Below are 144,179 nucleotides of genomic sequence, written 5' to 3'. Positions count from 1 at the left end.
GTGTTCTTGAGAGTACGCCACAGAAAGAAGTCTAGAGGAGTCAAATCTAGAGATCGAGCGGAATACTCCACACTCCCTCTTCGTCCTGTCCATCTGGCAGGAAATGTACGATTGAGAAATTCCCTAATATCCAGGTGAAAGTGAGGTGGCACCCCATCCTGTTGAAAGTAATAATCTTCATTTCCAAACAGAGCGCTAAGAACCAGGAGTTCCAACATTTTCCATTACGAGTCACCCCTGTGTTGTCAAAGTAGTAGAGCCCGATTAACCCTCTAGAAGACTGTCTTGACCACACCAGACTGTTACTCCTGGTTGATTAACATGCCTTTGATTGGTTACGTATGGATTCTTCCTGGCCCAGTGCACGTAATTATGGCGGTTAACAGTTCCATCAAGTTTAAACGTCGCTTCATCTGACCAAAGAATTCGATCTTGGAAACGTTGCTCTACTTCAAATCTTTAATGAACCACTCACAAAATTCGCTTCTCCTATCAGGATCATCCTCGTTAAGAGCATGGAGATGTCTTGGAATATAACGCCTAAAGTTCTGAGACTGCAGAATTCTATGAACATTGCTTCTGCAGATCCCAGTCTCACGAGAGCATTGCCTCACAGATTTCTTCGAGGATCGTATGTATGCCTGGATTACTGCATCAACATCTCATTGTCTGTTGAACTTCTCTTTCGTCCGCTATGGCCATTCCTCATATCGTGCACTGTTCCTTCGACTTCAAACTTATCTCTGATTCTTGTAATTGTTACTCTTGTCGCTGGTGGTGTTCCGAATTCAACTCTCCAACGTCGGCGTACTGCACTCACATTCTTTGTTTTCAAGTAACACTTTACACCAAATTCCGTTGTTCAAACGATAACGCGATAACGCCATGTTTGCAGACAATCCTGAAGCAAATGAAAGCATATTTATGTTTTTCACCACCTACTAAATTATCACCCATAAAAATTGTATTTCTGTCTCCTTTAATTAGAGAGATATTATGTTTCAAAGAGTGTATACGTTATTGTGGGACACCTTGTATATACAGAGTTAATATAACTTCAAAAGAGTACTTCAGAGAATAAAGCATGTTACATAAGTTTGTAGCAAATTAAACCAAGCAGTAGATTAATTTAGTGTTATCCAGTTCTGTCATATTTGTGACTGCCTTTTTTTCAGCAGCGCTCTTCGTAATTAGTCTGGCACACTTTCTCAAGTCATAAATGGCAGATTGCACTGTTCACAGTATTGTGCCGATCCTCTGTCAGATCACTGTAAGAGGCAACAATCATATTTGCGCTGGATAATGTAACGCTCCGTCATGATCACTTTTTATTTGTGTCGACCTTACAACTGTGCGCATTTCTGTGATAAGCTTCTGTTATAAGTTATAATCAGAATCTGTCATACAAAACGATGTAGCATAAAATGTAACGTACATATATATATATATTAGAAAAAACATGTTTTTGTTGTTGTTGTTGTTGTTGTTGTTGTGGTCTTCAGTCCAGAGACTGGTTTGATGCAGCTGTCCACGCTACTCTATCATGTGTAAGCTTCTTCATCTTTCAGTACCTACTGCTACTTACATCCTTCTCAATCTGCTTAGTGTATTCATCTCTTGGTCTCCCTCTACAATTTTTACCCTCCACGCTGCCCTCCAATACTAAATCGGTGATCCCTTGATGCCTCAGAATATGTCCTACCAACCGATCCCTTCTTCTAGTCAAGTTGTGCCACAAATTCCTCATCTCCCCAATACTGTTCAATACCGCCTCATTAGTTATGTGATCTGCCCATCTAACCTTCAGCATTCTTCTGTAACACCACATTTCGAAAGCTTCTATTCTCTTCTTGTCTAAACTGTTTACTGCCCATGTTTCACTTCCATACATGGCTACACTCCATACAAATAATTTCAGAAATGGCTTCCTGACACTTAAATCTATACTCGATGTTAACAAATTTCTCTTCTTCAGAAACGCTTTCCGTGCCATCGCCAGTCTACATTTTATATCCTCTCTACGTCGACCATCATCAGTTATTTTGAAGCCCAAATAGCAAAACTCCTTTACTACTTTAAGTGTCTCATTTCCTAATCTAATTCCCTAAGCATCACCCGACTTAATTCGACTACATTCCATTATTCTCGTTTTGCTTTTGTTGATGTTCATCTTATATCCTCCTTTCAAGACAGTATCCATTCTGTTCAACTGCTCTTCCAGGTCATTTTCTGTCTCTGACAGAATTACAATGTCATCGGCAAACCTCAAAGTTTTTATTTCTTCTCCATGGATTTTAATACCTATTCCGAATTTTTCTTTAGTTTCCTTCACTGCTTGCTCAATATACAGTTTGAATAACATCGCTGAGAGGCTACAACCCTGTCTCACTCCCTTCCCAACCACTGCTTCCCTTTCATGTCCCTCGACTCTTATAACTGCCATCTGGTTTCTGTACAAATTGTGAATAGCCTTTCACTCTCTGTATTTGACCCCTGCCACCTTCAGAATGTGTAAGAGGTTATTCCAGTCAACATTGTCAAAAGCAGCGAAACATACCATATTAAACACACAGCACTTTGTCAGAAATTCCGTGTACCTGTGTACCATGGAACGGTCACGTAGACTAGCAACTAATCGTCACAGCTCGTTTCAGTTTCTGCTACAGCAAGCAGCCTTTCATACTGTTCACTTTTATCAGTCGTAGCAGACAGCTTTTCTTTCAAATCTCGTGTCTGAGTCTCATATGAAGACGCAAACATTTTTTTAGAGCACTAATTTCTGTATGAAAAATTTTGTGGAACAGCTTTGATTCCATCAGGGACTGTTGCGACAGATACCGTAGACTATAAGGAAGGAGAGGCACACAGCAGTCGCTCGCAAGGAAGTTAGTTTTTATTATTCTCGCAAATCTACATTTCGGTTATAAACAGCCGACAGATATCCACTGCGACCAACATACCGTTTTCGATAGAATGCAACAGACTCGTGGCTCTTCATGCCACTTGGGGAGTTGTTTACAGCAAGTACAACAGCCTTAGTTTATGTCATGTAGCACAAGCCGAGGCCCAAGATAAAGGCGGTCGTGGCGAGTATGCCACAGCACGTGGTACTGCTGGTCTTACGAGTGCCAACAGCTTATCGCCGGACAGGCGAGTTTAATCGTCAAAATAACAATCCATGTAAAAGACTCTGCAAACACGGCCCGTTGTGGGGTTGTGAACCACTGAGGGCTACGGCGGGACGAAGCCTCTGCGTCGTTTCTGGGTCCCCGGTTTAACACATTACAATAATTTTGTATAAGATAGTTACTAGAAATTATTAATGATCGTATCAGCCCAAATCTACATTTGCAAGAATAATAAAAACTATTGGGATTGGTTCTGCTGTGTGCCCCTTCCAGTTTCAAGTATTTAGACTAAGGTTGCTGTCGTTAATTGCTACAATACACTCAATCGGATCGAGAGAATCTTTCACGTTATGTTGATCTTTTATTCCGAGAATAGGTTTCGGCTTTATTGTGAATCATTCCTGAGTGTGATGAGTGGTTCTGCTAACACAATAAAATGTATGAAAGTATACGACATGCGTCGTTGTCAGCTGAGGTCATAAGATAGTTTAACTAGAAAAAGAAAGAGTAAAATGCGCAAACTCTACATTGTTGACAAGATATACTGATTAACTCCAGAAAATCTAGCTCAGTAACCGGTATTGGTTCAAATGGCTCTGAGCACTATGGGACTTAAGTTCTAAGGTCATCAGTCGCCTAGAACTTAGAACTACTTAAACCTAACTAACCTAAGGATTCACACACATCCATGCACGAGGCAGGATTAGAACGTGCCACCATAGCGGTCACGCGGTTCCAGACTGTAGCGCCTAGAACCTCTCGGCCACCCCGGCCGGCAGTAACCGGTTTCCTGGAATGATTACAATAATATGATAATGAAAGGTTTTTCGGACTAATTTAATAATAATTTTTTTGATGTTGGCAGTGAAATGATATGATTTAAGTATCGTTTCTGAACGTGTCTTACCTGACATCTTCACGCAAAATGTAATAAAGCCTGTTAGCTCAACGTAATTGATGTTTAATTCGCTGGTGATTTTACCCGGAGTAGACGAATAGGAAAGTTGTCGGAATTGATGATTTAAGAATGGAATCTTGTAATATTTCTCAGCATACCAGACACTGTTCCACTGGACACCGCAAACGTAAGATTATAACAGCTCGTGTAGATGCGCATTAGATTTTATCCCTCCCATACTTCCTCCGTGAATGGAACGTGGAAGAACATTCGTGTATACTATGATATGAAACCGTCCGTGCTCTACAAGTTTCGGCGGTTTCCGGACTACAAGAGTGGGTGCGCATAATTGTCTAGGTGAATTGGTTTAGAGAGCGCAAAGGAGCTTCGGTGGGCAAGCCAACCTCCGAGATGACGTACTAAGCGTTATCTTGAGCTCAAGAAGAGACGAATGTGACAGCAATTCGGGCGAAAACAACGAAGTTTCGTTATTATTTACTGCTTTCGAGAGCCCCGCACAAGGCCACCGACCGCCTAGATGTCGCGCAATATTGCTGAGACTGGCCGAGGCGTGGTGGCTGGCGGCCTGTTGCACAACTCCTGTGGCGCGACTGTTGCGGCACAGGAGCTGTCCGAGCAGAATAAAACGTCGGCCTTATCTTCGCCAGATTCCGCACAGGGCGCGCGGGGTCGGCGCCGTCTGCCGTCCTTATCGCAGAAAAATTATTTTCCGTGTCACTGGTCGCCGATTCCACAGTAAGCGACAATGAAATATTGTCCCGGCAGAGCGAGCTCCCTGCATGCGGCTCCGTGGTCGGTGCCTGAGTGGGATTCGCTCAGGAACTGTGGACACACGACACTAAACACCTGGATATAACTACATCATTTTCTCGTGAAGCGGGGTTAAGGTGGCCTGTCAGATGTTTCGTGTCCTCGAGTGTCCTCTGTGGGAACCGTTTAACCGGAAACGATGATGTACTAACAAAGCAGACGCTTTGATGTTACACCTGCTTATATTGTGCAGAGTAATAGCTAAAAGGCAGAGCAAAAATGTCGCCCATACTAAGTTGAAATTTAATTTGATGCCTTCGCAACCTGTGTTTAGAATATAAAAAGTTACGCTGCATCTATATCTTTCCGGTTGATGTTTGTCTTGTCAAACTTACTTTGACTCCTACTACTTCTCTGCGAGCCAGGAAAGAGACGCGTACAGTGTGCTCCCGCAGCGATGTTCTCCTGCTCCAGTCTTTGGCGCACCCCTACGTATTCGGAGACCGCTATGTCGTGTTGATAAACTGTCGCCCACCACAGACCTACCTCTTACTCGTACATGGCGGTCAGAGCAGATGGCCTGCGCGGGGAACTCCTGTAACCCATTCCGTCTTGATCTCCTGTCGTAAGCTGTCTTGCAGTAGCTTACCCCAAAAACAACGTGCAAGAAAATAAATCGTAAAACCTAAAAATCTCAAAATAATGTAATCGATAATACTTCGATCTAACTTTCACAAACTAAAGATAAACACAGTTCTAGGAAATATTTTAAGCAATTGCTTCGAATACGTTTAACGTTGTTCTCTTCTTGAGAATTTTACCGTGGTTTTGCATTCAGTCACTCACCCGAAGGTCAATCAAACAACATCATTTCCATTTGCACTAATATCAGAGCTGTAGTGCTCTTAATTGATTGACCGATTCATGCGTTCAGTCACGCACGAGTTCCTCGAGCAGTCACGGCCTTCAAGGAAGTCGGGCGAGCGGAATGACCCGTCAGAGGGCAGGGGCGGCCGCTGCAGGCTGCTGCTCTTCCGCAGGGCTGTGTGGGGCTGTGGAGGTGGCGGGCGTGTGACGTCAAAGCCGCCACTACCACCACGACGCCCCGAGAACGGGCATCCACCAACGAGGAGCAGAAGCAAATCCGGCAGTGCTCCTCTTGCAGCCAGCTTCGTTTATCGATCTGGCAGAGTGTGCGGCGACGCTCCGGACCCGCGTCCAGAGCGGCAAGTCGGGCGTCGAACCCGCGACCCACCATCCTCGGCGTGACACGGCGTCCTTCTGCTGGGCCGCGCGGCAGCCACGCCCCCGCAGAATCACGCAAGCAGACAACTACACCACTGGCCATTAAAATTGCTACACCATGAAGACGACGTGCTACAGAAGCGAAATTTAACCGACAGGAAGAAGATGCTGTGATATGCAAATGATTAGCTCTTCAGAGCATTCACACAAGGTTGGTGCCGGTGGCGACACCTACAACGTGCTTACATGAGCAAAGTTTCCAACCGATTTCTCATACACAAACAGCAGTTGACCGCCGTTGCCTGGTGAAACGTTGTTGTGATGCCTCATGTAAGGAGGCGATATGCGTACCATCACGTTTCCGACTCTGATTAAGATCGGATTGTAGCCTATCGCGATTGCGGTTTATCGTATCGCTACATTGCTGCTCGTGTTGGTCGAGATCCAATGACTGTTTACAGAATATGGAATCGGTGTGTTCAGTAGGGTAATACGGAACGCCGTGCTGGATCCCAACGGCCTCGTATCACTAGTAGTCGAGATGAGAGGCATCTTATACGCATGGCTGTAATGGATCGTGCAGCTATGTCTCAATCCCTGAGTCAACAAATGGGGACGTTTGCAAGACAACAACCATCTGCACGAACAGTTCGACGACGTTTGCAGGAGCATGGACTATCAGCTCGGAGACCATGGCTGCGGTTACCCTGGACGCTGCATCACAGACGGGAGCGCCTGCGGTGGTGTACTCGACGACGAACCTGGATGCAGGAATGGCAAAACGTCATTTTCTCGGATGAATCCAGGTTCTGTTTACAGCATCATAATAGTGGAATCCGTGTTTGGCGACATAGCGGTGAACGCACATTGGAAGCGTGTATTCCTCATCGCCATACTGGCGTATCACCCGGAGTGATGGTATGGGGTGCGATTGGTTTCACGTCTCGGTCACCTCTTGTTCGCATTGACGGCACTTTATCAACAGTGGACGTTACATTTCAGATGTGTTACGACCCGTGGCTCTACCCTTCATTCGATCCCTGCGAAACCCTACATTTCAGCAGAATAATGCACGACCGCATGCTGCAGGTCCTGTACGGGCCTTCCTGGTGTAAGTACGCTGTTTAGGTTTTTATATTGCTAACGCCATGTAGCGCTCTATATGAAAATCACTGGCTGTGCTGTGTGCAGTCTGCGGCTGGGTGGCATTGTTGTAATATTCGCCATTGTAGTGTTGGGCTGTTGGCTGTTAACAGCGCATAGCGTTGCGCAGTTGGAGGTGAGCCGCCAGCAGTGGTGGATGTGGGGAGAGAGATGGCGGAGTTTTGAAATTTGTAAGATTGGTTGAAATGGCTGTGAGCACTATGGGACTTAACATCTATGGTCATCAGTCCCCTAGAACTTAGAACTACTTAAACCTAACTAACTTAAGGACAGCACACAACACCCAGTCATCACGAGGCAGAGAAAATCCCTGACCCCGCCGGGAATCGGACCCGGGAACCCGGGCGTGGGAAGCGAGAACGCTACCCCACGACCACGAGCTGCGGACAAATTTGTAAGACTGGATGTCATGAACTGCTATATATATTATGACTATTAAGGTAAATACATTGTTTGTTCTCTATTAAAATCTTTCATTTGCTAACTATGCCTATCAGTAGTTAGTGCCTTCCGTAGTTTGAATCTTTTATTTAGCTGGCAGTAGTGGCGGTCGCTGTATTGCAGTAGTTCGAGTAACGAAGATTTTTGTGAGGTAAGTGATTTGTGAAAAGTATAGGTTAATGTTAGTCAGGGCCATTCTTTTGTAGGGATTATTGAAAGTCAGACTGCGTTGCGTTAAAAAAATATTGTGTGTCAGTTTAAGCACAGTCATGTATAATTGTTCAAAGGGGACGTTTAATATGTCGACCCTTAGCCGAGGATACCTCACTGGAATCTTATGATTTTTTCTTGTAGTTTGTGTAGTTAGTGTAGATTTTGTTTATTGCTAGCGCGTGATTGTAGAGAGAATCTCCTTTGTAGTTGTAGTTTTTCATTCTTGTACAGTAAAACAGTTGTGGCATGCATGTAGATTTGCACCAAGTATTTCGCAGCTGCGCTTGCAATTAACGAGATATCATTTTCAATGCTATGTTAATGTGTTTTCTTATTTTTCTCTTATAATTGTGCTTTTCTGTGTTGTCGTGTGAATTATTGTGACAATAATGGTGTGTGAAAAACGTAATACTAGGCTCCCTAGTAAACTGAGAAATGACAGTGAAGACGAATGCAGTGTGTTAGCGCCACCATGTAATGAATTAACTAATGTTCAAAATAGTAATTTGGTAATTGTTCATAGGGAAATGGAGCGAGCTGCAAATAATGGTGTAGGCAGTGAATCAATTAGTGAACAGGGAAGCATTATCGATCGATCGGTCGGCAACAGCTCGCCTCAGGATTCCGAAATGACAGGACACAATCTTGCAAATACTGTAGATTCAGATTTTGCGTCCTCACCGTTTTCTCAAATAAATCAAGACACATTTCCTGCTTTTCAAAATTCGAATATTGCCGGTTCAAATGCACTGCCGAATAGCACTGAGGAGCATGTTTCAGACACCAGTGCATTGTTATTACAGTTAATGCAACAAATGGGACAAAGGCTACAAAAGTTAGACACAACGCTGGAACAAAATCAGAAACAAATGGGACAAAATCTTCAAAAGTTAGACACAATGGAACAACACCAGAGACAAACACAGCAACAGTTAGACACAATGGAACAAAATCTTCGGAAGTTAGACACCACACTTGAACAAACACGTGAAGATTTAACTACTGAGTTGCATAACATTGAATCTAAATGTCAAAAAGTCTGTAATGACGTAAAAACACAAATTTGTGAGCATTTCCAACCTATTTTTTCGCGTCATGAAAATGCATTACAGAATCACGAAGCAGCCATAAAAGAACTGCAAACTATTGTTCATGAAAATCACGACACCTTGCAGGCTAAAATTGACTCAGTTGCATCTACCTATTTGGTTAAGCAACTTGCAAAAACTCAGGAAAACTTAAAGATCACAGTAGATACGATTTCAACACAAATGGACACTCTGAAACTTGGTTCAGAAAAACACACAGAGGAAATAATTTCACTAACGGATAAAGTAGCCGAACTTTCAGATCAGTTCACTAACATATCCACAAAGGTAAATGATGATCTGAATGACACAAGACCTGTAGACTTCACGGACACTGAAGAGTATAAACAAATTAGAAAATTCAAACAAAATCAAAATCATATCAATACACAGTACAAAAGAGAAATCCGGGAAGTACAAGATCAGTTGGCACAAGTAATACAAGAATTACATATTTCAGAGGACACTCGCGCTCCAGTAAGGGAAGAGGGACATAGAAATGCGGAACAACCACAAAATAATAACACAGGGTATTTCAGAAATTATGAAAGAAATTGGCAAGGTGCACCGAATTTTGAGATGGAACCGCCGACACGACGTAACAATGACCGATGATTTTTGACTATAAGCTGTTCATTACTACACGTAAATTCAAAACATTTAAGAATTCTGGCAACGACATTCATCCACAAGCGTGGCTCCATCAATTCTCTCATTGTTTTCCTCCCAACTGGTCATTAGAGCACAGATTAGAATTTGTGTGGCTATTTAGAGAATGAACCAGCTGTAAGAATGCGATCGGTCATTCACGATTGCCACAGTGAAGGAGAATTTTATCATGCCTTCCTCTCAGCATATTGGTCTCAAGCTACACAAAACCGAGTAAAACATAGCATCATAATGATGAAACATTTCGAACAATCTGAATTTTCCAGTCTTGTGAAATATTTTGAAGACATGTTGTACAAGAATCAGTACCTGTCAAACCCGTACAGCCCCTCAGAACTCATCCGCATTTGCTTAATCAAATTACCTGAACATTTGCAACATATTATTTTGGCAGGACGTTGCAAAGACGACAGTGAAGCTTTTCAGGGACTCTGAGAAGAATTAGAAATTGACACTGACAATCGCGGAACGCGTAAACAGGAACACAACAATTACAGGTCACATCTGTCGCAATTCCGCAATGAAAGAAATAATAACTGGATACGACAAGGCTATTCTTACAACGCAAATCGTGACCAAAACAGACACCACCTGTATGACAACCGTTGGCAGAGTAGTAATAATTACAGAGAAAGATCGCATTTCTGTAGTAATGAATATGACATGGATAACCACAGAAACAGACAATATGGTAACCAAAGCAATCATTATCAAGGGAGACAGAATAACTTCAGACGCAACAGTTCAGAGAGCAGTTACGATTCAGGGGGACATTCTAGACCATGTGACCAACAAGAAAGAAATTACGGAATCTACCGTTATGACGACAGACGATATAATCGTAACAACAGACCAGAATTTAATCAGAACTGGCGGGTTTCAAACAGGGCAGGGCCCTCTTGACAAGGTGAATTTGTAGAAGTTAGACCTCCAAATCCCAGTAACGACGTGCGGCAACAAAGATACAGACAATGACTCACACCGCAGGCAGACACGTGCGCCGGGTGGCTCCGAGAAAAATAACATAGGCGCTAACCTTGAGAAAAATTTTAGCATTCCTTACCGACGTATACCACCCGATAATTGTGTTGAAGTTGAAACTCTGCGTACTAGGAAGAGTAAAGGTTTACACCACATTTCACATGTAAAACCGTTTATTGGGAGATAATCTGCTTTTTAACTTAGTCTTTGCTATAAAAATTTTTCACTTCGCATTACTAGTATGCTGTGTCAGACTTAGAATCTGTTAATATGCTACAATGTTTGATGTTAAATATCCAGTCAAGAACCAAGAGAACTTATTTAAACAGAAATTACGAATGCATTGTTATTGTGGACAGACGACACAGTGTTATTGTGTGTGTACATTCTTACTTGGTAGTTGCACGATTACGTAACGATTATAAGGCTCACATACTTAGAACATATACTGCTAATGAGATTTTAATGCAACATTTTGGTTTACTTGAAAAGACATTCTTTATTTGAAGTACTTTCTGTGAGATTGAAGATGACTTAGTATTTGGTTTCTTTGACAGCTACACGATTATATCACGATGCTACCAATGAGGAACACAATTTATATTATTGCTTTTGCAGTGTATCTGTTTTATATCTGCACAGTTTTTCTGAATTCTTCTGGAAAGTAAAACATGTTTTAGTAGTAACTTTTGCGGTATAGCTACAAGGAGACAGCCTTTTCCGTAGCACAACAATACGTTACAGCACAGTACTTTCTTCATCACGGCAATAAGCGTAATAACTAAGATATCTATACGCAAAGCATTTCACTTTTGTTTATCATGAGGTAAGTACATTGACTTCTGCAGAACTTAGCTTTCGGAGGACGATAACTACGACACTTCCACAGAGATTATCTTACAACAAGACGCACAGTTTAGCACTACAGTACACATATTTGAGTGACTAATTTTGTACTTAAAACATTTATTTTTAAAGATATTTGAAGTACAATGAAACAAAGTTTTTCCATGATACATTTCATGCCATTGCAATAATGTGTAACACCTAAAGGTATAATTACATTAATCCTCAGGGGGGTACACGCCTACTTTGTGTACCATGTGTGTGGCAAGCACAAGGAGCCCTAGCTAATATGGTATTTGCTTATACAACTTCACACATCGGTACCATATTTCTCTAACACAGAATTACACAGCTATCTGATCATTTAACTGAGAGAGACAAATATTTATTTTACTACATCAGTGGCAGATATTTACGTAATTACACAGTTGGATAACTTCACACTTACAAAATTGATTTTGTCTGTACTTTGTGAACTGTTCATATTTTTTCGGAACCACTGTGATACTATGAGAGCTTTGAATGATGTATTTGGTATGGGATCATGATTTTAAAGTACGTTTGAGGTAGATGACACAATTGAAATGAGCAGAGAATTATTTTTAGGTTTTTAAATTATTGCAGAAAGCTACGACGTTTTTGAGATTTGATTGAGGTGTTATGATGTTATTTTTACGACGACGATGTGTATTATGCTGCTGAGGTATGTTTATAATCAATAAGCTGATGCTATATGAGGAATTTGATTATGCTATGTGTTTGTTATGATGAAATATTGAAGAAGTGTCGACGAATATGTATATGTGTAATAAGGTAAGGAATAATGAGTAGTGGTTAGGGACTCTGGTTTGTGAAAAAGGTTGTTGGAAACCAAGAATCGTACTTTGAGAGTTATGAAATGAAATGTATGTAAATGCGTGAATGTATTACAATGCCGCCGAAAATTTTTTGGACACTGTTATATTTACAAGATTTTGTTTCTACAGATTTGTAACGCAAATATTTCGACCTGCGAAATTTTATTTGTATCCAATTCTCACTGTAGCGGAAACTGATGTCGTAAATATTTCGGTAGGTCACTGCAAGCACCCAGCTGCGTGACAGTCACCTGGAAAAAAGCCACTAGTGTGTGCCTTTCAGAGGCACAGCTGGAGAAAAAAAAGAGGGCCATTATCCTCGCTACTGACATTCCTTTGTAGAAAGCATCGCAAATACGACACGCTCAAACTTGAAAACATATGATAACACTGTGGAGCTCTTAATTTATGATATTTACTGAAATGCCTAATGAAATGACGAGAAATATTTTTATGTCTATACACCTTATTATGACTACTGTCTTTCTAGTTGAGAGATTTTTTTACTACCTTATGAAATGCCATATGGCTAATGAATGATGTTTCATGCCTTCCTTTGTACATATTTGCTCATTTTCTTTAATATCTAGTTTCTAGCTGCACTGCAGCATTGGTTATTATAAAATTTAATAGATATACTAATATCACTATTTTCTGTCTACAGACCCAGTAAAGAATACGTTTATGATATACTTTCTTAGAAAAGAGAGCACAGATAGACATTTCCCTTCACAGGAATTGCATAAATAATTTTTTTTAATGGCTTGGTAACTTTCTTGCAGAGTAAGTTTTTGTGATGCATCACTCTAGTGTTAAGATGTGACATCTTTCATTTGCTAACTATGCCTATCAGTAGTTAGTGCCTTCGGTAGTTTGAATCTTTTATTTAGCTGGCAGTACTGGCGCTCGCTGTATTGCAGTAGTTCGAGTAACGAAGATTTTTGTGAGGTAAGTGATTTGTGAAAGGTATAGGTTAATGTTAGTCAGGGCCATTCTTTTGTAGGGATTATTGAAAGTCAGATTGCGTTGCGCTAAAAAAATATTGTGTGTCAGTTTAAGCACATTCATGTATAATTGTTCAAAGGGGATGTTTCACTGGATACAGAAAATGTTCGACTGCTGCCCTGGCCAGCACATTCTCCAGATCTCTCAGCAATTGAAAACGCCTGATCAAAGGTGGCCGAGCAACTGGCTCGTCACAATACGCCAGTCTCTACCCTTGATGAACTGTGGTATCGTGTTGAAGCTGCATAGGCAGCTGTACCTGTAGACGCCATCCAAGCTCTGTTTGACTCAATGCCCAGATGTATCAAGGGCATTATTACGGCCAGAGGTGGTTGTTCTGGGTACTGATTTCTCAGGATCTATGCATCCAAATTGCGTGAAAATGTAATCACATGTCAGTTCTAGTATAATACACGTGTCCAATGAATACCTGTTTACCATCTGAATTTCTTCTTGGTGTAGCAAATTTAATGACCAGTAGTGTAGATGCAGAAATCCATCTGCTAAGCCCCTAAAAAAATTGTGTTATCTAAATGACGGAAATATGTATCTAGATCAGTTGATAGTTTCACAGTAAAACTTTCACATGAAGGACAAAAAAGTTAAAAGCATCTGTCTTTGGATGTCTGTGACTTCTCAGCTATGCAGTTTTTCTCATTAAATTTTAAGGAAAACTATTCGATAAGAATGATTATCTCGTCATATTATAGCCTCACTTCATAGCTTCATAATGAACAGGCTCTGATTTCTTTGTTGCTCATATTTATTATGTTATTTTGAAAGCAAAAAATCCACCACACTTACGTTAAAGAGTTTACAGTGAAAAACACAGTCGCTGTCAAGCTAACTTTTGGTGTATTTTGCATTGTTGTGCATGAAACTGTTTACAAAGCTATAAGGTGAGGCATACCTCTTTCCAGTCTCATACAAATATGTGTATGTGATGGCGGTTGGTTCCTACAGGCCATTACACATCACACGCAAGGCTAAAAACTTACGCTGACTTGCATCACTCTTTCGTACGTAGTTAACAAGTGTAATAGCGTAAGGTCGATTCTGATGCAATTTTGATATCAAATTGATATGTAAATTAATTAAATTGATCGATCAGTTACCCCGACCATGCCCACACCCACCCCCACCCCCACCCCCATCCCCATGTATTTTCCTCAGACTGCACGCGAGTACCCGCAAACTTCCCCATCTCCTCCCATCCCTCTCCCCATCCCCCACGTACATTACTGGCGGGAATTTCGAATTTCGGCGGCAATTTCAAATTTCCACTGTTCAATTCAATTGTCAATTCAGATGATGTAATAGTAACGAAAATTGTTGGTAGACATTGGTTATAAAACGGTAATAGACGATACGAATCGAAAAAATATCGGAGGACAGGAAATCGGTGAATTATGCTCTGAGAAAGACATAATTTCATTGTACAGGGATACTCTTGCTTATCTTCTGATCCCTTCATCGCTTTGTATGCTGCGATCGCAAAGTCATTACAACGCTGTGCAGTGCGCTGCCAAGCGCGAGTGCACTAGCGGTGCACCAGGCCTCAGCCCTCGCAGCCTCTTGCACCACGCTGCCTCGCGTGACCTTGAGGGGCTCGGTGCATCCTCCACTGGACCGCATTTGTGACGGCCACTGCAGCTGCCTCACCTCGCAGGACACTGCTCGTCCTGCCCATCGTTGCCTGCACTGCTCAGGGAGCTTGAGGTGAAATGGCGCTGAACAACACACACTTACAACTCTCAGGCGACCTTATGCGACACAGCCCGCGCCACGTGCTCCACTTGCCTCGTGGTCCCCTCGGCTAGTGGTCCCACCATATGGCGGGTGGCAACCAGCAGTTCGAAAGCGGCAGATGATGTACAGTGTTGTTCCCAAGGAACGCTTTGTTGAGCATCTACCACAAACAATAGATTTGTTTTCGAAGGTTAGCATCTTCTTCCCAGAGCTGTGTTCTAACAAAAACGACAACATATATTTCGAGGACTGGAGCTGGAACTCGGCATGCCAGACTGCCTGTCTCACAGTGAACACAGGCTGTTTCTCTAAAGATATCACACGCTTCCTACTTTCCATCCACTTGACGGCAAACAAACGATGTTTTCTGAAGGGGCTTCTAACTGTTTCACAGAATTTTTTCGTCCCCCACAGCAGCCACCTGCACCAAGCTTTCTTGAAGAATAAAAAAAAAAAGGCGAGGTTAGCGTCGTTCTCCCACAGCTGTACTCTGACTAACAGCAACATGTATTTTGTGGGATGCAGCTGACATCAGAAGTATCAAGATATCTATTTGCGTCAGAATGGTCAAAGAGTGTTTTTCTAAAGATAACAGCTGTGTCCTATATTCCAGCCACTTGCCAGCAAACAGTGAATATTTGTCTCAGAATTATTTTTCTCCCCAAAGTTGCGATCTGTTCCTCAAATACCTCCACCAAGCCTGCCTGAAGAAAAAAGAAGGTACGTTATAACTTCCTCGTATGGCGTTCTGATTTCCTATCGGTACTCTGCAAAATAGAGGGCCCAAACCCCACCGCAATCATCATTTGTCTTTGTCAGTGCCTGGTTGTATCCATGTTATTCCTACAACATGAAACGGTCAACTAGCAGTGGTGCCAGCGGTAGCTGTGGTGGGAAACAGCAAAACTCGGATCAGTTGCGATGTAAGTGTTTATAAAAAAAAATTATGAGTTCAAACTGCCTTAGTTATAAAATTTCATGGTAGAAGCATTCAAATTTTGCGAGATTGTGATACATTTTCGTAACAAGTGGTTATAAAAGTTCTTTTCTTCTTGCCATTGCAGGATTCATTCCTGAAATGTTAGCAGAACTAGAGCATCAGCTACAAACTGAAAGCGGCCAGCAGGCTTAAGAAGTTGTGCTACCATCATGTAAGTACATCTCAAAATTCCTCGTGTGATAGTTTACATGTTCAGAAAACATCTCATAAAGTACTGAAATTGTAACAAGTGCTCATAACATAATTACTATTGTCCTAGCGTTAGAGCAGCAGCAGGCAGAAACTGAAAGTCGCCGGCAAGCTCAAGAGCTTTTGCTACGTCATTTCAGTACATCTCCAAATTCTGTGTGAGAGTTTACATGTTCAGAAAACAGCTCTTGCTGTATTCAGATCGTAACAAGTGTTTATAAAATTTTTGATCTCGCTGTAGGAGCATTAGAGTGGCAGCTGATGGACATACTGTGGCTGCTGGAGGCCGAAATGCAGCAAGAACATAACTAAATTTGTAATATATTGCCATTACACTGCTTTGTTCATCGTTTACGTTTTTGTGAAGCATATATCATTTATTGTTGTAGATGTTGCTACAGAACAAGAGGAGGATGAGATTCGAGTAGGGATATGCGTCGAGAATGATGACCAGGAGTGATGGCTTCCGCCTGGTATGAACCTTTGCTTTTATTTTTTCGTAGATATGCATAATAAATGTAACGCTGCGGGTAAATCGAGTACAGATTTGTTGTTGTTGCTGTTTCTTATAATCAATATCTTATTGCAGATTAGTTCCATGAGATGGGTTGCTGGCTCCATAACAACAACAGTGCCAGCGAGGATGAAATATCGGAGTGGGATCATGAGATGGTGGCTGCTGAAAGGCCGTGTGATCTCCATTCTGAAGAGGAGGTGGAGATATTTACTGGGTTTGAGAACTACTAGAGGTATCGACTGAGCTGCTCAAACCTGAGACCCAGAGAGTAAAAGGTGATTATAGTGTGACAGCATATAGCTATTAACCTGGGATGCTGATGCACTTAATTGTTGTAATTTGCTCATCTTGCTCCTTCCACTCACGATGTCGTACCTACTTCTGCTTCAGATCATAATGAACAAAAAGTCAGATCTGTTATTCGGGTGTGAACGAATTTCCGCCTTTACCTCTGCGGCAAGTTCAGCACCCTTTTGTCCCCAGGATAGAACCTGTAACTGTAATAAACAAGCGACGTGGGACTCAAGATGGTGATGGTGGGATTTGGCTGTGCCTTCTTCCCCAACCTTCTCCTCATCGATTATGTCCCCTGCTTCTCTCGATGCCACCGTGGTACGGTGAATGGCGAAGAGGTTATCTCCAGCACTCCTGCTACTTGCGAAGTGGCTCCTTCTAAGTTCCCTGCGTGTGGACAGGGAGCGGAGTCCTTCCCCTTCTTCTTCGTCTCCTCCGTTACGGTCTGAGACGATGCAACGCCCTGCTGCTCCTTCGTCTTCAGCCGCTGGCGGTTTCCCGAGTTTGACTCTTACGGCAATTCCCCAGGAGAATAAAATTATCGACCAAGCATCACCCGTTGCATTGGTACTTCCACAGAATGCTTCCGCCTTACTGACGGGACCTACCTTTGTTCTGAGGGGCTAGAAGCTGTGCCTATAACACCTCCCACACCTCCGTATGCAGAGGCCACCATGCAACGTTGCCGACAGAAACAGCGTATACAGACTTACTATGCGGTGGCACGTAAGAAATCTAAGAAAAAAGTTTATGATGATACAGGAGTCGATTTCGAAGAGTTATTGGATCCAGTATTAGAATTAGAATTTAAAAGAGCTTTGGATTACTTAAGATCAAATAAGACAGAAGGGATAGAGAACATTCAATCAGAATTTCTAAAATCACTGGGGTAAGCGGAAACAAATGGCTTCTCACGTAGGTCTGTGGAAAGTATGAGTCTGACGACATACCATCTGACTTTCGGAAAAATGTCATCCAAGCAATTCCGAGGACTACAAGAGCTGACAAGTGCGAAAATTATCGCACATTCTGCTTAACAGCTCATGCATTCAAGTTGCTGACAATAATAATATATAAAAGCATATAAAAGAAAATTGAGGATGTGTTAGACGATGATCAGTTTGGCCTTAGGAAAGGCGAAGGAACCAGAGAGGCAATTCCTATCTTGCGTCTGATGATGGAAGCAAGACTAAAGAAAAATCAAGACACGGTCATAGGATTCTGAGAATAATAGAGGTGATGTACAAGAGCCAAGAGGGAATAATAATAGTGGTCGGTCCAGAGCAAAGTGCTCGGATTGCAAAGGGAGTAAGACAGGGATATAGTCTTTCGCATCTACTGTTCAATCTGTACATCGAAGAAGCAATGATGGAAATAGAAGAAAGATTCAGGAATGGTATTAAAATTCAAAGTGAAAAGATATCAATGATATGATTCGCTGATGACATTGCTATCCTGAATGAAACTAAAGAAGAATTACATGATCTGCTGAATCGAATCAACAATATGATTACATAATATGGATTGAGAGTAAATCGAAGAAAGACGAAAGTAATGAGAAGTAGCAGAACGGAGAACAGCGAGAAACTTAACATCAGGATTTATAGTCACGAAGTAGATGAAGTTCAGGAGTTCAGCTACCTAGGCAGCAAATTAACCAATGACGGACGGAGCAAGGAGTACAACAGAAAGCAGACTAGCAATGTCAAAAAGGACATTCCTGGCCAAAGGAAGTCTAATAGTATCAAACATGGGCCTTAATTTCAGGTAGACATTTCTGAGAACGTCCATCTGGAGTACAGCATTGTATGATAGTGAAACATGGACTGTGGGAAAACCGGAACAGAAGAGTATCGAAGCATTTGAGATGTGGTGGCACAGATGAATGTTGAAAATTAGGTGGACTGATACGTTAAGGAATGAGATGGTTCTGCGCAGAATAGGAGAGGAAAGGAATATGTGGAAAACACTGATAAGGAGAAGGCACAGGATGACAGGACATCTGTTAATGCATGGGGGAATGACTTCTATGGTACTAGAGGGAGCTGTAGAGCGCACAGACGTTGGAATACATCCAACAATTAATTCAAGACGTAGGTTGCAAGTGCTACTCTGAGATGCAGTGGTTGGCACAGGGTAGAAATTTATGGCCAACCGCACCAAACTAGACAGAAGACTGATCACCCAAAAAAAAAATTGCATTTATCATTCGTAAACGTCAGGAGGAACATGTTGCATATATGATCACACAAGTATCTATTGAAGTCTTGGCAGCGTCGAAAATTGTAGAACACATGTCGTCTGCCTGTGAAGTATAGTTGTAATTCTTTTTGATGGTTGCAGGTTACCGAATGGGTCGAAATAGTAGACATTATTTGTATCTTTTGTAAGACATGTTCCAGGTCCTCCTGCCACATCCAGATTAACAATTCCACATTCTCCTGATTTCCACAAAGTATTCGGCAATGTATCCCGCATAAACAAACCTCGCGCTCTCGGAATGGTGAATTTCTTCTTAACAAACTTGAGCACATCTGTATTTGTAAGCGCCCTGCCTGCTGGGACTCCTAGGTGGGACTGCTAGAGGCTTCTTCTTTTTTGTTCATGGTGAGACCTAGTCCTTTCCTGTATGGTTTCAAGTAGAGCCCTTTTCTGATGACTGCTGCCTCCATCATGTGGCTATATCTACGTGCCGCCTGCAGCTGCTCCTGGGAGTTTTGGGCATTCTAGAGTGTCCCGGCAATAGCTGCACCACCGCCAGCCAGTGAAACCGCCGCTGAGTGGCTAAGAGCGATTGCACGGCTCCCTCACTTCTGATTTGGTGTTATGCCACTTCTTGGTCTTACGGAATATGATCTTTACTGCGATTTGACTTCATACATTATTATGAAATGGTGGGCAGTAGTTAATGGTCTTGTTTGCAAACACAAGGGAAAGAGGCTTCGAAGCTGAATCTTTTTTCCTTTTTCTCACAGTTAACTTTAAAGTCTCTGATTGGTCAAATAGGTGTTTGCAGAGCAAAGGCCGCTCTCCCAGCTAAGAATGCAAGGCTCCAACTCGTGATTGGCTTGTGTGAAAGTGGGGGGAGTCTAAACCGTAAATGTGCTTTCGGCACCGAGCTGAGGAAGACACTCCTGTAATGGTGCTACGCTAGTAAAGAACTGCAGGTCTCTACCTAAACAGTGAGACTTGTGTCCTTTGCTAGTGTGCCACTTAGAGCCTGTGCCAGTCACCTTCTGAACCGTCAGAGGTACTGCTTATATCATATATACACGCTCACAACGAGTGAAGTGTGGGTGTACTGATTAGTCTTGAGTTGGCCATCTAAACATTTGACATATTCTGTCATGTACAGTCGTGCTACGGAGTCAAATTTGTTTGGCAGACCAGGAGACGGGTCCACCTGCTCACTGGAATCTACTGGGGTTTCAGAGGCTCATGGGAAAGTACCTACGTTCCGCATTAACCGAATGCGAGACTGCGTACTTACATTTTTCGGGAACGCGCAATTAATATCAGATTGCTGCCGTCCACGACTTAAGTCGCCGAACGCATCGTGGTGTGCCACCTTGACTAACAGCAGGGTAAAGTATTCGCTGCTGCGGCGTACGGCTCTAACCTATGTTTCTCAGCACCCTGTACTTTCGAACCATATTTTTCTTTTTTGAATAGTATACATGCTTGGTGGCGGCGTAGTTTTGTGCCACAACCTGGATTCACGTGTATGAAGTCAGATAAAGTGATTAGTGTTCTGGTTAGTGTCGTGTGTCGATCCCCAGCTGATCACTTCGTACACCATAGACCCCATGTTAATGAAAGGGTTTGTTAAATAAAAAATGTTTGTGTAATGTTTCTTTCGTCGTTTTTTTTGTCTTGCAATGTTAATAATGAATCATTTAGATCATAACTTCTCCCTGAGTTCCTTCCTGTTTTGTTATTACAGTCTGGATTAGAAACATAAGTAGAAGCTTTTCATTTGGCGTCCCCTGACAGGATCTCTTACTTTTTAACGATAGTCTTCCAACCGTCTAGGGCAGGAATGAGGAAGGGAACAACTCCACCTGGCGTGTTGGGTATTGGTGGAACCCTGGCTAGTTTAATCGATCTTTCTTTTCTTGCTCCTTTCTGCTTCAGGGCGCCTTTAGCTGCATACAACGATGACAGGATACAGTTTTTCATGCATCATTTGACTGTCATCTTTTTACTTAAGCGCCCTACGTGCAGCGCTCGTAACTTGGCTCAACTTCTTCACAACCACTCCCAGCTTAAATTTACCACGCATAGTGTTTTCAGTTGCAAACGTTCCAATGAATTGGCCTATATGAGTACCCCTCTCGCACATGTTGGCTTTGCTTTATCAGCTAAAATTCGAGCTGCGGTGTGACGATCTTTATTTGCTGCTTATGCAATGCCATGTTCCATACACTCTTCGTCGAGCAGATTTATCCCCTTATAACTGCATGCCCATTGAATTTGATGATTTGTTCCAGGTACACAGTAGTTATGTCCAAGAATGTCTAACTCCACCGGTAGTTTGTCGAGAACATCGCCTCCTAGTCTAAAGCGTCTCTTATCACGCATGTTATGCTACTGAGGTGGTTGCGTTCAGCGCACCCTGTTTATAGCAAATCGTCAGCGTCGATCCAGCTTTTTTGTGATGACGGAAAACCAAGCCAATTAGCTAACGCTCTATTCCTTCGATGCCGTATGGCCCTTTCTATGAGATGCACATCTGGTTCCGAGCCCTTCTGTAACTTTTCTGTGTAAAATCATCCTGCAATTTCAATACCACTGCTGTCGTTTGAGAGGTAGGTTCTCTGCACTTTGGACACTGCGAATATCTCGGCTGATCAGCTTGGCATGTATGACATCTCAAACGCTGTCTTCCGTTTTGAAATGCGTATTAAATCACCTACATTAAATTTCTGTTTGCGCGGTTCTAACATTATAATACGACTGTATACTGTTTCTGGAAGTCTGTCATCACGAACGTCGATTGGTCTCATTTTTATTGTGCGATTACACTGTGCAATTATTTGCGGGAGGATATCGGTCTACTTGTGTGAGCCACGAAGAGTGAATCGCATCCACATTCGGATTTTCACTGTTCTGTTCAGACCTTCCATGACACCAGCCTTCCGGTGAGTCAACGTTTAGTAGTAATGTATTCCATACTGCTCCACCACACTCTTGAAATATCTATTGTAAAACTTGCCACCGTGAACTGGTTGAAGGTTGTCTGGGCTCTGATTCGTCTCTGTCTACAGCAATCCCTCAAACACATGCGCGAGATATTTCCCTATTTTCGCTTTCACGGGTAATGCCCAAGCACGTTTAGAATAAGTATCAAGATCATTAAAATGTAGTTGAATCCGTTATTCACGCGTGCCACAGGTGGTCGAAACCTTTAATCATAACATGTCTGCGAGCAAATGTTTTGGGTGCTGGTTTGCGCAGTTCACGAACTACAGTCTCCATAATTATTCAATGATACCTAACCTCTCTAAGCTCAAAAACTATTGAAACAATTTCATTCGAATGAGCTGTATTACCACCGGCAGCTGACGCCATGAGCAGCTGTAGCCGGTGTATTAGATCATTGGGGTCGTCGTAATATATACACTGCGGAAGTCAATTGCTCACTCTTTTATGCTGAGTGTCAACACCATCGCCCATGTTATTTTTTTCACCATCCAGAATAGATTTTATAATGGATTTGTATTTCACATTGCTTCGATTATTTGCACTTTGTTGCAGGTCAGTCATACATTTGCAGATCTTTAGGCGAAAAATTATAGTTTTCGTAATTTTTATCTGTTTTCCGCCTTTTCCTTAGTTACTCTAAGTTCGTGGAGATATGTACCGTCTATGCAATAAAATGAAGGCAGTTTGTTTATTTCCCTTCAGTTAAATCGTTTACTTTCTACTCGATTGCATTAACCGAATCATTCAGTGTATTGTCCAGTCTCATAATGGTATGACAATGTGTCTCTAGTTGTTTCAGTATGCCTCCAACTTTATGTTCGAGAGTTTCAATTTTCGGTCCATGTACAAGCATGTACACCATTGAATGACATGTCAATTCCTGCATGAACCTGGTAAATGTATTTTAAATTCAGATTGTCCTTTCTGAATTCTATAAATAGGTTTGCATTATCCCTCACCAGCTATTTTGGGATTCTGCAATATGTCTGACTCAGATAAAATACATAAGTCATATGGCGGCCAAAACAGAAATATCGAAGAATTTGATCTTGGTTTTCCACAGCAGCAACGTCAAATATGATCACCATGCTCAGCTTTACTTTTTCCGATGGAGGGATATCACTGCTCTCACTGAGCGTATATGATACCGTATACATCCTGCAGTATCTCCTAAAATATTTGGTATTTGGGCAGAAAGAGTGCTTTTGAAAATATATGTACATACTCAAAGCAAATTCCATCCAGATGTGTTAGCAGCATTTGTCTTGCTGCGGTTGGATGCTGTGGGAAAGGAATACACCATTCTTCTTCCGGTCTCCTTGCACACTGTCAGTGCTCCAATCGTTTAAACAAAGTCTTGATGCTTTACCCACCTGCCAAGATACCTTCTGTTTCAGGTACTGGAGTGCAATGGATTTATATAGAAAATAATGAATGCTATGCCCTGCAAGGATACAAGCTGCATCGGGTACTGGCATGCGATGAGCTTTTACAGAGAATTTAGTTGTTGTTGTTGTTGTTGTTGTTGTGGTCTTCAGTCCTGAGACTGGTTTGATGCAGCTCTCCATGCTACTCTATCCTGTGCAAGCTTCTTCATCTCCCAGTACCTACTGCAGCCTACATCCTTCTGAATCTGCTTAGTGTATTCATCTCTCGGTCTCCCTCTACGATTTTTACCCTCCACGCTGCCCTCCAGTACTAAATTGGTGATCCCTCGATGTCTCAGAACATGTCCTACCAACCGATCCCTTCTTCTAGTCAAGTTGTGCCACAAGCTCCTCTTCTCCCCAATTCTATTCAATACCTCCTCATTAGTTATGTGAGCTACCCATCTAATCTTCAGCATTCTTCTGTAACACCACATTTCGAAAGCTTCTATTCTCTTCTTGTCTAAACTATTTATCGTCCACGTTACACTTCCATACATGGCTACACTCGACACAAATACTTTCAGAAACGACTTCCTGACATTTAAATCTATACTCGATGTTAACAAATTTTTCTTCTTCAGAAACGCTTTCCTTGCCATTGCCAGTCTACATTTTATGTCCTCTCTACTTCGACCATCGTCAGTTATTTTGCTCCCCAAATAGCAAAACTCCTTTACTACTTTAAGTGTCTCATTTCCTAATCTAATTCCCTCAGCATCACCCGACTTAATTCGACTACATTCCATTATCCTCGTTTTGCTTTTGTTGATGTTCATCATATACCCTCCTTTCAAGACACTGTCCATTCCGTTCAACTGCTCTTCCAAGTCCTTTGCTGTCTCTGACAGAATTACAATGTCATCGGCGAACCTCAAAGTTTTTATTTCTTCTCCATGGATTTTAATACCTACTCCGAATTTTTCTTTTGTTTCCTTTACTGCTTCCTCAATATACAGATTGAATAACATCGGGGAGAGGCTACAACCCTGTCTCACTCCCTTCCCAACCACTGCTTCCCTTTCATGCCCCTCAACTCTTATAACTGCCATCTGGTTTCTGTACAAATTGTAAATAGCCTTTCGCTCCCTGTATTTTACCCCTGCCACCATCAGAATTTGAAAGAGAGTATTCCAATCAACATTGTCAAAAGCTTTCTCTAAGTCTACAAACGCTAGAAACGTAGGTTTGCCTTTCCTTAATCTCTCTTGTAAGATAAGTCGTAGGGTCAGAATTGCCTCACGTGTTCCAACATTTCTACGGAATCCAAACTGATCTTCCCCGAGGTCGGCTTCTACCAGTTTTTCCATTCGTCTGTAAAGAATTCGCGTTAGTATTTTACAGCTGTGACTTATTAAACTGATAGTTCGGTAATTTTCACATCTGTCAACACATGCTTTCTTTGGGATTGGAATTATTATATTCTTCTTGAAGTCTGAGGGTATTTCGCCTGTCTCGTACATCTTGCTCACCAGATGGTAGACTGGCTCTCCCAAGGCTGTCAGTAGTTCTAATGGAATGTTGTCTACTCCCGGGGCCTTGTTTCGACTCAGGTCTTTCAGTGCTCTGTCAAACTCTTCACGCAGTATCGTATCTCCCATTTCATCTTCATCTACATCCTCTTCTATTTCCATAATATTGTCCTCAAGTACATCGCCCTTGTATAAACCCTCTATATACTCCTTCCACCTTTCTGCCTTCCCTTCTTTGGTTAGAACTGGGTTTCCATCTGAGCTCTTGATATTCATACAAGTGGCTCTCTTTTCTCCAAAGGTCTCTTTAATTTTCCTGTAAGCAGTATCTATTTTACCCCTAGTGAGATAAGCCTCTACATCCTTATATTTGTCCTCTAGCCATCCCTGCTTAGCCATTTTGCACTTCCTGTCGATCGCATTTTTGAGACGTTTGTATTCCATTTTGCCTGCTTTATTTACTTCATTTTTATATTTTCTCCTTTCATCAGTTAAGTTCAATATTTCTTCTGTTACCCAAGGGTTTCTACTAGCCCTGGTCTTCTTACGTATTTGATCCTCTGCTGCCTTCACTATTTCATCCCTCAAAGCTACCCATCCTTCTTCTACTGTATTTCTTTCCCCCATTCCTGTCAATTGTTCCCTTATGCTCTCCGTGAAACTCTGTACAACCTCTGGTTCTTTCAGTTTATCCAGGTCCCATCTCCTTAAATTCCTACCTTTTAGTTAAATTACGTAATTTTCTACTGTTGCATGTTTGCGGTGAAAATGCTTCTGGCATAACTTTATACTTGCAATACAGGGTGTTACAAAAAGGTACAGCTAAACTTTCAGGAAACATTCCTCACACGCAAATAAAGAAAAGATGTTAGTGTCTGGAAACGGTTACTTTCCATGTTAGAGCTCATTTTATTACTTATCTTCAAATCACATTAATCATGGATTGGAATCCCTGATGCGCTGATGCAGCCGAAGTGAACAGTAGTGGTGCACAGGCCTTAAGTGGTGTCTTCTATTCCACTACATCCTCTCTTTGTCCATGCAGTATCACTGGAATATTCTGTGATGACACGTACGGTGGAGGCCAGTAACAACCTGCATCATGCTGGTTAGGTCCCCTGGTGCACTTATGTGAGCCAGGGGCTGGCTGGGTGTCTTCAGCCGACAATAACAGCTGACTGTCCTGCTCCATCAGGCGCACCACAATATCCCAGGATGCTGCCGCTGCTGTGGGTCCCGACGTGCTGGCACATGTCGCTGTTGAGGACCTCGACGAACTGAAGGACATTCCCTCCACTGACTGCAGCTGAGGCTGCAGAGCTACTGAGCTGCCTAATATCCCTGCTCTGATCGGATGCTGCATTTCTATTGGCTACTGTCAGTTACAAGCGCCTCTGTTGGTATAATTGTGTTCGAGGTTGTACTTGATGTTTCCTTCCAGAAGGACTGGAGTTCGAGTCCCGTAAATGGCACCGCCATTTTGAATTCCCCGCCAATTTCTGTGGAACGTCACCACAGCCTATGACAACGAAATTCCCACTAAAATTCGAAATTCCCATCAAAATTCGAAATTCCCGCCATAACTCGAAATTCCAGCCAAATGAGTAGGTGGACGAGGGGAAAGGGTGGGGTGGGGGGAGTGTCAGGGACTGTTGTGTACATAGTTCCGCGTAGTCAGTGCGTACACAACTTTCCCACTAGAACGCGCCCCGCTAAGCACAACAGCGCAGGTGCAGCGCTCGTCCGTCTCCGCACTACGAGATGGCGCTTCCTTAGATACGGACCAAATTCTGCTTCCGCCGATCCGCATATTAATATGTAACGCAGCCAATGAGATTGCTGCTAACGTAGAACCTTTTCTCCTCACGGATCACACTCGCGCAGTGATACATGAACCCGTGAGGTAGTATAACGAGTGTACAGACCTCCAATTAGTCAGTCTGCATTAGTCTGCATTTGTCTGCATTAGTCTGTACCAGTCTGTATTAGTCTGTACCAGTCTGCATTAGTCTGTACCAGCCTATAGTCAAGTTTCAGTCTGCGCCTAATAAGATTACCATATTCCTGTACATAGCCACGAAGATAAGCGAATAGACACTTTGTCAAGTATCAGAGATATGTGAGAATAGGATTAACGTACCAAGACCAAAGGAACTTCAGATTGTCAGTTGTTAACAGCATCCAGAATCAAGTTACGTAATGTCTATGCTTTTTATTATTTTAACAAATGTGTGTGAAAATTAATCAAGTTCTGTTTAAAGTTGGTCACTGTCAATCTGCTACTCTAAGTGTGCAAGTGGCATTTCTATCGTCTGACCTAACAGCAGAAGATAAACACGCCACGATAAGACCACGAGATATATTGCTGACACTCGCCTACTTCGTTAAAGCGACAAGTCAAATAATCTGATGGTGTGTGTACCGAAGGTCTTACAGTACGCACACCACAGGGACCCACTTGCAGGCTGACAAAAACATATGACGTCATCTGGGGTGGGGGTGTGTGTGTTCAATGAGTAATTAATTCTTCAATTTAATTAATTTGCATATCTATTTTATGTCAATTTGATATCGTCATGGCACCACACCACCCTCACCCTACTACCTACGATGTCAGTCAGAGTCACACCCTAAGTCAACATCATGTAAACAGTTATTTTCATTTTAAACGTAGAGATAGACATTTGCAGATCCTGTGAGCGAATTATCTGTATGAAACAATAGGCCACAAACCAATACAAAACTCAGAACTACCGGACCCCGGCTTATAAAAGTAGAAAAATTAGATGAGGACAAATTTGAGGGAGGCACATATGACATTTGCAATGATGTCAACGTGCGTATAGAAACAACCACCACTCGAAACATCAGCAAAGACAACATAACACCTATGTCTGCAGAGCCGCTGCTCGACCTTATGCTCCAGGTCTGCCTGCGCAGGTCAGAATCATTCGATTTGGACAAAATATATATAGATCATGTAAGACCACATGGACGAACATATTTCGATTACTTACAGACAGGCGGTAAATGTTCTGTGCACGTAAAACACCCAGAAAACATAGCCGAGAAATGAATAACTTGCAACATAACAGCAAAACAGTACGACAGTAAGCGCGGAAATCCCTAAAATAGCACAAGACTTGCAGACAGACATCAAGTGCTTACAAGAACCTTATAATAGAAATGGGGAACCAATACGTCTACCAAAACATGCTACCACAATAACAGGCAGCAATGACTGTAAGGCTGCAAAAGAAATTCTAAACAGAACTTATAACGTAATTAGGGTAACACAGTTATGCAAACAGCACTTAGTTACCATATAGATAATTAATGGGAACGCTACATGGGTGATTGCATCCACGTACGCCCAATATGGCCATCAAATACAGCAGTACACAGATTGCATCAGATACCTAATAATGTATGCCAGAGGCAAAAAATTGGTGATAACTACTGACTTTAAGTCCAGATGGACCCCCTGGAACTCAGACAGAACAGATGAGAGGACGTATAATCACCGACCTAATACAAGAAACACAGTTACATGTAATGAACACGGAAGGATCTATACTAAAATATGCAGGGTTCTATGGTACGAGCAGTAATATCGACTTTACGGAAGCAAATATGCAGCAATGGCATATGTAACAAAATGGACTGTACACGACAACAAAGGGAGTAGTGATCACAATGTCTTAACATACACACTAATGCACACTCAGAACACAACGACCAAATCACACACCAGACACATATTGTTGCACAAAGCAGACTGGAACAAATTAACGGAAATTATCCACCAATACTATCTAGAAAACATCAATGGAGGTATCGACTATAGAGCACACAAGGTAACACAGTTAGTACATCATGCACAAATCACATCAATACCGACAGAAAAAACACAGAATTCTCACCATTACCATGGACCAACGAACACAGGAGACTCAAGCAAGTTGCCGAACGCAAACGAAAATTATATGAAAGGGCGATAGCAGATAGGGACAGACGAATAAGACTTGAAGCATATAGGCATGCACAAGACTTATACAGACAGACCCTATACATCATGCGTAGGCAACAACGGGAGCTATTTATAACAACACAAACAGAGCAAAATATGTGGGGGGTACCATACAAAATACTGACAGAGGAGGTAAAGGACCCACTAAATCTGGGAACGCTAAGGCAGGATGACGGCGCGATAACGAGGGGATGGAGGAATACAGCGGAGTTCCGGCTGTATAAACTGCTCCCTGACGACGTTATCGATACAGACACACAATATCATGCAACACTAAGAGAAAACCTACACATACCTAAAACACTGCAACTGTCACCTGTCCTTTTGCGCAAGAAGAGGTTGTGCTAGCAATCTCAGAGCTCAAAAACAAGAAAGCGGCTGGACCAGATGTTTTCCACTCAGAAACACTGAAAAAACTAGCACCGCGGATCACCCCGTTCCTAACAACGTTACTGAACGATGCCTGACGGCTGGGCAGGGTATTTACAGTATGCAAAACCTCCAAAACAAGTCATTATTAAGAAATGGGCGGACAGTTATCTGTCAGATCCAAACAGCTTCCTAGACTACTGTAAAGACCCAGTTCTCAAACGGCAGATGGACAGCCGGAAAGTAATAAAAGAATTACCAAAGGCTGTCCTCAAGGGTCGATCTCGGCCTCATCTTCTGGAACGTAACAAACGAACCCCTTCCACAACTTCTGGATGGGGATGACAGGTCAGACGGAATTGTCGCCTACGCAGATGACCTATTAGTTGTAGTCATTTCAAACAACAGAGCCCACTTAGAAGACAAAGCCAGTGGAATACTACAAACAATTACACATTGCTGTCACAACAGTAAGGATAGCTAAAAAAAAAACATACACATTACCGAAAGGATCACTCCAAAGGCATCCTTCGGTTAAGCCGGCCGATGTGGCCGAGCGGTTCTAGGCGCTTCAGTCCTGAACCGCGCTGCTGCTACGGTCGCAGCTTCGAACCCTGCCTCGAGCGTGGATGTGTGTGCTGACCTTAGGTTAGTTAGGTTTAAGTAGTTAAGTCTAGGGGACTGATGACCTCAGATGTTAAGTCCCATAGTGCTCAGAGCCATTTGAACCTTCGGTTAAAATTGGGGACACAAACATCAAACGAGCACACGTTACTCGCTATCTTTTTGTACACATAGACGAAAAATTGAATTTCCACCAACACACAGAGCTAACAACAGACAAAGCAGAAAATATACTACACAAATTGGTGAGGCTAAACTCAAAACAGTACAGATTACCTCTACCAGTCATACGTACATACCACTGTGCGCTCTTCGAATCAGTACTCAGCTTCGCAGCTAGCACGTGGGCACATAGAGTGAGCCTAGTCACTAACAAGGCATCGGTCAGACGAAGGCAGAGAAGTGCCCTAGTTATTCTATATGGAGCCTTCGGCACCACCTCAGCGGATGCACTGTGTGTGGTTCTCGGAATATGCCTCATAGATATCACGATCAAATACAGAGCTGCAAGGTACAGGTGAAAAGTGGGGAGACTATATAAGGTACACACAATAACTGGTGCGCCGATAGAGACCATACGTCACCTTAAAAGTTGGCGTTTGGACACATGGCAAGGTGAGTGGGATGTAAGTGATAAGGGACTTAGACTGCACGACTTCCTCCCTGACATAAGGGAGTGGTTGAGAATGAAACATATAGTTCACAGCCGCGGTATGGTACATTTCTTAACCGGACACGGGCCTTATCCCATGCACTTACACCGCGTGAGTCTGAGGCAGACACCTATGAGCACATGCGGGGAAGAAGGTTCTCCAGGACACACCGTCTTTTTCTGCGGGCAATATGCGAACAATAGACATACACTACATTTAGACTATATAGAAACAGACATAGATATATACACAGCAATAAGAGACGAAGGACAATGGGCACAATTAAACGTATTGACAAACAGTATTTCAGAGACGACACATGAAGAGTGCATGCGGACACAAAATAAGAGAGTGGGCAGCAACAGCCACAATGACAGCGAAAACGGTAACAATGGGGAGGAACAGGAGGAGGTAGCCGAGATGTGACACTAAATAAGCATAACGTGATGGCGACCTAGCTCAGAAACTACCAAATTCTGTACACGGATGGGCACGTAAAGTTAATACACAAGATTAGTAATAAATAGCATAAGCAATACTATTTCTCTACTAATAACCATTTGTGTGTGTGTGTGTGTGTGTGTGTGTGTGTGTGTGTGTTTGTTTCTGTGTGTGTGACTGGAGGTCAACGGCTCGAAGAAACTATTCACCGTCAGTTACATTCGGTGATGGTGCTAACAAAACTCTCCTCTGTCCTATCATCTCTTTATATTCTTGTTAAAAAACAGCAAAATTTTATTTATAATTGGCCCTTACGTTATTGTTATTCTGAAAAATATTATTCTTTGTAAGTGTTGTAGATAAAACAAGAGAAAAGAAAACTGCAAAAAGATGAAAAACGAAAATTGTAAGACGTACGACCTGTTTTAAAACATCAGGTAACAGGTCTATAATTTGGCAATAAATAAATAAATAATACTGTCTGCTTGGCTCAGCAAAAGAGCAGGTCACCAGTTTGAATTTATATTTAGTGTGAAAGAATCTGAGTACGCCACACACTAGAATGAAAGTAAAAGAAATGTGTCAACAATAAGAAAAAGAGATGCAGTTGGTAACTATTACCTAATTATCTAATTGAAGCTGAAAAGTGTCTGTAAAGAACAGTAAAATCAGAAGTGTTACATTACTTCTGTATCTGCATCTATAATCCTCAAGCCACAGTATGGCACGCGGTGGAGGGTACCTTGTGCCACTGCTAGTTATGCCCTTCGCCATTTCACTCGGAAACAGAGCGAGGCGAAAGCGACTGTGTGTATTCCCCCCGTACGAACCATGATTTCTGTTACCCTACCTTCGCGGTCTTTACGCGAAGTGTGCATTGGAGGCAGTAGAATCGTATTGCACTCAGCTTAAAATCAGTGTTCTCTAAATTTTGTCAATAGTGTTTCATGAAAAGAATATCGTCTTCACTCCAGGGATCTTCACTTGAGTTGACGAAGCCTCTCCGTAATTCTTGCGTGCTGATTGAACCTTCTGGTTACAGATCTATCAGAACGCCTGTGAACTGCTTCGACGTCTTCCTTTAATCCGAAATGGTGGGGATCCTAAGCATTCTAGGACTTGTCAAGAGTAGTCGCACTATGCTCTGTATACGTCCTTCTTTGTGCATCAGCTACACTTTCCTACAATTCCCCAGTAAACTGAAGCCGACCGACCGACCATTCTCCTTCGCCACTGCCGTCGCCGTCGCCACGTGCTCGCTTTGCAGCGTCACGCTTACGTATTTAATCGACATGACTGTATCAAGCAGCACACTGCTAATACTGAGTTAGAGCAATGTCGGTTTGGTTTTCCCACTTATTCCCGTTTAGCTGTATTTTTCTATATTTAGAGCAATCTGCCATTCATTATTTACTTGGCCTGTCTTACTTCCTTTGCCCCATATGGGTGCATAGGGACTCCACGAGAACTCGTCGTCCATCTCTATTTTGGGTCACTTCCCAAAGTTCTGCAGAGGTCCTGATCTCTCTCCTTGCTTCTCCTTCCACTGTCCTGTTCGATGTACCTCTCGTTCGAGCTCTTTTACTTGTTCCTTGGGTCTTCCATTCCGATGCCTTCTTCTCGAATGCTCCGTCTGGCTTTCTCAATGCGTACCCCATCCATCTCCAGTTTCTCTCACGTATCTGGTGTTCTACAGGTATCTGCTTCGTTTCCCCCCAGAGATCCTCATAAAATATTTTTTATGATCACCAGATATTCGTTATGTGCCGGAGACATCTATTTAAGAAGCTCTGTAACTGTGGTGTTATCTTGTCTACTTTCCAACTTTCATTGGTGTCCAGAAGTACAGCCTTCATACTTGTTTCAAAAATACGAATTTTAGTTTTGGATGTGGTGTTTCTGTTTCTTCATATTTGGTACTGCTGTAAGGAGGCAGCATTTGGCTTCTTCGAAATCCGAGTCCTTGGGACGTTCATAGATCCCTCACTGGATTCCTCGTCTCCTGCCTGCTGTGACTCTTCTCGTAACTGAGTTGAGGACAAGAAAGAAGAGAGTTCGTGTTAAAATACAACGCTGCTGGACTACAGCTGTTACCTCAGTTAGCTGACATTTCCCTTGTAGATCACGCAACACTTGTAGCCGTCATACAGATCTTCGATGATGTTTAGAATCTTCTGTGATAAACCAAACTTCTGCAGCATCTGCCACAGCACTTGATGTTTCACAGAATCGAAGGCCGTTTCAAAGTCAACATGGCTGACTGGAATTCTTTATTACTTATCAATATGTCTGCGAAAACCGGCCTATTCTTTGTGCAGTCGATTTTCAAGTGAACCTTAAATTCCGTTTAAAATAAATCTGGTGAGGACGTTCCTGGGCACAGGCAGCAGTGTACATAGCTTGAGCACCAACCCATTTTCCCACTCCTTTCGCGATTTCTCTTCGAGCCAAATTTCCTCCAGCGACGGATGGAGCATTACAGTAGTCCTTTCGATATCGGCTTTTAAGTGCTCCGATGCATTTATCACACCAACTGGAAATTCTGTCTAAGTCATGCTGTATCATCGTACAGTCACTCACCGACGACACCTTTCCCCTTTCTCTGCACCACAGCATCATCATCACCGTGTCCGTCACATCATTTATGTATATAGAGAACAAAAACGGCTCTGTCACACTTCCCTGGGGTACCCCTGGTGAAATTCTGATTGAACGCTCGGCGTCGAACACGACATACTGGGTTCTATTGCCTAATAATCCTTCGAGCCACTCATATGCCTGGGAACGTAATCGGTGTGCTCACACCTTCATTAAGAGTGTGCAGTGGGGCACCGTCATACACGATTCTCAGAAATCCAGGAATTTGGGATCTGCCTGTTGCTCTCCGTCCATGGCACAGTGGACATCGCGCTGAGAGGAGCTGACTGAATCTGGCACGAGCGATACTTTCCAGATTCGTTCTGTGGGACAGAAGCTTCTGTGTCTGAATGAAATTTACTGTATTCGAACTCAGAATATGTTCAGGAATTCTCCAGTATACCGATGTTGGTATGTAATTTTGCGGTTCCGTGCTTTCACTCCCTATCCTATGTATAGGAGTCATCTGTGGCTTACCAATTCGCATGGGACTCTACGCTGGTCGGGAGATTCGCGACAAATGAAAACTAAAGGGCAAATGCCCTAGAATACTTTTTGTAAAACGGAGTTCCTATTGCTCTTCTATGCCAAGAACGACTGTTTCTATGCCCTCCATACATGTGACACTCAGATGGTCAAACGACCCGACAGGTATGTTTGTACGGTCCTCTTGTGTCAAAGATTCCTTAAATGCTAAATTTTAAACTTCAGGTTTCACTTTGCTGTCTTTTATTTCGATACCAGACCGGTTGACGAGTGATAGGATAGAAGCCTTCGAAATGCTTAGTGATTTTATATTGGACCAGAATTTTCTCGTTTCGTCGGCAAGATCTTTTGCTTACGTATGACGGTGGCAGTTGCATGTTTCGCCAGTCGATCTTTTTCAGATGCACGAATACCTACTGACTTGTCATCTCCTTAGCTAAATCACAGTCCTATCAATAATATTGAGAATTAGTTTCAGTAAACACGGAACTCTGAGTGTGGCAGAAGAAGCGACTAGGGAGGCCTAAGGAAATTGGAGATAGCGTGACAGAATTATTGAGGTAAGGTTCTTAGGCAATGATTGCGAAACAGAACAATGCTGTGAGAGAAAAGGAAAGGGGAGCTCGTTGTGGGGGCTATAATACGTCATGAGAAGCCAGTGCTTAGTGAGAAGCTTATGAGCTGTTCGGTGGCTGTGTAGAGAAAAACGTTTTAACCTCTTTTAAAAGTAATTGAAGAATAACAGACCAATATAGCACATACGCGATCTGAAGCCTTAGACCTTACGTCATGTCAAGAGCTGGCAGCGACTCACAGAACGGCGAACAAGATACTAGGACCGGAGGTCCGGCAAGCAAACAGAAGCAGAAATATTCAGAAACGAGCCACAAACACATGATAGAAGAATTGGTACAGCACTTCTGGGACAATAACGTACCTGTTACCGTGTGGCGTGGCCTGCGCGAGACATGCGGTTTGGAAGACTTGACCCACCTGGTCTGTGTGGTCGGACAACTCCTCGACTGCTTAGGATCCCCAACATTCCGGATTAAAGAAAGACGTCGAAGCAGTTCACAGGCGTCGTGATAGATCTGTTACCGGTAGGTTCAACCAGCACGCAAGTATTACGAGATACTTCGTCAACTCAAGTGAAGATCCCTGAAGACGATATTCTTTTCACGAAACACTATTGACAAAATTTAGAGAACACTGATTTTAAGCTGAGTGCAATACGATTCTACTGCCACCAATGTACACTTCGCGTAACGACCGCGAAGGTAAGGTAAGAGAAATCAGGACGCGTTCCATCTGATTTAAAATATTAAAAACGGGTGGAGTCACAAGCAACCTGTAACATAATATAAGGAGAAAACGTAAAACTTAGCATTTCATTTACAGTTTAGAATAAAAACAGAACGTTTCTTTTCCTTCATCCTTCGCCACTTTCACTACAAACTCACTCCAATCACTCAAATCTTCTTCCCAAATAAATCACTTGTCACAGGACATTGCGACCACATTGTTGCTGTGTATCTCTAACGAAAACACTGAGGAAGTAAAGCAAATGGCTTCAAATGGTTCTGAGCACTCTGGGACTTAATTTCTGAGGTCATCAGTCTCCTGGAACTTAGGACTACTTAAACCTAACTAACCTAAGGACATCAAACACATCCATGCCCGAGCCAGGATTCGAACCTGCGTCCGTAGCGGTTGCGCGGTTCCAGACTGTAGCACCTAGAACCGCTCGGCCACCCCGGCCGGCGAACGAAAGTAACATCACGTCTTTGCACAGAGAGAAAAACGGCAGTGAACGTAGAGGAACGAGGGAACCGAGGACCGTTAGGCGCGAAGACCGCCCCCTGTGATTTAATAAAGGAGGAATTCGAGGTCACGAAGGACGTGAAGATGGGTTCTTCTGTGGTTTGCCGGGTAAACGTTTTGCAAGGTAAGGAAAAGCAGGTGAAATAATTTATTTGAAGAGAAAAGGGCAATTTATTTATTTATGTATTTTGCCACTTTCCAAAAATGATTTCCCCAATATTTAAACAGTCTTTTGTGTGGAAACCAGACGACGTCCAAAAAATGTTGCCGACATGAATGGTGGGTAATATTCTCCTCTTTATTGTACAATTTTATTGGATAATAGTTTGTTTTTAGTAGTTTTTTGACGATTTATCATATTTGCGGGAAACATTTTGTAGGACAACTTCAGATTCGTGTTCAGCACCCTAGCAAACATTGAATGAACCACTGGAAACACTCACAGCAGAACTTTGCACTCGGAGCCCTTTTTGTGCACCGTTTGACTGGACCAGTGCTGCCACGCGGCTGGTATCACGCTATGGGCGCAGCTGCCGGCAGCAGCGGAATTCCGAAGGCGCTCCGAACCCTGTGGACTTCTGCACCTGCCCCGTGCCGCACAGCACCGCGTCCAGCCGCCGTCGCCCTGCCGCAGTGCTGAAGTAATGCCTAATGCCACGTGGGGGGGGGGGGGGGGTCTTACCGACACAGTGGGACCGTAAGGCGTCTAACAGCTCCTTGCTGAATTCTGCTCACCAGGTTTTGACTTGCGGCAGCTGCGTAGGGCTCGCTTCACATCTGTAAACTACCTACTATTGCCAGTCTAGCCAAACTCATCACTGTAAGAGCCAATTCAAAATTACTTTACATGTATTTATTTTCAAAAAGTGGCGTGCATCTCATATTTTACTACTTAGCTGCTGTTTATGTCATGAAGAAAGAAACCCTATATAATCAACAATTAATACATTTCATTGCAGATGCCGCATCCATTCCTAATGAATGACTCATTGACGAACTAATTTTTTACTAATTTTATTTCTTGTGTCCCAAGACATTAAATGGAGTTTTACTCCTATGTAAAAGTCCAGAGGTAGAAGAGACTGTAACGTATTCCTGACTTACTGGTGGACAGTATTTCTGAATTCAGTTTCGAGTACCTTGAGAGGATTTAGGATATGCTCAATATGGCGGCGACACTCACATTGAGACAAATTTTTAAATGGCTGATTTTCTTCCTCGAGGAAGTGCAGTTGTAAGATGGCAAGAACTATGCCCCTTACATGAAGTCATTAAAGATCACCTAACTCACGTTTGCGAACAGTAGGTCTGAACAAAAATGAGTGACAAGGCACAGTGCATCTTGTAGAGGGTATAGTATGTATGGACGTATTGGAATAATTAATGTCGGGTGATGGTTTTAAAGTAATTCACACGACATGAAAAACTTTGTGGAAACACGTCGATTTACTGGAGGCTAGTTTATCCCAGGGAAGTATACAGAGTGACCGTGGCCGGCCGGGGGGGGGGGGGGGGGGGAGAGCGGTGAAGGGAAGCGACAATAGGCAGCTTAGGGCGGCTCAAGCTCTCAGAAAGCGACAATGGGGCGCGGCCTCCAGCTGCCTTAAGATGAGTGACAGTGAGTCGCTGCTTGACCCCATGCTGGTGTACCGGGAAGCAGATGGAGAACTTGTTCACCTGTTGATAAATGGCCGTCATCCCATTTTCAGCGAAACATGCGAGAAAGCCGCACAAAGCTACGGTGGATCGGTCAACAGAGGTCAAAATATGCGTGTTCGTGACTATAGCAACTTCACACTGAATTCACGGTCCGCAGAGTGTGAAGTAAATCAGGTGAAGAGCTACTAAAAGAAATACGCCGGCCTCTGATGGGAACGTAGGACCAAGGAATTTGAAGTACTCTCCTGTGAGTCAGAATTCCGGAAAAATTGGTGTTTGTGCAGACGCTAACCTTGATGGGTGGCCTGGGAGGAGCTAAATAGCAGAAGTTGAGAGGAAGGGAAATTTTGTGGGAATTTGTTCACTTCCCAGAGCAGGCATTGGTCGGCGCTGGGAAGCGACGCGTAATTAATGCGACTTGCGCTGCAATTGGCGTAAGTGATTTTGCTGGAGGGGAAACCGAGGCGAAGAGCGGACTGTGAGAAGTCTCCGTAGTGGTCTTCCGTTCCCAGCTGGCCTAGAGTGCGGACGTGGCGTTCTTTATTTAGCTTGCCTGAGAAAGAGTGAGCATCTCTGCAGTTTAGGACTTAGCAAATGGAACGATTGAGCTTGGAGATAGAAAGTTTTGGTTCAGCTATGTACTGAGCAAGATAGCTAGGAGTGAATAGACGAGCACAGCCTTGCAGCACCACGAGGTCGGCCGACGTCCACACAACGACGCCGCTCCGCCACGCTGTATTCGGTGACATTGCACCTGCTCCGGCCACTGATTAATTTTTTGGATCACGTCTTTAAAGTTTCCACGAGGGTTTCATGGACCGTGTATTGTAGAATTCTTCTCGCACTTCGAATTACGCCTGGATCAGTCGATAGGAATTACTTTTGAGTTATCGCGCTTTACTTCACACAAACGCAATTTATTACCACTGCCTGATAGGAGAGTCTTGTAATGTGATGATTGAAGGTCGGGAGTTAAAATAAATCTGTGCTAATCGACAGCATCTGTTTTTAATCAAGTACTTGAAATCCCAAGTCACTTTCTTAATTAATTTTATGTTCGACATTTGCATCTGGTGTTCAATAGCTGAATATAACATCATTGTGCACCCCTTTTAATTAAAAGTGATCAATTATGAATAAATTAATGTCAACACTGCCACCGCAGTTCAGTCACAGGGCCATATTACTTTTTTGCGTTATCCGATATTGCGGCAGTTATGCACTCTCTGTTGATCTGTTAGTCAATTAGTTGGGGTGAACACACGCCAAAACCAGCTACGTGACAGGTGGGGTGTTACACAGTAGTACAAAAACGACTGTCTTTCGACGGTTGAAGCCAAGGCAGGATGTGAAACGTCTGTAGACATAACAAATCGTCAGTTCTCCAAGTCGCAGCAGGCAATCCTTGGCAGCTTCCTCTCCCAACAGTTGCTACTAGACATAATTTTTTATGTCGGGAGCACACCGGTGTGCAGATGTTCATAAGCCGTGAAACTTGAGACGGCCAGAGCCCCTCCCTGGTTCGGTAACGTCTGCAGCAAGACGGTTCTGACTCTCCGCACTTGCTGCGTAGAGTGAGAGGGAAGTTTGCCTCTCGTTACTTCGAGCAGAAGAGAGTAATGCCGGTCGCATGTGGGCTCCATCGTTTCCATTGGACGAACGTTGCAGTGAGACTACACTCTCCACACAGCGTGCTTAACAACCATCCCTGTAGACTGTTGGGTCTCTCACACGAATTCAACTCTCACCAGCAGTTTAGTATCTGGGCCAATTCATTCATTTGACGGTTCAGTGCAGCGTGTTGACCCCTGCCTACGACTAGGAACGATGTGACTCCTTTCTCCAGTCGAGTCTGAGGTACAGCTCAACAGATGGCTAGGCAGCTCGCAAATTTCTGTAGAGCCACTGCTACGGTCTGAAAACTGTATGATGAACAGTTTATGACCGGCTCGGCTGCCTGGAGTTTAAGGACTCTGCATCGGCGGGTGGTGTTACAAGCCTAGCCCGGAATCATTTTTCCCACGCACGATTAGTGAAAAAATTATAACATGCTAGTACTAGAATTACCCTCGGCTACACACCTTAAGATGGCTTGTCTAAAACATATGCTGATGTAGATACAGATTTAGCATTTTATTCCTGTAATTACGCTGCAGTTTATGTAACAACACTAGTTTATGTACAACTGTATTCCAGAATTACATTGTACTTTTTCCTTTGTATTAGCACGATTCGGCATAAACCCTAGACGGCAAATGTATAGCAGCTGAGTACCCAATCTTCTGTTAGTCCATCTCCTCCTTCGCCCTCTCTCCGTCGATCTCCACCGCCCCACCTCTCTGTCCACCTCCACAGTCCGTCCGGAATGGCCGTGTGGTTTGAGGCGCCATGCCACGGATTGCGCGGGCCCTCCCTCCGTAGCTTCGAGTCCTCCCTCGGGCATGTGTTGTTCTTAGCATAAGTTAGTTTAAGTACTGTGAAAGTCTAGGGACCGATGACGTCAGCAGTTTGGTCCCTTACGAATTCACACACATTTGAACACACACACCTCACACTCTGTCCATCTCTTCCTCCCCCCTCTCCCTGTCAATCTGCTCCTCCCCACTCTGTCCTCCCCCTAATTCCACTTCCGCCTCCCCCTTTCTCTGTCCATTTCCTCCTACCTCTCTTTCTGTTCGTTTCCTGCTCCATCATCTCTCTGCTTATCTCTTCCTCCCCCTGGCTCTGTGCACCTCGTCCTCTTTCCTGCTCCTCTCCCTTCTCTCTTCCCCCACCCCTACACCTGTCGTTCTACTCCTCCTCCTCCACATATCTGAGCCTACCTCCTACTTCCCATTGCTGCCGTCCATCTCCTCGTCCTCCCTTCTCTCTCCACGTTATCACCCTCACTCCAGTAGTAGGCTAGTGGTTCTTACACCTACAGTATTTCTTTACAGATTGTAACTAATATGTGTTCCAAATTTGAAATCGTTCAGGGGTCTAGGATGATATTTTTCCCATGACTTCATCCACGTGTGCACATGCCGAATATATTTCACACATATTTAATAAATTTCACGCGTTTTTGTAACGTATTTCACCTGTATGTCTAGCAAATTTTGCCCAACAGTTTCATTTTCCCCCATCTCAATGTTTATGACGCTGTATCTGCTGAACTATCTGCTGCACAATGATACAATTTTGCAAGGAAATTCAGTCGTACATGTCCCTATTCCCTGCAAATTGCGTTGTGAATAGAGTTACTGGTAAAGAAGTAATAATTAGAACGTGATGCGACAGTTTATGACGTCTTATCTGCTGAAATGTGTCTCGGACAAGGATATATCTTTGTAGGTACATTCAGTGCCATTTGTGGATACCACCAGCAAAATGTGTTCCTAATATAATTCGTAGCAAAAGAGTAATAAATTAAAAAGTCGTGGATAATGGGACAATTTTTCACTCATCTTAATATTTGAAGTCATAGCTCCTGAACTGTAAGCCCTACAATCATATGTTTATGTATGTACATTCAGCGGCAGATGTGGATATTGGAAAGTGTCGCTGATGGAATTAACAGCAACGAAGTTATGATTGTAAACGTTTTGGATGACTGAGTAGTTTCTCGTGTATCTTAGCGTTTGTAACGACATACCTTCCGACCTAAGTGTTGTACAATGATGGAAGTTTCTTGATACATTCAGTGATACATGCGTATACTGACTGTAAAATTAGTAGTGGAGGAGTAGTAAATTTAAACCGCGTGCTTCATGTGGCAGTTTTACAGCACGAACAGCAAAAATGGAGAATGCCATGACCTTTCTTCCTTTCGTCATTTTGTGAGCATCCTCAGCGAGAAGTTTCGTAACAGTTCGAAATCACGTGTAAAGTTTGTTGCAAGTCCTCATTCTCAAATATGGACGCCTAAAATGCGGGTATTCTCGCGTCGTGGGCTGCACTGCTACTTCGCACCCTCCTTAAGCCCTCTGATGGTTGGGTGGTTCTTACCCTCACAGCGGTTCTTTCTACAGAGTAAATGATTCGTGCGCTACGCTTGGTTGAAATTGGCCGAGTGGTTTAGGAGAAGAGGTGGAAGATAGGTACGTATATACATATGTGTATCCATTTTTATAATTCATATGGATAATGTAATTTTTTTTGGTAAAGTTGTCAAAAATAGCTGCTCCGTGTCCATCTGTCGCTGCTCTGTGAGGAAAGCTATGATGCTTTCGATCCGCTGATAACAAGTGTGTGCTCAACAAAGAACACAGTCAGACTGCACTATTTTCACAGAAAGTTCCCATTAATAAGATGGATTACTTTCTCCACTCTTGATATACTGCCCATGAAAAACCCTGCCCGAAACATCCCATCCTACATCTATACAACGCAGTGTTATTCCTTACTCTACGCTAAGAGCTCACAGTTAGATTCTTGCATCTCTTGTAGAATGCTTCAGTGCTTACAACGGGTTATGCAGCAGCAATTATTATTTCTCAGTGAATTTTTTGCGAATAAAATCATATAAAACCTATATTTTGACAGTTTTATTTTGAAAAAATGTAAACTTAGTACACATTAAAGCTTGCAGAGACACCAGTAAAATTTAAATTCATGTAGAAAATCATTGTTATATATGTTTGCCAAACAGTTTGGTATTAATATTTTTGTAATTGTCTTATCTCTCTACACACCTGCGGAAGGTAGCTGCCGGAGAAGTAGCTCCAGATGTCTTAAGTACGTCTGTGAATCCGTGCAGGAAAACAAGTCTGACGACTTTCAAAATAATACGACTCCAAACAGGCTTAGACACACTTGAAGACATCAGAGCAAGATTGCTGGGATCGTGAACCTGCTGGTACCTACACCAACATCGTTCTGTGAGAACCAGCACTCACGTCCGGTGTAAGGAGAAAGCCAATGTCTCTTCGTGATCTTAAGAACATACGGCGGCGTTAGTGTGTTTGTGTAATAATAATCAGTAATGTGAGAAATTCTTAGAACAACGGATAGCGATAGCATTAAGGAGATTTAATTAAATTTTTCAGGTGGAGATACTACTTGCTGTGATGGTAGTAAATAGCTCGATGGCAGCAAATAGCTTGATATAGTTAAAGGCCGGTGGGGAAACGCTGAGCACACTTTTGTAACTGACGCCGGCCACATCTCGGCTGCAAGGAGTGTAACGTCTCCCTGAGCGATGCGGTGGTCCGCAGTGGGAGAGTGTGGCCTGGGAGTCCATTGTTCAGCGGTGTGAGGAAGGCAGAAACCTCGCTTATCTGCGCGCGCTCGGTCGATTGCTGTGCCATTGGGAACTCTGGCGTCACTAAAGTTAACTGACGAGTAAAGTTGAGTGTGAAAGCTTTAAGGGCTCTGGTAAAATAGGGTATATTTTAAACACATCTGGAGATCATCGGTATGGGATGAAACCAATAGTACGACGAGAATTTTTGTGATCGTAGAAACAAATTGTGTATTGGGAATAGCTATGACACCACAGTGGCCCTGGGGTTATCGGGGGTGTTGGTGTGCACCAAAAGCCTCTGGGTCGTGAGCTGCAGAACGCTGCTGTTTCTTTGTAAGCAGTCTCTGTGGCTTCTGGACTACGACGAAAGCGAGAAACTAATCTTACTCGACAGCGAAGTAGGACGGGAGTATGTGGGCATAAGACCTCTTTGTCGTTGTTGTTTAGGAGGCCGAGAAATTGGAAAGTGTACCAAGCGATGGCACAGTGGGTGTTGAGCTACTGAGTGCGGTGGGTGGGGTGGAGTACTGAGTACGATAAGTGAGTGGTGGCGGGTGGGGGGGACTAAGCTCTCACTGTGGCTGTGGACGCCTCAGAGGAGCAGTTCTCACAGCGGAAGTTGAAGGGGGTTTGCAGTAGGTTTTCTAGAGAGAAAGAGAAATTCTGTCGCTGGAAAGGAGGGAACTAACTGCAAGAAGAGGCTCTGAGATTCAAAGAATGTTAATAAGAGAAACATAAGCTTTATTCGCAGTGTAATAATATGAAGTTGGTAACTGAATATTTCGGCAGGTCTCATTTTAGACAAGAGAACTGTAGTAGTAAATTGTTCAACAGCAAACCCATTTGGATGACATCTTTGTGATCCTTACGTGAGATAAAACAAAACGTATTTCCCGGATAATTCCTGTTCGCGTTTCCTTTCAAGTAACATTTTCCTTTGTATTGTATTGTCAGCATATTATGTGTTGCCGCTGTATTTTGGTGAGAGGACAACTCTTTGTTGAGGTTAAGAAGCCCAACTTAAATTCAGTGTTGCCTATAAATTTTGTTTTGCTTCTGTTGATTTTCTAGCGTCGATGTCACTATGAAATGACAGTGTGTGTTTTAGATACGAACAGTTGGAGGTGCCTGACGCTGTGTTCTTATAATACGACTTTCGTCCTACAGGTTTAGCATTTTACATTCGACTACTGACCCAGTCGTTTGCAGCTAGCTGTGTCGGTGGGTGGTGCTGAAGGCTTTCGAACGTGTGTGTGTGTGTGGGGGGGGGGGGGGGGGGGGTAGCTAGAGGAGTGGTACGTCAGAATGTGGACACTGCGTGCAGTTAAAAATTCGCGAGACTAGGGCGACAGCGGCCGTCAGTGGTGGCTCCAGTCCTCGGCCACCATGTGGGCGCACTTCTCGCCGATCATGACGGACGGCACGTTGGTGTTGCCCCTGACGACGAGCGGCATGACGGAGGCGTCGGCGACGCGCAGGCCTCGCACGCCGTGCACGCGCAGCCGCGGGTCCACGACGGCGTCGGGGTCGGCGGCGGGCCCCATCTTGGCGGTGCCGGCCGGGTGGTACAGCGTGGTGGTGAGGTGGGGGATGGCGCAGCGCCAGTACTGGTCGGTGAGCGGCGGCAGCCCGGCGCACGCCGCCACCGGCACGTCCCTGACGAGCACGCCGGCGCGGCGCATCGCCTCCGTGGTGCCGAGGCGGTGCGCCAGCCGGATGCCGGCCAGCATGTTGTCCAAGTCCCTGGGGTCGCTGTAGTAGCCCGCCTCGATGACGACCGGGTCGGCGGGGTCGCGGCTGCGCAGCGAGACGCGGCCGCGGCTGGTGGGCCCCAGCAGCGTGGGCAGCACCAGCACCACGTCGTGTTTCTCGGCCAGCAGCCGCAGCGCCGTGCGGTACTCGTCGGCGTAGCTGCCCGCCTCCAGGAACGCCTCCATCCACTCCTTGAAGGTCGGCTCGAACCTCGCATAGTGGTACTGGATGTCCGAGTAGGTTTCGTCGTCGTCCGGGGCACTGTCCGTCCTCACGAAACCCTGGTAGCTGGTCAGGGCGGTGTTGGACAGGATACCCGTCCTGTTCGTCAAGTACTCGAAAGCGCCCTGCAGCACTTGATTCTTCTTACGCTCCAAATCTCGCTCAGAATTCTCCGTGAGGTACGCGAGTCCGGTGTAAATGGTGTGATCTTGAAGGTTGTATCCGACTCTGAGGTCCTTCACCACCGGTATTCCCAGTTCCTCCAAGTGTGCCTTCGGCCCGATACCGGACAGCATGAGAACTTGTGGGGTGTTGACGGCTCCCGCAGACACTACCACTTCCTTCGCGACCTTCACCTCGCGCACGTTCCCGTCTTTGAGGTACTGGACTCCGTACGCCTTCTTCGTCGCGGGATCGACGAGGACTTTGGTGACGTGTGCGTGCTTCACGACGTGGAGATTCTCTCGGCTCTTCGCCGGTACGAGGAACGCCTTAGCCACGTTCCACCTGGTCCCGTTCCTCACCGTACCGAAGTTGTTGGTGAAGCCGAGGTAGCCGTCCGAGTTGAAGTCGTCGACGACTTTCTGGCCTGCCTCCCTGGCGGCGTCGCTGAGCGTCCGCATGAACGGGTCGTCGGGGCCGAACTTGCTGACGCGCAGACCGCCGCCCGTGCCGTGGACGGCGGCCGCGTGCGGGCGGCGCCTCAGCTCGTCCGCCTCCAAGTCCTGCGACTTCATGAAGAAGGGCAGCACGTCGCGGTAGGACCAGCCGTCGTTGCCGAGCGCCGCCCACACGTCGTAGTCCTGGACGGGCCCGCGCACGTGGATCATCCAGTTGAGCACGCTGGAGCCGCCCAGCGCCTTGCCGCGCGGCCACGCGCACCGGCCGCCGCGGTAGGCGCGGCACGCGCGGGGGTCCGGCTCCGTTTCGAACTGCCAGTCCGCCTGCGACAGAACACACTCCACCTCACGAGTGCCATCAAACTCCTAAAGAAAGGTTCACGTAAGAGCGAAAGAACGAACTAAAAAGTCATCTCTAAAATTCTAGCGAGAAGTGTCAAATAAATGAGGCCCGTACACAAAGCAGCTTCCGTATTGTCAAAGTGTGACAATTAAATTACTTATGCTGTGGAAATGGAAATGTCGTGTGGCTAGGGCCTCCTGTCGGGTAGACCGTTCGCCTGGTGCAGGTCTTTCGATTTGACGCCACTTCGACGACCTGCGCGTCGATGGAGATGAAATGATGATGATTAGGACAACACAACACCCAGTCCCTGAGCGGAGAAAACTTCCGACCCAGCCGGGAATCGAACCCGGGCCCTTAGGATTGACAGTCTGTCACGCTGACCACTCAGCTACCAGGGCGGACTACTTATGCTGTAACGATACGGAGCACCACTAACACTACAAACAGTACTGTGTCCAGACTAAACGCCTCCAACTCTCGCTTCCCGCGAAGCAGACCGGTACAACGGGCCCCGATCCGAGTAGGGGTCAGCCTGGCCAGTCGTACCGGAAACACAGACGCTTCCCAGAGCCCACCACGAGGCGTTCACGGCGCCGCAAGAGGTCGCTACAGCCGCGGACCTCTTTCCTTCCGCTCGACGCGTGACTGCAAATAGAGCCAGCCATATCCATGCGCCGAGCAGTATTTAGGCTTGCCCAGGAGCCTGAAGAGGGCTTTCGACCTTCCTTGTCTGCTGATGACCAACTCCTCCGCCTGACTCATCTCCTCTCCCTCCAGCTTAACTCCCATCGCTCCGCCATTTTTGTCTCCCTTGACCTCGAAAAGGCCTACGACCATGTCTGGCATCCCGGTCTCCTGTTTAAACTCCAAACCTACGCCCTTCCTATCAACTACATCCGTCTGATGGCCTCCTTCCTCTCCTACCGCCCCTCCTATGTTACCATCCATAATGCCAATTCCCACACCTTCTACCCCTCTGCAGGTGTGCCCCAGGGCTCTGTCCTCTCCCCTCTCCTCTGCCTCCTGTACACGGCAGATATGCCCCAACCCCCACCCCCTCCAGTACACCTATTGCAATATGCTGATGACACCGCATTCCTCGCCCTCGCACCTACCCTCCACCGGTCCCAACGCCTTCTCCAGAATCACCTTGACCTTTTTGCTGCATGGTGTAACCAATGGCTCCTGAAACTCAATCCTTCCAAGGCCCAGGCCGTCATCGTAGGTCGTACCACTCGCTCCATCCGGCTCCTGGATTTCTCCCTTACTGTCTGCGCCCGTCCTGTCCGCCTTACCCCCACCCTCACCTACCTTGGCCTCACCATTGACCGTCACCTCACCTGGATCCCTCATCTCCGCTCCATCCAATCCAAAGCCCACAACCACCTCCGACTCCTCAAACTCCTCTCTGGCCGGACATGGGGGTTGCACCCCTCTACCATCCTCCACACCTACAGATCCTTAATCCGTCCCATCCTATGTTATGCCAGTCCTGCCTGGATATCTGCCCCCCCCCCCAAATTCTATAAGTCCCTCCAGATCCTTGAGCGTCATGCACTCCGCCTCGCCTTCCGTATTCGCCTCCCGTTCCCCACGCAGATCCTCTATGATCTCATTCCTTTCCCCCATCTGCTCCCATTCCTCGAACATATCCGCATCCTCTACACCTCTCGCCGTCTTGAACCCCCTCACCCCCTGGTTGCTCCTCTCCTCTCTGATCCCCGCCCCCTGCCACGTCTTCACCGTTGTGTCCCCCCTACCCTCCATCTCTATACCCTACATCTCCTTTCCCAAGGTGGCTTCCATCAACTCCCCCTCCCGGATGATGCCCTCTCTCCCTCCATTTATCCCTCATATCTACTCTGATCCTCACTCCCCCTCTTTTCCTCTGTCCTTTTCCCGGGCTCCCTCTCCCCCCCTTCCATCTTCTTTCTTCCACACCTCCCCTCTCTTTGCCCCCTTCTCTCCCCTGAGTCCTTTTACATTTCCCTCCTCTGCCTCCTCTCATTCCGTCTCGCGTCTGCCCTTCTCCCCCTTTATTAGTCCTCTCCCTCCTTGGTTCCCCCCCCTTTTCGTTTTTTCCTCTCCTCCCTCCATGTTTTTCCCCCTACTCCAGGTCCCCCCCTCCCCCATCTGCCTTGGATCGGGAGTGCCATCTTTGTGCCGCCTTTTTCGTGCAGTGTTTTACAGTGTGTTTTTCCAGTGCGTGCTCCGTGTTGTGTCTTTTGGGAACTGTAGCGAACAGCCATCATACTGTCGCTGGGTGTGCTTTTTATCACTTGCGAACAGAAACCAGACTGTCGCCATGTTTTTTAATTGTGTGTCTACTATGTTACTTGTATGATTCCTGTGTATTTTATCAACATTGCCGTCCCCTTTTGCTTTCTGTTTTAACTTTCCGCATTTTTACGCTATTTTCCACTTTAAATCACCATTTTATCGCCTGTTTTTTCTTGTTTCTTTCTTCTTCCTTTTTTTAAAAAAAAGTCTGTAGGCTGTAGAGCAGCGTAGTAAGCTGCTGCCAGCCCGCCCCCTTCGGGGGGAATTGAATTGAAAATCAATAAAGAAAAAAAAAACCTGAAGAGGCGGTTCACGCCGAGCGACCCCACTGGTGTCATCGTAGGCGCCGCGTCATCGTCCACCGCCGCCAGCGCACCGGAGCCATCCTCGCAGGCCCTCTACTCGTCCTCGGACTCAGGTGACGCCAACGTGGACTCCGCGCCGCTCTTCACGAGACACCCGGGGCTTGGTTTGGTGAAGTTGTGTGGTTACTACAGGCAGTTTATGTTTGGAAGAATCTCTGATTTAGTTATTGGTAGGCTTGGAGGATCAGTGCTACCTCACCAATATTGTTTTGTAAATTTTGAAGAAAGACTTTAGTTTACATAAAAACGCTATAACTCACACTGAGATTTTCCTATCCGCGGACAGCGGATATATTAAACAGTGTGTCCACGTGTTAGAGTGGGTAGACTTGTGCCATTTCGTAGTGTCCAATCCGTAGATATGTAGACACCTATCCACGACACTCGAACGAGATTGGGCCCTAGCATGTCGTATAAGATGTAAAAACTACTGTTCAGTACCTCCAGAGACCCATTTCGCGTTTGAATACGCAGGGGATGGGCAAAAATATGTAGATGCTCGCCAAACATGCGCTATTGTATCTGAGTACCAGTGGCAACTGTGCAGCGTCCTCCATAAGCTGCAGGTGCTAGTTGTGGCCAGAAGGGCGTTTCGTGCAGCTCGAGTGCATTATGTCGGAACTAAGTGAATACTACATCTACATCTACATTTATACTCCGCAAGCCACCCAACGGTGTGTGGCGGAAGGCACTTTACATGTCACTGTCATTACCTCCCTTTCCTGTTCCAGTCGCGTGTGGTTCGCGGGAAGAACGACTGTCTGAAAGCCTCCGTGCGCGCTCTAATCTCTCTAATTTTACATTCGTGATCTCCTCTGGAGGTATAAGTAGGGGGAAGAAATATATTCGATACCTCATCCAGAAACGCACCCTCTCGAAACCTGGCGAGCAAGCTACACCGCGATGCAGAACGCCTCTCTTCCAGAGTCTGCCACTTGAGTTTGCTAAACATCTCCGTAATGCTATCGCGGTTACCAAATAACCCTGTGACGAAACGCGCCGCTCTTCTTTGGATCTTCTCTATCTCCTCCGTCAACCCGATCTGGTACGGATCCCACACTGATGAGCAATACTCAAGTATAGGTCGAACGAGTGTTGGACTACATTTTCTAAGGACTCTCCCAATGAATCTCAACCTGGTACCCGCCTTACCAACAATTAATTTTATATGATCATTCCACTTCAAATCGTTCCGCACGCATACTCCCAGATATTTTACAGAAGTAACTGCTACCAGTGTTTGTTCCGCTATCATATAATCATACAATAAAGGATCCTTTTTTTATATGTATTCGCAATACATTACATTTGTCTATGTTAAGGGTCAGTTGCCACTCCCTGCACCAAGTGCCTATCCGCTGCAGATCTTCCTGCATTTCGCTAAAATTTTCTAATGCTGCAACTTCTCTGTATACTACAGCATCATCCGCGAAAAGCCGCATGGAACTTCTGACACTATCTACTAAGTCATTTATATATATTGTGAAAAGCAATGGTCCCATAACACTCCCCTGTGGCACGCCAGAGGTTACTTTAACGTCTGTAGACGTCTCTCCATTGATAACAACATGCTGTGTTCTGTTTGCTAAAAACTCTTCAGTCCAGCCACACAGCTGGTCTGATATTCCGTAGGCTCTTACTTTGTTTATCAGGCGACAGTGCGGAACTGTATCGAACGCCTTCCGGAAGTCAAGAAAAATAGCATCTACCTGGGAGCCTGTATTTAATATTTTCTGGGTCTCATGAACAAATAAAGCGAGTTGGGTCTTACACGATCGCTGTTTCCGGAATCCATGTTGATTCCTACATAGTAGATTCTGGGTTTCCAAAAACGACATGATACTCGAGCAAAAAACATGTTCTAAAATTCTACAACAGATCGACGTCAGAGATCTAGGTCTATAGTTTTTCACATCTGCTCGACGACCCTTCTTGAAGACTGGGACTACCTGTGCTCTTTTCCAATCATTTGGAACCTTCCGTTCCTCTAGAGACTTGCGGTACACGGCTGTTAGAAGGGGGCCAAGTTCCTTCGCGTACTCTGTGTAGAATCGAATTGGTATTCCGTCAGGTCCAGTGGACTTTCCTCTGTTGAGTGATTCCAGTTGCTTTTCTATTCCTTGGACACTTATTTCGATGTCAGCCATTTTTTCGTTTGTGCGAGGATTTAGAGAAGGAACTGCAGTGCGGTCTTCCTTTGTGAAACAGCTTTGGAAAAAGGTGTTTAGTATTTCAGCTTTACGCGTGTCATCCTCTGTTTCAATGCCATCATCATCCAGGAGTGTCTGGATATGCTGTTTCGAGCCACTTACTGATTTAACGTAAGACCAGAACTTCCTAGGATTTTCTGTCAAGACGGTACATAGAATTTTACTTTCGAATTCACTGAACGCTTCACGCATAGCCCTCCTTACGCTAACTTTGACATCGTTTAGCTTCTGTTTGTCTGAGAGCTTTTGGCTGCGTTTAAACTTAGAGTGAAGCTCTCTTTGCTTTCGCAGTAGTTTCCTAACTTTGTTGTTGTACCACGGTGGGTTTTTCCCGACCCTCACAGTTTTACTCGGCACGTACCTGTCTAAAACGCATTTTACGATTGCCTTGAACTTTTTCCACGAACACTCAACATTGTCAGTGTCGGAACAGAAATTTTCGTTTTGATCTGTTAGGTAGTCTGAAATCTGCCTTCTATTACTCTTGCTAAACAGATAAACCTTCCTCCCTTTTTTATATTCCTATTAACTTCGATATTCAGGGATGCTGCAACGGCCTTATGATCACTGATTCCCTGTTCTGCACATACAGAGTCGAAAAGTTCGGGTCTGTTTGTTATCAGTAGGTCCAAGATGTTATCTCCACGAGTCGTTTCTCTGTTTAATTGCTCGAGGTAATTTTCGGATAGTGCACTCAGTATAATGTCACTCGATGCTCTGTCCCTACCACCCGTCCTAAACATCTGAGTGTCCCAGTCTATATCTGGTAAATTGAAATCTCCACCTAAGACTATAACATGCTGAGAAAATTTATGTGAAATGTATTCCAAATTTTCTCTCAGTTGTTCTGCCACTAATGCTGCTGAGTCGGGAGGTCGGTAAAAGGAGCCAATTATTAACCTAGCTCGGTTGTTGAGTGTAACCTCCACCCATAATAATTCACAGGAACTATCCACTTCTACTTCACTATAGGATAAACTACTACTAACAGCGACGAACACTCGACCACCGGTTGCATGCAATCTATCCTTTCTAAAAACCGTCTGTACCTTTATAAAAATTTCGGTAGAATTTATCTCTGGCTTCAGCCAGCTTTCTGTACCTATAACGATTTCAGCTTCGGTGCTTTCTATCAGCGCTTGAAGTTCCGGTACTTTACCAACGCAGCTTCGACAGTTTACAATTACAATACCAATTACTTGCTTGAAACCAGGAAATTTGTTGGTCCTCTTATGTTGCGTGCTTTCGCAACCGAGATAGACAAACTGTTTGGTGTCTCAAGAAGCATCGTATCGAACCGCATATAAGGAAAGCGAGAAAACATAAGCCACTAAGTCGCAACGCAGGCGAAATTGTGTGTCGAGTGATCGCGAGAGACGGTCATTGAGGAGTACTGTGTCGAAATATAGGAGGACGAGAGTTGCGACCGTCATTGCGGAACTGAGAGCAGTTCTGGTGAACGCTGTCAGCAGCGAAACAACACGGAAGGAGTTCCATAAGCAGGGAATTGCACGTGCAGCTGGAATTCCAAAACCACTCATCAGTGACGCAAATGCTCGCCACACGAAAACGTGATGCCGAAGCGATAAAAAGGGGGCTATGGAGCAATGGAAGAAACTTATTTCGTGGAATCGTTCTTGTTTCATTCTGTTTCCAACTTCTTGGTTAGTTAACGTCCCAAGAGTGAAACATGGCGGAGTTTCGATGATGATATGGGCACTCATATGGTGGTGTTCCATAGGCCCCACGGTTACTTCGCAAGGTCTCATTATTGCCAAGGAACATTTGACTATTTTGACTGATTATGTCCGTGCCGTGGGGCAATGTTTGCTCCCCAACAGTGATGCCGTGTTCCGGGACAACAGATCCCTGTTTACACACCACGCATCGTGCAGGGCTTCTTTTCGAGCACAGGATCGAATTGTTGCACCTGCCTTGCCCACCTGCGTCGCAACATCGCATAACATCCAGCCTCTGTGGTCTTCTTTGGAGATGAGGACGCGTGATCGCTGACCAGCCTCCATCATCGCTATCTGAGCTTGCCACTATTTCCTTTGAAAACAATGCAGAAGCTATATTTATCCATTGTGAGCGAACCGTCCGGTTTGCTTTTGTCAAATTCTTTAGTGCTGGTTTTACTGTGCTTTCTAACTTCTGGGATACTTGGATTGTTCTGTCGAAATTCTCCCGTGCCAGGGTTCCTTGTGCGGCGAGCGCGAGGCTGTACGAGCTGGTGTGCGTTGCCGTGGGCGGCGGTGGGCCAGTCTCAGGTGTCGAGTGTCGCCTGTGTAGCGGCCCGGCCCGGCCCCGCCTGCTGTCGCCGGAAGTACCTGTGTGTCTGGGTGGGCTCTGTTAGTGTCGTGAAGAGCACGTAAGGACACTGTCTGCTATTTTGTAACTCTGCAGTGCACTCTTCTAGACCTGACAATGAACTGGTGACAATGTGACAGACTATTGTGGGAGTCTTGTCAGATATTATTACTCCGGTATCCTGTCACCACTGTTTTAATTCTAGCTGGTCTAGAGAGCTAAGCTATTTGGAGGTCGTTTTCTCATACCACGTCCTCTAGAAAGAGGTGAGAATTTTCTGCTGTTCCCGGATCCTGGTTACATCTGAAAGCTGAATTATGTTTGTTATATCAAAGTTTGAACAGAGCTGTGAACTCAAGTTGGTCGTGTTTCGTTAACATTCTAATCAACAGCAATAGCACGTAACAAGTGTGTAAGTGACATCGATTACGTTTCAGTTATGTTGGTTCCTTGTGGTAACAAATCTATGTTTTAGCTATTTCCATCCACATTTTGTTCCTTCTTAACGCACTGCAGAGGGATTCTTGATGACTGATGTTCTTTTAAAACGCCAGGAAGCAGCCATTTGACAGTGGAGCTTGTATCCGTGTGCTATTACTTAGAGCCAGTCTCTTCATTTAAGTAATCTGGGTTTTAATTTACTAAACTAATCAGAGTCAGAATCTTAATTTGTCGTGTTGTAAGCTCGGCAGTGGTAATTTTTACTTGTGTTGCTATTTAATTCTAAGCTCTCACTACTGTTTACTTGATCCTAATGAGATACCTTACCTCTTATTGTTCTGGAATTGATTTACGTCAAAATTCGGGAAAGCGCAGGTACATTTTCTAGCTCAGGCTTTAGTTTGTACAGTTGTTAGCCAAACTCTAGAAAACTAATGTTAGATTTAAGACCTTCTTTGCTGAGTTACAATCGGTGTGTAAAACTTGTAACTTGAGCATGATTTCATGTGCGTTGCCATCAAACTGCTAAGCTGCTGTTTTTGTAGCAATATGAAGTAAAGAAGCGCGGGATTAGCCGAGCGGTGTGAGTCGCTGCAGTCATGGAATGTGCGGCTGGTCCCGGCAGAGGTTCGAGTCCTCCCTCGGGCATGGGTGTGTGTGTTTGACCTTAGGATAATTCAGGTTAAGTAGTGTGTAAGCTTAGGGACTGATGACCTTAGCAGTCAAGTCCCATAAGATTTCACACATATTTGAACATTTGAACAAGCAAAGTGACGTTTAGCTGTGCAGGAAAAGTAAGCTTTGAGATTTAATGCTGAAACCTAATCTTCGTGTAATAAATTATTTTTTGATAATATGTGTAAAGTAATTTTGGCTGTGCATTTTAGAGCTTCGTTCCCGCCCCTACCGGTATAGGGAGACTACTGGAAGCTGTTTCGAATGCTAACGGGTTTCGTACAACGTATTACGCTTGGTAATATGTTTTTGCTATTACTGTAATTTTTGCCTAACTCGAGTAATTCTCATTAGTAGCACAGAAATTTTATGCAAATATGACTTGAGATACTTCTGCTTCTTGTTTCCGCTCCTTATCTTGAAAGCATTTAATGGTTCTGCGAGGATGGGAAGAAGGTAAATTAAAGTGTTCACGAGGGGCGTGGATGAAGAACCACAAGGAGAGTTATCAGCACCATCCGTGAGAGTGCAGATTGGAGGTGGAACCCTGATTTAGTTGGATATCAGCGCAACAAAAATTTAAACTCACATTCTGTCGGAGGTACCGTCTTGTCACGGGCTGGCTTATGGCTGAAATGGCGTAAGGCGGGATGGCAGTGAGTCAATGATCTTAACCTGCCCCCTGCCAAACGCGATTCTACTCTCTTAAGAACTGCGGTTCCTTGCTCTACACGCACAGAATTTATGTAAGCATACTACTACGCATTAAAATTGCAGCACAGTGTCGGCGGCATGCGGCAGACAAGTTCTCTTAAAATGTAACACATGTGCGGATATACAAATGGTGAGCATTCCAGCGCAAGTGCACAAACTAGATAGGGTAACGGCTGTCTACATTCTATATATAACAGAATGTTCCTTAAAGCTCCGTCCCCGGTAGCTGAGTGGTCAGCGCGATAGACTGTCAATCCTAAGGGCCGGGGTTCGATTCCAAGCTGGGTCGGAGATTTTCTCCGCCCAGGGACTGGGTGTTGTGTTGTCCTAATCATCATCATTTCATCCCTATCGACGCGCAAGTCGCCGAAGTAGCGTCAAATCGAAACAGTTGCACCAGGCGAGCGGTCTACCCGACGGGAGGCCCTCGTCACACGACATTATCATTATTATTGCTTAAAGGCTCAAATGGTTCAAATGGCTCTGAGCACTATGGGACTTAACATCTGTGGTCATCAGTCCCCTAGAACTTAGAACTACTTAAACCTAACTAACCTAAGGACATCACACACATCCATGCTCGAGGCAGGATTCGAACCTGGGTCCGTAACGGTCACGCGGCTCCAGACTGAAGCGGCTACAACCGCTCGGCCACTCCGGCCGCCATTGCTTAAAGGCCTCACATTCAGATACCCCGTTTGACTGTTGCTTCTTTGTAAGAAGGTCGTGTGTCACGCTTCGTGTAAGAAGTTGAAACGCCCTGCAATTCGGCAGCGACAGGCGGCTGCTGCACGAAGACTGTTCAGCGTCGTCGCTGCTCTCAACAGCCCAGCGTCACCAGCGTCCGAGAGCACGGACTCCCGTGGTTCACTCGCCTCTGCAGCACACGACACGCCTCGAGTCAGCAGATGGCATCCTTTGCAGGAAGACAGGCACCCGCATCCACAGGGGGATCGGGGCGGCGCCCCCAGGGCAGCACGAGCGCTGTCCGCGGGGAGCGCCTGGCAGCTTCTCGTCTCTCCAAGCGAGTCCCCGTACGACGCCCAACGTATTCCAGTGTGAGCGACCGGTACCGCCAGACGGCATTCGTCAGTGTCAGAGCTGCCCAGCATCTGACGTGTGATGTGCAACGCGACCACTTCCGGTAATTTGGACGGCAGGCCTTATTCACACGTCTCACGCGTCATGGTCGGTAACATCTCCACGACGTTATCATTCAACAAGACAACGCAAGACTGGCTGCTGCCTGTGCCGTCCAAACCTGCCCCACACAGACGGCGTTCCACTCTTGTCCTGGCCGCCACGTATTTCCAAACCTCGAACCCAAAGAGAACATCTGGTCATGGCTTCCGAGGGACTGGCACTCCACCACGCGCCCGTGCTTATCATCAAATCTCACTTCGATTCTCTGCCCAGTTGTCTTACAGCCATTTTTACCTGTCGGAGTTGGCAAGTCTGCGCACCAAACCTCTCACCCTTTACTTCCCAAACCGTCCGCAAATTTAATCGTGTATCATTCCTGCTGTACTGTAAACACGTAGTAAGCAAAATTTCTTCTCTGGTGTTGGAACTTTTAGTGCAACAATGTATATTAATGTATATTTCATTACTCTCATTCACTCTGAGGACGATATCGTTGATCGATATCCAGTGTCACTTTTCGGTGTGAACAAAAACACTAGTGATGAGCAGATGATGCTGCAATGAATGAGAAAGCTTCGGACCGAATTTCGCACTAAACAAAATTTAATGGGCATTTCTATAGCTTTCGAACAACTACTCGCTACAACATAAAACTACCGAAAATTATAAAAGTTTTATGTAGCTGCTTCGTAACCCCACTGTTATCTGCCCCAAACGAAAGAAATACTATCTTACGCTCCACAGTTTTCGCTGTTTTCAGGGGGGATAAAGTGACGTTACGTTAGTAATGTTTGGCACACTAGAGAGTATGTAGTCACTATAATAATGTTCGCCCGACTAGTCGCGTGCTCTAACGGGCTGCTTCCCGAGCGGGAAGGTGTGCCGGTCCCCGACACGAATCCGCCCGGCGGATTAGCGTCGAGGTCCGGTGTGCCGGCCAGCCTGTGTATGGTTTTTAAGGCGGTTTTCCATCTGCCTCCGCGAATGAGGGCTGGTTCCCTTTATTCCGCCTCAGTTTCACTATGTCGGTGATTGCTGCGCAAACACTGTCTCCACGTACGCGTACACCATAATTACTGTACCACGCAAATATTTGGGGTTACACTCGTCTGGCATGAGACGTTCCTGGGGGTGGGTCGGGGGGGAGGTCCACTGGGGGCCGAACCACTGACGGCTACGGCAGGACGAAGCCTCTCCGTCGTTTCTAGGCCCCCGGTTCAATACACAATACGTTATAATAACTAAGCACAAAATCCGTCCATTTTGCGCGTTTGTTTATACCTAAAATTCTACTTCTTCTTTCTCTTTGTGAACGATTAGTCCTACGTATGTCAGATAAATTTTGTGCCACATTTTGCAGTCTACATTCTAATATTTTCATATCTCCTTCCCATTTCTCACTTTACCAAAACTTGTATCTCTAATGACAAACTGTGTATTTTCAAACTTTTGCGTGATCCACACACATTTCTGGTATACATTGAGTTGCATACTATGACTGTACTCTCTCCTAACTTCTATAGTAGTATCGTCATTTACGTCATTTACGCAATCTTTTGGACTTCTCGGGAGCTTACAATTTTCATGCGTAACCTAATTCGTAGTGAGTCGACGTAATGTGAGTTACAGTTGTGAGGTCTTAAGCGCCGGCCGATGCGGCCGAGCGGTTCTAGGCACTTCAGTTTGGAACCGCGCTGCTGCTACGGTCGCAGGTTCGAATCCTGCCTCGGGCATGGATGTGTGTGATGTCCTTAGGTTTAAGTAGTTCTAAGTCTAGGGGACTGATGACCTCAGATGTTAAGTCCCACAGTGCTTAGAGCCATATAAACCATAAAGGTCTTAAGCTTTGGCCGTAAATAGTGCTCAGAAAATTGTTTTCACATAATTGCAGCAGGTTATTACATGATTACTGCAATTCAACATTTTCCGCTTGTTGAACGGTTCGTTCCAAAGAAGTGAAAATAGCTCATACGAAGTCAATTGCTGTAGCATTTTATTCAGTTTGCTAATAATGTAACAATGATATTGCGTTCCAGCGAGTTTCCTCTTTGAACAGCGATGCATCTTGTCTGCGTCTGCCGCAAAATTCCACTTGTTTGTTACGCGAGTCTTTTGTGAGCTTAACTTTGACAAACCAAAAGTTCGATACACAAACTTCTCAGTAGCTTCAATGAATTAGAAAATTTTATCCCAAGTTTCTCTGTCGTTGTAAAACAAGCGACTTTCAGTAGCGTTGTAGCTTCCGTGCTTAAGGGGAATTTGTAATGCATCTACTATAAGCGATAATACTCGAGGTGGAACGGAGCCGATTCGAAGCTGCTGCGAATGGATGCGCTGACTCACACACCGCAAAGAAAGGTACTTCAGGTACTATGGTCTCCTATGGATACTGTCCCCTCCTCAAGAAACACTTACAAGATGCGATAAACCCACTAAACAGACAGCCTACACTACACTTGTCCGTCCTCTGCTGGAATATTGCTGCGCGGTGTGGGATCCTTACCAGGTAGGATTGACGGACGACATCGAAAAAGTGCAAAGAAGGGCAGCTCGTTTCGGGTTATCGCGCAATAGGGGTGAGAGTGTCACTGATATGATACGCTAGTTGGGGTGGCAGTCACTGAAACAAAGGTGATTTTCTTTGCCGCGAGATCTATTTACGAAATTTTAATCACCAACTTTCTCTTCCGAATGCGAAAATATTTTGTTGACACCCTCATACGTAGGGAGAATTGATCATCGTAAAAAAATAAGATAATTAAAGAGCTCGAACGGAAAGATTTAGGTGTTTCTTTTTCCCACGCGCCATTCTAGAGTAGAATGTTAGAGAAGTAGTATGAAATTGGTTGGATGAACCCTCTGCCAGTCACATAGGTGTGAATTGCAGAGTAACCATGTAGATGTAGATGTAGAAGAAGAGTGGTAACTATCACCACACACCCTCCTGGCTGTGAGTGGCGATCAGTGGTACGCATAGAGGGGCCGTACACAAGTTCTGGGGTGCTGTAACATTCTGTCTGAGCCAGTGTGAAACACTTCACCTGCAGGAGTGCCTTCAGTGTCCTGGTCAAGCGAAAGTAAATGCAAAGGTATAGAAGCATGTTAATCGCCGGTAGTTCAAACGTATGGCGAATAGCAGCAAAGCTAAAGGATGAAAAGGTACACCTTCGCACTAAGTGTATTTGCTTAGGAGATTCATTCAGCATGTTCGAGACATTTTTCATCAGTTTTTGAGACGTAAGTGTACAATCAGCTGAATATTTTATTACATATTCGAACAATCTGTGTCTGCCATCTGGGCTATGAGGTTATACTTGAATAATTCCACCGACTGTGAGAAGAGGTTAAGAGCAGCAACCCTGGGCAGAGGTTTACAACAAAGCCACACAGTCTGAAAAGCTGTAACCACAGCTGATTATGGCGTCATCGTTATGAATCGACTGGAAGCTTCGAATGAGACTTTGAAAGTTCTGTGCCAGGCTGGGCAGTGTCTTTCTTGCCTTGCAGCACAGCATCGAGACACGTTGGGACCCTCTGAATGGCCACACATCGCAGGTGACTGACTGTATGTGCAACACATACAAGGTTTATTTACTTGAGGCTTTCTCCATACAAACCAGAAACTGATAGTGGCAGTATATGTCGATACGGAAGCTTAAAACCCCAAGAAATGTCCCTACAAATGAAACGATTAAAATGTTAGTCATCAGTTGCCAAAGAATTCGCAACCATGTGACAGTTTTTCAAACTGTCCAAAAGATCAGCGGAGTCCATAATGCTACATACAGAAAAATGGCTAAAGGCCGAAACTGACAGCAGTGAGAATTACGGGGTAGTTCAAAGTGTACATTGAAAGAAGAGGCTCTTCTGAAATGGAGGTGGTGTATTTGCCGCTCTAGTCAAGAAAGTCAAATCCCCGAAATAAAAACTGAAGCTACATGCGAGACAGTTTCGTGAAGCCTTAGAAGCAACCGCGACAGTAAATTTGTAATAGTATCTTTCTGTAGTGGTGTAGTAGGAAACTTTTAGATAAAACCTCAGTTTCCTTCGTTAATAGGAATGATACCCTATCACACTGTCCCCATTGGAGGACATTTTAATCATCCAACAACCGATTTGGAAAATTGCAGCTTTTTTAGGTTTGGGGAACTGACGAGAATTTCTGCGAAACAGTACTAATCGCATTCTCTGACAACCATATACATCAGGTACTTCATAAGGTCACTCATGACGACAATATATTAGATTTAATGGCAACAAAGTGATTTGAACGCTTTGAGGAAGTCCACAATGAAACTGGTATCAATGAGCATTAGCCAGTTGAAACAACAGCGATTGCAAAGTAGAAAGGGCATCTACAACAGGTCAAAATGTTTACATATTCAATAATAAATAAGACCCATTTGCGTCGTGGACGACGTAAAGTTCTCGCAGCGACAGAGAGGGCTGACCGAGAGTGGCTGCAGTTCCGTTGCACTGGTCGGGGCACACGGTCTGACAGCCGGAGGCTCCCACCCGTTGTTGGGTCGAGTGGCCACGAAGAGCTTTATGAAAGGGGCCGCTGGAATTGCTGCATCCTGCCATTCGCCAAATTGTGGACTCTCAGCGACGTTAAACGGCGACATGAAAAATACGGTGATGGTGGTCGAGATGGCCGTTTGCAACCGTTTAGCCTATGTTGATTTCAGTAGCCCTTACAGCTCGTAAAGGCGTATGCACCGGTCAGGCGATCGAATAACTTAGGTGATTGTAATGAAGTACGTTATCGGTGAGCACCGTGGTTATTGTATTGAGTCCGCGTGGTCTTGGATGGGCGTGCTTCCCTTGACAGAATCTTTTTTGTTACATTACGTGCTATTCAGTTTACTGTGTGTCCTCTCATTCATTTCATCATTGCTGACAAAGGTGTGGTTCACATTTTGGAAGGAGGGCTGTATATGAGTAAAGTTAACGTATGAGCTATCAATTCACTATAGTAATTGACTCGTCTGTTGTGTAAGGATTACTTGTGGTCATTTTAATGTTATTTATTCTGAAATGCAAGTCGATGAACTCTGTGCGTAAATTTAAATCTTTTCTTTCCAATTGCTAGTGAGACCTTTATCTGTCATCTTAGTTAACGGGATTCGTTTATGCAAAGATTATCTGTGGGCGCTTTAAAATTGTTTATTCTAAATGCATGAAGATGAACCCAGCACAAAATTTGAAAATTGTTGTGGTTTCCAAGTACGGTTATATCATATTGTTTCATTAGTTGCTGTCTTAATATTAGTTGTTTTTTGAAGGTAAAGAGGCAATGGAAGCGCAAATTGCAATTTTCCCTGTTCATTGATCTCAAAAGTTGTATTTTTTAAAATGGAAAAGCATTGTGTGATACAGTTATACAGCTAATTGGGTATTGAAAGAATTTCTATTGAAATATTTGTGTGTAGTAAAAGCGTGAAACTTTGTTCATTGAAATGTCATTACGAATATCTACAGGTTACTTTTACCACTGTCTACAAACTCTAGGGACTCGTCGATTAAAGGATAGAGAGAAAAAAGGCTAATGAACTAATATCCGGAAACGCATGGTTTCCATCCTAGACACCATTTATTCAGTGATACATTGTTACAGAGACTGCGATCTAATACGCGTTGTGGCATGCAGCCACAGCTACAGTATATGTTCAAAATCGATGTCATGTGCCTCAACGCTAGCTTGTGTGTGCCTTAGTACGTTCTGTCCGACACGTTCACGTCGCCCAGGCTGCATCCGCATGAACACGCTGCCCCAGTGTCTCCTCATCTGGAATGGGCTCTGCATGCACGATACTTCCCAGATGACCCCATAACCAGAAATCGTACGGGTTGAGATCCGGTGAACGAGCAGGCCATCCTACTAGAATCCCTCTTCCGATCCATCGACCAGGACACGACTGAGATGCGTCCGGACGTTAAAGATGAGGGGGGCTGCAGAACCAACATACAGCAGCCACATAACCGTTCGAATCATCAATGCCACTTCTTCCAGTAGCGGATGCAAAGTCACCCGCAAGAAACGCCGATAATACCGTCCTGTTAGGCGACGTGAAAAGACGACTGCTCCCAAAAAACGGCCACCAGCTATCCCTGCCCACACATTCCGGCTGCACCGCCGCTGATGATTCGCTGTCACCATACCATGGAGGTCTTCATACTATTCCACAGATGACTGTTATGAAAGCTGAAGGTACCACTCCGCATAAAGGTGGCCACATCTGTGAACAGGATAGATGATAGACACCCCGGTATCGTGGTTGCCTGATGGGGAAACGAGTGACAAAATTGCTCCCAACGTGGAAATTCTGTCGCTAGTAAGTCCTGCACGCGCTGTAAGTGATAAGGGTGGTGACAATTGTCATGGACAATGTTCCATATGGTCGCCTGGCTACCCTGTACTGGCGGACCAACTGTCCGGTACTGACACGGCGGTCGCCTTCCACAGTGTTAACCCCTTTTTGCTCCTCACATTCTTCTCCAAGTCCGAACATTTCGGGTACGTCCTTCATGATTTCCTGCTTCCTGAAAGGACCCTGTCGTAGAGAAGCGACGAAATACTGTTGCAAAAATTGAAAACTGTGATAGTTGTCGAGGAAGATAGATCTCCTGATGCAACTAGTTGCCCGCCGCTCGTTGCCGTTTGCCTTTCCGTAAGTAAACACCATGTCGGCGAGCTCTCGATGCGAATACGGGACCATTGCGTACTACGCTGTGTCAGATCCACTACAATGTGAGTCAGCAGAAGAAGTGAATCGGACACAACATAACCAATTAAAGTAGCAGGAGAGGGCGCTAGGGCATGACGTATGAGGAACAGTACCACCGTGTAGGAGGGAACCACGCATACTCTAATTGTCGATGCACGTATTAGACCGCAGCCTCTGTGAGAAAGCATGATTGAATGAAAGGTGTCTAGCATGGAAACCATGCACTTGCAAACATAAATTCATAAGACCCTTTTACGTACGTATCCTCTTATCGATCAATCCCTAGAGTTTGTACGCCGTGGAAAAAATCACCCTGTCTGAACCCGACCACCAGCACTTCACTTGTATGTTCTTCGAACCTACCAGTAACAATTCTAGCTGCCCGTCTCTGAATTGCTTCGATGACTTCCTTCACTCCGCTCTGATGCGGATCGCAAATACTCCAGCAGCACTGAACTATGGATCACACTAGGGTCCTATACGCAGTCTCCTTTACAGATGAACTACACTTTTCCAAAATTCTCGACCATTCGCCTTCCCTACCACAATCTTCACACTCTCGTTTCATTTCATACCGCATTGCCACTTTACGCTCAGATATTTAAACTATGTGATTGTCAACCAGGACACTATTAATGCTGTATCCGAACATTACGGATTTGTTTTTCCTACTCCTCGATATTAATTTACATTTTTCTACATTTAGAGCTAGCTGCCACTCATCGCAGCAACTACAAATTTTGTCTGAGTGATCTTGTGTCCTCCTGCAGTGTCTCATCTTCGATACTTTTTCGTACGCCACAGCATCAACAGTGAGCAACCGCAGACTGCTACTACCTTGCCCGCCAGATCACTTCCCTTGGGCGTTCCTGGCGATACCCACGTCTTTGATGAATGCTCGCCCGTCGAGGACGACGTACTGGGATCTGTTACTTGAGAAGTTTTCGAGCTACCCACATATCTGGGAACGTATTTCATTTGCTCGTAGCTTCGTTATCAGTCTGCAGTGAGGCACCGTGTCAAATGCTTTTCGGAACTCTAGAAATATGAAGACTACCTGTTACCGCTTATCCATAGTTCCCATCATATCTTGTGACAAAAGGGCAAGCTGAGTTTCACACGAGTGATGCTTTCTAAAACTGTGCTGATTCCTGGACCCAAGCTTCTCGGTCTCTAAAAAATTTATTATTCAAACTGAGAACTCGTTCAAGAATTCTGCAGCAGACCGATGTTACTGATATTGGTCTGTAGTTCGCGACTTCGTTCTTTTACCCTTATTACACATGAGAGACACCTGCGCTATTTTTCTGGTCAGTTAGGACTTCTGCGCGAGCGACTCGCTATAAATGCAGTTTCTCCAGGCTGGTGCGGGGTACCCTGCAGCAGAGATACACAGGGCAGGTGCTGAAGCCCTGTCATTATCAACTGGATCATTATCAACTGGATCGAGAAAGTGATTGACACTGGTGTTTCTACAATGATAATCCCAAAGATATGGAGCAAGGCAAGGGTCGCGGCATTGCTTGAACAGGTAAAGAACCGATTACCCTTAGGACTTCTGACGTGTATCACTTCCATGCCACTTCTTTAATGTTCTGTACAGAATAATTTTAAACAGAATTTCTGAGTCTGTCGACAGTAACATCATTAAAGAACAGTTAGGTTTCAGGCCAAGAGAGTCATGTAATAGTCAGATGCTCAATGAAGTGAACCCAGCACATCTTGGAAGCGTAAGAAAGAAAACGGATTACAGGAGTTGCCTTTATCTATCTGATAGCTGCTTATGATACTGTGAATCACAACACAAAAACTAAGGACTACTGATTGACGCAGATTATTCAGTGTGTATTGCAGAAAAGACGATTTTTTGTCACCCAAAATCACAAAAGCAGTAGACGAGGAATGTAGAAGGACAGCCTTCTCCGGGGAAGTGTGTTGGCACCAGTATTGTACAACATGTATACCGATGGCCAATCACCCAATAATGGAACTCGATCTTTGATCTATGTAGATGACCCAACTGTCGCTGCTCAGGGAGTAACATTTGAAGAAATATCGTGTATCTATAATTAAGGTGCCGCTACTCATAGAGATCCAGTGTGATTACCGTGTGGCAGCGAAACTTGGTAGATATTCTAATGCGTTAATGCGGAAGCGATTTAGGTTGGAAAAAATTAGTTCCAGTTTTGGCCATGAGGCTCAAATCTGGCGCTGTGAATGAAAGAAAGACATACAGAAATGTTTCCCTACGTATGTATTAAGAATGGGACATGGATAGAAAAGATCAAAAAAGTGAGAAGGGCATAATGTTGTTTTTATTACTATGCGGCACATACACAGTCTGTTCAGTATGAGCACCGGAGACGTCAACGAGTGCTTCACGGCGCTATATTTGCACCTGGTGGCCAAAACTGGAACTAATTTTTTTCTTTTCTTTTCAGCGGAAATCGTTTCCGCGTACCCACCAAGTTACGCTGGTTAAAGCCTACGTCGGAGCTCCACGAGTAGGTGCAGTTCAGTTACAGCCACGTGGTATAGAGCTCTCGAAGAACTTGTCGTCCACTATGACGACAACCACTTGAAGCCCAAGCCGGATAAAACCCGAGAGCATGCGTTCCACGTACGCAATAAGGAGGCAAGAAGAAAGTTAAAATCATCGGAAAGCCCCGGATACCTAGGGTTAATGATGCATCGTGCCTTATCCTATACCCAACACTCGCAGACACAGGGGACAAGGTACACACCAGGGACAGCCTCGTCCACAAACTGCCGAATACCACGTGGCGAGTGCTGCCCCGCGTCCTCCGCGCTTCACCACCTACTCTGTCTCTCTCTGCTGCAGGGTACCCCGCACCAGCCTGGAGCAACTGCATTTACAGCGAATCTCTCGCCCAGAAGTCCTAAGTGACTGGGAAAAAATGGCAGGTGTCTCTCACGTGTAATAAGGGTAAAAGAACGAAATCGCGAACTACAGACCAATATCAGTAACATCGGTCTGCTGCAGAAATCTTGAACGAGTTCTCAGTTTGAATAATAAATTTTCTAGAGACCGAGAAGCTTGTGTCCACGAATCAGCACAGTTTTAGAAAGCACCACTCGCCCGAATTTCAGGTTGCTCTTATATCACCCACACCTGGAGCTTTCTTACATTTAATTCGATGAATAACACTTCTCAGTTCCTCGGTTATCATCGGTACGCGACCGAAATCTCTTGCATACTTCGTAACTATTCGTGCAGTGTCGGCAGCTTGACATTATTCATATGTTAGCTGATTTAAGTGGTTTACTGCATCTTAGTATTATCGTATGAAAGCTCTGATGACTCGCAGCCCCCTCCTGGTATCTGCTATGCCAAAAATAGATTTCGATAACAAATATTTGATAAATAGAATTCTGAGATTTGTGCGTGAATGTGTGTAGTTTCCCTACGTATCGATCGCCCTGCAAGAGTGTTCCTCAGGGCTCGCTACCTGTTCCCAAGCCAGCGAGTCACTGTTGCGCCGTGCTACCGACGACTTCTGCGTGGGAACCGACTCCCCACTCCGCGATGCTCAAGTCTGAGTTACCTGTGCTAGCCGCAGAGTCGGAATAAAATGTTACCTTTAGCAAGCAAAATGCCGTCCAGAGTAAGAGGAACCTCACAAGAGCTGCAGCCGCCCATCATCTTCCAGAGTGATGAGGCACCCCCACCTTGGAGTCCGAACTTGGCGGATATGCCGAATGACACATTCCCTGAGAAGTCAAATGGCCCTTTATGGTCCCATTGCCTGGGATCTGTGATCTCCTGTAGTATTAACGACAGAATTATTTTTGTGGGCTTATATCGAGGATCGCGTGTGCACAACAGCACCCTGCGTGGACGAATCAAGGAAGCGATCAGAACTGCTGATGCTGAAATGCTGACGCATACATGGGCGTAACTAGAATGTCGTCTTGGTGATATACAAGCAAGCAGTAGAGCACACACACGAATTCTGACGTTACAGAAAAATCTCTGAGAGCTGCTGAAATTTTTATAACAAATCGTGATGATGTCCCTTTAACCGTTTCCAAGTCATAATTCTCTGAAATGATGCCAGCACTTTATGGAGACAGTGTATATCACTTCACAGGAATTGTCATCCAGTCACCAGCTCACAGTTGCAGACTGCCTATCAAACGGATTCCAGAGTAAATAAAAATTTTATTTTCAGCATTTCGTTCAAATATTGACCGAATGCAAGCATTTAAAATTCTGAAGTACTCCCGCTTAACAAGTATGATCTTACGTTAATGTTTCAACACAATAACACAAGCATTAGAGCTAGAAACTGTGTAAACGTCTCGAGGAATAACTCACAGTGCGCAGATTACTCTATATTCACACAATACTTTAAAGACAGAGGGAGCGTTTAGTGACTTCCATCAAACCTTACACATGATTTCAAATATATTCGAAACTTTTTCTCGTGACACTCCCCACAAAATAAAGTGTGTTAAAACGTTTATTGCCAACTACATTTTCCTGTTCATCTAGTAAAATTTCAACATCAGGCGTGACAGTTTGATTTAATAGTTTTTCTACTAATAACTCTATTCACAACATGTTTTGCTGACAGTACCTACATATGTTCTGTTGAATGTATATGCAAAATTACCATTGTACGACACGTAACTGAGGAGACCCGACGTTATGTATAACAAGATATGTGATAATCTAGATTTTCTGGAAGCTTTAGAGAAGAGAGTTGGACTTTTTAAAAACCTTAGCGGTAGCACCATTGTTACTTGCAGGCGCTAGCCCAGACCAGTGGCACTCACATCGCTCCAGACCAGTGCAGCGCCCCTGCTATCCCATATGACTGCAGCAGCCCTAATGTTGCATACCAGTGCAGTGCCTCTGCTATCCCATACCACTGCAGGAGCCCTGATGTTGCATACCAGTGCAGTGTCCCTGCTATCCCATACCTCTGCAGCAACCCTACTGTTGCATACCAGCGCAGCGTCCCTGATATCCCATACCGCTGCAGGAGCCCTACTGTTGCATACCTGTGCAGCGCCCCTGCTATCCCATATGACTGCAACAGCCCAACTGTTGCATACAAGTGCAGCACCCTTGCTATGGCTTACCACTGCAGCAGCCCTACTGTTGTATACCAGTGCAGCACCCTTGCTATCCAATGTCACTGCAGCATCCCTGCTGTTGCATACCAGTGTAGCATCAGTGCTACCCAACACCACTTGCAGCAGTCCTGTTGCATACCAGTGCAGCGCCCCTGCCATCCCATTTGACTGCAGCAGCCCAACTGTTGCATACAAGTGCAGCACCCTTGCTATGGCTTACCACTGCAGCAGCCCTACTGTTGTATACCAGTGCAGCACCCTTGCTATCCAATGTCACTGCAGCATCCCTGCTGTTGCATACCAGTGTAGCATCAGTGCTACCCAACACCACTTGCAGCAGTCCTGTTGCATACCAGTGCAGCGCCCCTGCCATCCCATTTGACTGCAGCAGCCCAACTGTTGCATACAAGTGCAGCACCCTTGCTATGGCTTACCACTGCAGCAGCCCTACTGTTGTATACCAGTGCAGCACCCTTGCTATCCCATACCACTGCAGCAACACTATTGTTGCATACCAGTACAGCTCCCCTGCTATCCAATGTCACTGCAGCATCCCTGCTGTTGCATACCAGTGTAGCATCAGTGCCATCCCATACTACTGCAACAGCCCTACTGCTGCATACCAGTGCAGTTGCCCTACTGTTGCATACCAATGCAGCACCCCTTCTATTCCATACCACTGCAGCAGCCCTACTATTCCACGCCAGACCAGCACCCCTAGTATTTCACATGACTACAGTGTCGCTGCTATTCCACACCACTGTGGCGTCCCTACTGTTCCACACCAACACAACGCCCCTGCTATCCCATACCAATCCAGCGTCCCTGCCGTTGCATACCAGCTCAGTGCCCCTACAATTCCATCCCTGTGCAGTGCCCCTACAATTCCATCCCTGTGCAGTGCCCCTACTATTCCACACCAGTGCAGTGCCCTTAGTACTGGATATCCATACAGTTATTCGGAGGCGAAAGTAGCATGGTGGTCTCCGAATGCCGTTCTCCGGTTTGGGGCCGTACCTCGGTCTTCTGTAGCGTCGGGAAGAGCCGCGGCACGTCGGAGGTGGGCGGCGGGTCGCCGCCGGCCTCGAGCAGCAGCACCGTCCAGTCGGGGTTCTCCGAGAGGCGGGCGGCCACCGTCGCCCCGGCCGACCCGGCGCCGACCACCACGAAGTCGTACTCGGGCAGCGGGCTCGCCGTGTCCGGCGGGTAGGCGCTACGGTCCCCCAGCAGGCACTGCGCGTGCAGCAGGGTTGCCAACAGCTGCGCGAACAGCGCTCCTCCGGCGCCGCCCACGGCGCAGGTGTCAGGGGCGACCGCCGCCCCCGTCCAGTGCGCGGTGCTCGCAGTCTCCATGCCGCGTTTCTCTGGCTGCCGACACCAATGGTGGACGGTGAGTGTGGTGTACGAAGACTACGATATAAAATCTACTTTTCACGAAGGCAGAACTTCGGGATTAAATATTAAACTGAATGCTTGTTTTCGACAACGTAGTAGTCCACAAGGAGCAGCCATACTTTGCCCATAGTACAGCAGTGATTTCAGCACAGTGTAAACTGCCGAAATTACCTTCTTCTTAACGGGTAAAAACTGGGCAGTAGCCCTCATAACCACGTATCTGATGGAGGTCAGCTAAAATATCAGCACAAATTGTGGAAATCTTAAACGACGATGAACAACAATAATATCGTATTTCTTTATCTCTACTTGCCGAATACGTTAATTCGTTTATTACGCTATTCTACGTAGCTACCTCATTTCTAAATGCTCCTGTTTAATAACAACTAAGGAGTATCTTCTCTTCTAAGCTGTTCTATAAAGGATATTTTTTCTTTTTTTCTGTCACTGGGTATTATAATGTATTTTGAAGATGGGACTACATCTGTTACGAATACTGTAAACATTTGCAAGTCATTGTCCAATGTATTTATTTCATGTTTTAATGTGAATCAAACGTAACGTATCATATGATTCCGTTGTATTATTTCGTGTAAATTTAATGGTATGTCATTTATGTGAAAGCGCTTTGGTCTGGTACGAAATATTATCTGAGCCGTAGTAAGAATTGCTGTAGTGTAAAGCAGTCGCCCTCCGTTGCTGGCGGCAATCGCAGCTTTGGTGTCTCCCTCTGGTGTGAAAGGGGAAAGCTAGCCTGTTCACGTGCATTTCAGGGGCGCTATGAGCTCTGCAAAAGGTTAGTCTGTCAGTCGGAGGCAATTGGTCAGCCAGGGGAGTCTCTCAGTCTCGGCGAGTCTAGTCAGTTGGTCAGCCGGCTCAGTGTGGGGCAGTCAGTGTCTGTCTGTCGTCGGAGTGCTAGTGTGTCTGTCGTTTGGATCAAACTTTAAAGCCGGCAAAATGAGAGTCTTGCCAGTCCGCCAGCAACAGAACTCAGCGAGTGGTCGCCCGGTCGGGGCTGAGGCCCTGCATCTGAGGCTGCGCGTTAGCCTGCCAGTCTGCTCGAGTTGCTCAGGCAACGGTCATTGGCGGTTGGATTGTTCGTTGGTCGGTCGCACACTGGGACACGAGATGACTTGTCCGCCTGGAGCGTCGGCGCATGTGAGGTCGCCACGTGAGTCCAGTGACCGCGCCGTATAGCGAGGCGTAGTGGCTCCGCGGCCGACACGAGAGCAACAGGGGTCAACCCACGACTACGGGCTGGCCGGTGCGAGCTGCGACTCCGTGAGACGGGAGATCGGCGCGCCTTCCTGCGTCCGTTGAAGCGGCTGGCAGCGGTCGTTTCGTGAGAGCGTGTTGGGGGTGCTACGCCAGGTCTTCACCAGAAATCGCAGTTATTAGAATCTGAGTGATTAGTGATATGTTGTTTCAGTTACTTGTTAAATTCTACTTGTGTTGTTGGTCAATCTCTCGTCCCCAGCTTGCTCGTTTCTCTCTCGTCCGCATTTGTTAGGCGGTTAGTGTCGGTCTGTCTATCTGTCGGTCTCCCATACGTTAATAGCTGCCTCTGTCATGTCTGTCGGATTCGGTGTTAACGAATTTATAGAATTAAAGTAAAGGCTGAATTCCTGAAATATGTTTTTATCTTGCCTATCATCTTGAGAGGCGGTATATGTGTAATGTAGAGCATGTTGTACACTTTATGTAACTCTGAATTTCATGGGTTTTATTTAAATAGTCGTTTTTTATGAAGTTGCCACCCTTCCACCGTAAAAGCCCTTTTAAAAACAAATTGCACTTTTTGTGGAAAATAAGTTCTTAGTGTGAGTGTTTGTACCATTTCCATCCCTCTTACGGGGTGCATACTTAATGCGTTTGTGTGAGTTGTTAAAGTTTTTAGTTTAAAGTAATATGGTGTGTTGCAGATTTGCACCAGTGTAGTCTTTCAGAGGTGGTTGTGAGCGGTCGTGACTACGGTCGTGTTAAAAGGGAGCGGCAAGGTTCTCAGCCCTTAAGCTCATACTGTTAAAAACAACTTTTTTTTTATTCTGCCTCTGAATAATTGAAACTTGATATTTCGAGGATGCTATTCTGCTTATAATTTTAAACTGTTTTGAAAAAGCTTTTAGCAATAAGTTCACATTTGTTAAATTGTAACTTGATATTTCGAGGGTGCTTTTCTGCTTATAAATTTTAAATCTGTTTTTGAAGAGACTTTTATGAACAAAATTTCCGTTGGTTGAAATTTAGTTTGTTTCCATCAACTACTCCTTGGCAACTACTTCCACGCTCACATAGTGTGTTAATGTTCTTGATGAATCGCTAGTAAATAAAGTAAGTTCTTTAAGAAGAGATTTTGAAAGTAAATACCACGGTTCATTATCTTTCTAAAATTTTGTAGAAGCAGAAGAAAAAATGAATAGGACAGTCTAACTCGGGGCTTGGAAGTGTAAAAATGGATGGAAGGAGCGTGTCGGGTTTTTGGTAGAAAAATGTATTGTATTTTGTACGAAGAAGGTGTTTTTTATAGTAATTAATGGGCGGAGTAATGTGAAGATGAGAACACGAAGTTTGAAGTACAGTTAGTCTTGTGCTAGGACTCGCTCACATAATGACTGACGGGTACAGACGTGACGTTAATTATTCGCAAACTAATTATTTCACGGGAGGAGGAGAGGTTTTATTTCCGGTGGAAGTCAGAAGACTTTAAGAAGCTCAACAGCACTTTTTTCGCTGTGGAAGTTGGACGAATTTAAGAAGAAAAGAGAAACATTGTACTGAGATAAGCGTGACATACAAGTTTCCAGAAAAGTATTGCATAAGCATTGTCGCAGTAAAACACTAAATTTTGCAGAAGAGACCTGAATTCTATGCAGAAGATGCGTCGCAAGATACATTTAGAACAAATAAGATTGCAAGAAACAAGATTTTTGAAGACAGATGGTTTAACAAGAAACCAGCACAAAAGACGAGAGGTCAAGAATAACAATGCGTCGAGAAACGAGAACGGAAAACAGTTTCATCAGAAGGAGCTGTATTGTGGTATCACTGTGGTAGTGTGCAGAGTTATTATCCACCCTATTTTGATGGAGAAGAAACTGAACTACGCCAGCACCAATGGTAGTGTTATGAAGAGGGACTGTTATCAACTATTTCGTGTACTAAGAGGCCGAACTCTGAAGATTTTTGCCAAATAAGTCTATTACGAGTAAGGGCTAAAGTCCACTTTTGTCTTGGAACATAAAAACTAATAAATGGTAAAACAGCTGCTAAATATATTTCAGTGTGGTCGTCCATTGCTGTGTGCTAAAACAGTGTGCATATTTCAGTCTGGCACAATCCAGTCCCACATCCTTACCTAAAATAGTTCTTAAGTTTAACAGTGTGAGCTCCATGGCTAGGCAATGCCTAAGAGCGCCGACAGGAATTTATTTGGAATGTTTTCAAATTAATTTGCATATACCATCTTGTCCAGTCGCACGAATCGCCAAACTCTGCAACTCGACAACAATAGAGATTCATTGCAACAGAGATAGCGTCCATGGGAGATAAGACAACCAACGTTTTCTGTCTCGCTAAATATAATCCTTAGTAGATTTTCGCATGCTCATTTACAAAACACAAAGAAAAGTGGAAATCGAATCAGTTAACCAAATGAATGATTGGATATTTAATGCATTTTTTTTTCTATCAGTCAAAATCTTTCTCGCGGTTAAAATCTATTATTGCGCTACTAAAGTGGGTTACGAAAACATTAATGCTGCCCTGGGGAAATTTACTGCCTCATCAACACAGTTAGACCGCAATAGACCGGTGATGCTGTATTGTAACATATCACCCCGGACTACAAGTCCATTAAAAAAAAACATTAATGCTGAACAGTACATCTACTACATGCGACTGCTGGGAAGACAATTTACGTTGACATATTTCCAAATATGTTCATTTCCAACTGCTCAAATTTAGACATACTTAATGAGATCAGAACTAAAACCGTACAATACCATAGCATATGGTAGATGTTTCAAAACACATTTTTATGATATTTTGAACTTTAAATATTATACGTAAGTGGTGATACAGGTTTCAACACGTTGTGTGTATTTGTACGTCAGCGACGCTTCTCTAATCCAACTGTTTTCACTGATTTGCTACCAATATTTTGACCGAGAGTACTCGTTGCTAAACTCAAGAAGAACGTCGCAGAGAAAGGAGTGCTCACCAGTAGAGCTGCAGAGTGCTCACGAACGAACAGTTAGTAGCTCTGATTCATATTTTAAATGCTTTGCTTGCTACAAGCAGTGAAGAACTAACATAACGGTTGCAGTGGGGCAGTGTGCGTAAGCAAACAGACAGTGGCGGTTCAATAGCGTTCTACTACATGTTAGAAAAGAGAAGACGTAAACAATGATATTTTAAGTCCTTTACTCGATGCACTCATTAGTTACACGTACAAACAAGGCCATCAATTTCTATAGTTCCAAGTCAACATACGTACGAACCTACAAAATAACGGATCAGACAAATATGGCAAATCATTTCTCATAGGTAGAGTTTAAGAAATTTTGGGCGAGGAAATAGCTCAATACTAGAGCGATTTCAGGAACGGAAAATATTGCACACAACTGATTTAGCCAAAGAGTGTTAACCGGAAGACGTAAAATAGCATTATTTACTGATTTCAAAAAAGGTATTTGACTTTGAGGACAAAGACACGAACGACAAAACCATTAAATAATTTGGTGTTAAAAGTAAGAATGGTCAACGAAATTTGCAGCTCTGCTACATGCACATTCACTCAAAGTAATTCTCAAAATATTTCCACCATTTTTTGAAAAAAAAAACGAAAGATATGCAATTTTGAGTTCAAACATCCAAAAATACTAGGAACGAAATGTAATGTAAAGCAGTTGCAGATTGCAGTACTTTAAGGAAGTCCGAAAGAAGCAAATACTCAAAGGACTAATTCAGAGGAAATAGGAAAAAAGAATTGGTCCTAGAGCTCCCTCTGAAATAGAAATAAGATTCATGGCAAAGGTAAAATGTGTTCCAAAATATATAAAAAAACACACGTAGGTAGGACAGAAAAAGCCGTCAATTGAAGCAAAGTGGGGAATAATACAAGAGGACGAATTGAAAATATCTGCAATAGACATAATAATTAGTAAAATGATATGAGCATATAGTTTAACGGAAATCATTTAGAGTAAGTTTATTTCTTCGAACACAATACTGAAACACGATACTGCATTGTCTAGATCAAGTGGTGCAGCAGTGTGTTTCGAATCAGACGTTTGACTTAACCTCGGTTATTTTCAGACAAATACCAACTGCTACTATATCTTCTGTCATTCTCTTTATAACCAAGGGAAACGTCCCACACGTTTAGTCAGAATGAACAGATTGCAATCAATTTCAGTTAATTTCAATGACAATGCTTAACACTGCTCAAGACAAAATATAAGAAAAGTATGTTTGTGTTTGTTTATCCGCTGCAGTGGTGAGACTAAAATCTTAATATACATGTGAATTCTTAAGATCGAGGCACTTAGGATCATTTGGTGTTTCGGAAAATAATGTCTGCGACATAATAAGGGGCTACACGTCTTTGGACATTGCTGCCAATGAAAATGCGCATGCTAAGGAAAATTCTTGTACTTCTGGAGAGAGAGGTCAACCGCAATTTCGCTCGTCACATGTACAATATAATTGGAAGCAAACAACAAAATAATATCAAAAACGAATATAACCTGTTTTGGAACTAAGATCATCAGTTAAAAGGCTGCCAAGGAATGGAAAGAGGAATGTGGGAACAAAATGCACAGAAGGGACACACATGTGGAGGAGGCTAGGGAGGACTTCAGAAGTTCTTTATTTTTTTAAATTGGTCTTTTACTTTTAATGGACTATCGCTTGATGGCTTAAGGTGGGTCTTGAAATGGCCACTTAGCCGCTGTGTCCGGTTGAGTGATCTGAGGGGGATCACATCTGGCCCCAGCACCAGCTTCCGCAGATACGCGCTACATGAAGGTGGGCCTGCGCCTGTTGTTCATGTGTTTTCTGCAGCTTTTTTAAAACCAGTTAACTGAACACGAAATTTGGCAATGGAAGTATGTAATTTTAATGCTTTTATGTGTAAGAAAAATAAAAAATAGAAGGTAGGACCTGGGTGAACAACTTGGAATTGTTATTTCGATCTGTTGACCGCCAGTGACAACTGTTGGAACTGTAATGATAATTAAATCAAGACCCTAAGGTGTCGACAGGCGTTGATATACATCAAGGGGGACAGCTGAAAATGTGTGCCCCGACCGAGACTCGAACCCGGGATCTCCTGCTTACATGGCAGACGCTCTATCCATCTGTACCCTCGGGGACTCAGATGAATAGAGCGTCTGCCATGTAAGCAGGAGATCCCGGGCTCGAGTCCCGGTCGGGGCACACATTTTCAACTGTCCCCCTTGGTGTATATCTACTCTAATTTTACCCTAAAACAGCGAGAATGCTCTGTGACTCTCATACGCAGGGAGATAGATCGTAAATTAAGTACTGTGCTCGAGGTGTTAGAAATATGTGGAGCGCTGCCCTGGTATACTCTGATGATTTGTGTGCCCCAGAATTAACACTGAATGGACGTACTGAGCAGTCATCTACCTACATTCGCCATGATACTCGCAAAGTAAAGAAGGGTCGGCTTAGCTATAATACTGAAATTGGGGAAACATACTGTCACATCCTTGGCCGGTGTTGAAGTTACTGTAAAATTGCTAAAATTGTTTGCGCTATCAGCTGTGTTGCTTACTATTACAGTACATCGGCGGTGTCTTTTTCCATCCCATCCATACATTGGTGTTCTGTTGGTTACCACATAATGATTGACTGACAACGCTTGTTTGAGTTGTGGAATGAGTTTTGTGGATGGGTGGCACCTTCTGGGGGTTGCTAGCAGCGAAACAGTGACTGTGTATATGACACAGAGCCATCAGATATTAGGTCAATGTGACAGATGAGTTTAAATGTTGTTTGGAAACCCACGCCAACGCCGTAAAAGTCTTCCAATTTCCACATATTGTAGATGACAGTTATTTAAAATCACCCAGTGTTATGGTGACAGCGGTAATAATATGGTTTACACAGTGCGACGTCTAGAGGTAGCCCAGTCGACCTATCTTCAATCCAAAATTGAGACTTCCCGCCATGGGGGGCTTGGCAGTGGGTGTGTGGCGATTTCCAGCCACCTTGGGTACCGGTACTCGCGTCATCAGCTAATTTCATGGCAGTCAACTTCAATGACGTCTATCGCATCACTGTGCGACGTCTTGGATAACTGTACTTTGGGGTGATGTCCTTGTTGCCTGTGAGAGGCTGCAGATAAGAACGTCTTAATTAATTATGTCAATTGTCATCAGCTGACGTCACAGCAGCTATCTTGAATGATGTCAATCGCGTCACAGTGCAACATCATGGATAATGGTACTTTGGGGAGATGTCCTTGTTGTCTCTGAGAGGCAGTAGATCAAAGCAGCTTAATGTCAGTTTAGAATCTGACAAAGACCTCGAAGTCGTGGTAGAAAAACAAAATGTTTGGCAGTGTACCTATCGTATTAGAGCAGAAAAAAATGTTTCAAACAACGAGACAGGGTCACGGGGCTCTTGTGGCTTTCACTGTGCTCTGTGGGGTATATGGTTACAGTACAGGTGACTGGTCTGTGCAGTTGATCAACAGGATAATAGGATCGTCACATGTGCTCGATGCCTGCACGCATGCGGTATTTTTTTTTCGATTTAGAGGGGGAGGGAGATGAGGTAAAAATCTCATTAGTTATCTATCGGCATGAGCTTTTATACGTCGTAATTTTTCTCTGATGGACGGTACAGAATAACGAAGGTAGCATGTTGGGGAGATAGATGTGAATGGACATGGATCTGTAGTATTTGTATGTAGTTTGGAGAAGCACTACAATGCAGTAGCAAAATCCATGTCCTTACCCCAGTTCCTGTACTGTCTTTTATACTATTTCATGTTGGAGGAATAGACCTCATTTCCGTCGAATGGTCAAAACACAGTTCTGTTGCAGTAACTCAGCTTCGCTTGTTTCAGCACGGATTGCAGGAGGTGGTAGATATAGTTTCCTCTGACCCTTACTCAGCTCCGACTTACGCTGGAACGATCACGTGTGCAAAGGTGCATGGATGGTCGCATACAGTCTGAGGAGGCATTTGCAGGATGCATAGGGGCTACCTAAAGTGATGCGGTAATTTTACTGTAGCAGACAGATTCGAGAAAGGTTGATCGTTTGGAGAAATGGGGGTGCCAGAAATATGGTTGAGTAATAATTGTAATCATTAAAGGACCCATTGCAGGTATGTGCTTGAATGGAAAGACTTGATTCCGAATCCCAGACAGCATTTCTAGTGAATAGCGTGGCTTTAGAGATGGGAAAACCTTGTGTACATTTCTTGCGACCTCAATCATCACACCACCTACTACTGTTTGTGATCCTTGTCAATCAACCATTGCCTATAGCCCAGTGGATATATCATCGACCCTCTGACGCTGCATCGAGACAAAATGCGTTACAAATACTATAGAGTAATACAGCTGGGGCGGTGTGAGGTAGTCGCAAACACTGCTTACTTACCACGTTCATTAGCCGAATCACATTCAAAATGCGGTAATTTTATCACAAGGTTGCATCGTGGGCTGCGTGTTAGTCTGATAATACACATTCCTATGATCACCATCTCGGTATTTCACTGGAAAAACCACCTCGTTCAGAGGTAATGTCGTACCTCGATTTATAAAGCCAGTATAGCTTTTAACATGGATACTTGTATGCACCTATAGAACCAGGACCGCTTGAGACAGTAGCATACAGTAGTTGCTGCGATCGGTTTTTTTTTTAACATCTGGCCGATTACCTCTCTCTTTCTAAGAGACAGTGGTAGCACTTGCAAGAAAATACCTATGAGACATGCCCACACATCATTAATTTTCGGTCTATTATTTTGCATCGTGAGGAATCATCTATTGGTCAAGTATTGTACTTAGTAGTAGTAGGGAATGCGTGATAGCTTCACCTTGAGCATCAGTTTTATCATGTATGTGGTTGTGTTTCGACATGTACAAAAGAGAATGACTGTGTCCAGTCATAAATAAGGTATGGATTTGATGTCGAGTGCTGTGATAGCAAAGGGAAGAGTATGTCAAGTCATAAGAATGGTACCCATATTTCTATTTCCAGAGCCACAGCCGTCAACAGGGTGTTTTTCGGATACTTCGCTCATTGTCGAATGTCATTCAGCTGAGATCTCAATGGTAACGTGAATCATCCCCACAAATGTCACCAGCACTGCGCGCCAAACGTGCATAGGTTGAATCATCACCGTAGGAAACCGGTAATTCATATATATATATGACCGATTTCCTAGGGTGATGATTCAACCTGTGCACGTTTGGCGTGCAGTGCTGGTGACATTTGTGGGGATGATTCACGTTTCCCACTAACGGTAGAAGCCCTCCGAATGGAGAGACCTGTTGGAGTGCAGGAATATAGACGTCTTAACCAGATTGTCCTCTAGATGACCGAATAGCGAACTAATACTTAGAATGTGTTGGATAGCTTTCGTGATTGCGTGGAAATTTGACTAGATTCAATATGGACATGTGTTTGCGCTGGGCCATTATTCCCTCCCATGTGAATTGTTCAGTTGACTGCTTCTACACATTTCGCATCTTTATTTAGTTGAGAGAACGTCGATTGTGTTGCGTGCATCTAGCATGTAAAAGACACATTTGTGAGTTCTCTAGATGTGAGAAACACCTTAGTTCACCTTGTATTATAGGAATGATTTGGAATCTGTTACATCACTAACATCGGTATTCGAGAGTGGAAATATCAGTTTCCTCTATTTGTATCGAGTTCTCACACTCGTCTGAAATAGACGTACAAAGAAACAAATGTATAAGCTCAGTACCTAATTTTTTTGTAAATGTCTTTATGGCAACACCTCTTCATATTCGTAGTTCTATAGCCGCTTATTGTTTTCGCGTACAGCCGTCTGTCCTTCGCAGTTGAAAGGTGTGAAAAGCGCTGCCAGGTGTGAGAGATTTCTTTAAGTTAAGTCTTAGTAGTAAAGAACAAATGCATTAAAACCTCATGCATGAGGAGGCATCTTTTCATGCCTCTCAGTGTTTGTGACGTCATATTCTCGAAATTTGAGCCGTGTAATAATGTATTTGTTGAGGTACATTTAGCAGCATATGTGGATACTATTTTCGAAACATATTGCGAGGCCGGCCGCTGTGGCCAAGCGGTTCTAGGCGCTTCAGTCCGTAACCGTGCTGCTGCTACGGTCGCAGGTTCGAATCTTGCCTTGGACATGGATGTGTGGGATGTCCATAGGTTAGTTAGGTTTAAGTAGTTCTAAGTCTAGGGCACTGATGACCTCAGATGTTAAGTCCTATAGTGCTTGGAGCCATTTGAACCATATATTGCGAATGGAGTTAGTAGCAAAGAAGGAATAAATTTAAACGTCATGTATGATGTGGCAGTTTTCTAATCATCTCATTGTTTATGACGTCATATCTTCTGTACTATAATAACTAAGTGGCTCTTACCCCACAGCGATTTTTGCCTAACTGCCTGTGGTGTGCGCTCTGTCGGAAACGTCCGAAAGGACAGACACCGAGTATGTATATGTAATTAAGGCGAGGCGGCCAATGATCTCTTCAGTGCAGATGCACACCAGGCTCTAATTCATACGGGAATCGGCCAAATGCCGCGAGTAATGAAGATAATGGCCAAGGGGAGCTATGTTAGTACGTGGATAGGTTGAGGATTTGGGTCTGGCAGGGGGCGTGCCAGAGTAGTCTGTGCAGCTGCAGTGCCCGCTGTGTCCAGGTGGGTCACTGGTCAGAGCACCTGCCCGCTAAGCAGGAGTCGCGGGGTCGAATCTCACTCCGGCACGGATTTTCAGCCTTCCCCAATGACTGCAAGCAAAGCCCGCTCACGGCCGCTTCTTAAGGCGCAGACAGGGTTTTTTTCTTTCAGCCCTCCTTATCGTCGAATATTTAACACAAAGAATCATTTGTAATCAGACGTTTGAAGGACATGGGAGTTCGATGCTTTTAAACAATCGAGGGTTCTGGTGTTGTCTAACAGGATACTAGATAAACAGTTTTCGTATATATAAGGCAATGTCCTGACTGAATGACTTCTTATACCGTTAAGGATAGAAACTTGGAATTTGGTGTGGGTATTGATCTTATACTGCAACTGTCGTTTAAGAAGGGATTTTTAGAAATTTCACTCCTAAGAGGGTAAAACAGGAGATCAAACTATTTAAGAAAATATTTCGATATATTAAAAAAATTAAAGGTAAATCTCCGAAAACTGGTTAGATAAAAAGAAATATGCGTTAAGGGATGAAAGTTTCTATGGGAGCATCACCACAAAAACGCAAAAGGCGCGATTAACAAAAACCTACCAGAACCGCTTTTTGGTCAGAAGTACCTCCGGGGAAGATGAAGCCTCTACGACCTCAATTAGAAAAAAGTTTAGGTGTTTTATTTTAAGTACAAGTTTTTTGCCGCGCTATTCATTTGTTTACGCGTAGTGATTCAAGTTAAACGACAAGTTCGTTTCGGCGTTTTGATGTTATCAAGTGTACCTGCGAAGATGGTATGACAGGTATAACACTGAAATTTCCTTGCAGATTAAAACTGTGTGCCGGACCGAGACTCGAAATAGGGATCTGGACCCGATAGAGCACTTGCAGAAGGCAAAGGTCCCGAGTTCGAGTCTGGGACTGGCACACAGTTTAAATCTGCCAGGCAGTTTCATATCAGCGCACACTCCGCTGCTGAGTGAAAACCTCATTCTACATATAATACTGTTCCTTTCGTCTATGTTAGTTGATGTCCACATACGGTGCCTTATGCTTTCGTCTCAGCTGGTGTGAAATAATCCACATGCAACATGTAGCGTAAACGTAGGTTTTCTCTTTGTTATGATACGATCGCGTTATTTATATGTTTACCTTTTATTTGAGTGATCTTGTAAAGTTATAATTGGAGAGCTTTCGTTGCAGCGTTGGCTCTAGCGGCTCTGTGTGTTTACAGCGGAATTTTTTTTCGTTGGAAAGTCAGTGATTAATTTTTCAGACATAGTATTTTTGAGGTTTTTACGTAAATAAGTGTTCTATTGTTTTGTGTTTATCGCGATAATTTACCCTTTTTCTTTAATTATCTCAATAAAATTTCGGGGTGTTTTGTATGTTTAAAATCTGGTTGTGCTGTGAGAATTTTTTATGGGTATTTTTCTGAGGGACTGTATATTCCCATTTCCTCCAAAATACTCGTAGTGTGTCCTTTAGTTTCTTTATCTAAAATTTTTGAGCATTTTCAATATTTTCCGCTTTATGTTGTTGGCGTTTTAAATGTATGTAAAATGTGGATTGGCTGCTTTCACAATTTCGTGTGAGTTATCTACATCTGATTCCGGAACTCCTGCCTATTTGTTCGATATAAAATTTATTTCGGTCGTCACAAGAAAGTTTGTGGACGCCTGAATTTGAAAAAGTGGAGATATTATTTTTCGTTGATCGTATTTTGGTTTTCAACCTGTTATTCGTAAGAAATTCTAATTTCATTTTTGTTTTCTTATACAATTACCGATACTTGGTCTATGATTGGTGATGTAACAAGGATAGGTTTACTTGCGATTTTTCGTCTCTTTTTAGTTTTACTTCTTTACGTATGCTGTTTGTCTTGGTTTTATGTGTTAACACTGTTTTGGGGTGGAAGCTATTTTGTTGCGCTGTGTATTGCAGCCTTTTTAAAATGCTGTTATTCATTTATTTGAAATTTGCGTATTTAGGCGAAATTGTGTGACAAGACTTCTTAGCTATGATAGTGTCAGTCGTAGTAGCTTTTCTATATGTTTCGAACTGGTGGTCACTGTTATTGCTTATCTTTAGGTGTAAGAAGTTTACCAGTTTGTTCTGTTTTATTTCCGTCGTAAATTTTACCTTAGTGTGCAAGTTGTTTATTTACTGACGCATCATTTGTATGTCTTGGTCATATCCTCATACTAGTAGTTGCGTGTTATCTGCATATTTGTCGTAACAAATAACTTCGTTTGGAATTGGCTTGTTTGAATTGAAACATTTTTCTTCTTACACATTAATAAATATGTCTGTTATGGTCTCTGAGATACAATTTCCCATAGCTATGTACCCCATCTCATTGTTTATTAATTTTATTTTCAAATTCCAAATAGATGTGAGATAAATTTAGTAGTAATAGATTTATCATTTCCTAAGTTCCAATGACATATACTTTTCTGTTGTTTAGGAGGGTTTTCTTTATGACGTCTTTTGTTTCTGATACTGGCATAGTTGTATATACACCGGTTATGTCAAATGAAATGAATTTTCCCACTTGGCGAATCTGTATGCCTTTTATATTCTGTAATAATGCTCTCGAATTTTTAGTGCATATTTTTGTTGTGTATGAGGGGTGCACCTATCAGTTTATTTAGTTTTTTGATTAAGAGATATGGTGGGCAACCAGTACGGTTAGGTATTAGACGACTCAGAATTTATTACTCATGCATTTTTCGTTGTGCATGTAAACATAATGTTTTTGGGTTCGTGACAATGTATGATTTCTTATCTCTTTCTGTAAAGACTGCATTGCAGTTTTCAATTGTATTCTTACCTTGGGCGTTGCATTTGTTGCTGTGGTTTTGCTGTATGTGTGTGATATTATTATCCAGAAAGAAATTTAGCACTTTTTCTACATATTCAACGAATAAACAGATTTTAAACATGGAAGAATATAATTTAATTGACATTGACATTTACCATTGAAAAATGGTAAATTATCGCAATAAGCACAGAACAATAGAATACTTATTAATTACGTAAGACCTACAAAAATATTACCTCTGAAAAATTAATTGTAATCACTAACTTCCGCGATGTAGAAATTTTATTGTAAACGTAAATATAACATCGCTGTCAGGAAAGGTATCAAGAAATAATTTTACAACACCACGCAAATAAAAACTAGCCATATAGAAAGCGTGGGTGTATCACACCAAAAAGACCACCGACATTTACTGCTCGATGTTGCAATATGGTCCACGTCATTAGACGTAAGCATAATGTGCCACACGTAGCCACAAACTATCACAGACGTAAAGAACAATATTGTAGCTATTATACAATCTTCACAGGTACACTTTATGACGGCAGATCTCTGAAACGAGCTCGTTGTGTAACTTGTATCACTACGAGTAAATAAGTAAACAGTGCATCGAAAAACTTGTGCTTAACAATAAAATATCGTCCTTCGACCTCATGCAAATTGCGGACCCACTGGAAAGGAAATTTCAAAGATGTTTTCACGAACAGATGGAAATGAAATTTTTTCGGTATCTCACAACAAACACAGTTCAATTTTTTTGTTTCGTTTCTAATGGAAAATTGACAAAATGGGACAGTGAGGTTTCGTCAGCTAGTATATAAAATAAAATGCCAAGAATTTGCCCGTGGGGGTATAGTAAATTGTCGTGACGTCACGAAACGTAACAAAAGATATTCTTTGCGTTTTCGGGGACAGGATATAGACAGAACACTTGTTTCATCAGTCTGTGTTAAGGAAAATGCCGGAGTGCAAAAGAAGCCTTCTCATATCACACACGTCTGTCATTGCTTGTTTGAAAGTATAATAAAAAGATTGTTACTTGAAGTAGGCGAAATATTTACGATTACTGAATCAAATATACCACAAAAACTTCTGAAAATAGTTTCCTGAAGGTGCAACATTTTGTAACATTTCATATTTAAAGAAGGAGCCACATGGGTCGTGTTAAAATACCACGAAAATTTTCTATATATTTTTTGTTTTTCCAGTTCAAGTGTCATTCAAAACGAAATTTTGATCTTTAGAATAATGTCGTACCTCTTTCATTATATATATACGTTTCTCTGCTTTTAGAAGAACAGTAACATTGCTTCAAATTTTGTCTACTACATGTTTTCATCCTTTAAATGTGTAACAAATGTCAATAGGTTGCTTTTTTCGGTGTTACAATGTTCTTTATATTATGCACATATTTTTCTACAGATTTCTCAAATGGGATTACTCTGTGGTTTATACATTGAAATTAAATATGATTGCCAAAATGTGTGGCGCATTCAGGAGAACGAGAATTTATCTCCACCTGGCGTCCCAACGTCGAAGGTGATAAGTATACTGTCTACTGGGCTGTACAGGTTGTTCCGATTGACATGAAGATAAAATGAGGTCTTTCCTCTTCTCAGAGTCGCTACATTTCAGTTTCATCGAACAACGTAAATTTTAACAGAATTAAGATCTCTCTACCCGACACCACCATCTGTCTCGGAATCGGAACAGTATCTCTGCAAGAACAGTGTGGAACTTCTCTATGTAATGTTCAGGGTTTATACACATAGATCCAGGAGAGAAGTCGTGGGCTTAGATATCTCTTCACATTAATTCACGCAAGTCTTTCATTGAAATCTTGTTAACTAAGACTGTCAAACAATGGACATTCTCGAAAAGAAAGACGTAGGTAGGAACACATCAAGCCGTTTACAGTCAGTATGGTGAGGAGACTATAAAATTAATTGTAACGCCTCGGCGGCAGCAATGTGACGAATTAACCCAGCCGTACGTTTCTAGTTGCTGCTGTCATAAGGAACAGCCCTCTCAGTCACCACTAGGATGTCGCAGCTCCCAGAAACGTGATAGATACATGATGTCAAATTGCGTTTTACCAGTACACGTCCCGAAACTTATTTGCGTTATTCTGTATTCATTATCTCATATGCCATTTTCATCAGTCAACGCATTTTATTCACAAACATCGGGTGTAAATTTCTACTATCGAGCTAGTTTATGTGGAAAGCCTTTTATTGTTTCTCAAAATATTCGACTTTTAAGATTTATTCAGTTTTTCATGCGTTCCAATCAATTTTGAAATATTTTTCGCACTTTTATGCTGGTGCCCCGAAATCATGGTTTCAGTGTTCAACAGCTCCTTAAGGTTGTGGAAACAAGGGAACAAAAAGAATTCGGTAGTCGATAAAATAGTTTATTTACAGGCACTGAAACATTAATTCCGTATTTTTCTCTGTGGTGGCACTGTCATGACTGAAAATTACGTGAAGTTTTCGGTATGTTTTCCTGATATCATCAATGTAGCAATCAAATTGTTGTATGGCGTTCAGTATTAATTCTTCTTAGTAATGCTAAGGGAATGCTTGTAACATGTCGATCGTATCAGAAATAACGAGGGACTACTTTCTTGGAAGAGCGTTGGTAACGAACCACTTTCAACTTTGAGCACCCACGTAGTCGATTGCTCCTTAGATTCCGTCTTGTATAATTATATACAGGTTTTGTCTGCCGTAACGATGCTGAGTACGGATTTTACATTTCCATGGTCGAATTGTTTTCGTGCACCACTTGGCACACGATTGCTTTTAAAATTTGGTGAAATTGTGGGAACTCATAGGGTATATTTTTGTGATAGCTTCACGCCAAATCGAATACACTCTTCCGTAAGTCAAGGACGCCTCTCTCTCCCGGTGCGTCACACCCTCTTGAATCATTTGAATCGTGTTGTGCAAAGCACTTGCACTCGTAACAAAACAGTCAGGCCAGGAAACAGTATCTTCCATCAAACAGCCGATATTACGTCATGTCAAACTCTGTTTACCAACGGTAAATGGTATTTCTTGAAAGTTGTTTACGAGAGTTGAACGTATCTATTCTGCCAGTTGTTATTATGTGAGACGCATTATGAAAATTGTAATAAAATCGTGAAACGCAACTCTTCACATCAAATTTTCCTGTTTAACGGCGCCGTTTCGTTAAACCCTCACTGAAAAACAGACTGGTCGGCGAATTTCTGAGGCATCATTGTTTTCATATTAAAAAAAGACAATTTCTGAAAGAAATTACTACCGTCATATGTCAACAGCGCTATCTGCTGATCAACTGTACACCCCTCGTGGAACGGTCTAACGACGATTCGGCAGTTTGAAACACTTTTAGCGTCAAACACTTGAACGCACAATTCCGGTTACGCTTGTGGGCTGTTTGACGCGAAAGTAACGGAGCACAGAACGAAGGGCAAACAGCGGTCGACGCCCGAATATCTCCGCACAGCGTAAGGTGATTGCAAATTAGAGGATCAACGAAATGAAACGCTTCGAGTACGACAAATGTGGACGTAGAGTGATATTAACAGAACAATGGAAGGGGTGAGAAACGAAAACGTTTGCGGATACGATGCGCGGACTGAAATTCGGGAGAATGTAGTTACTGCAGCAAACAAATCAAGTGACAGTTGTTACACGTGAGCGAAGTGAATCGGTGAGACGAGGTGGAACGCTTGATCGTGTTAATCTTCCAGCCACAGAGCGTCCATGTTAAATTACTGCAGGAATACTGTTGAGTACTTAAGCAAGTACCGTATTTCCATGAATTATTTTACATTTGTTATCCTTATTGAGAAAAGTATAACAACGACACTTGGAAAATACGTACCGAGGGCGTGAGGCGACAACTCGGTGGATCTGAGACACGGTGTGTGCGACGGCTCGTGTACGTCGTCTGCTTTTATAGTGACCTCAGCTGGAGATAGCGGGAGCCGCAATGTTATCACCAGTCACACACTGCTCGTGTCCACCACAAAGTGTCGTCTGTCACTGACGACAAGAAAATTCGGCTCAAAAATTGCATACTACGTCTAACAGCAGATATCAGATGTAATTTGAAGGACTATAAGATACACAGCGAAGAACTCTTATGAGGTTTCGTCAGACGCGATTGTTTCGTTTCTTCCAATGAATCCCCTCAACTGTATCTGTACCTCGTTTCAGTATTAATTTTTTGTTTTACTTATAGTTTACGGCTCATTAGTTTGTTTCTCGCAATCCCGTACCCAAGCCTTTGGATCCTTGTATAAATCTTCTTTCAAATTTCTTCTTTACGTATCCTCTTCCATTTCCTTTTTTTTTCTTTCTGCACAGGATTTTCCTCCTTTACTCACGTACTGATATTGCCATCGTTCACCCTTAGTCTCATCACATGCCCATAAAACTTTAAACGCCGGTGGTATGTGCGGGGAGTTTTGCTCATTTCATTATTTGGGATCTTGTCTCACCTTCGTAGTGTACAACGTCTCCTCAGAAAGAATTCCCTTGCACGGTTGTAAGTCTTCTTCTGTCTTGTTTTGCCATTTCCCAGGATTTCGCTTCCGTATACACAAATTCTTTCTGGTATTGACTCATGTAACCTTTTGTTCTTAATTTCATCCGACGAAAAGATGGAATTTAGTTTATTGATTATTTGTTTAGCTTGTGTTGTCCTCTGACTTATTTCTTGTTTTCTGGACTTCTGATCTGAGATAGCAACTCCCAAGTATTTGTACTTTTGAACGTGACACGATAGAATTTCCCTTTATTGTTTAAAACTGAACATGAACAGTCACAGATGCAAGAAACTTCTTTTTTTTATATGAGATGATTGGTTTCGGTCTGTTTTAGACCATCTTCATACCTGACAACATGATGGCAGATGGTGGCTGTGATTGGAGGTGGCGCTGGACTTCACAAATGCTAACTGCTAACTACTGTTAGCGTTTGCGGAGTCCAGCGCCACCTCCATTCATAGCCCCCTTCTGTCATCATGGTGTCAGGTCTGAAGATGGTCTAACACAGACCGATCCGATAATCTCATACTTAAAAAAAAAAAAAAAAAAAAAGTGAAAGGTGGCTACACTGAGCCACTGCGCCAGAGATTGCGCCAAAGAGTATTATTAAGCCGCCTCCACAGTGCTTGTCGAGAGCTCGTAGAAGTCAGTGCCTGTTAAGAACTCGTGGAAGTCAGTGCGTGTTAAGAACTCATGGAAGTCAGTGCCTGTTAAGAACTCGTAGAAGTCAGTGCTTGGAGAGAGCTCGTAGTAGTCAGTGCCTGTCGAGGTCTCGTGGTAGTCTGTGCTGAGATGTTGTAGCAGAGAGTGTTTGTTGAGATGTGCTATTAGGCAGTGCTTGCTGAGATGTGATATTGGAGAGTTCTGGTTGAGATATAATGTAAGGATTAGAATGATTTTCATCAATATAAATGAGGTAATTAACTCAGTTTGTTTTTATTTTAGTGTCCTAAATAATGCGTCATTACAGGTTCAGTCATCAAAGCATCTGGCGTGTGTTCTTGTATTAGAGTGTAATTCTACTTTCCTTGAGCAATTATAGTATTTGTAATTTTCTTTTATCACGTCAGTAAAATTGGTATAAAAAAATTCTTGTCTTGTTGAAGAAGAACCGTGCCAGATGTGCGTTGAGTCATACTTCCACATACAGAACAGTTATACTTATGCTTAGGTTTCGTAGGTTTCATAGTTGCTGGGGACTTAATTAATTAATTGTGTTAACGAAAAATTTTATTTCATTCTTGTTGTTGTTCTTTGCAGTCAGATAGCGTAATAATACTAGTCAGGGCCAACCGTTTACGAGACACAGCGTAATCGGACTTACAGCTACTAAAAATTTAAAAAGTATTTTCATCATATTTAATTAAGCCCCCATGCACGTGGCGACCGCTGCTTCGGATCGTCACTTGGAATTCTTCTGATTGTAAAAATAGTAGACCGTAGTATTGTTGTAGTAATTTGAGTTTAGTAATTGTAGTCTGTATTGCATGTGTAGATTTGGTAATTGTCATTCTTCTAATGGTATTTTTTAAAATTTAAATTGTTGTTTTGTATACGCGTTTGACAATCTAGTGCAATTATTTCAATTGTTCGATTGATCGTGTTTGAGGGAGACATTGCATGTAAATGGTACTGTTGGAGATAAAGAGTCATTGTGTGTAATTTTCGTACAGTGACGAATTTTTTTTATGTTTTGTAAATGATTACGCGGTCGATGAAAAAGGCGAAAATGATGAATAGTGAGAATGACGAAATTGTTGACATGGCGAACTCGCCAACACAGGAGAACAGTGTGATGAATAATGAAGTGGAAAACAATGTAATAAGTCGGGAAAATAGTCCGGAACCATTTCAAAATTTTTCTCAATCAGAAAATTCACAGAATACGAGATTAACGATAGAAGATTCTGAAATAGTATCGAACACAGACAGCTTTACAGCTATGACGAAGGAAGCTGGTTTTGCGGGAAATGTTAGGGGCGAAAAGAATTTTGAAACAGTTAACATGGAGCAGTTGATGAGTGCAATATTAAATTTGGGATCTCGGTTAGACTCACAAAAGGGAACAATGGAAAAACGGTTAGACTCACTGGGATCACAAATGGGAACAATGGAAACACGGTTAGGATCTGAATTAAAAACAGTGGCAACACGTTTAGAAACAGAGATGGAAACAATGGAAACACGGTTAGACTCACGAATAGGGACATGTTTCAAAAATATGAAAGATGAGTTAAAGAAAGAAATCAGAGAAGAAGTACAACCGATTTTGAATTCTCATAATAATAGATTAGTTGCAGTAGAGATTAGACAAAGGGAACAGGATAGAGAACAGGAAGAAAGAGATCGCGTGATAGTACAGAAATTTTCAGAGTTAAATTTACAACGTGCAAAGGATAAGGAAGAAATATTTGAGAGAATCGAGGAATCCGTACCAAATGACAGATTAAATAACCTAACACAACAATATGAACAGCTAGCTACCAAATGTGTCAATACTGAAACCCGAGTCGCGACACTTACGAAAGACGTAAATAAACAGAAAGAACAAGTAGGTGACTTATCGGAAAGAGTTGAGGAAATTTCAGATAAACTGACAAATCTTAGTTTACATGGGGACAGAGATTCGGATGATACAGATCCATTACCATTTCCAGAAACCGAAGAGTACCAGAACATAAATAAGCATGTTGAAGATCAGGGAAAATTTAATGAACCCGTGAAAAGTGAATTTGAGGCATTACGTAAGCAAGTCAAACAAATTGAAGGCGAAATAGTAGGAAAGGACAGTAGAAGAAACTTAGAATCACAGATAGCAGAGGGGTATGAAGAAAATAATTTGTTTCATTTACGGGATGCGACAAGAGAGCGCCAGGCGCGCGAACTTGACAATACTCGTCATTGGGACTGGGGCAGCCGCGGTAGGTCTTTGTCGCCACGAGGCGAAAACTTTGACTATAAACACTTTTTGACTGTCCGGAAATTTAAGATCTTCCGCAATTCTAAGAATGACATACATCCATGTTCATGGTTAGATCAATTTATGTACGCACTTCCGCCAAAGTTGCCACTAAGTCACAAACTAGAAATTATGTGCAGCTATTAAAGTCCTCAGGGGATTCACTACTCTAAGTGAATATGTGCCGTAGCGAGCATAGGGCCCCGAGCTGTAGTGGTGCTATTTCTCTTTTAGTTTTCTGTACCGCTGCCTACTCTTTTACTATTCCTTGCATCTGTCAAACCAACTCTTCGACTATCAATCTATCTAGTGAGTAAGTAAACAATAACCGGATATGACTAATTTACCCAAAAGTGACTTTGGAATTTACCGTTTGGACTTACTATATTTTCTGCAGCATTCATTCGTAGCTTAAATGAAATTTTACCTGTTTATCTTCGTGACAATATTAGTTCTTTTGTTGACGATATTCTTATTGCTAAACATTCTTGGAGTGAACACAACAAAATTTTGGATTCATTATTACGTATTTTTGCACGAGTTGGCATTACAGTGAACTTGGAAAAATCTGAATTTGGTCGTTCACAGGTGAAATTTCTCGGTCACATTATTTCTACAGAAGGTATTCTTCCTGATCCAGAGAAATTAGACGCTATTCGTAACTATGCTGTTCCTACCACAAAACGTGATGTTCGTAGTTTCCTTGGTGTCTGTAATTTTCTTAGACGCTTTGTTAAATTGGACAATTTGGCCACACCTCGTTTATGTGAACTATCTGGAAAGAAATCTAATTGGTGTTGGGATGAGGAAGCTCAGTCAGAATTTGAACAGCTTCGTGATGCTTTAGTTGCTGCTCCACTTCTTTCACATCCGGATTTATCTAAAGCATTTTGTTTGGCAACGGACTCATCATACAAGGGCCTAGGGGCACACTTATTTCAAGAGATAGAAGAAAACGGCGTTGTAGTACAAAAGACTATTGCATTTGGAAGTCGCGTTCTTTCTAAATCAGAAAAGAATTATTCGATTACGGAACTTGAAGCTTTGGCTGTTGTTTGGGCTTTCACAAAATTTCGGACATTTTTGTTTGGCAGACATACTAAGGTTTATACCGATCATCGAGCTCTGGAATTTCTTATGTCGACAAAACTAACTCATGGCAGATTGTCACGATGGGCGTTGTACCTACAGGAGTTTGATTTTAGTATTGTTTACATACAGGGTTCTTCAAATATTGTTGCTGATGCTTTATCACGTGCACTTATGGGTTTGAAACAAAGTGCTGAAGAGGACTGCATAGAAAACAATTATTGTTTGATGTATATTCAAGGTGTTGCGTTTGAGAACTTTATTTCGTCTTCGCTCCAGGACATCGCTAAGGAGCAAAATAAGGATCCAATCTGGAAGGACATTAAGGAGAAGTGGAGGAGAAAAGAAAGCGTAGCGATTAGACAGCATTATTTAGTCCGCAATGACATTCTTTTTAAACGAAAATCGGTCGACAACTCTGTTTGGTTAGTTTGTATTCCTGATGAGTGGGTTAATAAATTGATTTGGTATACGCATTTCAGTTATGCACACTTTGGTCCCAGAAAATGCTTTCACAAATTACGAGAAAATTGCTACTTCAGTAATATGGAAAAACGTATTCGATCTGTTCTTGCCAAATGCAAATTATGTCAAAAGGCTAAGCCGCCAACAGTTTCTCACAGAGCACCGTTGTTTCCTATCATTCCAGCGAAATTAAAGGAGATGGCTGCTGTTGATTTGTTCGGTTCAGTGGTTCGATCTACTAATGGTTTTGCGTACATTTTCGTAGCAGTGGAGTTGACGTCAAAATATGTGTGTTTTACACCTTTACGCAAAGCAACAGCTCGTTCAGTATCTAACGCTTTCATCAAACATTTTCTTAAAGAAGTTGGTCATGTTGATAAGGTTATATCAGATAATGGATCACAGTTTCGTTCTAAAATTTGGCTTCGTACTCTACAGCGTCGTAAAATTAAACCAATTTTCATTTCACTTTTTCACCCTCAATCTAACGCTTCAGAGAGATGGATGAAGGAAATCAATAAATTGTGTCGTCTTTATTGTCATCAGAATCACAGAACTTGGGATCAGTATCTTCATATTTTTCAAAACATTCTGAATGAACTTCCTAATGATTCAACTTCTTTACCGCCTTTATTGATATTAAAAAACAAAGCACCGAAAAATCGCATTTCTGAAATAGTTCCTTTTCCGCCTTCACGGAAACTGCGGCATTCTGAAGTTGTCAACCTGGCTCTACGAAATATTGCATCTGCGGCTGCTAGAAGAGAGAGATCAGCTAAACGTCCTGGTCGTTTAAAAATCTTGTCAGTTGGTCAAAAAGTGTTAATTAAGTCTCATCGTTTGTCTCACAAAGGAAAAGGCTTGTGTCGCAAATTTTTTCTGCTTTATAACGGTCCATATAGAATTCGCAAAATTATTCATGATAACACTGTAGAAGTAGAAACTCTTAAATCTCGACGCTCTAAAGGAATACATCATATATCTAACGTAAAAATTTTTGTGGAATGACATACTTTTGAGAAACCAACAGCTAGATGTAAACATGCGGAGAGTACAAGGATACCGCGCTGTGTTTTGGCGGCAGCACATACTCAAGGCAACAGTCAAGTCTGCGCGCCGCACAAGGCAGTCGTTGACCGCGAACAATTGCTTCCTACGTCACGCGCCTACAGCTGATCGAGCGCTCGGTGCGAATACACTGACAGCCGTAAACAAATACACAGTTTAATTTCTCCGACTAAATTCAGTATAAAGCTATAGTGACTTGATGAATTATGTTATTAACATTCAGAATTTTCCAGGATACGGTTGTATAAAATATTTAAGAACTTCAGGTAAAATCTGTGTGTCTCCGACGTTAAGAGGACTTGCTATCGAGAAATTTTCAGGAAGAATGTAATTTCCAAGAAGAAACTAATAAACTAAAAAGGGTAACTATCAATTGAGTTCATTTTTCAGGTAACATATTTCCACTTAGGTACGTACTATAGACGTAATTTGCTGCTCGCGATTACGTGATTCATACTTTGTGCTAATTTCATGTTCTATGAATTTACTTGTGAAGCGACGTGCTTGCGTACGTTAACTGATTTTGACAATGATTATTAATGAACTGGGTTGTAACTTGTGTATATTATGCATCGCTTGGCTGCTATGCTTTTTCACTGATGTCATATTTTTTTATTATGTGCCTGCTGTGCTTATTTATTTAAATTATAATTGTCACCTGATTAGTTGTGCTGATATGTATGTAAGTTATACTGTGTGATTTATCTGCTTGCGCCTTCATGTTTGCTTATTAAGATGACATATGAACATTTATTTGCTTATGCTGATATGATGCTAATGACATGTTTACTGCTTTGCGTATGGATTGCATATTTATACATATCTGTTGTTGTCATAACTACTCTTTAATTTGGTGTATAGAAATACTGATATACTGTGTACAAACAGAGAGTTTAGGTCACACTATTGGATTAATTATAGATTGTTCGCTTGGCAGAGCCTCGTTGTAGGAATTGTGCTGCATCCACTTGTTGACATTCTGTTCTCTACTGGTATATTTACTCGCTAGTGCTTGTTTTGCTTACGCTCAGTGCCTTATATTTTTAAGATAAGAAAATGAACTGCTATAATTCGACGAACGACATTGGTACAAAGAACTTCATAGAAGTCACATGAGCTGAGGTTTTATGGAAGCTGTATAACTTTATGCTAATACGAAGGAAGCTAACGACGTGACATACCATTACTAGGTTTAGACCATTAACAATTATTACACTGCATTTTTCGTGAGCAATTGAAATAGGAAGTGACACTTGACACAAGAAATACTCCACATGTTTGCTTCTGTTTGCCATAATTCTTGAAGTGGTGTGCACACTGTGAAATATTATGATTATTCACACTCCGTAATCGTACTTAATTACTGAGAGTTATTCGAACTAAGTCTGTTAGAGGTCATGTATGCATTTCTTTGTTTATAATTCATAATGAGCAGAAGATTTGGGTCAGATGGATTACACAGAGGTTGTGTGTTGGCAATGTGTCTTCAGATTGTATGGGATGATGAACTGAAGTTTGCATCAGGATTTTAACTGTACTTGTTCGAGGAGACTGACTAGAGGAAAGAGTTGTTATGGAAGTGAAATGATATTGGCAATAAGGTTTATATGTATTGACGTATTGAAGAGGTATTATTTAGGTATTATTGAGATTGTGTGAAGTTGTTGATTATTGGAGTTTTGGAGGATAAGAGGTAAAGTAAGTGAGGAGCATATATTGGCAATAAGGTTTATATGTATCAACGTATTGAAGAGGTATTATTTAGGTATTATTGAGATTGTGTGAAGTTGATGATTATTGGAGTTTTGGTGGATAAGAGGTAAAGTAAGTGAGATGCATATTTTTCTTGTTGGTCTTATGGAACAAGGAGGATGAAGATAGCAGACTAGAACACTAAAATAGAAGGAAGATAGTCTATACACACACTTTGTTAAATCACTAAGCAGTATATACTTCTTTTTGAAGAGAGGAAGTATTTGCATATCTTGGCCCACTGACAGTTGTCCAACAACAGTACATTTGATCTGGCTTGGCAAACATTGGTCTTGACATGATGACTATGACGTTGACCTAACTATTATTGACTGTTATACATTGCTGCCACTACTACTTGATACACATGATGAACATCAGATTTTGACAGCATTACATTTACACAGTTAACACCATTCAATTACACAGTAGTACTTAATGTGGATGAAAGATGAATGAGTGTGTTTTGTGTGTTTTCCTTTCCTAATCCTACCCACCTATCTCGTAAAAATTATTTTATTTGTTTGTAGTGGCTTGCACTGACACCCATAAATATTATAGGTTTACTGATATTTGAGTATTTGTAATACTTAATATGAAAATTATCTGACATCATTTGCGTGTTTGTTATGATTTGTATGTTTAGTGTAAAAGCATTTGTATGTGCATTCAAACTATTGTTCACGCCTGAACTGTCTGATTAGTGAGGGTAAATATTATGAACTGTTACCTGCACTTTTCCAACATAATGTGTGACACTTAGGAATGATTAATTTCTGCTGATGAACAGTGTGATCAGTGATAGTGAATATTATGGACTGTTACTTGTACTTTTTCTACATGATTGGTGTCACTAGGACATGTTTAATTTCTGCTGATGAACTGTGTGACCAGTGATAATGAATATTATGGACTGTTACTTGTACTTTTTCTACATGATTGGTGTCACTAGGACATGTTTAATTTCTGCTGATGAACAGTGTGATCAGGGATAGTGAGTATCATGGACCGCTCTCTGGACCTGCTCATCATTGCTAGGTGTAACTGATGGACTACTTGTATGGAAATGAAGTCACTTGTTGCTGTCTGCACCTACTCAACATTGCTGGGTGCAACTGATGGACTGCTTCTACTGAAATGATGTCACTTGTCGGTGTCTGCACCTGCTCAACATTGCTGGGTGCAACTGATGGACTGCTTCTACTGAAATGATGTCACTTGTCGGTGTCTGCACCTGCTCAACATTGCTGGGTGCAACTGATGGACTGCTTCTGCTGAAACGATGTCACTTGTTGGTGTTTGCACCTGTTGACCATTGCTGGGCTGGAATTATCAACTATTTGTTTTTTTTTTAATAATTAAAAGTATTTTATGTGAACATTTGTATAAACTGATTTTTTATGATTGTGTAAACTATTATGTAAAGCCACATGTATGAAAAGAATTTGTATTGCCTACTGTATTTTATATATTAAGTTATTGAAAGGTCAGTGCAAAGCCAAAATTTTAACTCATTATGTGATATTTAGGTATTAATATTATCTTTTATTTTTGTGTGTAACTTTCTGGACGAATTTGGTGGTATTTTCACCACCAGTGCTGGCAAAAATACCATCAAATTCTGGCCTGTGGAGGAGGGGCATATGAAAGGTGGCTACACTGAGCCACTGCGCCAGAGATTGCGCCAAAGAGTATTATTAAGCCGCCTCCACAGTGCTTGTCGAGAGCTCGTAGAAGTCAGTGCCTGTTAAGAACTCGTGGAAGTCAGTGCGTGTTAAGATGGTGGTGGTGGTTGTTGGATGTTTAAGGGGGACTAAACAGCGAAGGTCATCAGTCCCCCATTCCAAAATCAGGCGAGCCGAAAATCTACGAAGCAGATAAAAACCAAAGGGGGAGGAGACGTCCCCCCAGGCGCTAAAAGCACACAAATGCAGCAACAAACACTACAGACAAGAACAGGACACAGGAACACCAGACAGAAAGAAACAGAAGAAAGGAAGATGGCCGGAGACTGGTTGACTGACCACGAGATCAAAAATGGGAAAGAGTCAACCATCTCACGGCACACCAGAACAGCAGACAGACACAAGGACAATAGACACAGAAAGGGAAAGGCGCAGGACCTCCCTAAATCGAACCATAAAACGGACTACCACGGATAAAATTTAAAACGGTATCAGCCATGGAGGCATCGTCGGATAAAACCAAAGCCAAAGTGCCCGGGAGATTAAAAGATTGCTAGAGTGTGCGCAGTCGAGGACACTCCAGCAAAATGTGGCCGACCGTCAGCCGGGACCCACACTGACACAAGGGGGGATCCTCCTGACGTAACAGATGGCCGTGCGTCAGGTAGGTATGGCCGATGCGCAGCCGACACAGGACTACCGAGTCCCTGCGAGAAGCCCGCAGGGAGGAACGCCACACATCGGTCGTCCCCTTGACAGCCCGTAGTTTATTCGGGGCTGTCATGCCACGCCACTCAGCAGCCCACATCCCAAGTACCTTACGGCGCAACACCAGCTGCTGGTCGCGAGCCGTAAGGCCGATCTCCAAAGCTGGGGCGTCTATCGCCCCTTTGGCCAGCCTGTCAACACGTTCGTTCCCCGGGATGCCAACGTGACCTGGCGTCCAAACAAAAACCACCGAACGACCAGAGTGGGTAATGGTGGAAACAGACTCCCGAATAGAGGACACCAGAGGAGAAGAGGGATAGCAGCGGTCGATGGCCTGGAGGCTGCTCAGGGAGTCACTGCAGATGACGACGGACGCATCTGAGCAGGAACGCATATGCTCAAGAGCGCGCAATATGGCCACCAGCTCTGCAGTAAAAATACTGCAGCCAGCCGGCAAGGAGCGTTGCTCAACATGGTCAGAGTGAGCAAAGGCGTAGGCAGTGCGACCATCAACCAGGGAACCATCAGTGTAGACAGGCTCACAGCCCGGAAATGATTCGAGGAGCGCAAGAAAACGCCGACGGAGGGCCACAGGCGGAACCGAGTCCTTAGGGCCCTGTGCCAAATCCAGACAGACAGACGGCCGGGACAAACACCAGGGAGGCGTAGGTGTACGGACCCGGAAGGGAGGCAGAAGAGGGAATGACCCCAGTTCTGACAGCAGGGACTGGACACGGACAGCCACGGAAAGCCCAGACCGAGGTCGCCGTTCAGGCAGGTGGTGGACCATGGCAGGGAAAAGCAGGCGACGATTGGGATGGCCTGGCGAGCAATGTACGTGGACAGCATAGTCGGCGAGCAGACGATGGCGGCGAATCTGCAGCGGGGGAACCCCGGCCTCCACCAGTAGACTATCCACGGGGCTGGTGCGAAAAGCGCCAGTTGCAAGCCGAACCCCACAGTGATGTATGGGGTCTAACAACTTCAACACTGAGGGGGACGCAGACCCATAGGCCAGGCTCCCATAATCAAGCCGGGACTGAACAAGGGCGCTGTACAATTGCAGTAGCGTGCAGCGATCTGCACCCCAAGACGTGTGGCTAAGGCAGCGGAGGGCGTTGAGGTGCCGCCAGCATTTTTGCTTCAGCTGAATAACATGAGGAACCCATGTGAGCCGGGCATCAAACACGAGTCCCAAGAAGCGGCAAGTGTCCACCACTTCAAGCAGGTGGCCGTCGAGGCAAAGGTCAGGATGAGGGTGGACCGTCCGACGCCTGCAGAAGTGCATAACCCGAGTCTTGGCAGCAGAGAACTGAAAACCATGAGCCAGAGCCCATGATGCTGCCTTGCGAACGGCGACTTGCAACCTGCGTTCGGCGACTCCCGTAGTCGTGGAGCTAAATGAGATGCAGAAGTCGTCGGCATACAAAGAAGGAGACACCGACGACCCCACTGCTGCAGCCAGACCATTAATGGCCACTAGAAATAACGAGACGCTCAACACCGAGCCTTGCGGGACCCCATTTTCCTGTATATAAGAGGAACTAGAGGTGGCACCGACTTGCACCCGGAAAGAGCGGCGCAATAAAAAGCTTTGAAGAAAAGCCGGGAGCCGACCACGAAGACCCCACCCATGCAACGTGGCGAGGATGTGATGCCTCCATGTGGTGTCATACGCCTTCCGCAGATCGAAAAATACAGCAACAAGGTGCTGACGTCGGGCAAAAGCCGTACGGACAGCAGATTCCAGCCGCACCAAATTGTCCACTGCAGACCGGCCCCGACGGAAGCCACCCTGGGATGGAGCGAGGAGACCGCGCGACTCAAGGACCCAACACAAACGCCGCCCCACCATACGTTCGAGCAATTTGCACAAAACGTTGGTGAGGGTAATGGGACGATAGCTGTCCACCGCCAGTGGGTCCGCACCGGGCTTCACGATGGGGACAATAAGACCCTCTCGCCATTGCGACGGGAACACGCCCTCGCTCCAAATGCGATTAAAGATGGTGAGGATGTGTCTCTGGCAGTCCCTGGAGAGATGCTTCAGCATCTGCGCATGGATGCAGTCCGGTCCTGGTGCTGTATCAGGGCAATCGGCGAGGGCAGCGAGGAGTTCCCTCTCGCTGAAAGGAGCATTGTATGTTTCATAACGACGCGTGTGGAATGAGAACGGCGTCCGCTCGGCTCGCTCCTTTAGAGAGCGAAAGGCGGGGGGATAGGATGCAGTCGCAGAGCTCTGAGCAAAGTGCGCGGCTAGCCGTTCAGCAATGGCGGCAGCGTCCGTGCAGACAGCGCCATCCAAGGAGAGCCCAGGGACACCCACAGGGGTCTGGGAGCCATAAATCCGCCGGATACGGGACCACACGTGCGAGGACGAGACACGGGAGCCCAGGGAGGAGACGTACCTCTCCCAGCACTCCTGCTTACGCCATGCAATAAGTCGACGGGCGAAGGCACGGAGCCTCTTAAAGGCGATGAGGGTCTCCAGAGACGGGTGCCGCCTATGACGCTGGAGAGCCCGCCTACGGTCGCGAATAGCCTCAGCAATCTCCGGCGACCACCAGGGGACAGCCTTCCGCCGAGGGAGGCCAGAGGAACGGGGGATGGTAGCCTCGGCCGCTGAAATGATGGACGTGGTTAAAACACGGACCACCTCGTCAATGTCACCCTGTGGGGGAGACGCAATGGTGACAGCGGAAGTAAAAGCTGGCCAGTCAGCCCTGTGGAAAGCCCAGCGGGGCAAGCGCCCAGAAGAATGACACTGTGGCAGTGACAAATAGATGGGAAAATGGTCACTACCACACAGGTCAGGATGCACCCTCCAGTGGAGGGATGGGACAAGTCCAGGGCTGCAAATAGAGAGATCGATGGCCGAGAACGAGCCGTGGGCCACACTGAAATGCGTGGGAGCACCGGTGTTCAAGAGGCTAAGGTCGAGCTGAGCCAACACATGCTCCACGGCCCGACCACGATCATCGGAGACAGTCCCACCCCATAGAGGGTTGTGGGCATTGAAATCGCCCAGCAGCAAAAAAGGTGGCGGCAGTTGTGCTATCAGAGCAGCCAGGACATGCTGCGCGACAGTACCATCAGGTGGAAGGTAAATACTGCAGACGGTAATGGCCCGGGGCGTCCACACCCGAACAGCGACAGCCTCTAAAGCTGTTTGTAGAGGCACAAACTCGCTGTGAAGAGAGTTCAGGACATATATGCAGACGCCACCAGACACCCTTGCATAAGCTGCCCGGTTCTTAAAATAACCCCGATAGCCACGGAGGGCGGGGGTTCGCATTGCTGGAAACCGAGTTTCCTGCAGAGCAATGCAAAGGAAAGGATGACGGCTGATAAGGTGGCGGAGCTCAGCGAGATGGTGGAAGAAACCGCTGCAGTTCCACTGCAGGATGTTATTAGCCATGGATGGGAAAGGCGTGAAGGGACTGGGGAGGCAGATTACGCCTCCTGGGCCCCTGCTGCTATGGAGTCACCACCTGGACAACAGCCATCTACTGCATCCGAGGGACTGGCGAGATCCATGTCCTCAGCGGACGCCAGAATCTCCACCTCATCCTCAGACGCAGAGCTTGTAGGAAGCGGTGGAATGGGTGCCACCGCAATGTCGGTAGCCTTGGGGAGTTTCTTCTTCTGCTGCTTCTCGCGCTGTGCCTTTGGTGGCGCAGGCTGGGAGGGCGCAACTGGGTCGGTCTCAGGGACAGACGACGACCGTGTGTCCCTACGACCAGGGACCGGCGGTTGTTTAAGCCACTTGCGGCTGTCGGCCTTTGTACCGGACGGAACTTGGGAAGGGAGGTCCCCAAGGGACCCCTTCCTTACGAGAGTAGCCGAAGAAGTCTTACGCTTCTCCGGCTGGGAAGGGGGGACTGATGTCCCCGATGGTTGGGGGGGTGTTGCTCCTGAAGTAGATGGAGCAGGAGCAACAGGAGGTTTAGTGCCCCCCACCATCAAGGGGGCAGGTGTGGGTCTTCGACTCTGAGTGCTGCCTGGAGTGGAGGGAATTGTAGAAGGAGTGACAGTTGCGGCATAAGAAGTTGTCATGCGCACCGGATGAAGCCGATCATATTTCCGCTTCGCCTCAGTGTACGTCAGGCGGTCGAGAGTCTTTATTTCCATGATCTTTCGCTCCTTCTGCAGAATCGGACAGTCTGGCGAGCAAGGCGGATGGTGCGCGCCACAGTTCACACAGATTGGAGGCGGCGCACAGGGATGATCAGGATGGGAAGGTCGACCGCAATCGCGACAGACGAGGTCGGACGCACAGCGGGAAGACATGTGGCCGAACTTCCAACACTTGAAGCACCGCATCGGGGGAGGGATATACGGCTTGACATCACAACGGTACACCATCACCTTGACCTTCTCAGGTAACGTGTCACCCTCGAAGGCCAAGATGAAGGCACCGGTGGCAACTTGACGATCCCTCGGACCCCGGTGGACGCGGCGGACGAAATGGACACCTCGGCGCTCCAAGTTGGCGCGCAGCTCGTCGTCGGACTGCAAAAGCAGATCCCTGTGAAAGATAATGCCCTGGACCATGTTCAGATTCTTATGGGGCGTGATAGTGACAGAGACATCCCCCAGCTTAGTACAAGCGAGCAAGGCCCGCGACTGCGCGGAGGATGCCGTTTTGATCAACACCGATCCGGACCGCATCTTGGACAAGCCCTCCACCTCCCCAAGCTTGTCCTCTAAATGCTCCACAAAGAACTGAGGCTTCACGGACATAAAAGATTCCCCGTCAGCTCTGGTACAGACGAGATACCGGGGCGAGTATCTTTCGCTCTCATTCATAGCCCTTCGTTCCTCCCATGGTGTGGCCAGGGAGGGGAACGATTTGGGGTCATACACATTAGCCTTGAATTGAGCCTTGGAACGCTTAGAGACTGCTGACGGCTGGCCGCCAGCAAGAGATGATGTACCACGCTTCATTGCGGGTCATCCGCCCTGATGCCACCTACTCCGACCAAGGGCCCTCCCCACGGGCGCCACCCAGCCACAGCAAAGGCCACCTGGCAGGATGGCCATTGCCGGGAGGCCCGATGCCCCAGGGAGATGGGCATCTACTCCTTGGCATACGTGGGGAGTGAACGGCGCAGGCATCAGTAGAGCGATCCCTGTGTTGTCAGGGGGCTACAACCAAGAGGGTACATGGCGACCCCACCACAATGGACTGGCTACCGTGCTGGATCTTAGGTGCAAAAATGGCCAAAGTCGTCGTCACAGTTAAAAGAAACACTGCAGAGTGCAGCGTGGTAATCGCCCATGAGATCGAAAACGAGCGGGACACCATCGCAACGACGAGAAAGACGGCAATAGGTCTAATTGCACGAAGGATACAGTGCACCATGTAAGGTGCCCTTCCCCAATTGGCTCGCTCTTCGGAATAATTTGGATAGATGGAGGTCAAACCCGAGAGGGGACCATCACATAAGGCCGAAACGTTTGAGACTCCTTTTAGTCGCCTCGTACGACAGGCAGGAATACCGCGGGCCTATTCTAACCCCCGAACCCGCAGGGGGCGCGTGTTAAGAACTCATGGAAGTCAGTGCCTGTTAAGAACTCGTAGAAGTCAGTGCTTGGAGAGAGCTCGTAGTAGTCAGTGCCTGTCGAGGTCTCGTGGTAGTCTGTGCTGAGATGTTGTAGCAGAGAGTGTTTGTTGAGATGTGCTATTAGGCAGTGCTTGCTGAGATGTGATATTGGAGAGTTCTGGTTGAGATATAATGTAAGGATTAGAATGATTTTCATCAATATAAAAGAGGTAATTAACTCAGTTTGTTTTTATTTTAGTGCCCTAAATAATGCGTCATTACAGGTTCAGTCAACAAAGCATCTGGCGTGTGTTCTTGTATTAGAGTGTAATTCTACTTTCGTTGAGCAATTATAGTATTTGTAATTTTCTTTTATCACGTCAGTAAAATTGGTATAAAAAAATTCTTGTCTTGTTGAAGAAGAACCGTGCCAGATGTGCGTTGAGTCATACTTCCACATAGAGAACAGTTATACTTATGCTTAGGTTTCGTAGGTTTCATAGTTGCTGGGGACTTAATTAATTAATTGTGTTAACGAAAAATTTTATTTCATTCTTGTTGTTGTTCTTTGCAGTCAGATAGCGTAATAATACTAGTCAGGGCCAACCGTTTACGAGACACAGCGTAATCGGACTTACAGCTACTAAAAATTTAAAAAGTATTTTCATCATATTTAATTAAGCCCCCATGCAGAAGTTTCTTGCGGTTGTGTCTGTTCATGTTAAATTTTAAGTAATAAAAGAAAACCGCTGTACTCCAAGAGAAATGCTCAAAAAAATTAAGAAAAATATTGTGTTTTACAAAAATTATTGATTGTCCGGCCCTATTGTATGTTTCTATGATTTTCTTCATATGTACTCATAGTCATCAGCGAATAGTACACTCGACAGGAACCGCCACCTATGTCTACACCCATTGGTCAACACTTTTTCATCCATTTTTTAAGAATTTAATTCAGATACTATTTGAAGAGAGCCCATGGCACACGTATTGGCGGAACCACAAAATATATACCGCGCTTTAATTTTCATTTGATGTCATTTGAGTTTTTGAAGTTTTCCTGACTGGTGTATCTGATGATCGCCTTCCGTTATATCTACTACCTCTAGCTTTGTTCTCCTCATCACCGTCGCCTCGTTCACCTGTTCCCATTTTTTTTCTCTTTTTAAACCGTGGCAGAATAGTGATGGTGAGTGTATCTTAAGTGTGGTAAACATAACTGCTGTGAGCCGCGCATGGCTCATGTTCCCGCCATCATGCATATTACACCCTGTTTGTAACGTACTTCCACCTCACTACGTTAATTGAAATTACTACTGTCACTGAGCTGCTGCTTTGCCTGACCGTGAGCGGCGCTAGCAGTGCCTATCGATATAATCCCTCTCGTAGTATCTTTGCTCGACTGCTATTACTTCCCGGTCGTTCTCTGTCGTAGGTAAGTCGGGTCGTGACTTCGGGTTGCGAGTTGGGGTCTGCCAGTCAGTTGGAGCGCGTCGGGAAGTTGCAATGCGGCACTAGTGCAGTCGGGTTGGAGCAGTGAGGTCTGCGTCGACATGGCTCGCCCGACCATCGCCGCCACGTATCCCTTGAGCCGGGCCACAATCTCGGTGGATGGTCGGTCGGTCATCCTAAAGGACGATGCGTTTTGGCTCGCCGATCGTTCATGAGTCGGCTGTGTGCGGTAATATGTGTGTGTGTGTGTGTGTGTGTGTGTGTGTGTGTGTGTGTGTGTGTGTGTGTGTGTGTATCTACTCCTGATTTTTCTTCGTGTGTGGTTAGTTACTGTTGGGTATCATTCAGGTCTTCGTCCAGGAGTTTGTTAGGTTGTGTGTGTAATTGCCATTATTTCCACTGACGACTATTTTAGATGTTGTCGGCTTTCTGAGAAGAGTCGGTCGGTTGCTGCGAACCAGGGAAGTTATCTCCGCGCGGTGCAGTCGGCTGGGTCCGCTGGCGATCCCTGCGCAGTGTCGGAGCGTGTGCGGAGCTGTCCGATCGCTACGAGCTTCGTGGTTCACCGAACCAAGGACGTCAAAGTTGACTAGCGGTTTCAACTACCCAAGCCACCTCCATTCATGTTGTGGTGGTTCGTTTCGGTGGTTTGCTGTTGGGGAGGTTTTCCTGTGAACAACACCGAGTGTTTCTACTGCTGAAATTTAGCCGGCATGCGCTGGAATTAACTATATTGGTTGGCTACAATTCGAGTGCACCAGCGGAATTTTCTGCCTTGTGACGGTTAGTGTTCTGGTTACCTGCCCTGGACACTAACGTAATTTCAGGCAGCGTCCTTTCCTCACCTGTTGTCTCTGTCCAACATGGTGTGTAATTTTGACAGCTAATACATACATCATTGTGGATTATCACGTTCGTAACCTTTTGTGTTTGAGTTATCATGTATTGATTTATGGCAAGCAAGTAGTTGTGTCGGTCGGTCCGTGGCTGTCCCCTGGTTGGGTTCCGATGGATCAAGTGTAGTTGGGTTCACCACCTGTCTCACCTAATCGAATGAGGGCAGACTGTCCTCCCTGGAGGCTTCTGAGTGGCGTTATCTTTATTGTCTTTCCCACCGGTGTTTAATTATCTGTTTTCAGCAATTTCAAATTTGGGGCTTATGGTTATATTTTTTAAAAACTTTGGAAAATTAATTGTGGGCTTTCAGCCTTGCAACTTTATTCTTAAAATTATCTTTCAACCTTAAACATTGCGGCCTTCTACCTTTAAAAGATTATGGTAATATATATTAAAATTTTGAAATTTAATTGTGGCGTTCAGTCATTTACATTCCACCTTGCATATGTTTGTTCTATCTACTTTGCCTTGAGGCTTTCCACCTAGCTGTGAAATATATTTTTTTAATTATTTTATTTCCTATTTTAGCTGCATTTTTATCTTGTTGATTTTTAAGATTTCTTCTTTTGGAGGCCTTCAGATGTTGAAGAGTTGCATTTGGTAAAGTTTCGGCTATGTGCCGCTTCGGTTATAAATGTGTTAGTAAATTACAATAAATTACAATTAGAAGGCGAAACTGACCCAAACCTTATTTGGACCTTTCCACAATCCTAATTACCAGTTCTGCCCAGCGGGTCTAGCGGGCGTTTCATGCTGGTTTAAAATTTTCATCAAGAAAATTGTTCAAATGGCTCTAAGCACTATGGGAATTAACATCTGAGGTCATCAGTCCGCTCCACTTATAATAACTACTTAAGCCTAACTAACCTAAGGACATCACACACATCCATGCCCGAGGCAGTATTCGAACCTGCGACCGTAGCAGCAGCGCGGTTCCGGACTAAGCACCTAGAACCGCTCGGCTACAGCGGCCGGCTTTCACCAAGAATTAAGCATTTCTTTGAGTTGTAAGCTTGTAACTCAGTGATTTTTCGAAGTAAGGCGTAGACTCTCACAAGTTCGGAAGATTCGCAAGTGGTAACAGAATTTGACGCTGCGAACGCCTGCCAAAAATTTTTGCACATAGATACAGCACGAAAAACTTTATTAAAAATGCCGCAAAATTAATTGTGAGCTTTTGAATAAAGTACATTTAAATCGACAGTAAGTGCAATCACAGGGCAAAATATTTGAGAGAACAACGCGAATTTCGTGAAAGAAGGGTTCAAAAAGCATGAGGACAAAAACTATGTAATGACATGAGTACATGTGTACGGGAGAGGGAGACTATGTGATACCAATCGAAACATCATTAGCTCTGGAAGTAAGAGAGCAATGTTTACGCAACACAAAATTGTAACAGGTCTTCGTGAAGGTGTGCGTCGTTGAACTTAACTATAGCGAAATTCTTCGGTGTTAAGCGTATGTAAATTGACAAAGTTTATATTAAAGTGAGGTCGGTTAGTGCAGCACCAAGTTATGCAGCTGGGCTAAGGTGCGCAGCTATCATCGCCTTCAGATAACTTCTGGGAGCAATTTGCAAGTTATCTGCTCTGCTGTGCAAGTTTCGCGGTAACGGGGCCTGTACCGTAGGAACAGAGGTGGCGACGCGGCGCAGACTTGCGTGTACTCCCCTGAAGATGAAAAACCGGCCCTGGCGCCTTCTAACTTTATATTTACTGCCGGGCTGCGAATCTGGAAATCTGCGCCTCACGATCCACCCTATCAGATGAAGAACAGACAGCGCGCCGCTACATTTACCGTCTGCTACTAATGTCGACATTGACGTGTCATCTTCAGACTGTGTTCTTTGGACCACTCCACTCCACTTGTCCCTGGCTATCATCTGCAGGGACCAATATGCAGTACGACGTGGCCGGGAAGACGTGCTGCTGTCGAGATAAAATTGGAAGACAATTTACTGAAATAGGGTCTGTTCGGCAAAGCTGTTGTGTGGTGTTTGAAATAGTATTTATTCTGCAAATCTGTTAGGTTCCAGCCTTGTAGTATAAAATAACGAAAATTTTTTACATTCTGCATTAGGCCTGTACAACAATTATTTGAATATAAGCAGATATTTTACGCACTTATTATTCCCGTTGCTCGTGAGAAGTTCCCCAACTCGAAAGGCTAAAACCGAATGAAATTATTTTAAAATACGTATATTAGTCTCTTCTGCCACACAACAGCGTCATTTATCATTTAAGCTCTGCATTTTTGCACAGTCGGTGTTTGAAGGCTAACGAATCGAAAGGTACAGATTGCTGACGAAAAGACACCCTGAAACAGCAGATTCACAGTATCGTAAATGATGTATCGTGAAAAAACCCTAACACCTATTTAAAACAGTAAATGTTAACACGTGCAGTACGTACCGATATATTACTGTGATGCCGTACGTTTTTCTGTTATTCGCCAGCGAAGTGCATTTGTGGAGTTTCAATGGAGTGCTAGAAACACAGCGGAATGGAACAGAAGCACACAGGACAGTGTCAAGATGTCGACTTTCTACAAACGTTTCGTTGGATTCGTGCTGTACAAGGCCAATTCGAAAAGCTCAAGTGTTCAGCTTATCAAATGATGCAGCAGGAGTGTAAACTTAATAACCTGTCGTATCGTTGGCACGCGTGTGTTAACACAGCCGCGCGTCCCTGTACAGAATGTTGGCTGTACTGCTTTTTCTTCGTGCAGCCGCTCTGGGAGCCGGCAGGTGTCAGGTGCTGGACTTGCCGGGCTGAAAAGAGCCCACTGTGCTGTTGGCCTACTATGTCTGCATTAAGCATATTTTTGTGTAAAATTAAGGTCCCTATGTACTGCCTAAAATCCTATATTAATATCATGTTGCTGAGAAACCTTTGGTTGCCTGCTCTTATAGGAACACATGACATGTTTGTGTTTGTTCTGCAGTCATTCAAATCTTTCAGTTGCTGATGATGTAGTCAGATCACAACATAAGTATGAACGCTGCAATTATTCGATATTTTTGACGTTTTGGAATCAATTATAGTTTTATGGTTACTCTTGTTGTTAACACTGCATTGCCGAACAGCAGTTGCGTCATTTTTCATTAAATTTGTTTAACTGCTTGCTGATTACTTGGCGGTGCACGGTTATTAATTGATTCTAATGTGACATTCTATAGGGAAGCTACTCAAAGACGTCTGTATGAAATCGTTCCCTTTCGATTACGTGTCACCCCATCTCATGAGCACCACAGTCCTATTCTTTTGTTACGTCTCTTACATTACCATTCGTATTTCCAGACAATATTAACTTATTCTCCCCGCCCCCCCCCCCCCTTTCCACCATCATGCTCCATCGCACAAATTGACGTTTTAGGGATGTCTTATCCGCATAGTATTTTTCCTAGACAGAAGCCATATGTGTGCTGAGTTTGAATTTTCACCATGCATTTTCCCCGAGAGCGGGTCCCCTGAATAGAATAGTGATTATAAGTCCTCTCACAATTTCAAATGAAAAACAAAATTAGTAAATTTAAATATCATGAATCAGTCATACAGCAGAATGGACAAGAACAATATTCAATGCGTGTAACAGTTAATACAATGGAAAGAGCGTATGGTTTGACAAAACCATCTACTACAAGTAATGAAGATCTAAAACTACAAAACTAAGATACTATAGCAAGGTGGTAAAATAGGAATGTTTATCAGAATGAGATTTTTTCGCTCTGCAGCGGAGTGTGCGCTGATATGAAACTTCCTGGCGGATTAAAACTGTGTGCCGGATCGAGACTCGAACTCGGGACCTTCCCCTTTCGCGGGCAAGTGCTCTACCATCAGCAATGTTCGCAGGAGAGCTTCAGTGAAGTGTGGAAGGTAGGAGACAAGGTATTGACAGAAGTAAAGCTGTGAGGGCCGCGGTCTGAGTCGTGCTTGGCTAGCTCAGATGGTAGAGCACTTGCCGCCAAAGGCAAAGGTCCCGAGTTTGAGGCTCGAGCCAGCACACGGTTTTAAGGTGCCCGGAAGTTTCAGAATGTTTATATGCACATAAGTGCTTAATGATAAACTATAAGCTGGGATGAACAGAGAGACCTGAAAGACAAAATTAATGTGTGGAATACTTACCATAGATCGTTAGGAAATGAGAAGCAATTAGCGCCAAAGTCATATTCCCCCCGCCCCTCCTCTGTACCACTCGCGGATCGTGCGAGGGAAAAACGACTGTCTGAACGTCTCAGTACGGGCTTTTATTTCCCTTTTCTTTGAATCGTGATCATTGCGCAATTTGAAAGTTGGTGGTAATAATATATGCTCTACATCCTCGGTGAAGATCGGATTTCGGAATTTAGTGAGCAGCCCCTTCTGTTTAGCGCGCCGTCTATCTGCAAGTGTATGCCACTTAAAACTTTCTACGAGATTTGAAATTCTCTCGCGATGGCTAAATGTCCCAGTCACGAATCTTGCAGCTCTTCTTTGGACCTTCTCAATCTCTTGAATCAGACCCAACTGGTAAAGGTCCCATACAGACGAACAATACTCCAAGACTGGATGACCTAACGTATTGTAAGCTATTTCCTTTGTTGAAAGACTGCATCGCTTCAGAATTCTACCAATAAACCGCAATCTAGAGTTCGCCTTACCCGTTACTTGTGTAATCTGACCATTCCAAAAAATGGTTCAAATGGCTCTGAGCATTGTGGGACTTAACATCTGAGGTCATCAGTCTCCTAGAACTTAGAACTACTTAAACCTAACTAACCTAAAGACATCACACACATCCATGCCCGAGGCAGGATTCAAACCTGCGACAGTAGCGGTCGTGCGGTTCCAGACTGAAGCGCCTAGAACCGCTCAGCCACTCCGGCCGGCCTGATCATTCCATTTGAGATCATTTCGAATAGTCACACCCAGATACTTGACGGACGTTACCGCTTCCAAAGACTGGGCATTTATTTTGTACTCGTACATTAATGGGGATTTTGCCTTGTTATACGCAGTAGGTTACACTTACTAATATTGAGAGATAACTGCCAGTCATTACACCACGCATTTATTTTCTGCAAATGCTCATTGAATTGTTCACTACTTTCGTCTGATACTACTTTCCTGTAGACTACAAGCATCATCGGCAAAAAGTCTAAGGCAGCTGTCAATACCATCAATCAGATCGTTTACGTAAATCGTAAAAAGCAGAGGACGTATTACGCTGCCCTGGGGCACACCTGAAGTTACGCTTGTTTCTGTTGAAGTCACCCCGTTCAGGACGACTTACTGCTCCCTGTCTGTTAGAAAACTTTCCGTCCAACCCCATATGTCATCGGATAGACCGTAAGCGCGCACTTTTTGTAGCAAGATACAGTGCGGAACTGGGTCGAACGCCTTTCGAAAGTGTCTCACATGACCGCTGTTTCCTAAAACCGTGCAGGTTTCTGCAGATGAGCTTCTCAGTCTAGAAAGGTCATTATGTCTGAACACAAAATATGTTCCTTGATTCTACAACAAATCGATGTCAGTGAAATTGGCCGGTAATTATGTGCATCCTTTTTAAAGATGGGGCCCCTCCACGCCCGCACCAACGTGGTGACCAACACAAAAGTTCTACTGTCACCTCCGTATGCATGTTAGTTTTGAATCAGGCGTCACAGGATGCAGGCTGTGATGTTATCCATGCGTCTGGGTAAGACTACTCATTAACATGGTCCATCAGGAGATAGTAGTGGTCGAAAACGATCGAAGGGTAGCGGTTGTAAGAGCAGAGGAAAAAAAGTGCCAAGGCCAGCGCCAAGGGAAAAAAACCTCTGCGACAGTAGGACGGGTAGTAAGGGCAGTAGCGGTTTGCTAGCTGCGACAGAGCATGCAAGGTGAGGGGGGTTAGCGTGAGGTATCGTGCAACGTTACCTATGTACTGCGTGCTCGTTAGCTGGGTCAGTCCGGTGCCGCGGCTGGGCTCCCTCGTTGTCTCCTGGGCCGGCCGCAGTGGCTTACTCCCTGTAACATAAAAGTTCGGCGCGGCAGCGCGGCGACGCTTGCGCGATGAAGACTGCCCTGGCGGTTTTCTTCTTTGCACCTTTCACCTGCGGTGCTGCTGGGGCAACCGCTGGGACAGGCGCGCGAACGTCCTTCTGCGAGGTCGCAGGAGTGTTCGCAGGTACGACTGCACTGAGGCCTTGGGTGAAGACTGCTCGCAGTTGCCTCAAGGCCTCTTCCTTCTCTGCAGCCACGGCGGCTGCGAAGGCAGCCCTCTCCGCCGCCATGGCGGCTTTGAGGGCTGCTGTGGCCTCCTTCACGGCGATGCCGAGCTCGAGGTCACATCTCTTCGCGGGAGGGCGAGCTGCGTCCTGGCTGCCCGTTTCCGAGCGGCCGTCCCCGCCCCTGGCAGGTGGATCTGCTGCTGCGCCGTCCCTCAGCTGCACCGGGCTATTCTCCGCCCTACGCCGTTTCCGACGTCGTCTTCTCTTCTGCTGCTGCGTCGGTGCGGCCGCGGCCGCTTCGCCGCTCCCGGCACGGTTGCGGCTAGAGAAAGCCGCACAACCGCGCCAACTGGCGACGTGCAGGCCGCCACACCGGACACAAGTCGGCAGAGCGTTGCTGCCGCGGTCGCAGGCGCGGCTGTCGTGCTCACCTGAGCACTTGACGCACCGCGCCGCGTTGCGGCAATACTTCGCAACATGGCCCTCGCCCTGGCACCTGAAGCGCTGGGGCTGAGGATCCATGGCGGTCGGGAGAGCCTCCGTCGTAACCGGGAAGCCCAGCAACTTCCGCAAGTCGAAGATGTCGCTCCCGCCGTCGACCGTTTGCACGGTCACGGCATAGAGCGGCGCCCTCTTCCTGTTGGTCCGGTTGTGCAACCTTGCGGCTGCATTACCAAACCCGGCTCGCAGCAGCCTTTAGTCGTCTTCATCCTTCCTACGGAAGGTGCCTTCTCACGCGCCGGCGACGCGTCGACGATGTGGTCGGCCACTGCGACCTTGATCGCCCTGTGGTCGGCCACGTTTGCGGCTCGAACGCAGATCAGCGAGTCTGTATCGACAGACTCGTAGACCACCTCGTTCCGAGCGCAGTTCGTCATGGTGTCGAACAGCGCTGTCCACCCGCCTTTGCACTTGACGTACAAAGGGGGGACAGGCCGCGACTCGTCTTCTCTGGAGTTCCTTGCACGGTCGGCAGACTCAGTGAGTTGCACAACCGAAGGACCCTTCGTAGCGGCAGGTTTCCTCTGCGCACCCTTCTTCCCCATGCTGCGAGGCGCGGAACACGACAATTTGCACGCGTTGTCAAAACAACACACGACAATTTGCTCTCCGCAGCGCCCACAGCACAGAAAACCTCTTCACGAGCTCTCAACGGCTATGTGCATCCGATTTTCTACTCTTTTTATAGATTGCTATGGCCTGGGCCTTCTTCCAGTCCCGTGGAACTTTCCGGCGTTCCAATGATCTCTGATAGATGACGGATAAGAATGGTGCTATATTTGTATCATAGTCAACATAAAATCTTACGGGGATACCGTTTGGGCCGGATGCCTTCCTGGCGTATAAGGATCTTACCTGTTTACAATCCCAGATACGCTAAACACTATGTCAGCCATCCTTTCGTTTGTTCGATAATTGAAAGGGGGAGTGGTGCTGCAGTCCTCTACCGTAAACAGGTTTTTGAACGCTAGGTTTAGAATTTCGGCCTTCTGTTTATCATCATCTGTTATATTACCCGTTTTCTCAGCAAGAGAAGATATTGAATTATTTGTAGCGTTCATAGATTTTACGTACGACCAAAGTTTTTTGGGGTTATTTTTAGAATCTGCAGATGAACTATTGCTTTCAAATTCGTTAAAAGAATCTCTCATTGTCCTTCTGACAGCTGCTTTCATTTCGCATAATCTTTGTTCGTCAGCGTGGCACTGACTACGTTTAAAACGACTGTGCAGAATTGTCTGCTTTCTCAGCAACTTCCTAACATGTTTATTGTACCAAGGTGGATCCTTTCCCTCCCCTATATTTTTGCTAGGCACATACTTCTCTAGCACATGGTGGACAATACCTTTAAATTCCGACCAAAGGTGCTCGATATCTTTGTGTCCCGCGGTGAATGTTTGGAGCTGACTATGAAGATATTCATTAATGACACATTTATTTGCTTTCCCAAACAAGAAAACTCTGCGCTGTTTCTTTGGTTTTTTTGCATCTTCCACTGACATATAAGCCACAACGACATTATAGTCGCTAATACCTTCTTCTAGATTAACTTCCTCAAAACGATCAGGTCTGTTTGTCGCCAAGATAACTAATATGTTCCCACCTCGAGTTGGTTTCCTAACCAACTGCTCAAGGTTGTATGTTGAGAGCGCTCCTAGAATAACTTCAAATGAATCTTTGCTTCTGCCCCCTGTGATAAGCGTGTAATTTTCCCAGTCAATTGATGCTAGCTTAAAGTCTCAAAATGGTTCAAATGGCTCTGAGCACTAAGGGACTCAACTGCTGAGGTCATTAGTCCCCTAGAACTTAGAACTAGTTAAACCTAACTAACCTAAGGACATCACAAACATCCATGCCCGAGGCAGGATTCGAACCTGCGACCGTAGCGGTCTTGCGGTTCCAGACTGCAGCGCCTTTAACCGCACGGCCACTTCGGCCGGCTCTTAAAGTCTCCACCTATAACTAATGGATAATTTGGATATTTACTTCCTACGTACTCAAGACTTTCCCTGAAACGTTCTGCAACGTTTGTTGCGGGTGTTGATGGTCTACGAAAACATCCTAATAAAACGGTCAGTCCTTGTCTGATTGACAGCTTTATCCAGACTATTTCACAGTCCGACCCACTATCGATCTCAACTGCGTTTCAACAGCTTTTAACTGCAATGAACACACCACCTCCCATAGCATCAGTCCTATCCTTCCTAAACATTGTCCAATCCGAGTTCAAAATTTCACTATTTTTTGTGTCTGGTTTCAACAAGCTTTCGGTACCTAATACAATATTGGCATTGCTACTGTTTATTTCCGAGATTAACTCGGGGATCTTGCTGCAGACACTTCGACAATTTACTAACATGAGATTAAGCATATTTAAATCCTTTGGAATGACCTGTTAAGGCAAACTAACAATTTTTACAGTTGGCACACCCACATCAGTGTCATGAACTGGTAATTTTTCAGGCCAGCGGTTTGTTTCCCATGGGGAGACCTTAATCTAAAAAAACCCCATGTGCACGCCACAAGTACTGTGCCACCCATGTAGCTGCTTCCTGTGTGTAGTGAGACGTGCTTCTGTCCGTCTCGTTTAACGCGCCCTAGTTACGCCTTGGCTTCCCGCCGGCGCTTTTCCGCGTGGCGGCGCCGTCTGTTCTCCTCGTCTCATGCCCCGCCCTCTAGGTCGGTGGGTTGGAGTGACTGAGTCGTGATGCGTGGCAGTACGCCATCGACTCCGCAAGTGCTTGTTTGTCTGACTTGCGGTGGTTTGTGTGGTGTCGGCCGGCTCATTCCACCCAGAGGCTCTACGGCATGGCGTGTCTGACTTGAAGAAGCCGTTTGCGCCGATTATGCTTGTTCTTGTCGGAAGAGAATTGAAATAAGGAGCTGTGATGTTGCTGTTCCGGAGAATAGTGGGAGTCGCCGAGGACGGTTGCTCCGGGAATGTTTTGAGCACTGAGGGCGGACGGGTTTCCTCCGGGACTGAAGTTGAGTATATTTCGCTATTGCCGTTGTGCTTTTGGCTTGCTATTGCCTTTATGTTGCTGCCGCCGACATTGTGTGTTTTCTGTCCACCGGTTTAGCTCGCCGGTTCTGAAGCTATGAAGGAAAAGGTTGAATGTTAGTGCTGTACTGCGTTAGCGGAGTTTGACTTCGAGTGTGTAGGTTGTTCATGTACTCCTGGGCTGGTTCCTCGGTTAGGCGTCGACGTGAGCGTGAATTACTTGGATAAAATTTGCAGTAGGCACTTCGGGCATGGTCGATGCTGTACAACGAAGATAGTAGAACATGTTGAATCAAAGGCTGTGAATGTGAACTGTTGGTCCGTCATGTCACACTAGGAGACTGCCTAATTAGGTACTGATTCTTGTGACCAATTTGATAGTCAGTTCCAGGCCTACGTGTTCTATGTGTGTGAGAGAAAGAAACGAAATTTGTGAAGTACGTGGCTGTGCACACCTTAAAGGTTGTTGTTGCATGTGTTTATCTTAAAGATTGTTTTAATATCGTATGTTATTATCAGCCACCTTTTAGACTGAAAATTTTACAGTGTTAGAGAATTTTATTTGTATGTTTGCCTATATGAACAGTGTCGATTGAGCTGGAGACTTTTGCGCCAGTTTGTGAAATGTGGCAGCTTTACGCTGCGGTTAAATGATTTGTAATTGAAGGGCATCGTTTAATTCCTCTTTGGGGCTCGCTTTCTATTTTTTCTGTTTCGTACTACCTGAAGACTGTAAATCATGATATTGGGGCACGATGACTGATTGGTAGCCTTGCAGCTGCTTGTATTTCATACTCAGCAACTGTGGTTAAACTTTTGTAAATTTGCTGGCCGTGTTGGTGTGCGATTGTTTGCATTTTAAATTTAGATTTTATGGAAGTTACCTTTTAGAAGTATATGAATGTATTGTTGTCTCTAGGTTTTAAGCTGGATAGTATCAATTGATTTATTTGAGGTTGCTAAGTTTTAGGGAATTGCTTCGCTGTTCTTAATGTTTAATGTGGATTCTAAATGTGCTGTGGCCCTTAAGGCTCGATTACTGATAAATTTGTTGATTTGCCTTCTATTTTTGAGAACTTGCCTAACCTTAACCATCGGCCAGACCTTCGGGCTGAGCTGTTTATTAAGTACCTTGATGAGTTGGCCCTTCAGGCCCCCCTTTTGGAAGCTCTACAGCCCTTAAGGCTTTGAAATCCAGTTTTAATACTTAACTTCCCTTGTTAGTGTACTGGGGCCCTTAAGGCCGGCTCACTGATAAATTCCTGGCCATTAGTTACTTATTGCAGAATTTGTTTGACTAATTTCATTTATTACCTGGCCCTTAAGGTCGAGTTGTTAATAAGCACTTGTTATTTTCCAGTTGATATTTTTAAGATTTTCCTATCTTGTTAATTTGGCCCTTCAGGCCCCTTACTTGGAAGTTGCACGGCCCTTCAGGCCTCTTTATTGTTTCACACTGCCTTGCCTAAACTGTTGGAAAATCTGCTCTTTAACTAAAGTCTAGTTAACTCTTTTGGTGGCCCTTCAGGCTCAAACCTTCCGTTCACACGTTTATATTTGAATATTTTCTTTGTCTGTGGTATTGGCCTTTTATATCTTAAATTTTGAGTGAAGTGAAGTGAATTTTGGTTTGCAAATTTACTAGCCGTTCAAGCTGAACACGTTATATGTATTCTTGCTAAATTGGCCCTTCAGGCTTTCTTTGCGATTGCAGCCCTTAAGGCATACGCACTACTATGTTGCGTAGTACAATGTTAAATTGTTGATGACCTGGTTTCTTAAGGTTTGATTCTCCCTATATTCATTATCTTGGGAGATTGTATATTGTATTTCAGCTGGTTTTAATAAATGCATTAGAATTAAGGTGTTACTTCTACCAGCACTTGGCCCTGCTTCCTCGCCCGATCCTAGTGGCTCCTTACTTCGTTGATTGTTAGAATTTTTGCCTGTTAGCCACTATTATCGGTTTCATGTAATGCACCCCTGATCTATCGAGTGGGGTCCTACAACCTTCGACCCCATAGCGTTGGTCGAGGAATCTACAACCATTTTCGTCACAGACTCGACGTAGCCTCTGGTTTAGATTCTGCACTAGACTCGAACCCAGAGGACCTCGGTCCACCCTGGGTACGATGCTGCAGATCGTCAGCTTGGGTTCCACTCCTCGAGAGATGGAGGCCGCCTTCACCAGTTTAGCCAGCCGTCGAAAGGACCCAAGGATTTCCTCAGAACCCCGACGACAGGCATCGTTGGTGCCGACATGTGCAACAATCTGCAGCTGGCTGCACCAAGCACGCTCTATAGCCGCCGGAAGAGCCTGTTCCACATCCCGGACAAGGCCCCCCGGAAAGCAGACCGAGTGAAGGACTTCTTCCCCGCCGTAGCCGCTATGTTCCTGAGGGGCTCCATGACCCGCCTGACATTGGAACTCCCATAAACTAACAAACCCCTAAGCCCAAGTGCCTGTCCGGACCTTGCTGAAGGAGCGCCACTATCCAGGCAAAAGGTGCATTCTGATCCGGCTCAGCTTTCCCCCCCAGCATCAGACTGAATGTATTAGCAAAGTGCGTGGGATATGGCAGGAGCCTGCGTCCCCCATGCAGCCTTCGCCTTGAGGCTCGAGAACTCGACACAGTCCGCCACCCACACTGAGGTGAAAGTGGGCTGGCTGGCTCACTCACATCTGAGGTCGGCTCAGTGACAGAGAGCTGTGACATCCCCCCCCCCCCTCCCCCTGCAAATCTAGTACAGCAGAGGCTGCCCCAGGCACCCCATACCCACCACACCTCAAGGTGGCACTCTGGAGCTTGTTGACTGTCGCCATCAAAGCCTCCAGCTGCGTTTGGACTGTGGCCAACTCCTCCTGCATCTGCACACAACAGTCCCTATCCATCTAGCTAGTAACTGATTTACTACAAAAACTTAAGGAAACCTACTGTCACACAAGGTTAACAGCTACATTCTAGTTGACAGAAAGGACACTCAATAATGAAAATAAAAATGTATGGTACAAGCGAGATCTGGTGATTATTTTCCTGCTAGGGGCTATTTAGTGAATACTAAAGAATGAGACACGGACCTACAGTAAACTTCTAGGGGCTGTCTAGTGAATATTATAAACGAATTAAACAGAGACATACGGTAAGCTGCACCTACTGATTATCCCTCTTATTTGTAATTTAAGCAAGCGTTTACGTTTCTTTTGTGGATATAGGAAAGAGGAGCAGACGCTGTTCATGAACAGAGAATTCAGATATTAATTTATTTTACAACTAATATCAAATAAAGAGGAACCTCGCATAGGGAGCATAATTCGTTCCAGAATCTTAGTCGTAGTGCAAAACTCTCATTAAGCGAAACAGCTTATCCTATATAAATTAATTTAAAATACGATAATGCGTTTCATGCAGAAAAAGTACTAAAAGTTTCATCTTATTTTGCCATTTAGTCAAAGAAAATTACACATACAGTATAATGTACTTTATTAATCATTGTTTCTGCCGACGCTGCAACACTTGGCGAAAATGCGGCACGACATTATCGACAAAGTAAATTTGTAGCACTGCCACTATTGGGGCGATGATTTTCAATGTACGATGCAACCGATTCCCATGCTTTCAGGTTTTCTCTTATTGTGACAGAAGATTTCTGCTTTGCTGTGGACGCCTCTTCTTCCTCCTCCTCTGAAGAACTCCTCTCCAGAACTTCCTGCTGTGAAACACACTGCAAGTCGACAAGCTCTTCGGTGGTCATTTCTTGGCTATGATCTTCCACAAGCTCATCGATGTCATTGTTAGCCACTTCTAGTCCCATACTCTTGACCACAGACACAATTGCGTTGAATACAGGCTGCACAGGTACTCATTCAAATGCCTCAGTCACATTCGACAACGCATCCCGGCCAAAGATTCTTCGAAACAGAACTGAGCTCTTGATAAACTCATCCTACGCCTTTTCGATCATCGTGAGGCAGGCAATGATATTGATTTCCTAAAATCTCTGAGAGTGAGAGTGGTAGCTTCAGTCAACTCAAAGCAACCCTTGAAGGATGCTTTATTACAGAACTTCTTGAAGTTAGAAATAATCTGTTGGTCCATAGGCTGGAGTAACGGAGTAGTGTTTCGAGGCAGAAACTAAATCTTGATGAATTGAAATTCTTCAAGGAGGTGGTCTTATAGGCCTGGCGAATGGACAGGAGCGTTATCCATAACAAGCAAGACATGGAGTGGCAAATTCATCTCTGGCAAACATTTATTCACTGAAGGACCAAACACTTCATTGATCCAATCACAAAACAGATGACATGTCACCCAAGCTTTGCTGTTGGACCTCCACATCACATCTTTTGTACTTGACACTTCTTGAAGGCTCGTGGAGTTCCTGAATAGTAAACAATCACTGGTTTTATTTTCAAATCTCCACTTGCATTGGCACGGAATAACAGTGTGAGACGGTCTTTCATTGGCTTGTGATCTGGAATGCATTCTAGTCTGCTATAGACCCGACTTGTCACAATTGACAACCTGTTGCGGCAGATAACCCTCAAAATCTACGAGTACTTTGAAGTTGCTGATCAAGTTCTATGCTGCCTTTGTGTTGGAGTTGTCTGCTTCGTCGTGCCTTACATCGCTGTGGATTCTGGTTCTTATTTTAAAGTTCTCGAACTGCCCCCGGCTTCTCTTAAACACTTCTTCGACCGCTGATGATCCTGGCATCTTCTAAACGAATTTGGCGAAAATCATTCTCGCCTTTTCAGAAATGATGTTTTTATTGATAGTGTTGCCTTGCAAATGCTTTTCATTTATCCATATAAGGAGCAACCTTTAGACACCGTCCAGAATATGAGACCGTTGTTTAGGTACTGTTGTCACTCCCTTTGAAGCGTCTATCTCTTTAATCTTGTCCTTGTTATTGAAGATAGTGCAAATAGTTGATGTAGACCAATTGTATGTGCGTGCTAAATCAGCAACGCCCACAAGACGTTCGCGTTTCTCGGTGATATTACGTTTCCTGTCTAAAGTCATTTTCTTTCTCTTACGGTCGTCTTCTTGCGGCTTTACTGTCGAGGACATTTCTACGAAGCTCATTAAAATTTGCTCGAAAAAAAAACCCTGTGTGGGCACAAGTTTAGATAAATGTATGAACACACACACACACACACACACACACACACACACACACACACACACACACACACCTTAATATTTACCATAAATATTTAGTTATGTTACCATGACAGACGCCAAATGTACGAGAGATTGACCTCATTTACAGATATATCATCACACTAACAGCTTGTACCCCTTGTAAGGTTGAAACTATTTGTACAACTACTGGTACAAATTGTACATCCATCTGCATATTTTAAAGCATTAACCAATGTGTTACCCCAACCTTTAGGCAATTATTACATGTAACAGATATAAACTTAAGACCCCCTACTTTGTAAAGTTGCTCTCATACGATCACACTTTCCAACCTCTCTCTCCCTCTTACTTTCTCCTTCTCTTCCTCTCCCTCTGCCTCCAGCCTGTCATATCTATCTCTGAATCCCAAACAAAACTGTTATTTGTGTATAATTTTACCACTATACCCAATATGATCCTTTTACATACGGTTTGTAACAATTTACCTGACTGTATAAATGAATATTAAGTTTAAGCTATTGCAACTTGCTAAAATCGGATTTATATACCACCTGAGTGTTTATTCCAAAGCATGTAGTCAACACCTCAAGAGAAACATCACCAAATACTTTAAAATTTATTCTATAATAATGTTGTTACAGTGTATACTCTTTGTACTTTGTGATAATGTTTTCTCTTCTGCTATACGATCCTTATACCTAATAGTACCCAGCGCCATATTGGTTTACAGAAGATGGCAGTATACATGTGATGTGTGAGCCGCGCTGCGACTCGCCTTGGTACTGCTTGTAGGCTTCCGTCCCCTGTTGGAGGCCAGCCCGTATCGTTTAGTTGACATGGTTGCAGTTGTTTGTCTTCTCGTGTTGTCTGGCGCCACTTGTTTTCCCAAGCGTTGTCTGTCCACTAGTGGCAGCAGCGGCGGTTATCGATATGTGGTCACTGTGGTCCTATCTTTAGGGCGACGTCGCTGTTCTTCCAAGTCGTGTCAGTGTGCAGTTCGGTTGGGGACTCAGGTCCGTGCAGTGCGTCAACACGCAGGGGACCGCTGGTGGCACACATGGACTGCCGGATCGAAGGCCTGTGGTCACGACGGTGTAGAGAAATCACCACCATTGTGAGATCTTGTGATTCTCCAGTGACTTGGGTTCGTGTTGCTGCTCGTAGTGTTGCGGAGGTGAAGAGCAGCGACTAGAGTGCTTGGGGGAGGCGGATCTGATTAGCTTTCCTGGACTTCTAATTACTATTTACAGCGTTCAGTTTGTTGCTATTTGTTAACTTCAGCGGTATTTTTCCTGCCTCGTGGCCACTAACGTCCCAGTTACCTGCCCTGGGGGTTAGTGTATGTAACGGCAGTGTATGTTTCCTCGCCTTGCCGCTGCTGTCTGGTGAGGCATGTAGTTTTCACAGCTTTCTTGATTGTAGGTTGGTTGGCTATTCTTCTACTCTGGTGGTAGCGATTCCTTTCTCGTTCTGGGCGCTCTAAGCACAGTATTCTGTGGGCGGAGTCCAGACCGCAGGTTCCAGCTTTGGCGTATTTTTACATCAATGCATTTGGTTTATTTGACGACAGGTTGCCTCAGCAAGATTATCATTGCCACCAGTCTGAGTTACCGTCTTGTGAAGTGAATGCAGTGACTATCTCAAAGCTCGCAAACGTTTTCCTTTTTTTTTTCTTTTTGCCAGAGCTACTCATAGGTCGATTGCTGGTGCACCGTCTGTGACTGGCCCTTGTGTTTAATTATTGTATTTGCTGTTTTACCATATGTGTCTACATTTTTTTATATAATTTCCATTCTTGGCGTTACAGCAGGTTTAAATGATTTTGCTACCAAGTTTACCATCATTTTGTCTCACCTGTTTGGTAATCAGTTGCTTGTCCTTTTAAATTAACCTTTACTGTTGTATTTGCTGTTTTATAGTATGTTAATTTTTTTTTATCATTGCCATTCTCGGTGTTAAAGGCCTTCAGCCGTGACTGTGGTTACGTGCCTTAAAATTCTAATTAGGATCACATTGGCTTGTTTTTAAAACATCATTCGCTGTGTCTGTATTTTATGCTCACTTGGTAAATTGTAACACACTGAAAGCACTATTAACTATACTGTTTATCCCTTCCTCTATAACGTGTGATATCTTTATTTATTGCTGAATCTGGAATTACCGTTTTGAAATAAATGTGTGTAATTGCAAAAGGGACCCAACACTAACTGATTAAAGCCCCATCCACAATCGTAGCCGAGTCCTGCCTTCCTTGACTGCCAGGTTTCAATGCGTTACGACAGTAAAGGGACCCTGTGACCACTGGAGGTACTCTATTTTACTTATTTTACGTTTACCGTTGGATAAACGTTTAATTTTTTTGTCATAAGGAACCGAAAACTGTGTTCTGAAATAGTGTTCTGTTTCTCCACTAGACAGTGGCACAATTTCCTCCAAAAAATGGTAACACACAAATATCACACTAACAAATGTAAATCCACCTGATGATGGAGGTTTAAACCTTTTAAACGCGTCGTGGAGATAAATAAACAGTGACTGGTAAGAGATGTTTCATTTAATACATAATTTTGTTGATGCATTGGCAACTTCAGTTGTTAGCAGTAGTTATGAATTTTGAAACACATACAGGTACCACTGATCTACAAATCAATCGCTTCTTCAATGCAATAACTATTCGGTAGTTCACGAGTCCTGGCCACTGTGAAAGTTTCTAAATGTAATTCAACTGGCAAACACACAAAATGGGATCAGTGCATGACCGTCGGGACTAAAGTACACCCGTCGCTGCAGCTCTAGAGAGCAGATGCTTGCATCTCGTTGGCAGACAGCGACCTCGTGCCGCTGGGTCGGCTGGCTGTAGGAAAAGCGGCGGTGGAAATGCCGGCGCGCGTGGCTCAAAGTGCGGCCGATACCATAACATACGTTATGGAAATGCATATGGTCAGCATCACACGTTGAATGAAAGATCACCAGCGTAAACAGTTTCATTGTGAGCTGTCGGACACTCTAAACCAGATCACCATTCAATCCGTCCTCCGATTCCCGTGAATGCGCTTCTGTCCCGACTGCGGGTGGGATGCGGCCTTACCGTGGCCTCGGCACTGATAGGGAGAGGGTGGCCAGCGCAACGGCCTGGCAGCCTCATACCCGTAGGAAAACCTGGGGCCGTTCTGGAGGGACTGGCTAGGGCAAGGAAAGCGTTTCTGGAGCAGAGAAATCTGCGAACATCCAGGATAGATTTAAGTGTTAGGAAGTCTTTTTTGAAGGTATTTGTCTCGAGTGGAAGTGAAACGTGGGCGATGAACAATAGTTCAGACTAAAAGAGAACAGAATCTTTGGAAATGTGGAGGTACGGAAAAGTTCAGAAGGTTAGATGAGTAGATCAGGTAACTAATGAGTAGGTAGTGAACAGAATTGGGGAGAAATGAAATTTTCGGCTCGACTTGATGAAAAGAGGGGATGGGTTGACAGGACACGTTGTGAGCCATCAAAGGATTCGAGGGAAGTATGGGAGGTGTGTGTGTGTGTGTGTGTGTGTGTGTGTGTGTGTGTGTGTGTGTGTGTGTGTGTGTTGAAACTGTAGAGGGAGACCAAGTGATGAGCACAGTAGGCAGGTTCAAAAGGATGTTGGCGGCGTAATTATTCGGAGAAAAAAAAGTGTGCAGAGTAGCGTGGACGGCTGCACAAAACCAGTCTTGGGTCAGAAGACCACAACAGCGAAAATGCACAGTTGTAGTCCGTGACAAATTTCCGTTCCACCGAGGCTGCGGAACAGACGTTAGTGTCAATAGCGCCGGGTCGTGTCAGGCTGTGACGGCTCATGCCAAGTCCGCCGGCCGGAGCGACACGTGCACGCCTGTTGCAAAAATGGCTCTGAGCACTATGGGGCTTAACATCTGAGGTCATCAGTCCCCTAGAACTTAGAACTACTTAAACCTAACTAACCTAAGGACATCACACACATCCATGCCCGAGGCAGGATTCGAACCTGCGACCGTAGCGGTCGCGCGGTTCCAGACTGGAGCGCCTAGAACCGCTCAGCCACTCCGGTCGGCGCACACCTGCTATCCTGAGCAGTGAGTCGCCACATCCGGTGCTCCTTCGTCGCACCTTAAAGATTTCCCTCAGTCTGGGGCCTCTCCCTTCCCCAGCTGCTATACTCGTCCATCTTTAATGTCATCTAGCTTTCGACGCCTCATCATCTCCCTATCTGTCCTTCAATATTTTTTTATGACTCTTCGTAGTAGGCGATTATGCCACCAGCAAAATATCTTGCTGGCTGCAGTTGTGCCAGAAAGATATTAGAAAGAGCCAACTGATAAGAAAATAGTCTGCGGTAAAGGTAGCTAAAACCATTTACTTTGATTTAACATACTGACTCATTCTTTAACTGATTACGTAAACAACCATGTAATGCTACTTTCGTATGCTAGGATATCACTGAAGTACGATTGAACGACTACAAGCTGCCACTGTGAATAAAGCCGGTCGGAGTGGCCTTGCGGTTCTAGGCGCTACAGTCTGGAGCCGAACGACCGCTACGGTCGCAGGTTGTAACGCCGGAAATGCATATCCTTCTATTTCCATCTATTGTACTATAGATTTTTCCTTGTTTTGTTACCCGAAGATTTGAAATTTCTGTGCCTTTATATATTGTAATTGTTTTGCTATTTGTATATATTTATGCATTTACGTCGATTTATAATCTGTTTGTTTTGTGAATATTATTTGTATTTATACGCTGGGTCTGGCCTAGGGAAAACTATGCTATCGAACGAATACATCGATAGGTCGTGTGGAGAACCCAAGTGTTTAGGTTCTTTGGTAGTGTTAACTCTGCCGCGTGGAGCGCGGGCAGAGCAGAGAGAGTCTGGCTGGGGTGGTGCAGCGGAGCAGGTGTGTTGTGTGAAGCTCCCGTGAGTTGCCGCGCTTTCGGGGTTTTGGCAGCATGTAATTGCGCTCGACTTGCGATGATAGTTCTGACATGGTGTCGCGGACGGGAAGCATTAGCTGGCGCACATCAAGAGCCCGTTACGTCTGGTGACCGTGTCGAGAAGAAGGCGCACCAACATCCAGCTTCTGCAACAGCGACGGCCGACAATGAGTGAATGTCGCCACCTCCTCGATCGACGGCTTCAAACCTTCAATCAGCCAACAAGGAAGACGGAAGCACGTAAAGTTTTAGAACTGTATGGCAGACCTCAGCTTTTCAAACTTTTAAGATTGTTGCATCACAAAATTACAGCAACTTAGCATGAACCTTTGTTGCTCATTGTCCCAATTGCATTGCCAAGCAGGGTCCCTCCTTGTCCGAAATGAGCCCGAGTGTCGTTGAAATTCAAACGCCAGCATCATTCGATTTCACTGCTTTAATTTCAAAGTTCAGTTAAGGTATTCATAGCTGGCTACAATATTTAGATTGTACAAGCACAAATTAAGAGTGCGAGTTTTGTTACCGTATTTTAGTTACCTGTGACTGCAGCTCAGCTTGGTACGTACTAAATTTTACTATTGTTAATTGTTCAGAATCATTTAATTCAAGTTCAAAGTTAAATCTCTTATTTCTAAATTGCGTAGATTCAAGTAGCTTTTGAAATGATTGCTGAGGTATTCCAAGACCAACCGTATTTTACTGAATTTCGATGTGCTTCAGAAAGAAAGCTCACTATTAACTTCAGTCACTAAATTAACTTTCGATTTTACGGTTTTATTAATTCTTTTGCTAAATTAAGTGAGAGTGTAGCGAAATTTATTACTTCTGACAAACTTTCAGTTTTCACACTACACGTGTCAACCTTCAGTTGCCACGCTTATAGTGCTAATTATATGTGTAATAACCTTTCTTTTTTCGGTTACTATAGTAATTGTCCTAAGGACTGGCGACCGTAATTTCCCCCAAATCTCAAATATCTAATTACCGCTAGTTAATTGTTAACGTAACGGCCGCATATTTACTTTCTTTATTAACTTTACCCCTTTTCAAAATTAGTTTCCACCAGTTTCATTGGCATTTTTCCTTCCATTTAGATGTAACCCTTTCCTCCCTCTTTACCGACAGATTAACTTCGGTGACGATTGCTTTTCCCAAGTTTCCATTAGGTACACGCGGTTTAATTTTTCACTGTCATTAAGGTCGATAAGTGAGGGGGAGGTTACACGTGGCGACCTGATGACAGGACAATCTTCAGATTTGGGGTTGTTCTGGACACGAATTTTGCATTGTGCAAATCTCGTAACAAAGTACTGGTTACGAAATGGTCGATACGTCAGTGAGATTAGTGTGAGGAATCCTAATTAAATTTGAGATTTGGCATTTATATTGAAAATGATTAAAATGAGTGAAGGGAACAATTGCCAAAATTTTGTAGACTTGGATACGGAACAATCGGTCGAACAGCGGGAAACGCTCACCGCGGTACCCATTGTTCAGGGGCAGGCGGCTAGCATGAAAGACGCGACCGCCGAAACGCAACAAAGAGCAGAAATGGAATTCCAAACTTTAGAGAATGTTTCGGAATCGGAAGTGAAAATCAAATCTGAATCCCTTGATGACGAATACGGGGTGACAATTAAAGAGGAAGCCGCTACGGAAGTAAAACCGGTAGTTTCCGGTAATTTAACTGATTTATTGAATGTTTTGATTAACGAAATCAAAAGTCAATCGGCAGAAATTAAAGCTCTGTCTGCCAAGCAAGAAGCTCAGGCTGCCAAGCAAGAAGCTCAGGCTGCCAAGCAAGAAGCTCAGGCTGCCAAGCAAGAAGCTCAGGCTGCCAAGCAAGAAGCTCCGTCTGAAAAAATTGAGCGAAAGCTAGCCAATCAGAACAAAGCTATTAATGTTGTTAACAACAATGTTGGAGTTGTTAACACAAAAGTTGATAAAATCAATAAAGATATTGTTGTGATTAATACCGAAATCGGTAATCTTAAACAGGAAATGATAGGCGTTCGGGCGGAAATTGCGAGCATAAATACTCGTTTTTATTCCGAAATTAGCAGAATCGAGAAAAGTGTAGGAGAAGCAGTTGCTCAGATCATCGAGAATAAGGTGACGGAACAAATTCAATTAGTGAAAAAAGAGGATCAAAAGAAGGTGGAAACTTTAAAGGCTTTAGTATCCGAAGTAGATACCAAAATGACGAAGCAGGCTAATACCTGCGAAGAGAAAAAAAGGGAAGTAGGAACGCTTGCGACAACCACTTGCCAAGTAATTACGAGAGTGTCGGAATTAGAAAAGAAACTTGACGAAAAACAGAGCTATGTGCCAATCTGTGCACATAGTTCGGAATTGTTGACGAAAGAGGAGCGGTTCGACCCCTTGAAAAAAGGCGGTATACACGCGACGGATTTCATTAAAAATTGTGATAGAGTTTTACCAGATCATGGACTAGTGAGAGAAAAATTAATGCGGTTATTGACGTGTTGGCTGGTGATGCCAAGCGTTGGGGCTTAAACCTCAACATTACAGACCTGACTTTTGACGAGTTTAAGAATTTGTTTCTGGCTGAATACTGGTCAGAGCAAAAACAGCAAAGTGTCTGGCTCGAATTTGTCGTATCGAAGCCTTTCAATGCGAATTCGCGCGGCTCGATGGAGGAGTTTTGTGAGGGCTGGATCCGCAAGTTGGAATATTTGCGTGATCGCCGCACGGAATCTGAAATAGTCTGGGAACTCTACAAGAAGCTTCCAGATGATACAAAACGCTACATAGGAAGCAATTACAGGACAATCAATGATTTCCTGGAAAGAGTTGAGGACGAGGACAATTGGCGCAATAATCGCGACAGTGGTAGAGGCCGTGGTAACAACAGCGGGTACCACAGCAACAACAACAACAACGATAACTATGGGAGTAATGCATACCGCAATCTTGGCAGCAATAACAATAGTGGTTCGGGCCGTAATGACAATCGGTACAATGCAAATAATAACAGGAATGACGGAAACCAGTATCGTACTAGCGTGATACGGGCTTCGCAGAGTAGTAATAACGCCAGAGGGTGTGATCAGCCGCCTCAGCAGCATCCGGGGAGCGTATCTGCTGGGACGAGACAGGGAAACCATTAGCCGCGCCGGTGAGGGGCCGACCGGGCGTGGAGAAATTTTGGAGGCCCAATAACAGGAGAAAACCCAGGTGTCGTCGTTATGAAAATTCCGTGTGGAATAATCAACGGCGGGAGAGTGTGCCAGTGTTAGGAGAAAGGAGTGCGCCCACAAGTAGTAGATCAGCTGTAGACACGGCAGTAGAAAATACATTCACTGTCAGTGAGAACAATTTAAGTAGTGTTCTGGAAAACGATTATAAAGTGGCAGCTGTAATACTTACAGCGGAACTGGAGATTGAGTTTAAGAATGATTCGCAAGTGTTGAGAGAAGATCTGATGTCGGATAAAACGTCCGTCATCGAGCGAGGGGATGCAGAGAGGGATGAGGTCTGGTTAAGGCAGTTCGGTCGCTTATACGACGAACTAAGAGATTATAGGGGCCTGTATGGGAGATGTGTTTATGGGGAGCGCGGGCAGGATTTTCCGCGTCTCGTCCCGCAGGAAGATAGTGTTTGTAAAATGATAGAAAGTTCTGGCCCTAACCGGCAGACTTTACCAGAAACAGTTGATGTTAATGGGGAGCACGAGCAAGATTCGTCGTGTTTCGTCCCGCCGGAGTTAGATGTTGAAGTAGTAACGGAAAGTTCTGGCCCTAACCGGCAGACCTTACCGAAAGTTGTAGTGGTAGAAGTAGCCGACCCATCCGACGCAAACCTCCAGCTTAAAGATTGCGAGAGTATTAAGGAGAAAGATTACGAAAATGTTAGTGATAGCCGGACACGATTGGTAGAAAAGCACGTAGATTACAGCGTGTATGAGGTTAGAGCTGACGTTATACGGTCAGACGGTAGCAGTGTGGGTTGCGCAGATCCAGAGGAAGTAATTGCAGATACTACTGGGCACATTCCTCCAGGTAGATTGGCAGATGAGATCAATCTGACCAAAGTGGAATCAACGAAGGTGACAATTAGTGAATTGATAGCAAAGCAACACTCACTAGTTGACGAGTTACAGGAAAAGGTTTCAGTATTGGAGGCGAAGCTACAGACTAAGCCTCAGGACAAACGTGTTGAAATTAAAACTGTATGTGAACAGAGGCTGAAAAAGTCGCCAGATAAGCCGGATTTAGGATCAAAGCCGGATGGTTTTTTCTGGAATGACCTGGATATAGACGAGGATTTACTGTGGGAAAATAAAGAAACAGTCGAGGACAAGTGTAGACAGGTAGTAGTGTCTCTTAATATGCACGACCTACAACTAAACGTGTTGATTGACACCGGTGCAGAATTGAGTGCTGTATTTGGGAAAATATTTGAGTTACTGAAAGACAGACCCGGCATCGTAGTTATGCCAGTAACAGGAGTGAAAATTATCGGTGCTACTGGGAAGGCCAGTAAACCGGTCACGATACAGATTTTTGTCAACTTCGAGATTTGTGGGGCACGATTTGAACAAGAGCTTGTCGTCGTGCCAGACTTAACTACGGAAGTAATTATCGGGTTGGATTGGCTATTAAAGTACCGTACAGTGATTAATTGCGAAAGCAAAACTTTGACATTACGTCACAAAATAAAACATTAGTAGTTAGTTTTGACGAGGCAGGAGACGGTGTGCATAGGCAATACCAGCCTATACACATTGTTAACTGGCCGGATGGTATTGACGTAGGTATGAATTTGAACTACTGTAATGTGAGGAATCTCGGCATTGACAAAAGTGTAGAAAGTGAACTGGAAGAGATAATCAAATTCCCTCCATGGATTGACATTAGTATTGGTGTGAAAAAAGATCGTTTGCGAGAAGTAATGAAGCTAAAAGCCGATGCTCGCATACGTCGTCATGACGGTAAAGCGCGTTTTGCTAAGTTTGCAAGCGGAGACTTAGTACTTGTAAAAGCTCATGAGAAATCGAGCGAGATAGACAATGAAATCTCGAAATTTAAGTTTGTTTATAATGGACCATATAAAGTCATTGGTATACCTCACACAAATGCTTATTGCTTAGAGTATCCAAGCTCTGGAAAACTGTTAGGTATACGGAACATTGTAGACTTGAAATTGTACCAACCTAGGGTTGATTAACACCACAGAATGGGTAATTTGTACAGTATGTAAATATAGAGTGTAAGATTTAAACGATTTGCTAGATTGCCACGCTTTTTCCTGACCAAGAGCACATTAAAGAAGTTGTAATTAATTAGTAATTAATTTTACTAAATGATTTAAGAGGGAGTGTTTATTTGTCAATTGAAAAATCCAAGCTGCTAGTTTAAGTTTTCAGCTGAGTCACAGTAGATGAAGCAAAGTAAATATGATTTTGTAACTAGCTGTAAGATTTCATGAATGTGTGTTTCACTAGTCATTGCCGATGTACTTAGACGCTGTTTTAAGTTTCAGGCTAGTACATGCTTGTGATGATGGACAGTGTTGAGTTATCCACTGTGATAGTGTTAATGGACTCCTTGAGATTACTCGGGAGTGAGTTTTTCCGAAAGAATTCAGTGAAACGGACGTTCTGGAAATGCCGTTACACAGGCGAGTGAGATCAATCGTGCCGCACAGGCGGGCGCAACAATACTGGCGAGGCGCAGCCGCTGTCGGCTCTTGTGCCGCTGTCGGCATTCTTTGTACTTGCGGGTACGGAAGGCGGAGTTGTTTTTCTTCCCAGACAGCTGATGTGAAAGAATTCTGTTGTCAATATTTATGTTTTGTCGATCTGCTGTATATTATTTTCTTGTTTAGCGTTAAGTGGACTCTCATGAAGAGAATATTAATTATGAAAAGGTTGTACAAAATGTGTATTCTATGTAATTAATTATTAATTTGCGTATTTTAATATACCTGTTTTTTATGACCATGTACTCAGATTAATTTTGTAAATGGTAGTACGTTTCTTGATACTGTTAGGAATTTTAATGATTTTGGAATATCTAAACCATTTCTATGTTTTCTACGAATTTCAATGTGTTGTCAACCTGTTTTATTTTGTGCAAGATGACAGAGTGGAATAAGATTAGGAGTGTCTCCACTCAATTATTATGGTCTAAAAATTGATTTATGGTTAATCAGACGAATGCTAAATTTTGTTGATGTTTTGAGCATATGCATATCCGCTTTTTCTTTTTTGGGACATTTTCATGGTCTGTTTACGTTACACGAACATCCTCAGACAATGTGGGGCACGTGTAACGCCGGAAACGCATATCCTTCTATTTCCATCTATTGTACTACAGATTTTTCCTTATTTTGTTACCCGAAGATATGACATTTCTGTGTCTATATATGTTGTAATTGTTTTACTATTTGTATATATTTATACATTTATGTCGATTTATAATTGGTTTGTTTTGTCAATATTATTTGTATTTATACGCTGGGTCTGGCCTAGGGAAAACTATGCTATCGAACGAATACATCGGTAGGTCGTGTGGAGAACCCAAGTGTTGAGGATCTTTGGTAGTGTTAACTCTGCCGCGTGGAGCGCGGGGAGAGCACAGAGAGTCCAGCTGGGGTGGTGCAGTGGAGCTGGTGTGTTGTGTGAAGCTCCCGCGAGTTGCCGCGCTTTCGGGGTTTTGGCAGCATGTAATTGCGCTCGACTTGCGATGATAGTTTCTGACACGGTGTCGCGGATGGGAAGTATTAGCTGGCGCACGTCAAGAGCCCGTTTCGTCTGGTGACCGTGTCGAGAAGAAGGCGCGCCAACATCCAGCTTCTGCAACAGCGACGGCCGACAGTGAGTGACTGTCGCCACCTCCTCGATCGACGGCTTCAAACCTTCAATTAGCCAACAAGGAAGACTGGAAGCACGTAAAGTTTTAGAACTGTATGGCAGACCTCAGCTTTTCAAACTTTAAAAATTGTTGCATCACAAAATTACAGCAACTTAGCATGAACCTTTGTTGCTCATTGTCCCAATTGCATTGCCAAGCAGGGTCCCTTCCTTTTCCGAAATGAGCCTGAGTGTCGTTGAAATTCAAACGCCAGCATCATTCGATTTCACTGCTTTAATTTCAAAGTTCAGTTAAGGTATTCATAGCTGGCTACAATATTTAGATTGCACAAGCACAAATTAAGAGTGCCCCCCAGGGGGTCCACAACTCTTTTGTGGACACGTGCGTAGCGAGCACGGGACCCCGAGCTAATGTGGCCCTCCTTCCTTTCCGGGCTGCATACCTTCCATTTCGGCATCCTTCCCCGTCCCCCATCTTCGCCCTACCCCCCTCACCTCTGGCTCTTTCCTTCCCTTTCTCCCCCTCTGGGAGTATGGTTTGTGCCTACGTCTGGAGACGGACGCTCGAAACCGTTACAAATTCCTTGCTTTCTACACTTGCAAGTCTTCGTCCTTCCTCTGTCCTTCTCTTTTCCCTCCCTCTTCTCTTTGCCCTTTTCTCCGCTGCGGCGTTTGAGACCCCTCTTCTTTCCTTTCCCTTTCTCTTTTTTCCTCCCTGTGCGTGTCTGAAGGCCGACCCACGCACTTCCATGCGTAGCCGGTGACGGGGTAACGCGTAATTCCCCGCCGCGGGTAGACAGGTAGGACACGTACGTACCCCCTGGTAACGGCCAGGCCCAGGGAGAGGTGATTACCCGAGCTGATACCTTCCGAAAGTGCCGATTGGTCCCTCCGTCCGTTTGTCGGGAGGTGTGACCTGAGGTGTGAACAATCACCTAAGGCGGGAGTGCCCTCAGTGAGGGCCCCCACAAGGAGGGAGCGCGCCATCGGAGACGCCGGTAATCATGGGGGATTCTTCCGCAATGGTTTCCTCACCTTTCACTATGTCTGCTCACAAACGTAAGTTCACCGAGTCTCAGCCACAGACAGTTCTTCCATCGTTGCCACAGTTCCTTGTTGTTTCTCGGTCTGACGAAGGTCCCGACTTCTCCATGGTCAAACCTTTCATTATTCAGAAAGGTGTCGACGCAATTGCAGGTTCTGTAAAGTCTTGTTCCAGATTACGGAATGGCACTCTGTTGTTAGAAACAGTCAGTGCCCTCCAGGCACAAAAATTGCTGCGTACGTCTCTGCTCCACACCTTCCCTGTCCGGGTGGAACCGCACCGTACCTTAAATTCCTCGCGTGGAGTCGTTTATACACGCTCTCTCGATGGATTGTCTGATGAAGAAATTCATCGTTACCTGTCTGACCAGGGCGTAACGGCTGTTCATAGAGTTATGAAAAGGGTTGACACGAACATCATTCCAACCTGCACTGTCTTCTTGACATTTGACAAAGTTCAACTCCCATCGAAAATCAAAGCAGGCTATGAGATAATTTCCGTTCGCCCTTACGTCCCAAACCCTACGCGTTGCTATCGATGTCAGCGGTTCAATCACACCAGCCAGTCCTGTTCCAATCCGGCCAAATGTGTTGCGTGTGGCAAGGATGCCCATGAGGGTGCTCGTCCACCTCAATCCCCTCGCTGCATCAACTGTATGGGTGACCACGCTGCTTCCTCTCGAGAATTCCCCGTTTTTAAGGACGAAAAGCTCATCCAGGAAATAAGAGTGAAGGAAAAGGTGTCGACCTTTGCTGCTCGAAAATTATTCGCCAGTCGACAGCCCACCGTGCCTCAGATAGGAAAATACAGCACTGTCCTTGCTTCTCCTTGGGCAACAAAGGAGGCGGCCATGCAGACTTGCGACCTCACCTTTAGTGCCACGGTCGTCAGATCGGCCAGCGCAAAGATCGCCCGTTCAACCTCACCACTTTCGCCTGCCCACTCTATGGCTCACCCTTCGTCGGGTTCTGCTAAATCTCGAGCCCAAAAGTCAGACACCAAGACTTCGAAAAAAGAGCATACTCGTGAAGAGTTTTTATGTACCGCAACTTCACAACCATCGGTTCCTCCTTCATCTAAACATCATACTTCCAAGAAGGCTACAAAGAAACCCAGTTCCTCTCCTTCTCCGCCAAGGCGTGTCCTATCTACAGCACCACCTGGCGGAAATCGCCCTCGGCCGTCTTCTGTGTCGCCGAGGCGCACTGCTGGTGGCCAGTCAACCGGCCGATCGCTGGTGGCAGGAGCTGCTCCTGACCAACCTATGGATCAGGATCTTCTGCCTTCGGCTGAATGCCATTCCATGCTGTCGGTCGCAAGCTCTGAGCAGTCGTTAAGTTGACAGCACCCTTGGTCACATTCCTCCATTTTCTGTTCACCCTACGTCCATTATCCACTGGAATATCAGCGGTATTCGAGCCAATCGGGATGAATTGTCGATCCTCTTACGATCCTACTCGCCGGTCATCTTCTGTCTTCAGGAAACAAAGCTGCGTCCCCATGACGACTTTGTTCTCCCTCATTTTCAGTCCGTCCGATATGATCTCCCCTCTGTTGAAGGCACTCCAGCACATGGAGGACTCATGATTCTTCTCCATGAAACTCTCCATTATTACCCAATCCATTTAAACACTTCCTTCCAAGCTGTCGCCGTCCGTCTTTCCCTTTCCGGATACACGTTCTCTCTTTGTACTGTATACATTCCATCGTCCACACCAATGGCACGAGCTGATCTCCTTCATCTTCTTGGTCAGCTTCCACCCCACTATTTGCTGGTTGGGGACTTCAATGCCCACCACCTGCTTTGGGGATCTCCACATCCTTGTCCACGTGGCTCACTATTGCTAGACGTCTTCCACCAAGCGGATCTAGTTTGCCTCAGCACTGGGGTCCGTACATTTTTATCTGCCTCCACGACAAATATATCTCATTTGGACTTTGCGGTCGGTACTGTTCCGCTAGCTCGGCGCTTCGAATGGTTCGCCCTTGATGATACACACTCGAGTGACCACTTTCCATGTGTCCTTCGACTGCAGCCTCAACTCCCATACATGCGCCCGTGACGCTGGAAGTTTGCCCAAGCTGATTGGACACTTTTTTCGTCTCTAGCGACATTCGATGACCGTCACTTTCCCAGCGTCGACGATGAGGTCACCCATATTACCGACGTTATTCTTACAGCTGCGGAACATTCAATACCACGCACCTCCGAATTGCCTGGCGGCCCCCAGTTCCTTGGTGGAACGAGGCATGCCGTGATGCAATACGTGAGCGGCGACGTGCTCTCCGCGTTTTCCGCCACCATCCTACTTTGGCCAACTGTATCCGCTATAAGCAGTTCCGTGCGTGATGCCGTCGTGTCATCCGCGATAGCAAGAAGGCAAGCTGGAAATTCTTTATTAGCTCATTTAACACCTTCACTCCCTCCTCAGAAGTTTGGAGTCGGCTTCGACGGTTCTCAGGCGCACCTAGTTTCTCCCCGGTCCCTGGGCTCACTGTCGCGCATGATACATTCATGGACCCCGTCGCAATTTCTAACTCGTTGGGTCAGCGCTTTGCTGAGATTTCGAGCTCTTCCAATTACCCGCCAGCGTTTCTCCCGAAGAAACGTGCAGCGGAAGTGCGACCTCTTGCTTTCTCCTCTCAAAACCGCGAAAGCTATAATACTGTTTTCTTCTTGCGGGAACTCCAACATGCACTCTCTTCTTCTCGCTCCTCCGCCCCAGGACCGGATGATATCCACGTCCAAATGTTGCCGCATTTATCAACCCATAGTCTGCGTTACCTCCTTCACCTTTATAATCGAATTTGGACCGACAGTACTTTTCCCAGACGATGGCGGGAAGCTATCGTCGTTCCTGTTCCGAAACCTGGAAGGGACAAACATCTCCCCTCTAGCTATCGCCCCATTTCTCTCACGAGTAGTGTCTGTAAGGTTTTGGAGCGTATGGTGAATTACCGTTTAGCGTGGTGGCTGGAATCCCGCAGTCGTTTAACACCTGCCCAATGCGGATTCCGAAAGCGTCGTTCTGCAGTTGACCATCTTGTTGCTCTCTCCACTTATATCATGAACAATTTTCTCCGGAAACGCCAAACAGTAGCAATATTTTTTGATCTGGAGAGAGCATACGATACCTGTTGGAGGACAGGCATCCTCTGCACACTGTTCTCTTGGGGCTTTCGAGGTCGGCTACCCCTTTTTCTTCGCGAATTTATGGCAGAGCGCACATTTAGGGTGCGGGTGAACATTACTCTCTCCCGTACTTTCTCCCAAGAAAACGGGGTACCCCAGGGCTCCGTGCTGAGTGTTGTACTGTTTGCCATTGCCATCAATCCAATTATGGACTGTCTCCTTCCTGATGTCTTGGGCTCCCTCTTTGTGGACGATTTTGCGATCTACTACAGCTCTCAACGGACCAGCCTTCTTGAACGACGTCTTCAAGGATGTCTCGATCGCCTCCACTCTTGGAGCATCGAAACCGGCTTCCGTTTCTCTCCCAGTAAGACCGTTTGTGTTAATTTTTGGCGACGTAAGGACTTTCTTCCGCCCTCCTTACATCTAGGTCCTGTCAACCTTCCGTTTTCAGACGTCGCTAAATTATTGGGTCTTATGTTTGACAGAAAACTGTGCTGGTCCTCCCACGTTTCCTATCTTTCGGCTCGCTGTCTGCGATCCCTGAACACCATCCGTGTCCTGAATGGTACCTCCTGGGGAGCGGACCGCCTTAGTGCGCTCGAAATTGGATTATGGAAGCATAGTTTACTCCTCTGCTCGGCCGTCTATTCTTCGTCGTCTCGACTCTATCCACCATCGTGGATTACGTTTAGTGTCTGGAGCTTTTTACACCAGCCCTGTGGAAAGCCTTTATGCTGAGACTGCTGAACCTCCGCTGTCCAATCGGCGAGCAGTCCTTCTGAGTCGTTATGCTAGCCATCTGTCTTCTATGCCTGCTAATCCAGCCCATGACATTTTTTTCGACGCCTCCTTTGATGTAGGGTATGCAGGCCGCCCGTCCTCCCTACTACCACCGGGAGTCCGCTTCCGTCAACTGCTCCATTCTCTTTCCTTCCGCTTTCCTAAAACCACCTTGACAACTTGGGGTACAGCACCGCCTTGGCTCCGTCCCCGGATCTGCCTGCTCCGTGACCTTTGTCGATTTCCCGAGGATGGAACCCCTCCACTTGTTTATCGTCGGGCATTTGCTGCTCTATGTGCACAAATGACGGACGCCACATTTATTTACACCGACGGCTCGAAAACATCGTTAGGTGTAGGGAGTGCCTATATTGTTGGCGACACCCCAAATCACTATCGGCTTCCCGACCAGTGTTCGGTTTATACTGCGGAGCTTTACGCTGTTCTCCAGGCTGTCCACTACATCCGCCGCCATCAGCGGATACAGTACGTTATCTGCTCAGATTCTCTCAGCTCTCTCCTCAGTCTCCAAGCTCTTTATCCTGTGCACCCTCTGGTCCACCGGATTCAGGACTGTCTTCGCTTGCTCCACCTGGGGGGCGTCTCTGTGGCGTTCCTCTGGCTCCCGGGACACGTTGGTATCTGTGGAAATGAAGCGGCCGACATTGCAGCCAAGGCTGCAGTCTCTCTTCTTCGGCCAGCTATTCAATCGGTTCCTTTCGCTGATCTACGGAGCGTTTTATGTCGTCGTGTTGTTCATTTATGGCACGCGCATTGGTCAACACTTCCCCATAATAAATTGCGGGACGTGAAAGCTCTTCCTTGTGCTTGGACCTCTTCCTCCCGAACGCGTCATCGGGGGGAGGTAATTTTAACTAGACTCCGGATAGGGCACTGTCTTTGTAGCCATCGACATCATTTAAGAGGCGATCCTCCCCCACTCTGTCCCCACTGCTCTCAGCTGTGGACGGTAAGACACCTTTTAATTGAGTGCCCCTATTTTAATCCGTTACGCTCCCGTCTACAGCTATCGCCTGATCTATCGTCGATTTTAGCAGATGACACGCGCTCAGCCGACCGCGTTCTCCAGTTTATTAGTGCCAGTGAAATGACGTCAGTCATTTGAAGCTTTCTATTGGGGACTACCAACCCCTTTCTGTAGTGGATTTTTAAGCCTTCCTTCTGCTTTTAGTTTCTCCAATTTTATGACTTTGTCCCCATTGCTGCTGGTTTTCAATTTCGGTTTTTTACTGTTTCCTAAGTCACTGGCTGGGCGCTAATGACCATAGCAGTTTTGCGCCCTAAAACCAAAACAAAAAAAAACAAAAAAAATTAAGAGTGCGAGTTTTGTTACCGTATTTTAGTTACCTGTGACTGCAGCTCAGCTTGGTACGTACTAAATTTTACTATTGTTAATTGTTCAGAATCATTTAATTCAAGTTCAAAGTTAAATCTCTTATTTCTAAATTGCGTAGATTCAAGTAGCTTTTGAAATGATTGTTGAGGTAGTCCAAGTCTAACCGTATTTTACTGAATTTCAATGTGCTTCAGAAAGAAAGCTCACTATTAACTTCAGTCACTAAATTAACTTTCGATTTTACGGTTTTATTAATTCTTTTGCTAAATTAAGTGAGAGTGTAGCGAAATTTATTACTTCTGACAAACTTTCAGTTTTCACACTACACGTGTCAACCTTCAGTTGCCACGCTTATAGTGCTAATTATATGTGTAATAACCTTTCTTTTTTCGGTTACTATAGTAATTGTCCTTAGGACTGGCGACCGTAATTTCCCCCAAATCTCAAATATCTAATTACCGCTAGTTAATTGTTAACGTAACGGCCGCACATTTACTTTCTTTATTAACTTTACCCCTTTTCAAAATTAGTTTCCACCAGTTTCATTGGCATTTCTCCTTTCATTTAGATGTAACCCTTTCCTCCGTCTTTAACTTCGGTGACGATTGCTTTTCCCAAATTTCCATTAGGTACGCGGTTTAATTATTCACTGTCATTAAGGTCGATAAGTAAGGGGGAGGTTACAAGGTTCGAATCCTGCCTCGGGCATGGGTGTGTGTGGTGTCCTTACGTTAGTTAGGTTTAATTAGTTTTAAGTTCTAGTCGACTGATGACCTCAGAAGTTAAGTCGCATATTGCTCAGAGCCATTTGAACCATCTGAACTGTGAATAAAAAACAAATACCGATTGCTACCATCATATCTGTTTCGTAAAAAGTTGTTGTTGTTGTTGTTGTTGTTGTGGTCTTCAGTCCTGAGACTGGTTTGATGCAGCTCTCCACGCTACTCTATCCTACTCTAGCCGTCTGCTTCACGTCTGCTGTGCAGCGAGCTACCTTAATTTAAGTAGTAACTGTATTTTTCTTACTTGTCACTTGTTCTTCCGTGTGTTTTTGCTTTTAGGAAGCTTTAATTGTCGAGTGCTATTAATAGTGTTCCACAGATTTCGTGTTTGTTTTGAATACAGTCAGAGAAGGTCCCTTTAGTCAACCATAGTGCCAGTAGTGCTAGTGTTTGTTTTCAACACAGTCCAGAGACAGGTAGTGCTATTTTCATTGTTTTCTACAAGAAGTGTCTAGTAACCACAGTTTAGTCAACTATCAGCCGCCTTTAGTGAATTATCAGTCTAGTTAAAAGTTGATTAACTCTCTTCAGTAAATTGATTCCTTAGGATGGATAGGATGTGTGACTGCTGTGTACGGACGCAGGACGAGCTGGCCACTGTTCGCGAACAGCTGAACGTGTTGATGGCCGCGGTCAGCCGTCTTCAGGCTGCTGCCGCGGAGTGTAGCGGCAGTGGGGAGTCTGGTGCGTCGCATGTTGTTACATGCTTCACCCACTGTCCCTGCTGTCGAGACATCTTCGCGGGTACCGGGCGCGGTTGGGCCACCCTCTCCCCAAGGGGAGTGGCGGGTTCAGCGGCGTTCACGGCGCACGAGGCGGAGGGTAAATGTGGAGGCTGGCCGTGTGGCATCTCCCGCTCTGCCTGTGAGTGGACATGTGGCTGCTCCTTCAGCAAGGTCCGAGCAGGCACACGGGAGGAGGGGTTTATTAGTTATTGGGAGCTCCAACGTTAGGCATGTGATGGAGCCCCTCAGGGAAATAGCAGAAAGGTCGGGGAAGGAGGCCAGAGTTCACTCTGTCTGCTTGCTGGGGGGTCTCATCCGAGATGTGGAGGAGACCCTACCGGCGGCGATGGAGAGCACTGCGTGCACCCGACTGCAAATTGTTGCTCATGTCGGTACCAATGACTCCTGCCGTCTGGGTTCAGAGGTCATCCTCAGTTCGTACAGGCGGTTGGCGGAATTGGTGAAGGCGGAAAGCCTCGCTCGCAGGCTGGAATCAGAGCTAACTATTTGTAGTATCGTTCCCAGAACCGATCGCGGCCCTCTCGTTTGGAGCCGAGTGGAAGGCTTAAACCAGAGGCTCAGACGATTCTGCGGAGATCTGGGGTGCAAATTTCTCGACCTCCGTGGAGAAATGTAGGGTCCCCCTGAATAGGTCAGGCGTGCACTACACGCCGGAAGCGGCTACAAGGGTAGCGAGTACGTGTGGAGTGCACATGGGGGTTTTTTAGGTTAGAGAATTCCCTCCCTAGGCCCGACAAGACGCCTCCTGAGGCGCGGCAAGGTAGGAGTAGGCAAAATGCAACAGGGAATAACAATATTAATGTGCTAATAGTAAACTGCAGGAGCATCTGTAGAAAGGTCACAGAACTGCTCTCATTAATAAACGGTCACAACGCCCATACCACAGATACAGGCTGGACAGTGAAGGAGGAGGCGTGTTTATAGCGATAAGAAGTGCAATAGTATCGAAGGAAATTGACGGAGATCCGAAATGTGAAATGATTTGGGTGAAGGTCACGGTTAAAGCAGGCAGAGACATGGTAATTGGATGTCTCTATAGGCCCCCTGGCTCAGCAGCTGTTGTGACTGAGCACCTGAAGGATAATTTGGAAAATATTTCAAGTAAATTTCCCCACCATGATATAGTTCTGGGTGGAGATTTTAGTTTACTGGATATAGACTGGGAGACTCAAACGTTCATAACGGGTGGCAGGGACAAAGAATCCATTGAAATTTTTTTAAGTGCTTTATCTGAAAACTACCTTGAGCAGTTAAACAGAGAACGGGCTCGTGGCGATAGCATATTAGACCTTCTGGTGACAAACAGACCCGAACTATTTGAAACAGTTAACGCAGAACAGGGAATCAGCGATCATAAAGCGGTTACGGCATCGATTATTTCAGCCGTAAATAGAAATATTAAAAAAGGTAGGAAGATTTTTCTGTTTAGCAAAAGTGACAAAAAGCAGATTACAGAGTACCTGACGGCTCAACACAAAAGTTTTGTCTCAAGTACAGATAGCGTTGAGGATCAGTGGACAAAGTTCAAAACCATCGTACAATATGCGTTAGATGAGTATGTGCCAAGCAAGATCGTAAGAGATGGAAAAGAGCCACCGTGGTACAACAACCGAGTTAGAAAACTGCTGCGGAAGCAAAGGGAACTTCACAGCAAACATAAACATAGCCAAAGCCTTGCAGACAAACAAAAATTACGCGAAGCGAAATGCAGTGTGAGGAGGGCTATGCGAGAGGCGTTCAATGAATTCGAAAGTAAAGTTTTATGTACTGACTTGGCAGAAAATCCTAAGAAATTATGGTCTTATGTCCAAGCGATAAGTGGATCAAAACAGAATGTCCAGACACTCTGTGACCAAAATGGTACTGAAACAGAGGATGAGAGACTAAAGGCCTAAATACTAAATGTCTTTTTCCAAAGCTGTTTCACACAGGAAGACTGCACTGTAGTTCCTTCTCTAGATTGTCGCACAGATGACAAAATGGTAGATATCGAAATAGACGACAGAGGGATAGAGAAACATTTAAAATCGCTCAAAGGAGGAAAGGCCGCTGGACCTCATGGGATACCAGTTCGATTTTACAGAGTACGCGAAGGAACTTGCCCCCCTTCTTGCAGCGGTGTACCGTAGGTCTCTAGAAGAGCGTAGCGTTCCAAAGGATTGGAAAATGGCACAGGTCATCCCTGTTTTCAAGAACAGATGTGCAGAACTATAGACCTATATCTCTAACGTCGATCAGTTGTAGAATTTTGGAACACGTATTGCGTTAGAGTATAATGACTTTTCTGGAGACTAGAAAGTTACTCTGTAGTAATCAGCATGGGTTTCGAAAAAGACGGTCGTGTTAAACCCAGCTCACGCTATTCGTCCACGAGACTCAGTGGGCCATAGACACGGGTTCACAGGTATATGCCGTGTTTATTGACTTCCGCAAGGCGTTCGATGCAGTTCCCCACAGTCGTTTAATGAACAAAGTAAGAGCATATGGACTATCAGACCAATTGTGTGATTGGATTGAGGAGTTCCTAGATAACAGAACGCAGCATGTCATTCTCAATGGAGAGAAGTCTTTCGAAGTAAGAGTGATTTCAGGTGTGCCGCAGGGGAGTGTCATAGGACTGTTGCTATTCACAATACACATAAATGACCTGGTGGATGACATCGGAAGTTCACTGAGGCTTTTTGCAGACGATGCTGTGGTGTATCGAGAGGTTGTAACAATGGAAAATAGTACTGAAATGCAGGAGGATCTGCAACGAATTGACGCATGGTGCAGGGAATGGCAATTGAATCCCAATGTAGACAAGTGTAATGTGATGCGAATACATAGAAAGATAGATCCCTTATCATTTAGCTACAAAATAGCAGGTCAGCAACTGGAAGCAGTCAATTCCATAAATTATCTTGGAGTACGCATTAGGAGTGATTTAAAATGGAATGATCATATAAAGTTGATCGTCGTTAAAGCAGATGCCAGACTGAGATTCATTGGAAGAATCCTAAGGAAATGCAATCCGAAAACAAAGGAAGTAGGTTACAGTGCGCTTGTTCGCCCACCGCTTGAATACTGCTCAGCAGTGTGGGATCCGTACCAGATAGGGTTGATAGAAGAGATAGAGAAGGTCCAACAGAGAGCAGCGCGCTTCGTTACAGGATCATTTAGTAATCGCGAAAGCGTTACGGAGATGATAGACAAACTCCAGTGGAAGACTCTGCAGGAGAGACGCTCAGTAGCTCGGTACCGGCTTTTGACTGGTTCAAATGGCTCTGAGCACTATGGGACGCAACTGCTGTGGTCATAAGTCCCCTAGAACTTAGAGCTACTTAAACCTAACTAACCTAAGGACATCACACACATCCATGCCCGAGGCAGGATTCGAACCTGCGGCCGCAGCGGTCGGGCGGTTCCAGACTGTAGCGCCTTTAACCGCTCGGCCACTCCGGCCGGCTACCGGCTTTTGTTAAAGTTTCGAGAACATACCTTCACCGAAGAGTCAAGCAGTATATTACTCCCTCCTACTCCCCAATCCTCCATCTCGCGAAGAGACCATGAGGATAAAATCAGAGAGATTAGGGCCCACACAGAAGCATACCGACAATCCTTCTTTCCATGAACAATACGAGACTGGAATAGAAGGGAGAACCGATAGAGGTACTCAGGGTACCCTCCGCCACACACCGTCAGGTGGCTTGCGGAGTATGGATGTAAATGTAGATCCTGTGCAAGCCTCTTCATCTTCCAGTACCTACTGCAACCTACATCCTTCTGTATCTGCTTAGTGTATTCATCTCTTGGCCTCCCTCTACGATTTTTACCCTCTACGCTGCCCTCCAATACTAAATTGGTGATCCCTTGATTCCTCAGAACATGTCCTACCAACCAGTCCCTTCTACTAATCAAGTTGTGCCACAAACTTCTCTTCTCCCCAATCCTATTCAATACTTCCCCATTAGTTATGTGATCTACCCATCTAATCTTCAGCATTCTTCTGTAGCACCACATTTCAAAAGCTTCTATTCTCTTCTTGTCCAAACTATTTATCGTCCATATTACACTTCCATACATGGCTACACTCCATACAAATACTTTCAGAAATGACATCGTGACACTTAAATCTATACTCGATGTTAACAAATTTGTCTTCTTCAGAAACGCTTGCCTTGCCTGTCTACATCTTATATCCTCTCTACTTCGACCATCATCAGTTATTTTGCTCCCCAAATAGCAAAACTCCTTTACTACTTTAAGTGTCTCATTTCCTAATCTAATTCCCCCAGCATCACCCGACTTAATTCGACTACATTCCATTATCTTCGTTTTGCTTTTGTTGGTGTTCATCTTATCTCCTCCTTTCAACACACTATCCATTTCGTTCAACTGCTCTTCCAAGTCCTTTGCTGTCTCTGACACCTCAGTAGTTAAGTCCCATAGTGCTCAGAGC

The 144,179-nt window shown here is 44.5% G+C and overlaps 1 protein-coding gene across 1 annotated transcript; it reads right to left on the bottom strand.

Annotated features, from left to right (window-relative positions):
* Window positions 1-42,406: 42,406 nt before the first annotated feature.
* LOC126481463 (glucose dehydrogenase [FAD, quinone]-like) lies at window positions 42,407-87,021 on the bottom strand. Its single transcript, XM_050105239.1, has 3 exons — window positions 86,992-87,021; window positions 69,030-69,380; window positions 42,407-46,021 (listed from the first exon to the last, which is right to left on the bottom strand). The coding sequence occupies exons 2-3, from the start codon at window positions 69,363-69,365 to the stop codon at window positions 44,462-44,464; spliced, it is 1,896 nt and encodes a 631-aa protein (XP_049961196.1). The 5' UTR covers window positions 69,366-69,380; window positions 86,992-87,021; the 3' UTR covers window positions 42,407-44,461.
* Window positions 87,022-144,179: the final 57,158 nt, after the last annotated feature.

Source organism: Schistocerca serialis, chromosome 5, assembly GCF_023864345.2.
Source record: "Schistocerca serialis cubense isolate TAMUIC-IGC-003099 chromosome 5, iqSchSeri2.2, whole genome shotgun sequence".
In the NCBI taxonomy this organism is placed as follows: domain Eukaryota; kingdom Metazoa; phylum Arthropoda; class Insecta; order Orthoptera; family Acrididae; genus Schistocerca; species Schistocerca serialis.
The sequence above is the reverse complement of the archived record's forward strand: the minus strand, read 5'-3'. Positions and strand labels throughout refer to the sequence as shown.

Excerpts from the sequence above, each read along its gene's own strand:
- LOC126481463 (XM_050105239.1), bottom strand. The coding sequence starts at position 69,365 with ATGGAGACTGCGAGCACCGCGCACTGGACGGGGGCGGCGGTCGCCCCT. Across the intron at positions 46,022-69,029 it reads CGACGCTACAGAAGACCGAG|GCGGACTGGCAGTTCGAAAC; the intron begins GTACGGCCCCAA and ends GTTCTGTCGCAG.